Raw genomic sequence first — 102788 nt, 5'->3', positions numbered from 1 at the left:
TCTTGAAGTCCGTACTGCAGCTGGCTAAAAATCTGTAGCCCGCTACTCTTTTCTTTCTTTCTTTTATCTCGCTACTCTTTTCTTTCTTTCTTTTATCTCTTTTAAAATATGTTTGTACTTGGTTATAGCATGCTACTGTACCTGACGAGGTGAGGCCGTGAGGCGAGGCGCACGAGACAGAGACCGCTGATTTTTTTTCCCTTTCCTTTTCCTTGGGAGCACTCGCCGTCTCGCCCATTCCTCCACCAACTGATTTCCTTGCGTGCCGTGCTCGCCGTTGGCTGTTCTTATTGCGACCACGACCAACTGAGGCCCCCTTCATTTCTCCAACGAATTAGACGAAGATAAAAATTTTCGTGGCATGTTTTTTAAATTGCTTAACAGTATGTTTCGTGCGAAAACTTTCTATATGAAAGTTGCTCTTAAATATCATATTAATCTATTTTTCAAGTTTATAATAATTAAAACTTAATCAATCATACGTTAATACCACATTGTTTTGCGTAAAAAACATAATCTTCATCTTCAGGAGAAAAGAACACCACTTGAGATATATTGAGTATATTATAATTAAGGTAAATCTAAACCGAAAGCGTTCTCAGTTTAGTTTTAATGAGTGACGCACTCATACGCATACGTGACTGATCCACACACTTGTTAGTGCCTTAGCGGTCGGTCACAAACCATTCATTCCATCTGTCATATCATCTTCATTAAAAATACCAGAGATAGATACCTAATGCTTGTTTCCCCACATTGTTGACTCTCGCGTCGCCTTCCCCATGGGTTGCACCGGAGGCGAAAACCTCGCCGCTCCCCTCCTCCCCCCCCCCCACTCCTCCTTCGCTTCGCTACCGCGCGAGTGGCCGCCGTCACGCGGCCGCAAGGACGGCGGCGGGGCTTCGCCCACCTCGCGCTTGGGCGGCTAGGGGAGCCACTCGGGGTGGCGGCGGTCCGGCCAAATCCGCGCCGCACCGTCTGGATCTAGCAAGAGGGCGGCGGCAGTTCCGATCGACGGAAGGTGGTGGGACGGAGGAGGCGGCTGGCGGCAGCAGTGGAGGTGGCCAATGGCGGTGGGGTTAGCGACGGCGTATGATGGCGATGGCCACGTCTCCGTGGCGCGTGGCGTCAAGTGGCTGCGAGCAGCAGGGATGAGACGGTGGCGGGGACGGTGATGGCATTTGGTGGCGATGGTGGATGCTACGGATCCGGAGCGGCCACGCCCGAATCTGGCCGTCCCGTGGGTGGATCCGGCAACTCCGCGCTGGATCTGGCTGGCCACGGCGCGGCAGTGTGGCTTCAGCAGGAGGTCGACGGCTGGACAGCGAGTGGCAGCGACGGCTGAACGACGGTGTGGTGTGGGTGACCGATGATGACGGCGAATGTGCTCAAGCTGATGAAGGTGCCGGCGGCTGCCAAGGTTGGCGCGGGTGGCGCCGGCGCGGAGGCCGGTGCCGGGTGTTCCTGGACCGGTGGCCGGCGGAGGCTAGCACGGCGCAAGGACACGCGACTGGCGGTGGAGGCTGGCACAGTGCGACGAGGGTGGCCGTGTGGCGGCACGCGGAGGCTAGCCGGCGGATGGTGCCGATGCAGCGGTGACCATGCGCTGACGAAGGATTGACAGCGGTGGAGCATGGTGCATCAGTTGTGGATAGACAGGTGGTCGGCAGCGGGTGAAAACCTAGCCCAGACTTGGCCGAGCTGGCAATGAGGGCGTTCTCGAGCGTCCCTTTCCCTCTTGAGGGCCTTGCCATGCTGTCCCATCTCCTCTAGGGGGCCTGTCGAGTGAAAACCTAGTCCTGGTCTCCCTGAGACCTCGACGGACGACGACGGCGGTGCTTTCGCCGCTCCTCTCCCTGGAGACATTGTCTAGGCACACCTCTTGACGAAACCTCCCTGACAAACGGTGCAAGCTCGCTGTAGATTCCAGTCCTCTTGTGTTGAAGCTCTAGCTTATGCAAGTTGGCCACGTCGGAGGGCCTAGGAGGGAGAGCGATTCCATCATTCTTTCTCACCCTCTCTCCCTGAATCCCAAAGATGTGGATAGAGTGCGGTTAGTGTCGGTTGTTAGGATAGTGTTTTAGGTGATCCCGGTTGTAGCTCCATTGTTGGCCTAGCTGTTGGTATTTCTTAACGACATTACTAGAAATATAATTCCCAGCAATAGCGCATAAATACTCATGGTATATTATGGTTACAGAGTTCATCCGCAAGCGCACGGATATACCATTGTAGCATTTCACCCGAGAGTATTCTAAGGGTATCGTATTTGTTTAATCCCGTGGGAAGATCATAGTAGAGAGAACCGTACTAATAATTTATATGTTACTTGTAATAATCACAGTATAAGCAGGGGTTAAGATAAATCAAGGGTAGAGTGACACACAAGTAGGGAGCTACTCATTCTCAAACTAAAATATCTAAGCTAAGTGGAAAGAAAATAGAAAAGAGAATCTATTCATATACTTCTAGTATACATAGTATACATATATTCTAGTTATAAGATTAACTAGCTAATACCCTCTTTTTGATGCCCTTCTAGTACTTCGAGAAGCCACCCTTGACTGCCGAGTTCGTTACGACAGCCCGTCATGACCATACAACGGGGTTAAATATAGAGGAGTACCTGTTGATGGTCGTTAGCGATTAGTTTCGACCGTCAATATTACCAAAATAGAGGAGAACTAGTTAGGCTTGCAATACATATACATGTTAGAATAATAATATTCCACTAGTATTTGGTTCACTAACTCTTTTGTAGAGAATAACCATAAAGTGGAGGAGAATCGACATCGAATCAGACGATAAATCAATCGGTTGATGTCGAGAATCAGACTTATGTACGAATGGGCCAAGAACATAGAATTGACACGATAAATTGGGCCAAAATTCACAAGTCTGCAGTGAGCAACAGAAGAGGAGGCCACCTGCCAAGTTTGAGCCAGGTGGGCCCAGCCCATGGTTCGGCCGAACCCCCTGCAGCGCCGTTCGATCCAGGTTTCTCTTGGACGGTTGAGATGGCTCCCCAATGATGGTTGGTGGGTATTACCGACCTTTCCAACCATCACAACTGTAATTGGGAGGTTATAAAAGGAGCTCTCATCCTCACTTCACTCACACACCTCAAGTAAAGCTTTCTCATATTCTCTCAAGTTTAGTTTAGTATTCTTAAGTTAGTGGAATAGGAATAGAGTAGAAATCGGAGTCCGGAAGCCTTCGGAAAAGTTCGGGTATGGCTCTAGTAGCTCTTCTCTTCTTTTTTGTAAGCTTTGTACTATTATTAGAATACTCTTCTTTATACATTTATGGTATTGGAATACTTTCTAAGTATATGAATGCCAACTCTATATTATGTTCATGTTATACTGATTATACTACTAGCTTATCTGGGAGATGCTTTGGTGTGGGTGTAATGTTTGCTTATGCAATTACTCTATGTTATGACGATGATATTAGAGTAGTATCTGGTACTTTAGACGTGATGTCTAGATTACGAGATATCATTATTTGGCTTACGACCTCCCAGGGTTATAATCTTGTATTTTTTCATGCTTTATCAATATGAACTTTGCACTGTATGGTTCGAGTCGTTCAAAAAAAAATGCTTGTTTCCGGTGGTTAGGAATGCAGATCAAAGCAAATGTGGAAGCAAATGCAGGGTTAATCAACCATCTCATTGCCAAAATCCAACAAACTACATTCGCTGATGTGTAGCAAGTGCTCGTCTCCGTGGATTGGCTTGACCAACATCTATCAACTCTGGAAACTGGACTACATTTCTTTCTTCCTTCCTAGCTTCTTACTGAACGAATTAACTTTCCTTCATTGCTTGTTTGCTCCTCCTTTTATTGAGCGATGGTCGATCCATTTCAGTTTGACGAGACAGCCGTACTGAAGCACTTCAGCTGGTTGGAGAGAAGAGACGACATACTCTAGGAGGCGGCCTTCGAATACCGTCATCTCAACTCTCTTCTTAAACAGATGACAGTTTAGGCTCGTCACTGATGATCTGGTTTGGCGTAGGGGTTCGATTTCAGTTAAGAAGTTTAAATTTCAGCCATTAAATCATCCAGAGCAAAATATCGTAGAGTGCCCATGTCATGTGGGGGATTCAGTTCCAGAGAAGGAGGCCTGGCGCGACGGGAGAATCAAGTGCGGCAATTGCTTAGGAATTTGGTTTTATCTTTTTCTTAATATTAGTTAAGTTTGTTAGCAAGTTGTTAGAAGTAAGTTTGCTATTTAAAGGATGTACTTTGGATGTTTTAGATCAACAAGAATCAGATTAATCCTTGTCGTGCTGCTCGACTCCGGCTCCATGCACAACTTCATCAACTCCACCGCCGCCGTATGCACCGGCGTCGTCCTTGACCCCCGACATGGCCTTCACATCCGCGTTGCCAATGGCGACCGCCTGGATTGTGGGGGCGTCGCGCGTGACGTCCCGTTCAACAATGGCGACACGACGTTCTGCTCCGACTTCTTCGCCATCCACCTTGATACGTTTGACGTTGTTCTGGGCATCCAATGGCTCCAAGATTCTAGGTCCCATCCATTGGGACTATGCGCAACTCAGCGTCACACTCACACGCGCCTCGCTGCCCGTCACCTGGCGGGGGATTGGCGGCCCCTCTGGCGACCAGGGTGGCCTCGCTTTCACGTGTTTCGGGCCCGATACGTTAGCTGAGCTAGGGAGGGCTTTAGCACTCTCTTCGCTGCCCCGCACGGGCTGCCACCGCCGCGATCACGCGACCACCACATCCATCTGCTACCGGACACCCGCCCCATGGCAGTCCAGCCATACCGCTATGCCCAACACCAGAAGGATGAGCTAGCGCGACAGTGTGCAGACATGCTCGCCCAAGGCATCATTCGTCCGAGCTCGTCCACCTTCTCCGCCCCTGTCCTCCTCGTCAAGAGCACGACAACAGTTGGCGCTTTTGTGTCGACTACCGTGCCCTCAATGATCGCACGATGAAAGACAAGTTCCCAATTCCGGTATCAACAAAACAGTACAAAAACAAGCATAAACAGTACATGTGGATATTTTTAACATGTAGATCTCGATTTTAGATGAATTTAGCAACTTGAACCACTGGAATCCGACTTACGATGATTTAGTTATGAATTTCCAAAGTTTAATCAGATTTTCATCTAATACAAAAAAATATTACGATTTAAATAAAAGATTTATGGTGTCATCACGACATCATCGCCGGCCATGGCCTGGACCACGAGGTTACCAGCGCTACAGAGCTCGGTTGGGCTTTCCGAAGACACCAACACGAAGAGGATGACAACGCGAACTCACCGAAGCAAAGAACTACGACGAACGACGACAGACGACGAACTCCGACGGCGGCACGGCTCGGCTCGACGACGGCGATGGCTCTCTGGCGAGATGCAGCAGTGGCGAAGGGGCGGACGGGATGCTCCTCCACCTAGCTGTTGATGCGAAAAACACACACTGGCCTGGGAGATCTGCTTAACTCTAGTGCAGGTCCAAAGATTGATGAGATGCGGGTGTGCCAGTCAGTTTGATCCTGCAACTGACAAGATATGTAAACAGCAGATAAAACAGCCGATCGGCTGACAAGCCGATGGAGTAGTTCCAGCCGATAGCCGATAATAGCCGATGCCGATACCAGCCGATAGCGATAGGGTTTAAGCAATCAGCTATATGTCCAATGTAGATAATGATATGAAGGCAATCGGCTGATGATGATGTAATAAAATAACAATATAATCCAGTATAAACCAATCGGCAAATAATGATATGATAAATAAGCATCGATCCGAAGGTTAAAGCACACATCGGCTGGAGGTCCGATGTCATGAAATCCATAAGATTAGATTAAACAATGAAACCTTTGTTGTCATTGGCTAAATCCAACTTATATGTATGTGCAATCCTTATGAGCTGATGCAACGTCCAGATAACTCACCGGCTGAAACCCCGATGAAACCCTTATTGGCAATAAAGAAGCAGGCTAGAGATTATGGTTCTAAGCACGACTTAGTAGATCAAACTTAACTGATGCAGCACTAAGTATGAAAAGAAACATAATATCTAGACAATCAAGCCGTTGACTGAGTTTTCAGGGTGGTAGATGTCTAAACTAATCTAATATAGCAACACGATTTAGCCGATACCGGCATAAACCCTAAAACGAGAAGCAGCCGATAGAGCTAAATTGATATGCTAAGACTAGATTAACAAAGACATATGATAAATAGGTAGGCAAATATATCATCCAAACCAGAGCAATCCAAGAGGTCGAATATACTGATGCAGCCTTAAACGACGCCGACGTAAACGATACAATTGCCTGGACCGGCGGAACATTGGGCTTACCCCTTAGCCGGAGATCGAACACCGATGCAGCCCCGCGTCAGGTGCCAAGTCCTGCCAGACGATAAAATAAAGTAGAAAAGGTAAAAGGTGGCGATGCGCCGAATTGTATTGATCGTAGCGATAGATTACATAGACCCCGGGTGTTCATATTTATACCCATGGGTTGATACAAGTCCTTTTCGGAGAAGAAAGAAACTTTCCTAAAGATAAAAGGAAAAGATAAAGTCCTTATAGGACACTAAACACACTTTCCTAAAGATAAAAGGAAACTAACAGACTATTCCTAATTAATAGATAACTTGCCATGCCACATTCTATTTGAACTCGGTCTCTTCTCGATAAGCTTCCTTTAATAGATCAATTTCCTTAACCGAATATAGCAAGAATCCGACAACTGACGACTTGACAACTCTCATTGGCTAATCTCAGGACTTCGAAGCCGATGCTGACTCTAAGCCGATGACTATTCCGGGCTTACCAAATTTCACTGTTAACACTGGCGAACTCGACGGTGGTGACGGAAGGCGGTGGCAACGACCACAGCGGCGGCGCAAAGCGGCTGAAGCAGCGACGGCGACGGTGACGCTAGGGCTCACATGGCGGCGGCGCTACGGGTGACGGCTGCAGCTTGCACTTGAGGCAAACGGAAGAGGACGACTAGGGGATGCTATTTATAGGCTCGGATTAAAGAGATCGAACTCTAAACGAAAGGAATCGAAACCGGAAAATCCGATGGTTAGTTTGGAGAGATAAACTCGAAACAAGTTTGATTTAGTTGAAATATGAGGAATTAAACTCCGGTTTTTTGAGGGAAACGAAAGAGGACAACGAGGAGATAAATTCCCCTCATCCAATTGGACTCGGGAGCAACTGATGGAGGTGGATTCAAAGGGGAGGTGGCAGCAGCTCGGGCTCAGTCGGCTGGCCTGAGGTTGAAGAAGAATAGTGCCGAGGGAAGCATTGTAGACTTTCAGAGAAAAGGAAAAAGAAAAAAAAAGAAAAGAAAGGAATGGAGCAGCAGGCTGGCATGGCTGGCAGCCCGAGAGAGGCTTTGTGGGCCGAAAATGACCCACGGCCTAGAGAAAGGTTTTAAAACTTTTCCTTATTTGAATAATTCGTGAAATGCTATTTCGTTGATTAAAAATACTTCCCTTGCTCAAATAATTCCCAGAAAAAATCCAGGAAACAGATAAACAAGCAAAGTATTTAATGAAATTTCATCTAACTCAGTTTTATGTTGCGATTTTTCCTAGATTATTAGAGTTCAACTTGTAAACTTTTAAAATAATTTCTAAAAATGCATTAAAGAATGAACTATTAAATTAGGCGATTTTCAGGGCGTGACAATCGCTGTGAAGAAGAAATCGGCAACAACAACTCTCAACTGGCTCAACTAGTAAGATGTTCTTAATTTCTCATTAGCCGATCATAGCCAATCTTATGTTAACACTTATCTCTTTTTGCAGCCTCCTCCTCCTCCTCCTTCCCCTGTACAACAATCACCAAGTAACCAAACCCCATCGGCTACAGGGAGCCATCATGTTGAAGAAGAAGAACAACCAGCTGCTCTTGCTATCCCAATACGTTTCCCTTTGATACAAGAACTTAGATCGGCTATATCTATTTAGCTTCTAACTATTCCTAAATTATTCTTGCAGGTATTAGCCGATCTATTCTCTTTTGACATTAAGGACTATCTCGATGAGACAGAAGAGGATACCACAAGCGAAGCCTTGGCCCCTTTATCCGATGATGTGAAGAAAACTCTTGAAGATATCTCTTATCGGCTAGAGGCATCATCACTAGACAGCTTGGTGGTCGGCTGTGGATCAATTAGGACCCGTCTACACGAAGTTCAAGCTTTAATTCCTGAAGAACTAACCGATGTCCTCACTCCAGCTGCTTATCTTGAACAACATCAATTCAAACTGGAGAAAGCCAAGCAAAGACTAGTCGAACGCCGAGAACGCAAAGAGATTGAGGCTACCATCCAGGCCAATCGGCAACTCGTGCATGAAGAGAAGTCAAAACTTGATCAATTATCTGAGGGCCCGATCAGGTCTAATATTGATCGGCTTGAAGCTCGAAAGATTGAGCTCTTGGCACAATTCCAAGAATGCAATGCCGAACTGGTTCTGGAACACAAGAAGCTAGCCGATCTCCCATAGTCTGTCGAAGAACAAAAGGCAAGGCTGAAATCGGCTATCAAGAACGTCGCTGATATGACCAAGTCCCTAAAAGTCATCCCTGGAACCGATGCTCAGGATGCCCAATTCATTGAAGAAGTAGAACAAATTGGGCAAAGAGCTATATCGGGTATCCAGCGCTACTTGTCTCAGTGATATTTTGTGTAATAGACTCTAGGAATTTTATGCCGATTCAATATAACTCCATATTTTGCTAAAAAATTTGCAATTTTGCAATTTCTCATATATGTGCCCCCTAATTTTATAATGTCTAAAACATTGATAAAATTATAATTTGAACTAAGGGCGATATAACAATATCAGCCATTGTACATCGGCAAACCACAACCGATTACAATATGAAAACAACTAAGGGCGATATAACAATATCGGCCATCTCAATGCGCTGCAAATGCATCAGCTATCATGTACCGGCAACATCAGCCGATCATGCATTAACCCAAACACTTGGGTAATATTTCTTCAAATATTTTCCATTTAGTGCTCGTCCATAAACTTCTCCATCGAGTCCTTGCAACATGTAAGCTCCCTTAGATACAACCTTATAGATTTGGAACGGTCCTTCCCAATTCGTTGACCACTTGCCGAATTTACTATCCCGAGTCCCAATCAGCAAAATTAACTTCCATACAAGTTCACCTTCCAAAATAATCTTGGGTACCACCTTCTTGTTGTAATGCCGAACAACTCGTTCCTTATCCTTGGGTACCACCTTCTTGTTGTCGGGTTCATCTTCAAGCCATATTTCCTAGTTCTCTCAAAAACCTTCCTCAAATCGGCTATATGGTTCTCTATCTCTTTAGACTTAACAACCACATCATCAATATAGACTTCAACCAACCAGCCGATCAGATCATGATATATATAATTCATGGCTCTTTGATATGTAGCTCCGGCACTTTTCAAGCCAAAAGTCATTACAACCCACTCAAACAAGCCGATTGCACCAGGATACCTAAAAGCCGTTTTATGGATATCCTCTTCGGCCATGAAAATCTGATTGTATCCTGCATTTCCATCCATGAAACTCAATATCTTGTGTCCTGAAGCAGCATCAACCAGCTGATCGGCTACTGGCATTGGATACTCATCCTTTGGGGTAGCTTTGTTTAAATCTCCGAAATCAATGCACACCCTAACCTCACTATTTTTCTTGATAACAGGAACTATACTAGAAACCCACTCGGCATATCGACAAGGACGAATAAAACCAGCACCATATAAACGTTCAATCTCAGCTTTGACGGGTTCAAGCATATCGGCCTTGTATCTTCTCGGAGGTTGTTGATGTGGTCTAACCCCTGGTTTGATAGGTAGCTGATGTTCAACAATCGATCGGCTGAGTCCTGGCATCTCATAATACTCCCAAGCAAAGCAATCTCTGAATTCCCTTAAGAGCTCTATCAACTTGGTTCTAAATTATGGAGATAAGTTCTTACTGATAAATGTCGGCCTTGGTCAGTCACCCGGACCTATATCAATCTCTTCCAAATCATCAGCCGACATGAAACCCTGTCCTTGCTTGTCATCGAGATCATCTACTGTGTCCTTGGTGTAGACGTTTGAACCCTCCACGACGCCCTCAAAATAATAGCTTGGGCTCTCCATCTTCAATTGGCTGTCGGCTGGCACGATTTCAATCTTGTCGCCTTGCCACTGAATCAAGCATTGATGCATGGTTGAAGGAATACAACAATTGGCATGAATCCAATCCCTTCCAAGCAACAAGCTGTAGGAACCCTTCCCATCGATGACAAAAAATGTTGTAGGGATAGTCTTGTTGCCGACTGCCAGGTCTACATTTAAAACTCCTTTGGTTTCCGATGGATTGCCACCAAAATTTTTGAGCACCATATTTGTCTTGATGAGATCCTCAGCGTTTCTGCCCAGCTTTCTAAATGTAGCATAAGACATCAAATTCACTGCAGCCCCACCATCGACCATCATCTTAGACATCGGCTTCCTATTGACATAGCTATTTACATACAATGGCTTAAGATGCTGATTCTCCGTCCCTTCTGGTTTCTCAAAGACTGCTTGTTCTGGTGATAAAATCAACTTAGCCGATTCTTTCTCAACTTAATAAACATCGGCTTGTTTGACTCCAAATTCAGCAGGTAACGTGAAAACCATGTTAACCGACGCATTCACAACACTTTTCCCTTTAGCCAATCTTTTTGCTTCATCGGCTGTGGCTTCATCGGTTGTAGGAACTTGATTCTTAACGTGCCACTCCTGCCTCGGCTTCGTCTTCTTCAGTCGATGGTTGATCTCTTGCTCAACCTCCTGAAAGCGTTCCCTGTTCCTCAACCTTTGAACCCTTCTCTTCTGATTCTTTGTAAAAATACCAGAAGGACACCATTGAGTCTTCCTGTCTTCATTGTCCTCTTGATCACGATCTTGGTTCATTGGGCCCAATCTTTAATGAATAGGAACTCTTGTTTGCCTTAGCCGATTGCCTCTATTATACGATCGACTTGAACTTTCTGCAACATTACTGCACCTAGGACAGTCCTCAATAGATGGCAGCCTCATACCTTCATTCCAGCAAAATCTGAAGAACTCACAACCCCAATGGGGATCAAAACCGCCATCATCTTCTTCATAATGCCTCTCCTGCTGCTTGTCATATTTCTTCTGATACTTGTTGATAATCCTAGCCGAATTCACCTGAAAACCTCTAGCCCTTCCTCCATCGGCTGTTCAGCCAGCTGTGTGCACCATATTGACAGGAAAAGGATTGCCATTAACCTTCATCGGCCTCTTGGAATCATCAAACTTGATTTTGCCTCCCTCAATAACCGCCTGGATCTGCTGTCTGAAGACTTTGCAATCATTGGTAGAATGAGACCCAGAATTATGCCACTTGCAGTACCTTCTCTTGCCTAATTCCTCAGCCAATGGGATTGTATGTCCGGCAGGAAGTTGAATCTGTTTCTCCCGAAGTAGCAAATCAAAGATCTTATCAGTCTTGGTGATATCAAAGTCATACCTCTCTTCTTTTCCAGAACTCTTCACCCATTGGCATGGTATAACCTTTTTACTTCTAACCCATTCAGCTGCTGCTATTTCGGAATCATCATCATCATCATCATCATTAGATCCATACATGTAGGGACAGACATGATTGACCTTTTTAAAGCTTTTCCTGGCTTCTGCAAACCTCTGCTCATGCAAAGTTACCTTCTGTGCAAGATGTGACAAACTATCAAAGTCTTGGGACGAGAACTTTTCCCTGATCGGAGCTATCATACCCTAAAAACCCAAATCGGCTAATTGTGCATCAGTTAAACTCAAGCTATAGCACTTATTCCTCATCTCTCTAAACCTTTGAATGTAGTCCTGCACAGGTTCATCATGTCTTTGCTTAATCGCTGTTAAATCCGATAGTTTCATCTCATGAACCCCACTATAGAAATAGCTACGAAAATGCTTCTCCAAATCGGCCCAACTGTTGATCGATCCACATAGCAAAGAGGAAAACCAAGTAAAAGCCGATCCAGACAAAGACAACGGAAACAATCTAATCCTCAAGGCATCCACAGCCGATGCTTCACCACACTGAGCTAAGAATCGGCTAACGTGTTCATAGGTTGAAACGCTGTCTTGCCCTGAGAATTTTGAAAAATCTGGAACCTTGAATCGGTTAGGCAATATAACTCTCTCAAACCACTCAGGGTATGGATGCCGATACAAGTTTCTAGCATCCTTCGGCTTAAGCCCAAACTGCTTTCTCATCACATCTGCAATCATATCAGCCCATGGTCGTTGCTGAGGCACCCCTTGTGCTTGTTGTGGCACAGGCTCGAATTGATTGTATTGAGGAACGAACTGAGGTTGAGCCGATCCTCCTTGCTGATACTGAACTTGCGGTGATGGAGGCTGATACTGATAATTCAAATTGCCCCCTTGATAATTCTGAAAGTTCGGCTATATATTGCACACCAAATGTTCAGGAATAACTTGAGGTGTCACCATTTGATCTGGTTGCACATGATGAATCAAATGCTCTGGGACAACTTGATTCGTAGGGTGCTGCCTTAGCTGATTGTCAGGTGTTCCGAACCCAGCCGATGCATTCATCAACCCTTGCTGCTGAATTGGCTGAACAACCTGTTGCCTCGATGGCGTTTGCTGAATCGGCTGCACAACCTGCTGTCTTGGTGGCGTCTGTTGAATCGGCTGTACAACCTGCTGCCTTGGCGGTGTCTGTTGAATCGATTGTTGCTGGATTGGGTCAACAGTAGGCTGAGCTGGTAAGAACATAGCTGCAACTTGGTCTTGAGTTAGCCGATTCACATTTTGTCCACTATGCTGTGGCTGCTCTCTCACCAACAACCGAGGATTAATTAGTTTACCTGGTGCTGATGATGGTGCAGCAGGTGCAGGAGCCGATACTGGTGCTGTCGGTTGAGCCGATGGTGCATTGGGAGGAATTGGCTGAACAACAGGCTGATTATTAGTGATCAAGGGCTAATAGTTCGGGAAAACACCTCCTGGCAAATAAACCGGTCTTGTAGCTTGATATTCAGCTATTGAGCCATCAACCATCGACTTCACCATGTTTGACAAAGTGTTTACTAACACCCCAGATTGATTAATCAAAGCATGTTGCACGGCATAGTCAATCCGATCTTGGAAGTTGTTAAACTGTAGTTGTTCCGTGTTGTCATCTTGGTTAAGATTCTCACCCTGAAATCCCTGAGAACCATCACCTTGAGTTCCTTGAGAACCATCACCTTGAACCCCTTAAGAACCATCTGGAGCACTTTTTTCACCTGATTGAGTCGTACCATCTGAGACTGGATGTATTTCTCCATCTTTGGAAGAACTCGTCCCAGGAACATCAGCAACTAGTTTCATCTTGTACTTCTGAACAATTGTTCCTTGGCGAGTCTCCATAAATGAATTCAAGAATTGGCTCCGTGCTTGGTGCATCATTGCCTCAAGATCCTTCTTCTGTTCAGGCGTCAACTTGTCCAAAGTGATGGGCACGATGTTGCTCTCATTAATGTCAAACCCACCAAGCTTCGGGATCTTAGACTTAGAAGAACCATCTTTACCAGCTGAAGATGGCGATGCTGGTGGTTTCTCAGCCATGAGGGAATGCTGTTGTGAATCTGACTTCTAATCGGTCCCACCAGGTGTGCCAAAAGCGTGTTGATGTGAAAACATGAGACCTGGGAGATTTGCTTATCTCTAGTGCAGGTCCAAAACTTGCCTTTGGGTGTATGAGAGTGCCAGTTGATTTGATCCTGCAATCAACAAGAAACAAAACAAAGAAACCGCGGTTAAATCCATAGACGATAGCTGATCGGCTAGATGCCGATGGCATATCATTTTTCTTTGAGCCGATGTCATATATGCATCGATCGGAAGTCATTAATAAGTAAAACAGAACTAAATCTACTCGTTCGGCTGTAGATATTAACAGTATATAATCCTTATATCGATATATACTTAAATCAAGTGATTGGGATAGATCGGTCGCTATGCCGAGACAATATAAATCACTTAGATCGAAATATATATTAATAATAAGACTATATATGTTCATAGCATAGCCGATCAAACAGGTCTAGCATGTATCGGCTAATACTGCGATACCACTCTATATTAAGATATTAATGCGAGTAGAATATATCAAACAAAAAGCCTAATATAATTAAATGCAACAAGATCTTAACATAAAGGGCAAATTTAACATGTCAATCAAGCATATGAAATAAATGTAGTTAAATAAGGTAAGATCGGCTGAAACTCCGATATTACCCTAATCGGCAATCAAAGACAGGCTAGAGATTGAGATTCTAATCACGACTCATAAGGTCAAACTCAACTGATGCAGCTATAAGTATGAAAAGAAAGACAATATCTAGATAATCAAGCCGTTGGATGTTTCATATAGTGGTGGATATCCTATATAATCTAAGTCAACATCGGTATTTAACCTAATCGGCTGCCTTCTACTAACAGATGTTAGCCGATTGTAGATTAGATGACGATATTGCCGGAGATTATGTAAGATATATGATAACTCGACGAATTACTAAACAAGATTAGAGTGTCATGAAGATGGAAGCACTACTCCCGAGAACGCAAGCCGCCATAACAAGTTTTACCTCTTGTTGAAGATCGAAACCGATGCAGCTTAACGCGAAAGCAAGAATTCGTCGAAACAAAACGAAAGTAAAAAGGGTGGCGATGCGCCGAGATTGTATTGAATGTGTGTTAGTTTGATTACATGGGGCTCGGGTCTATTTATACCCGAAGATTACAAAATATGTCCATATCGGACACGACTCTTATCTCTAAAAAACTGTAAGATACCATAAGTCTTTGCGGCAGACTTTTGCCCAAACATATCTCTAAGGAAATTACATAAAATATCCTAATTAATAGATACAATTGCCTTTTCAAGACACTATCCATATGTGGCAATCATCATGAAGCACGTCAACCTAACCCGACAACATATACAATGTTATATTATCGGATTCGGCTTGATCGGCTAACCCCGTCCGACTCGAACTCTGCCGATCTTAGTCATAGCCTATTCGGACTCCAGCCGATCTTCACTCTGTTTTCGGGATGATCTCCATCTCGAACTCCATCTTGATTTCTTCTTCATCTCCGATTCCTGGATTACCAAATTTGGTCGTTAACACTGTCGTGGGAAGGTGAGCGGGCCGTTTCCAAGGGAGGTGAGGGAACCCACTACCATGTGGAGATGAGAGAGCTGCCAGCGTGGGGTGGTGAGGGGGGTGCTGCCAATGGGAGGTGAGGGGGATGCCGCCGCCAATGCTGGATCCGCTGTGGGAGCAGCCGCTGACGCTACCCTGCCCGCTGCCGATGTCAGATCCGCCGCGTAAGCCGCTGCCTAAGCTGGATCCACGCGGGAGCAGCCTTCGACGCTGACCTACACGCGCTGCTGCCAGATCCACCGTGGCAGCCGCTACTGACGCCACCCCACCCGCCACCGACGCCAGATCCTCCGCGGGAGCACCGCCGACGCTGCCCTACCTGTGGGAGAAGCCTTCGCAGCCGATGCCAACGCTGGATGCTAATCTGCCTGGCGTTACTGTCATCTCAGGAGTAGAGGAGGGGGGAGGGGAGAGAGCTAGTGCAGAGGGGAAGAGGAGGGGAGGAGAGGGAGCCGACGGATAAGGGAGGAGGAGACTGTAAGAGAGAGAGAGATGGGCAAGTGGATAAGCCCCTCTCTCGCCGCCCCCTTTGCACTGAAAAAAGGGTAGATCCTGGCTTATAGAAACAAAAATACCTGTAAAAGGAAGATAAGCTGACAATTGACTGTGAAACACCCAAAGCAACCTTTCGAGCAACTTGGCTTTTAGCACTACTATCATCTATGTCAAAAAAAAAAAACTAGGAAACTCGTGACTGTGAAACTTTTGCGGTGACAAAAAAAGAAACTAGGTGGGAAGGGGAACCGATCGCGTGCGGCGATCGTTTGCCTGTTAAGGATTTTCGGATACTCCTAGTACGCGACTAATCACTGTCCTGCAGCCCGCGCGATCGTTGATGCTTCCGTCCCGAACATTCAGCAAGCCTAGTCTCCGAGTGGGCCAGCCAAAATACGATCCTCCTATGTATATATTTTTTGTTAGCTCGCATGTGAATAGAACAGAAGTAACACTTATAAATTAGCTTCTTATGTAATTACTTTGGAATTTCTTCTTGAATATTTTATATGAAAAAAATCACAGGTTACAGAATTAAAAAAATCTACTCGGTATTATTCGTAGATGAATATATAAAAAGTTTCCACCTAGAAACTAACTAGTACATAACTAGAAAATCTAGTTAAATACTTTGTACATACAAACTAATTTTCCGTATAGAAGCTTTATATGTATAAACTTTTCGTATAGAAGCTTTAAATGTATAAACTTTCCATATATAAACTTTAAACTTATAAACTTTCCCTATATAAACTTTATTCAAATAAACTTTACATGCAATCATTTTGACTTATAAACTTTTTGTATACATATTTTTTATATTGAACTTTCTGTTAATGAATATGAAATTCGAGTTTAAAAAATAAACAATTACTATTATTAGGCCTAAAATCAGAGTACGAGCCATGGGTATAGCAAGGAGCGCTCGTGTTTTGCCCACGCCGGGGGAAGAGCTACTTAAAAACAGAAAATCAACATCATTAGCGCTGATTAATCTGATTAGGAAAACAAGATGCGCAATATCCAAATCAAAAAAGTGATCGCGTAGGGGAGTGCCTCGCGAGCGATTGCACATTAGGAATTTCGTGCGACTTATGCCAACTTTGCCATGGCCCATGGCGGAGGCTCTTGGGCTTTGATTTCTGCCAGCTTATTTGAGGCAATGAAGCAAGCATCTAATGTTTAGGTCCACTATGTATACTACTCGCTATTTTTTCCACCAAAATTGTGGGTACGCCAGTGCACACCAGGAACCCCCTCTGGGTCCACCCCTAGCTATAGGGTGTTGGTTTTTCTCTAGAGTTGGTAACTATAATTGCTTAAAGGTGTCGGTTGTACTTGTTTTTAGCTCGTGAATGTGAGAAAAGATCTATAGGTACCAGTTTTAGCACTTTCGGCAGCTATAGTGCCGATCTGTTTTGTACATTTATGTAGTAGTGAATGGAACAAACATATATATATGGATCGACATATATCTAATTAATTAGAGTCTACATAGGGATGGGATTGACAAACAGACTCTCAATAGTCTCTCGTAGGTTTGAAGAGAATGTGTACGCGTCCTTCTTCTTGTCGTCATAGAAGAACATCACGCAAACACATAAGTTCACAACTCGATGCACCGCCGGAAGCAGCTCACGACGTTCAAAACGAGCTTGATTTATGGTTTTCCATTCATCTTCTATCAGTGAATTGATCTTTGCAATTGCGACCTCACTTGTCACATTGTGCTCATTCATGTAGCATTCCACAGTACTTGACATATCCCCCTTGTTCTTTCTTCTACTCTGCATGTAGTTGAAAGACAAATCGTTATTTTCATTCTACCCATAATTTTAATAATACGAAATTCATAAAGCAGTTGTTGGATCTCATTTAACGGAATCATGGATATTGTATATAATATAGTAATATATGTTGATCTACAATTCTCTTGCTACCTTTTTCATTGATTTGTGTGAAAACTTTGTAGAATGTTTGTTCGTTAGAACTTTTTAATTTTTTGAATTTTAAAAATAGAACATTCCAAAACTTATTTCCAGAATCTAAACCTTTTAACCACGCCAGCCTGTCTAGCCCTGGTGTGGTAAAACAATACTGACACACCACACAAAGTGGATGTGATAGTTTTATCCTGCCACGTGACCAAATAAAACTAGTACGCTAGTCCAGCCGGCGTGGCAAAAGGTTCAGATATTGAAAATAAGTTTTGAAAGGATTTATTTTTAAAATTAAAATTTTTAAAAAATAGTTCAGAAAATAGATATAAATAATGTTCGTGATTGCTTTGGGCAATTATCACGAACTCAGTGAAAAGGGTGGTGTGCACTAGTATATTTGTTAGAAGGTTATATTTAAAAATTAAGCATAGCTAGGTTCTATTAAACAATGAGAATTACCTTTGCTTTTTGACCGGGAAGAATTATATTTTACACAACTGTATTCTGTCTTCTACCATTAGAGGTTTGCACTTCTCTTTGTTTTTTTTTACCACTCCTTCATTTTATTTTATTTTATATAAACTACTGCTGGGTAGACCCCGCCAGTTTTTTTGTTTTAGTAAGAGAGAAGACGAAGTTTATGTACATCAAAACGTTACAAGCAAGCAAGCCAAGACGATGGAAAATCTCTCTCTGGTTTTCTTAAGGCGATAAAGAACTGAAAATAGATCAGGTTTTTGTATGCAGATCTGGCTCTCAAATTCCAGAAATAGATATTCCTGCAGCATAAAGGATCTTGTCCATGAAGTGAAGGTTTTTTTGTGCAGATCTGGCTGAGTACAACATTCCACCATATTCAATGTTGTATCCCATGAAATGTCCAATATGTTCTAGCATTGTTTACATAAAAGGGTAGTCGAAAAAACATTATATATATATGTGTGTGTGTGTGTTTTTCAAAAGGGCAGTCTAAGATGCAAGGGAAGAATTGCCTTGCATCTTGATTGCACAAGACACGACTGAGAACACTTCTTAGCTTGGAGGGGCACCCATTTCTTTCTATATGTCTAGCATATCCCTTGTATTGAGTTGATCAATTAACACAACGACTATCAAGGTGCTTTAAATTTCAACACATACTTAATTTTCTAAGATCAACTTAAGTGTGGCCTGTGAGGGAAAGGGGGAGAGGGAGGGTTGGAGCATGAAGATGATTATGCAAAATTTCTATGAGCAAAAGTGGGGTCTCTCCAATATGTATGACCACTGGTCATTATCATCACTCGGGGTAAATTTTGTAAATCCAACACTTCCTGATAGGCTTGCAATGGACAGTGGCGCGCGGGGCCCGGGGTGGGGGGCGTGGGGGGAAGGAGGGCATGTATTGCTTATGTTCGCACTGATTGCCAACAATCCATAATGTTAGTAAACGTTGACGAGTTACCAAGGCGAGCTAGCAATAAAACCGAGGGCAACCATTTACTGTAGGATAGAGCACTACTACTACTACCATGGTTATCTCTAGAAAGGATGCTAAGGCCGTAAACTAAGCTCTGACTTCTCCTTTGATTTGATCTAGAACATAATTCGTACTACCTTTTTTGATGTACTGAAACACTTAGGTGTTCTTTTGTTTGCAGATTTCTCACATTAACAGAGCAACCAGGGATGTATCACCTTCTTTGGTTGTCTAATTGCCACTATATATACTACCTTTTTCCCACTTTTCTCTTGTGGATGGTGGTGCACTGTTTTCTGTTGGTTATACAGAGGCATAGCCTGAACATGAGGCAACAGGACCATATTCACTGGATGTACTGGAAGGACATGAGAAGGTGAACCACCGTATCATGTTCTTGGTGATAGGCGTCATAAGTTGACGAGTCCACTCTCGCATTACCAAACTGACTTGATGTCCACAACTTATTTTGGTTGGGGAGCGAAGCCAAAATTTTGTGTTTCCATGGCACCAATGCCCTCCAGATCAATGGTTTACAGTTGGAAAAAGTTTGAATTTCCGCTCTGAACTATTGTGAAAGTACAAATTAACCCTTCCCCCTTCAATTCAAAAACCAAACATTATACTGAACGAATTACCCCCTGACTGACTCCCGGAACTATTTTGGTCCTATGTGGTGCGTACGTGGCAGTCCAGTAAGTATATAAAATATAAAAAAGGTAGGGCTCACATGTGCTGACCGAGAGAAGAGGCAGAATTGTGATCAGTGAGCCCGACCATTTTGTTAATTTGTTATGCTGGCTAGTCTACCACATAGGATCAAAACTGCTTTGAAGTCGGCTTGGAGGGTAATTCGTCCAATATGAAAAGTTGAGGGTGAAGAAATATATGGTTTTTGAATTGAGGGGGATAATTCGCATTGCCACAATAGTTCAGTAGGGTAATTCAGACTTTTTCCTTTGGTACTCCCTCCGTCCCATAATATAAGGGATTTTGAGTTTTTACTTGTAACGTTTGACCACTCGTCTTATTCAAAAAATTTTAAAATTATTATTTATTTTATTTGTGACTTACTTTATTATCTACCGTAGTTTAAGCACAACTTTTCGTTTTTTATATTTGCAAAAAAAAATTGAATAAGACGAGTGGTCAAACGTTGTAAGCGAAAACTCAAAATCCCTTATATTGTGGGACGGAGGGAGTACCAATTGCTCTTAAGATGAGACCATTGTATGGTGATTTTGCCTAATATGTTCATGATGAATTTGGTACCCATGTGATTGTATCATTGTTGTCTTCTTTTATTTTGACTCAATTTACATTGCATTCTTATTTTATTGTGATCAACTACATTTTCTTATTAAATATCCTGCAATTTTGGCACTTATGCAACATGAAACTCACCGGAGACTAAGGAGACACTGTTTGCTGTTTCATGCCTCTAGCAATGTAGTAAGTACTGTAAATAATCTAGAGAGACACACTAACCTTTTGTTCGGGGAGTAAAATTTAAAATGTTAAATGTTCTTGGTGCCAAGAAAATTATAAGTGGAAGCATTTTTACAAATGATAAAAGTATAGTCCTCCAAAGTAGGCCCTTGGATATTAAAATTTAACTTACTTATTGAGTAATTAAAACTTCAAACTCAGAAAATCTCTCAATTTTATTTTTTACGTAATTTAAAAACATATAAAAATATATTTTTCTTGATTTTTACGAATTTCCTATAGATTCTTGTTTACATAATGAAATAGTGGTCTTTTGGTGCTGACTTATGATGATGGCATAATAGTGATCAATACGTATTAACGAAACAGCGAGATAAGATAGAATTGTTAAAATTTTGATGGCACGAGAGAGAATATGGTTGTAAAGAGATCCAAGAATAAAATTTTATCAGATATTAATTGATTTGTACCTTGAATGCAGCAACATCATTCATGAAGCGTAATATCTTTGCATATGCTCTTATGGCACCAGTGTCGCTCGCTGCCCATTCAAATGCTTCTTTTGTTAGTGTATCATCTCGGCCAACCGTAGTACATACACATAGTAGTGGTCCTCCTGCAGTCATCGTAGACAATTCCATCTGCTCTTTAAAGCTTGGCTTATGATTCTGATGTGACCATTCAGATTCTTGCAGGTAATAGGTGGACAGCTTTTGAAACTACAGACAAGCAAAGGATATTAACCACATAGCAATATTTGCACTTTTTTGCGAATCTATGTAGCAATATCGTTATGCTACTACACAACTCAAATAGAGATACTTTTCTAGTCACAATGTACTCGTCATTTTAGATATGCATTTATACTCTATTTAGATTTAGACAACGCATTTAGACTTACTCGTCGTTTTATGTACTCGTCGCAATCTAAATATCTTAAATTTATATTCCATTTAGACAATGCATTTAAGTCATAATTGTAAATTTGTTCCAAAAAAAATAATTACTACATATTTTCTTTATTTTTTCTAGAATTGTTATCATTTTAGTTGTTTAATAAATTTTTAAATTATCAATTAGTGATCTTACTCTCTCCATCCACTTACAAAGTACATACATGTACTTCAAACATTTCAACTTCATAAACTTTGGTCATTAATTATACTAACCAAATTATACACATTTTCTGTAGACAAATTATTCTGATCGATTAGTATTACCTCAGTCCCAAAATATAGTTATTTATAGCACAATACCTTGTCTCGAAATGATGCTATTTCTCCACCTACCTCTACTCAACCAATCACAACCATTCTCTTTCACCTACTTTATCTTATATCAACTATTCACACATTTTCTCCAATCATTCTCACCTACTTTATTAATACACGTGCCAACCTAAAAAATATTTGCATTTTAGGACGGAGGTAGTTTAAATTACTTTCATATGATGTTGGTGGCTTCACTATAACATATCTAGGCCTTTCTGACCGATTCCCTGTGATGACTGAGGAATCCGTCATTAATCTAAGACGATTAAGGTCCTTAGTTCTGCCTCGGCTGATTCTAGTGACAGCTTAAGGTCTTGGTATTGGTAAGAAAAAAAGGTCACGGCATCAAACAGGGTAATAACAAATGCTTTGAAATTCGTGTTACAAGTTGGGCTGGCACACAGTGATGAACAATTCCGTCATAAAACATGGTAAGCAGGGTCCTCATGACGCGGACCACATTTAGACAGTACCATTCATATGTATGAGATTCTTTGTAAACATTGGTCATAAAGGAGCCCTAATTCCTATAAGAGTCAGAGCTGCACAACGATGATGAAGTAGTTTCGCAATATATAGCAGTAGCTAGCAATAGTTGCTAATTAAGGGTCTCACGCATGTAAGAATGAGATAACGTAGAGGAGGAGACAGTTTTCTAATGTTTACATGGATTGTGTGCATATGTTTAATTAGGGTTTGCTTTTCAAATCAGCATGTGTACGTCTCGCGTGGTTTGTCTGGTGGCTACATCCTATAGTCTGGCATAGTGGCCTCTTGTGAAAACGTGTTGATCAAACCATGTAGTTCCCTCTTCTGATCAATAGTGAATGTGAAAGATACGCCCATGCTAAGTAGTCGAGCAGGCGCCATTGATGTGATGCCCCGGAAAAAAATGGAGGTGAAAATAAAAATAAAACATGAGAGAAAAGAGGATTGATTGGGCTGCTTTGCTCCTTGGGTTTGAGATAGCGTGTATCAAGTTGCGCGTTAGACCGCGTTCGAATATCTCTTTTTCAATTTACTACTTCCTTGTTTTTCCGTGGCATGGTGAGTACGAATGTACTCAATCGTTGGTTTTCCCCCTTTCCCCAACACGAGTGAAGTGAAGTTGAAAGTTAGCCTTTTCTTTCCTAATTCAAAGCCGTTGCTTGTGGATTGTTTTCTAGATACTCTAAATTCTGCTGCTGCTTCCCTGCTTGCCGATTCGGGGTTGTTCCAAAGGTGTGGTTTACTCTCAATTATTATTTTTTACAAATGCCCCTTTTTGTCCGGAAGGTGTTCATAGATGGAGCTATCCACTATGACGCCCTTCAATTACATGGTCATCACAGAACAAGATATGTGACTAAATTTCGTTTATTCTTGATGAACATGCTTTATAGTTATTGATCATAATATATTGTATCAGAAATCAATGATCAAACTCTAATTTTGAAGATTGTGCGAAGAGGAAGAAACACATGCAATAAAATTGAGCTGATGGCGTATTACTGTTACATACCTCTTTCTTTGTTTGAGCAACCCGATAGCGGCCTTTCACCCCTACTTGATCCTCAAACTCTTTGAAGTTGTTCATAATTTCATTGTACAACGTTTTCATATAGTCCGGCAGGAAAGAGATAGCACTCTCATCCCATCTGCACCAGTTCGATTTGTAAATTCAATGAAAATTAATTACGGCAATGGTGGAAACACCCTATATTTTCTGCAACATATAAAAAACTACATGAAAAAGTTCTTTTAAAAAAACACTCCTTAATTTATGTGCTTTAAAATGTCAGGGCCTGTCTGTCCCATGCACGAACCATGCATCCGGACACTGCAAATTTTTCATCTCCTGATCTAGTACCGCTGATGTCTGAAGGTACAGGAGGCCGAATGTCATGTATCACTTCCAGTTAATGCCACAAATGTCCATGTATCGCTGTTGGACTAAGCCGCCAACCGCCATTCATATAGTGTATCTGTGCCGGTTCAGGAACCGACAGTGTTCCTCTCGAGCTACACTGTCGCTGCCCTACTGCCAGATCAAAAGCTGGCACTAATAGCTGTTTTGAACCAACATGATACTAATACCACATGATCATATACAATTTCAAGATTTAAATCAATTCAATTTGATAGAGGCTTTTGAAAAAAAAAACTCAAACTTCACATTATTTTGGTTCTACACTATTCATTAATCTATTTTTGAATTACATATTATTCAAATGAAAGTTATCTAACTAGATCTTGAATTGTGTTACACATGCATGTTTGTATCACACAACCTTCTCTTCATGCATGTGATATTTTGTTTTGAACTTTTTTACATCTTCTAAACATATAATTTCTGGTCTTGTTTTAATCATGTTAATGAATTGCTGGGTTTCACATGATATTTACTCCTAATTGGATGTAGTAAATTTTCCTTAAACCTTTGTATGGCTTCATGCAATTTCTGACATTCCTCGATGTTGGCATGGCAATCATATGTGTCATCCATAATGACAGCTAGTACAAATAACTTGGCAAATACCATCCTTGTGACCGCTAAGTCTTCCTCATAGAACACCATGTTGGACCAAACGTATGACTCCACTGCACGGTCCCTAATGTAACTTAGCCCCATGTTTCCATAAAGATCTTTCCACCACCTGAAAATTACGTGATTCAGATGTGTGCTCAGTACTCTATTTATAATAGATTAGTTCCTATTGACTATTTTAGGACTAGTACATATGAACATATACACATACAAAAAACACATGTTAAACAATGTACAGAGGGGTCTTAATAATATTGTCTCTGTAGTGCTGTAGAGGTATGTTTAAAAGCTATGCATATATATGAGCCAGTGAATGCCTGCTACAACCATAGTGACATTAATTCAATACTGTTTTGCATCTAGATTAGGGACATTATTTGAATAAATCTTGTGTTTTTCCCAAATCTCTATATAATTGTTCATTCCACGAAAGATATTATAAGAATATATTCTTTGTTTCGAAGGCCTTCATACAAATTTTTCCTTATAGGATTCAAATCCTCCAAGATTCTTGTGTTTTTCATTATCATATTCCCTGTTCTGCAGGCCATATGAATTTTGAACTGCTAATCCCTTTCTAAACACACATCCATCAGTGCTTATCTTTATTTTCCAATTTCCATCGAGTCAACCCCAGTCACTACTAAAATACGATTTTTCGTGGCGTTACCCTATAATTTTCACTGGCGGCCATACGCAAAAACCGCCAGCAAAAACATAATGAGAGCTGGAGAGCAACGGACCGCCAGTGAAAACAGATTTTTGCTGGCGGCCACGTTAAGAGGTCCGCCATAAAAAAACACTCTATTTTTCAAGGCAGACCTCTTAAGTGTCCGCCAGCAAAAAAAATCTCGTTTTCGCTGGTGGTAGGTAAAGAGGACCGCTGCCAAAAAAAAATTGAGGCAAATATATAAATCCACCGCGCCCCCCCTCCCCCACAGCTCCCTTCTACCTCCGTCTCTCCGCCGCCTCGCTCCCTTCTCCCACGGTCTCTGCTTCTTCGTCCCTTCTTCACTGTCACCAGCTACCGTTGTGATCACTGCCAATGCCACCACTGTCGTCAGCTTCCGTCGCCACCACCGCCGCTGGCTGCCATCGCTTCTACCACCTCTTTGCCGCGGCGGGGCGTGGCCTCCTCTTCTTGGCCGCTGGCCACTGCGAGCTCGGGGCCGGATCTGTTGCCGCGATGATGGGGGCGACCAGATATGCCGCTGCGACGATGAGGGAGGCTGGGTCCGCCACCGTGATGACAGGGGTGGCCAGATCCGTCGCCGCGACAACGGGGGAGGCCGCTACGATGACGATGTGACCGCCACAGGGCCATGGGCAGCGGTTTTGGCCACGGGAGGGGCGCAAGCGCTGGATCGAGCTGCCTCCAGCCTTGAGGTGTCGACAACGATGGCGATGAGGGGTAGATCCGGTACTGATGGTGATGGTTGGAGATTAGCAACGCCCTGCATTCCCTCGCATCCCTCTCCTCCCTCTCCCAGATAGGGGCGGATCTACGGTGTTCCTACCGATGTCAGCTAACACCGACGCCCTTCTGCAAATCTTACACGATGCTATTTGTTTTTAACCAATGACACCATCGGTGAAAGTTCACTGACACCGGTAGATTGACCAATTTACTACAGCTCATGCAATTAGCAGGTAATAAAAACATGCATTGTTTTATGAAAGCAAAACAGTTATGCTATTGTTAGCATTACACGTGCAAACACCCTATTTTCCTTTAGTTAATTAATCAACTTCTCATAGTTTTGCTAAGTGATTGTTAGAACTAACTTGCTTGGTTTCTTTACTTTGTTCTGATTGTTAAACAATTAGTAATTTTACCCGGTGAAATGTGTCATTACTTCTTTTTAGGTTTAATTGATAACAATGTAGAATAATAAGGTATAGAAATAGTGCGCAACAGATAAAAGCTTACATGCATGCATTAAATTTTGCAAAAATGTTTTTTAATACTTAGAAGACATGGTAAGTTGCTCGAATTGTTATCAATCAGTAATATCTATTTCTATGTTGTACTAGTAATTCACTAATGTTAGAACACGTGTAGGACATTATAGATAACTAAGCTTCATGAATATATGATTTAGATTTATGATTATGTTGATAATATTGGGATGAATTATTTTGTTCCCAATCTTTTATGAAATACTATAAAAATTTAAACCATTATAGTTTAACATATACACTTCAAATCCAGCGTGGATTAAGGATCTAGAACTATATCAAGCAAGGGTATAATAAAATATGTTTTACCTAATGACACCGGTGACTGAAAATCCTAGATCCGCCCCTACTCCCAGATGGTGGCACCAGTAGCCAAGGGGGTGGCTTCGGTGGCAGTGATAGCAACCTCTAAGGTCGCCGGCGACCGATGTGTATGTGTTGATATTTGCATATTGAAAATGCTGTGAGAAGTTGATGTAGATGTTTGGACTTTTGGATACTGTGAGAAATTGATGTTGTCATGTTGATGTTTGGATGTTGATGTTTGAAAATCGATTTGCTTCACTGTAATAGAACTATTAATGTGAATCTGCTGATCTGTTGATGAATATATTGATGTAAATTTGTTTTGAAAATCCTATGGAATATGTGGATTTTTTTTTGGAAAATCTCTTCACTGGCAGTTGACCTAAATGTGCCATCAGCGAAAATCCATTTTTCCGGTGGATTTCTAGGATGCCACCTGCGAAATTCTATTTTCGCAAGCGGATGAGGCCCACCAACCAAAATCACAATTTTCTCTAGCCTTTTGTTGCAGGCGGCTGGCCGCCTGCTTGCCAAAGTTGATTTTAGCCGAAAAAAAACTGATTTTGTAGTAGTGAGTCAAGCATTAATTTTCCCTCAAAATGCTGCTACACCCTTACATAAACAAAAATTTAGAAAATTACAAATATAACATATAATTTAATTTGTACTAACTTGTATTAACAGTTGCAAAAAAAGAGAACAGTATATTTTTTCTGGAAAAACAGAGTGGCAAAAAGTAACATTTTTCAAAGTAACACGTATAAGCAAGTAAACCATGCTACAGTCAATCCCTGAACCTATCCAGAACTCCATCTTATACCTTGATATGCTAACCATCTCATCAAAACTTCACATATTGACTTCTGGAACTATTTGTTCATGTCCTACATCAGTCCTCTTATATTTATTCTAGTACACACAAATTAACACCGTACCCTAAATAATGCCTACGCGGGATGTCTTTTAACATTTTGGTAAATTACAGTTTCCAGTACACACGAATTAACACCGTACCCTAAATAATGCCTACAGCAGGGGGGAAATAACTTTATCAAAAATGTCTTTTAACATTTGGTAAATTACAGTTTCTAAACATCAACACTAGACAATATTTATGAAATGTCTCAAAACCTTCTCTACAATGTCTGTAAGTGGGCTTCTATACAATATATTTAAACAAATATGATATTATTGAAACTAGTTGGGTGTCTTGCGCAATTACACAGCTAGCACCCTAAAAAATTATCTTATTGTTTACACATGATTTTCCTTAAAATTATTAAATAATCATCTCGTTGTCTTAGGACTTTAAAGTTTGAACCTTATAATTATTGGGTTTTCACTTTTATATTTTTAAAAGTTACACCAGTTGCCACCAAGATCTTTACCGCCTCTTTATTTGCTTGCCTGGTCTGTCATGGCTTCTATTCATCCTCCTTGAAACCTTTAACAATTGGATCTTATAGATTTTAGAAAGCAAGTTAAACGCCGCTACCATACTTTTTTACGGCTTGCCCACTGCACCCTTCTTTATTGTCATTTGGATTTAAAATATTGAAGCTATTCATTGTTATGGCCGGGTTTCCTCTTTTTACTTTCCAGAAGTCTTGTCAACCGCTGCAACCCTACTCTTTCATAGCTTGCATGTCACCCTTCCTCTTAATATCATTAGGATTATAAAAATAGAACCTAATCGTCATTGAGGCTTGGTTTTATAGTTTTTAGATTAAATGTTCTATCAACCAAAGCTACTTCTTTATGGTTTGCCGCTACCCGCTCTATCATCATTTGCAATCGTTGTCTTTTAGATTGACCCCTATTTCAGTATTTCTTCTTTTCAATGTCTAGTTTTTGTTATTTCTAAACTGTATTTTTATAAGAATTCTCATTTTCTCTCATTTCAGATCTTATTTTTTATTTTCAATTTTAATTAATATTGTATTATGTTCTTTGTACACTGTTCTTTCAATATTCCCTATTTTGTTATTTTGAATTTCGGTTATTTCTAAATTGTATTCTGAATTTAAATCTTATTTTGTTTCTAATTTATTTTTATATTTCATGTTTTATGCTGCATCTTACTTATTTCAGTGTGTGTTGTAAATGAACCTTAACTTATTTTATGTTTTACTCTCTTCTTTCAATATTCTTAATTTTCTATTCCAAATTTTAGTTATTTCTAAATTTTATTCCTACTTGAAAACTTATTTTTTTTATTTCCCTAACTTTTTAAATTTTTTATTAATCTCATGTTGTGTTGTACATATATGTTTTTTCATATTCTTTTTAATATTAAATTTCAGTTATTTCTAATTTGTATTCGGACTTGAACCCTCTTTTTTCCTCCTTTCTATTTTTAGAATTTATGTTCTTTATTTCCTGAATTTTAATTAATATCGTATTGATGTCTCCATGGAATATTCTTCCAATATTTATTCCTTTCAATTTCGAATTTCAGTTATTTCTAAATTTATTCCTTTTAATTTTTATTTGTAAATTATATTTCTACTTGAACTCTCATCCTTTTTCTAATTATGGAATTTAAATTATTTTGTATTTTGAATTCCATTTATTTCTAAAATATATTCCTACATGAACAGTTATGTATTTTTTATTCCAAATTTTAAAATAATCCCATGTTGTGTTCCAGATGATCTCTTCTTTCATTATTTTTAATATCAATTTTTAGTTATTTCTAGATTTTATCCCTACTTGAGCTCTTCTTTTTATATTTATAATTTCAAAATATATTTTATTTTTAGTTTGAATTTTAATTAATCTTATGTGGTTTGCTAGATGAACTATTATTTCAATATTTATTACTCCCTCCGTCCCAAAATATAAGCATTTTTTTACTAACACGGTCTCCAAAGATACTACTTTGATCAACAATATTTATAAAAGTAAGATATTTTAAATAAAAAGTGTTTTATATTATGATAGTTTGTTTAATGATAAATCTAGTAATATCAATTTTACATTATTGTGTTTTTCATTTTGTTTGTTATTAATGGTCAAAGTTAAAAAGTTTGAATTGTCACTATGCTAAATATACTTATATTTTGGGACGGAGGGAGTATTTATTATTTAGAATTTTATTTATTTCTAAATTATATTTCTATTTTATCTCATGTTCTTGTTTTTTTAATTTTGGAATTTATTTTTTAATTCAGGATTTTACTTAATCTCGTCTTGTGTTGCAGATGGATTGTGTTTTCAATACTCCTTATTTTATATTCTAAATGCTAGTTATTTCTAAATTATATTCCATTCCTACTTGAGTTCACTCTTTTCCTTTTCTAATTTTTTATTTTATTTTGTTTTGATTTCAAATTTTAATTAATCTTGTATTTGGTTCTTTATGGACTTTTTTTTTGTAATATTCCTTATTTTTAATTCCAAATTTCAATGTTTGAACTCTCCATTTCTTTTCCACTGATTAATATTGGAATTTATGACCTCCATAGCGAACATAGTGTCTCCTTTCAAGCCTATTTGATAATTAACAGATAGATTTTTAAATATTTTTATGAAATATGTCATAACAGTCTATACCGTGTCTGATATTTATGAAATAGATTTTTATCCATGAATTGAAAGAATTTATATTATAAATGAATTGAAATTAATCTCTACACAAATTTTGGCTTGTAGTAGTTTAGGACATCATTATATCTTATGAGATATATAGTTCATATCATTATTGATTACTTTTATTGTTTTCTATTACTTCGTATATGTGTATATGTCAAGGAAAGATGCGTACTGAGAAAAGGATTTCAGCTCTTTCAAATGGACATGCTGCAAGAGGTTGAACTCCAGCTTTGCGAGATCCAGAAGGACCACAATATGGCCTTCCTCCTGTCCATACTCGAACATATAATGCAATGCTTCCATTCTCTTGTATGCCCTTGGTAATGGTAAGTCTAGGGCACGTTTCACTTGATCAGCTAGAGGGGGCTTGAGCTCACTTGAATCACATATTGATTGAAGATGGTCCCTTGCAAAAGAGATGGCTTCTACGAGTTCTGTCTCATCATGGACGAGGAGGTGTGCGCCATTGTATAAACTTAGTAATCCCCTTGGTTCATTAGATATTGCATCGGTGAACCTTCCATCCTCACCTTTAAATATTTTGAACACATCTGCAGGACATACCATTTCTTTGTATTAACTGTGCTGTTCCGTTTCAGAATGATACACCCAGAAAAAATGAGACTATATATCCTAGTATTCATTAATCAATCTACTTACAAACTCTGCATCAATCTAGTATTTATGCATGTCTTGTCATTTCTATTTAAGCTATATATATATATATATATATATGTATATGTATATATATATATATGTATATGTATATATATATATATATATACATATACATATATACATATTATATACATATATACATCTATATATGTATATGTAATATATATATATATATATAGATATTACATATATATATATGTATATATATATATATACATATATATATATATATGTATATATGTATATGTGTATATATATATATACATATATATATATACACACACATATATATATACACACATATAGAGAGAGAGAGAGAGATTGATATATACCTGGTGATACCCAAAAGCCATTCTCCCTAAGCAAACGAAAGCGAAGAGCAACCTCATGGAGGCTATTGCTAGCAAATTGAGTTCCATTGATATCACTTAGTGTGCTGCTTATCTCTTCTTGAAAAAGGTGATCAATTCCAAGACGTTGGACAGCGTCTACTAAGTGCATCTTGTCCACCATGTCATTACAGGTCCTAAACAGTGTACGGACAGCTTGTTTCAGCTTATCGGCCTTATTCATCATCCACTCCTTTGATCGCTGCTTGCACGCATGAATTTGATTAGTTATCTATGATTAACCGAAAGAAAAATATTGGAACCAACATAGTTGAGTTGAGTCAGTAATTTGCAATGTATATAACTTGTGTTTGTTGTGGATATGTTGTCCATATTGTTCTATGACCAATTATATGCCAAAATCAGCATAAAATTAACTACCATAAAAAAACAAATAAGATACACCATCGATGAATATATTTTGTTTACATGAATGAAGTGAAAATTTAAAAACATTTTTTTATAAAAATATAAAAAATATATGCTTAAAAGCTACTGCCAAATACTGCCTACGTTTTAGGTTACAGGATATTTTGACTTTGGCCAAAGTCAAAATGCTTCAAGTTTGACTAAGTTTATAGACAAATATATTAATATTTATATTACCAAATTTGTTTTATTAAATTAATAATTAAATATATTTTTATAATAAATTTATCTTGGGTCAAAAATATTACTATTTTTTTTCTATAAATTTGGTTAAATTTGAAACAGTTTGACTTTAAACAAAGTCAAAACATCTTATAACCTAAAAAGGAAGGTAGTATTATGCACGCTAGAGGCATAAACAACTTTATGAATCGTCATGTGAAAGCAATGTTAATTAATACTCTATCCAAGTTAAAAATAATTGTCATTTTGGAGTTGTCAAACTTGAAAAACCTTGACTATAAATAACGTCTGAAATATTTAACTTCTAAACATGAAGCATTAATGTTTTTGAAGAATTAATGTTTAAAAGGTACTTTAATAAAACTATATATTTTAATAGAAAATAGTGGTAAAAATTAATTTCGTAGACTATATGTTCTTGTTAAAACGATAATTATTATCAACTTGGAGGTAGTATCTAGATTACCAATTAAAATGTTTTATTGTTACTATTTTAGTAAGAGTAAATTTCAAAAAATATAGGTATATTAATCAAATTATCATAAAACCACATATTTAATGAATTGTATCAAAAAACTATAGATTTAGCACCAAATTTATGTTAAAACTATAGATTTAAGGCCAAATATCATAAAACTACATATTCAGTATTGAATTTATCATGAAACTGTAGTTTTTATACTTTAAATATGTAGCACCATTATTATGTTGTAGCTATAAACATTGTAGTTTTGTTACTAAAATTGGTTCTAGATATGTAGTGTTACGATAATTTTGTTACTAAATATGTAGTTTTGTGACACTGTATCTTAAACGTAGTTTTGTGATAAATTTTATATAAAATATGTAGTTTTGTGATAGTTTGTTCATAGTATATGTATTTTTGTGAAATTTATTCTTTTAGTAAATATATATAATGAGAAAGTGGATCTCATAAGAACAAGATGTGAGTTTGTGCGCATTTATATGGTATTAGAAAAAAAAAGAACGATGTGTGCTATAGACTATGCCTTTATCCATAATGACAAGCAAAAAGGAATATAGGGAGAAAGCCCCTAACTATCCAAACTAGCTCCTTTAGCATTCCATGTGTGTGGATAAAACATTCAGGTTGAGCGCATCAGTTTATATATATTTTTTTACTCCTATATATCCCGGTTGGTCCAATTTCTTTTTATTTTCTCTCAAATCGAGTAGGATGTATATACCCAGATCAAACAACAAATCCCCAAATTGAGTGTCATGTATATACCTAAATCAAACCCTAAATCCCCAAATCAAAGTAACATCACAAATCATTCACATCACAAATACAAATACAAATCCTAATTTACTTACACACAAATCAAATACATCACAAATCTTAAAAAAATTACACACAAATCAAATGCATCACAGATCGATTATACATCTCAGATCCATGTAATGAATCACAATTCTAAAAAAGAAATTATACATCTCTCAATCACAAATTATAAAAAAAAAGAGAAGAGAGCCGGCGCGCTGCTGCCCTGTGTGCGGCCCCGCCGCCCGCGCCGTGTGCCGCCCGCCGCGCGCTGTGCCTCGCCCTCCGGCTACCGCGTGAGGACGCGCGAGGCCGCCTCCGCGCCTCCCGGCCGCGCGAGGCCGCCTCTGTGGCTGCCTGGCCGCTGTCGCCTGAGAAGTGGGGAGGAGAGGGGAGGGGAGGGGGCGGATCTAGATGAGGTAGAGGAAGAGATGGGAGGAGGAAGAGGAAGGGATAGGGTGAGTGAGAAGAGGAGGAGATAAAGGTCCGAACTTATTAACTGATCCTTCCATGCGCCTCGGTTCTCTCGATCTCGCACGGCACATGTCGATCTTTTTTCCCGGTTGGTAACACTAACCGAGAGTAAAAATATTTTAGTTCCGGTTGGTGTCACCCACCGGGACTAAAGATAAAGGAGGGGTCTGACACCACCTTCTGTCTTTTGAACCGGGACTAAAAATGATCTTTAGTCCCGGTTGATGTTACCAACTGGGAGCAAAGATTAAAAAGTAGCTCTAACCGGTTTTTTAGTGGAACCGGGACTATTTTGGATTTCGGCCGACTGACTAAAGATGGTTTCACCAGTGTATCATGCATGCAAAAGACATAGATATAAAAATATCGTGCTCTTGCCTGTAGTTGCTTCGGTTCGTAGTTGATAAAGAAATCTCCCCACACACTGGGCTGAAAGCTAGATGCCTCCATAGAAGGGGCGGCATCACCAGACTTCTTGTGCGTATATGCATGTAGCAGCACACCGCTCGCGCTCTGTTGTCGGAAGAAGCCGCGAGCTTGGGCACCAGTCGGATTGCAACGCTGAACCGGCTGCAGAACCGGACGACGACCAACCATTCCATGAGAGAGGAAAGGAAGGTAATGGGACATAACTAGCTAGTGCCCTGCCACGCAGTATTTCACGGAAAATTAACAGAAGGTAGGATCAGCCAGAGAATTTATGGAGGTTATAATTAGCAGCTGATTAGTAGGAGTAGTATATCACGATGAAGGCTAGCCAGCTCATATATAAAAGAGCTGCAAAGGTGGTCCGAGATTCCGAAAACACCCCGCGCCATCATCCCTGATACCGGACAATCGATGTGGTTTAACAACATCCACCAAAATACCGCATCGAAGTCATAGGTACCGTTTCTGAAGTCATAGGTACCGCGGAAAGGGGCGATCGCTCGCCTGGTGGCGGTAGCAATCAATTCAACCCCCCCCCCCCCCCACCCTCCCTCCACCTGGTTTTATTTTTTTGGCACCGTATTACTTTTCTATTTTAGTAAATTTATGCACCTATTTATACACCTCAAGTTTACACATCTAAAGTTTAGAGACCCAAAGTTTATAAGTCAAAAGTTTATATATCCGATTTAAATTTGAATTTGAATTCAAATATTTTTTATATATAGTATTTCAATACATCTAAAGTTTATAGACCTAAAGTTTATAAGTCAAAAGTTTATATATCCGATTCAAATTTAAATTTGAACTCAAATATTTTTTTATATATAGCATTTCTATACATCTAAAATTTATACACCTAAAGTTTATATACCCGTTTCAAATTTGAATTTGAATTCAAATAATAGTTTATAGACCCAAAGTTTATAAGTAAAAAGTTTACATACCCGTTTCAAATTTGAATTTAAATTCAAATATTAGTTTATAGACCCAAAGTTTATAGGTCAAAAGTTAACATACCCGTTTCAAATATGAATTTGAATTCAAATATTAGTTTATAGACCCAAAGTTTATAAGTAAAAAGTTTACATATCCGTTTAAAATTTAAATTTGAATTCAAATATTTATGGTGTAGTAGGAAGAGAAGAAGGGGAGGAGAAAGGGGGAAAGGAAGTAACGTACAGGGGGAGGGGCGGGTGATCGCTGGGGAGGGGAGGGAGCGATCACCCGCCCATTAGGACTACCCTAGGTACCGCTTTACAATTAAAACCAGCATCATTAATACCACAACTCATATATGTGTGTTTTTAGTAACTTTTTTATACAAAATCGGACGAAGATAAACTTTATCTGAAATTTGTAAAGTTATATGAGTTCTACAACTTTGTAGCTAATGATTTTCTATTTGAGGTTGTTTGGATAACCAAAAATATATATTATAAGGTCTCATATCTATTTGGATATGTGAATTTTTAAAATTTATAAACGATCTCGGATGGAGACAGAACCTATACGAAAGTTTTATATTTGGATGAGATCTACAATTTTGTTGTTGACAAAATTTTCATTTGACATCATCAACAGTATTAAGTATGGACTGGAGTGTAATTTTGGATGGTAGTAGTCTTTAAAAAAGCATTTGCTTCCAAGACAATAATTGTTCCTGGGTGAGATAGTAAGGAGGTTATATATATATTGTTGCACTTAACGGGACGGAGGGAGTACATTCCAAAGAATATGGGTTAAAAAAATAATATGACTTGGGGGAAGTAAAGTGTGATTGTGGTTGACGTCTAATAAAATGCAAAATATTTTTTTGGGTTTTTTCGCACTTAGAAAAATAAAAAAGGGTGCACCCCTATAGTGCTAGTATTAAATTATAATAGGCACCAATGATGAGGTCATTGGTGTAACCTCAATGGTGTAGAACCGGTACCAATGACTACCCTCAATGGTGCCGGTAAATTGATGCTGGTTCCATAAGCATTCAGGTGCAACCTTATCAGTTTGTGCGGTCCTACTATTCTGTGCGCAGGAGCTGGCTCGCTCTCCATTGTCCTACATTGTCCTATTCAAGCAAAACAACTTCCATTCAGCTACAGTAGCCAGGACATGAAAAAAATCTATATACACCCTAAAATTTGCAAAAAAAAAAGAAACTTTGCAACAATAAAAATTCATCTAGCACCCCAAACAATAAACCAACACACATCTATTCTTCAAAATTTTACAATACTATATTCATATAACGTATAAACAAGATAAAACAAAAAACTAACAGGCTCTCGTATCGCCCACGCGTGGGCGGCTCAGGGGCGAAACCCTAGCCCCCGTCGCCCACCTCTTCCCACCTCGATCGCTGCTGCCAGAGGGTGTCGCTGGAGAACCGGACGACGGGCCGAGATAGAGGTGGCTAGGTTTAATCGCAGCGGCGCCCTGTCTCTGGCATGGGAGAGGCGGCATGACGTGTGGTGACCGGAGACCGGAGGTGGCGACAACGCACCCACTCCCCAGCGAAGGAGGCGGCGGATCCGGCACCGTCGTGCCCGCATCCGGTACTTCCGTAGCTAGATCTAGTGCTAGGGGTGGGCGTTCGGTCTGACTGAAAAATTCGGTCTCAGTCTTCGGTTTTTTGGTCATTTCAGTCATTGAAAACTCAGGACCGAATTTCATCCGAAAAAACTCAGGACCGGCAAACTCAGGACCGAAATCACTGGAGAAGTTCGCCGGCTCAGCGGCAAGCACTGGAGAAGGCCACGCCGCTGCTCGCCAGGTGCGCCACGGACAACGGCGCTCGTCGGGGCCGCGGTGGAGGCGGCCTAGCTGGAGGCAGCGCCGATGCGGACGGCGGCGCTCGTCAGGGCCGCGGCGGCCAGCTAGAGGCGGCGCGAGGCAGACGGCGGCGATCATCGGGGCCGCGGCGGAGGCGGGATGGCTGGAGGTGGCGCGAGGTGGACGGCGGCACTCGTCAGGCCGTGGTGGAGGCGGACGGCGGTGCTCGTCGGGGCCACAACGGAGGTGGGCTGGCCGGAGGCGGCGCCGACGCTGTGGATGCCCGCGACGCAACACGCGATGGGGATGGATCGGAGGTAGAGGCAGCATGATGGATGGGGTTGACGGCCTCGTGACGAGTGGTAGTGGTGGCTTTTAGGGTTTAGCAATTTAGTGGGCTTATTGGGCCTCCTAGGCCTATTGGGCCACAATTCGGTTTTCTCGGTTAATTCGGTTAACCGAAGACAATAACCGAATTGCCCGAAAAAATTTTGGTCTTTCCATAGCTGAGACCGAATTACTAACCGAATTTCTTGGTCTCGGTCTTTTCGGTTTCAGTCGCGGTCTTTTCGGTTCGGTTCTTCGGTTCGGTCTTATTCTGCCCACCCCTATCTAGTGCCTCCACGTCTTATCTGACCGGGGTCGAGTACCAGGGGACGATGGTGGGGAGAGGCACAGTGGTAGCCTCTAGGAGAGAGAGACCATCGTGGCCGGAGGGGGGATGGCGCAGACGGTGGTAGCGGGCAGGGACAGTGTTGTGGGCTGCGCGCAGCTACCAGGAGGGAGAGGCTGGTGGGAGGACGGCAAATGCCAACCCACCTGCTTAGTTTTGTTGCAAAAACCACCCCAGTACATACATGCTTAACCAAACCACATGTTTTCATAAGTGTGAGCTGTCAATGCGATTTTTACCAAAATTAAATACTTTTGACATTTTCTATTGTGAGATTCCACAGATAAATTTGCGGACGAGAGCTTAAACGTTGTCGTAGTGAGTTTCGCTATTTACAAAAAAAAAGTTAAATCAAATATGAAAAATAAGTCTAATGCAAGCACTTGGAGAAGATTAACTTGGCTAGCTTCGCCAGTGGTAAATCTCACATAACCAATAACAGACTGATTCAGTTAAACATGTGTGTGTTAGGATGGTTTTTTCAACAAGACTAAGTAAGGATGGGTATGTGCAACAACTTATAAGGTGGAATGTCAAATTTCAAGTGACTTATGGGATGTTTTTTTTTTGCAATTTTTCCTTTATTTATATTTTTTAATCTCGAAAAAAAACATCAATGCAGGTTATTATGTGTAGCTTAGGTTTTTTCCTTTTATGCAGGTGGTGCGTTTAGGGTGACAAAGTTAAAATCAATTTTCATAGGTGGTATGCTAAGAGGTTCGCCTATGAAAATAATGTTATTTTTGCAGGCGGTCTCCTTTTAGATTTTGCCTATGAAAATTGGTTTTCACAAGTGGGGCTAGATCTGTGTGGCCTCTCAACATTTTTACAGGCGTTACTTTTTTAGGTCTGCCTGAAAAATTAATGAACGGAAAATTGCATAAGGCACTCCCTAAATCACTTGAAGTTTGACATGCATTACACCCTAAAAGTTATTTTCGTTGCAAATATCCACCCACCTGCTTAGTTTTGTTGCAAAAATCACCCTAGTACATACATGCTTAACCAAATCACATTTTTCCTTTATTTATTTTTTTAATCTCGAAAAAAAAACATCAATGCAGGTTATTATGTATAGCTTGTACAGGTATGACCGTATGAAGCCATCGGTGCCGGATTCAAACTAATACCCAGCACAGAGATATACAATCATCAGTGCCGGATTCAAATTATTACCTGGCACAGATGAGTTAATCTGATCTTGCCCAAGATGCTCGCAAGCTCTATCTGTGCCGGGTCCAGAACTGGCACTGATGAGAGGGGTCATCAGTGCTGGAAATTTTGTGCCTGGGTTGACTTCCGGTACTGATGGCTCTTACGAACCAGCACTGATCGACCTGATCTTAATGCCCAAGCAATACAACGGTCCAGTATATATTCCACAGTGTGTTGCCGTCGATGCACTGATACTTTGATAACGATAGTCTTTTACTTTTGAAGATATATATTAAAGATAGTTTAAGTTGTCATTGAATTGTACGATGCGCAATAATTGCAAATTACACCGGCCAGGAAAAATGTAACCAGTTGGTGCGACTAATTATATATATGCTTCTCTAGCACGTGGAGAATAGTTAGAGAGGGGTTTAAATTGGATGCCTGGACGTGTATGGATGTGTCTCTCAGTAACAACCATATGCTGTCGCCTTTTGCGGGCGTTAGCTTCGTATATACGTAACATTCCCTACCGTCCAATTTCATGTAACCTATACTTTCATTCCGCTACAGTGTGTAGGTGCCGGGAAGTCATCCCTCTGGGAGTACGGATTGTAACGTTGTTACCTCACTTCCAAAATATAGGATGAATGATACACATATATACAAAAAGAGATGCATGCATTTACAATTAGAAGTAAAGCGCAACTGCGCAAGTGGTCTTTCCACACATGAATTTAATTAGATGTCACATGTTTTGGTAGTCTTTTCCACCCATGATTTAAGGTGTCACATGTTTTGGAATAGTACAATTAGGGCATGCTCAATAATTGAGTCTATTTCTATATATCTCCGAATCTCACGTCACCAACACTATTCTACACATAAAATTATATACATTAATAGTTGAAACAGTTATGATACAGGGTGGCCCGTTCTTGCAGTGACGACGAATGATAACTCGAAAGTAGCAGCTAGATCAATCCTCGCAGCAACCTTGTACCCGTGTACAACACCTCAACGACGTCAATCACACGAACCTTCACAAATCCAATCCACATAATCGACACGAAGGCGATTGCACGAACGGGTTGACAACGACAGTCAATCCAAGCAACTCCGAAGAATTAGCAAAAATAATAATAGATGAATCTCTGCAAAAGGCCTATATCCTAGTGGTTTCTTAAAAAAAAAAATAGATGAATCAATCTAAGCTTACGCTAGCGACGCAAACAAACTTTCCCCTAGGGCCGGCTGCCATTCAAACGGCAAGAGAGCAATCTGACTGACGAGGCCCAACTCGAGTTTTCACGCATGACAGAGTCCAACAGGCTCAGCCCATGTAGCACAACATTGAGCCGTAATCTTCTTCCTTTGTTTCTTGGTCCACGTACATATTCAGCAAGCTTTTGCACATGAACATGCATCCTCTTCTTTCCCAGAAGCGTACTGCATGCATGCACTTGGGATCCATCTAATCTTCCCTTTTGAATTTTGATTATCACCAGCCACTACAACTAGAAAAAACATTTTTTGCATAGGACTGAAAACGGTCTCTTCTCAGGCGGACCAAAAACATTTTTGTAGGCAAAGGCCTTCTTATCGCCGATTTTCGCAGGTGAACGGGAGCACGGCACGCCTCCTGGGAAAAAGGGAAGGGGCCGCCTGTGATTAAGAAGGCGGGGCCGCCTGGGAAAATATGCACGCCAAAATTTAAAATTTCCCGCCAATTTTTTTAAAAATAATTTTTAATCAATAATGTTGCAAATAATTAATTAATTAATACATAATACTATTTAGATAGTAACAAACATTTAATACTGACATAAATACATATATTGCAGTAGTGAGAAGTGTTGTCAATATATTACAATAATTTTTACAGTTGTCATTTTGAATGCACTATCTAATTAATACATCATGGCATTGCATTGTTCCACTCCCGAAGAGACTTGTATTTATCACTTGTCGCTAGGCTGTCTTCTGTGTTGAAGAACCGTCCATCCTTATGACAGCACTCGCAATGGATGAAGTGGCAGAGGTCCTGCTGCATATTTTTAATGCCTTTATCGTCAAAGCTTGTTCGATGTTCGATTCTAGGCAACTGCATGTACGGAAGAACGAGAATATATTTGTATATCATTTAGATGTGCAGTTCTCAATTGGACTTATACGTTGAGTTGAAGACTTACATCCTCTGCGTTGGTCCTATACCTCACATTAACACTGAGAAATTTGCATGTGTAATAACCATAGAGGGTACTGCCTTTAGGTTGCTTCTAATACTTCGTGACATACACATGGAAGGAATTAGTTAGATACTGCAAGTAAAAGAATTTAAATACATTAAGTGAGTGGAGTATTACCAGCCAGTATGTATGCACTAGTAGCTTCTCCCTTATTTATAGTTGTTCTCCACTCTTTATCTTGTAGTAGTTGTACGCATTGTAAGGATATTAGCGATTCGTATTAAGGAGGAGATTTAATTATAATTCATGAAAAGTACACATGCATGGATTAGAATCACTTCCAATTGTAAGATTATTAGGAATTGTGTATACGTCATGTGATTATAATCAAGGGGGTCCAGTACTGTAACAGTCCCGTACTTCGGGTAGATCAAGAAACAAATTTCATGATTGCTACATGGTAACGACGGTGCAGTTAGTCACGGATGAAATAACACTATGGGATTTACTTAAAGTTGTATACGGCCATTAGGACTCTTTTCCGTTGAAATTTCAGGAAAGCTCGTCCAATGTATTGCACCATAGTAAGCAACTTGGTCGTATGCAAGCCCTTCTTGTATTCCGCTATTTCTTCAGGCGTCATGTTCTTGAGCTGTTCAGTGTTTTCTGATAGCGTTACGGTATGCTGGGATTGAAAGATCCTTGTTGGATCTAGATAACCGATGGGAACCATGGTCTTCTCAGCATCCATGTATTGCATCCTATAAAGAAAAACCCGTTAATACTAATCACATGCTTATGTAGTATATTTATTTATTTGTGTAAAAAATGTGTGTTCATACTCATAGGCACCATGCACCAACAAAGTTTATGTCCATCTTTTCCCAACGATAGACGGCGTGAAGATCAGCAAAATTGAGCCACAAGAAACCTTCCTCGGCCATGAAAGCATCAGGCGATGTTCGAACAGCTAATGACATTAGGCCTTTCTTGTTGGCGTCCGTGTACCATTTATGTAATCTTCTCATCTCCCACGGCCCTTCTTCAAGTGCATAATCCAGCCAAAAGGCTTTGCCATTTTCAAACACTGCCGGACAATCATCTGTTGCAAAGTATTTTGGGCCGGCAAGTTCACCGGTCTTCTTCTCATCAACATCTCTTTCCTTGGCACGTTTTTTACCACCTCAGAAGGCGGTTACCATCCACTTCACCTTCTGATTATCCTTGGACTTGGAGTTGTGGCTTTTGACCAGTTTAGGCACTTCGGACTTGTCGATGACATAGTCATCGACCGAGGGTGCGTCCACGTTGTCTTTTGCAGGAGATGGATCCTCATACACATCTGGTTCTATTTCGACCCATTCCAAACCTGTTGCGACTTCGATTTCGGTTCTATTGCTGGCATAATCGACAATATTGCTGATGTAGATGCCACTTCAGTGCTCCTAGGTTGCTCATGTTCTTCCACATTATTCGATAGTTTTTTCTGAGGAGGTCTCAGTGGTTTCGACAGAGCATTGTTGCCAGTCCCAAAGAGTATATCTTTATGTGCTACAATACTATAATGTCAACCGCATCCCCAAGTACGGATATGCCATCAGGAGTTTGGATGTCCAGATCGTATGACTCTAACCCTTTGTTCACCACTTGCAACTGCACTTTCGCATAATCATATGGAATAGTGTTATCGTGATAAATTCTTCAAGGGATATCCATTCCAATCGCGGCCACAAGGGTTCTTCCAACTCTACCATGTGGGACGTGCAACCTACATGGTGTATTCTCTTTCAAGCCTGTTGACGGTCGTTATCGATCAGTTTCGACCGTCAATATAGCCAAAATAGAGGAGAACTAGTGATGCTTGCAATGCATATACATGTTAGAATAATAATATTCCACTAGTATTAGGTTCACTAACCTTTTGCAGAGAATAAAAATAAAGTGGAGGAGAATCGACATCAACATAGACGATAAATCAATTGGGCGATGTTGAGAATCAGACTTATGTATGAATGGGCCAAGAACTTAGAATTGACACGACAAACTGGGCCAAAATTCACAAGTCTGCATAGAAGAACAACGGAGGAGGCCGGATTGGGCTGGATTGGGCCGGCCCTAGATTCGGCCGAACCAGGGGGTTAGGCCGAACCCTCATCAGCGCCATCTGATCCAGGGCTTCGCCTGGACGGTGTGGATTATCCCCCAATAACGGTTGGAGGGTATTTCTGACCATTCCAACCGTCACAATCGTCATTGGGAGGCTATAAAAGGAGTTGCTCTTCTCACTTCACTCACACACCTCAAGCAAAAGCTCTCTCATATTCTCTCAAGTTTAGTTTAGTAGTATCTAGCTAGTGGAATAAGAATAGAGTAGAAATCAGGAGTCCAGAAGCCTTCGGAAGAGTTCGGGTATGGCTCTAGTAGCTTTCCTTTCCTCTTTTGTAAGCTTTGTACTTTTATTAGAATACTCTTCTTTATACATTTATGGTATTGAAATACTTTCCGAGTATATGAATGCCTACTTTATATTATGTTCATGTTATACTGAATATGCTGCTAGCTTATCTGGGAGATGCTTTGGTGCAGGTATAATGTTTGTGTATGCAATTACTCTATGTCATGACGATGATATTAGAGTAGTATCTGGTAGTTTAGACGTGGTGTCTAGATTACAGGATATCATTATTTGGGGTTATATGCTGTCGATGAGAGGTGGGCCGCTGATGGCGATAGCTCAGTACGGGTATTCCTCCGCGTGTGTATATAATCCTATGTTAATTCACTGGGGAGGGTATTCCTCCTTATTTAGCCCCGGTTGTATGGTCATAATGGGTTGTCGTAAGGAACTCGGCAGTCAGGGGTGGCTTCTCAGAGTACCAGGAGAGTATCAGATAGAGGGTACTAGCTAGTATATCAGATAACAAGAATGTATGTATACTATATATATTAGAAGTATAGGAATAGATTATCTTTCTCTTTTCTTTCCACTTAGCTTAGATAATATATTATGAGAATAAGTAGCTAATGCTTGTGTGTCACTCTACCCTTGGATTATCCTAACCCCTGCTTAGAATATGATTATCACAAGTAATATATAAATTATTAGTCAAGTTCTCTCTACATGATCTTCCCACGGGATAAAATAAATATGATACCCTTGGAATACTCTCGGGTGAATTGCTACAATGGTATATCCGTGCGCTTGCGGATAAACTCTATAACCATAATATACCATAAGTATTTTTGCGCCATTGCTGGGAATTATATTTCTAATAATGTTGTTAAGAAATACCAACAAGCATTTCTAGCGCTGTTGAAGGGGAAGATTCATAACAGAGATTAACTGAACTAATACTTTATATTTACCTCTGTATAATCATTTTCCTTTGCAGGCTAACCTTGGTTGTTTTCACTTTTGTTGTGAAAACAGGGTCATGCATGACTGGTTTCAACTTGCCGGGAAACTTCAAGGAAAATCTAGAAGCTTTCATCCGGAGCATCAGGCCGCGAGTCGTTGCTCTGCAGAAAACTCTACCGACAGAGAAACCAGTCATACCAACGCCATCAACCTTTAAGACTATGGCTGACAAGACCCTTCGCGAGTTCGCTGCTCCCTCTGCTGAGAGTGTGGCCATTGGGCCACAGATCAACATGGGAGACGTGGATTTCGACTTGAAGTCCAGCCTCGTTACGTTGGCACAGGTTAGCCCGTTCTGTGGCAAGCCTAACGAGGATGCCAACGCTCATCTGCAGCAGTTCCTGGAGATCTGTAGCATGTGCACCATGAAGGGCGTCGGTCCCGACGCCGTCAGGCTAAGGCTGTTTCCGTTCTCCCTCCTCGGGAGAGCGAAGCAGTGGTTCTACGCCAATCGTGCTGCTGTCAACACCTAGGACAAATGTTCTACGACATTCCTCTCGAAATTCTTCCCGATGGGCAAAACCAATGCCCTTCGTCGACGGATTCCAGTTTCCAGCAGACAAGGGACGAGTCCATTCGGGAAGCATGGGAACATCTGCAGGAGTATGTGGCCGCCTGTCCTCATCATGGGATGGAAGACTGGTTAATCCTGTAGAACTTTTATAATGGACTCACCCCAATGTCCCGCCATCACATGGTCGAGGCAGCTAGAGGAGCATTCTTCTCTAAAACGGTTCGAGGAACCGTTGATTTAATAGAGAGGATGGTCTCCAATATGGGTTGGAGCGAGGAACGACTCCAGACCCGTCAGCGAGGCATGCACTGTTAGTGATATGCCCTAGAGGCAATCATAGAGATGATTGTATCACATACTATGTTTACATATTTATCTCACATTGTTCCTTGAAGTAGATAACTCCTTATTGGTTAATGAATATGTGATTCTTTCATGAGACTCTTTATGTTGTTTGTTACTATTTCTAAAGGATCCCTGATCAAATATCAGATGTGAAACCAATATGTTTATATGATCAGCACATGTATTAATTGATGATCATGCCTCATGGATCATGGTATAGAGATACCAAATTAATAATGTGGATACATGTTGGTGAACATGTTGTTGGATAGACCCAACATGAGACACTGCAAGAGCCATATGTGTTGTGTCATCAGTGATCTCATTTAGTGTTGGTGTTGAATCTTTAGACCTGAGATTATCATGGTTCTCAATATGTGTAGTAGCTTACTTAGGGACTGCTAAACGCTACTCCGTAAATGGGTAGCTATAAAAGTAGTTTTCGGGAATGCTATGAAACATGTAGTGGGATATGAATAATCAAGATGAGATTTGACCCTCCTATGGAGAGATATGTCTGGGCCCCTCGATGTTGTAGATTATGGAAGTGCATGGCCATGGAAAAGGTGATTGAGGAGTCAATCACAAGTTATATAATCTATCAACAGGTTCGAGTGAATGATTGAGCTATTAGAGGATGGCACATATCTAGCCTTGAGCTTAATCGATATCGTGAGGCAAAGGGGTTCATACAAGTATACACTAGAGGTTCAGCCGATATGATCTTTATGTATGCACGGTGGGTCAATACGTTCTGCTAGGAGCCGCTGTTGACGCATGGACCGAAAAGGAGTTTTTGGGTTGCAGCCGAGTATACATGAACCTACAGGGTCGCACGCTTAATGGGCCGAACTAAGGGGATTGGATGGAGATCCAATATGAGCTTACTTCGTATAGGGATCCGAATAGGAGTCCTATGGGCCTTGGAGGCCCGAGTGATGGATCCTATATATTCGTGAGGGGTGTGACCGGCAGAGGCATTGCATCACGTGAGAAACCCTAGCCGTCACTTCCCTCCCTGAGCAAAACCCTAGCCGCGCGCGGGTGCTAGCACATCTGCGCGTGGCGTTCCGTCCCTGTATGTGTGGATACCGGTAGAGGCGCCGCTGGTTTGCAGTGCTGATCAGCGTAGGAGTACGGCGAGGAGAACGCACAAGTAGGAGAAGGTCGAGCCGGTGCAATCGACTACTTCCTCTACAACGACGCGTGCTACTTCGCGAGAGTTTCTTCGACTTCTCAGCGTTTTCTTCCGCTGCGCAGCGCGTCGAGTGGTAACGATCTATGATCTAATACTTGCTTGGTTCCTGGTTTATGCGATAGAAATTTTTGATATATGCTATCGTAGCCTACGCTTATCCCAACAGTGGTATCAGAGCCGCCTTGTATAGTTTATGATCTAGATCATTGCATATAGTTGATATGCGGGTGTAGTAGATGAGATCTATTATGTTGTATATGAGTTCTTAGGTGATCGGAACATGAGATGAACTGATAGCCGCATGGGTTGATGAGATCAATCGGTATGTGTGTTGGTGACTTCACTGGAATGTCTAGTACTCACCAAGGCTGAGCGCGATTGTGTTCATCGGATAGTCCGATGTCCACTGGAACCGTATGCCAATGAGAAAAAACGAGCCAATGAGATTGACTCGGTTTCGGCATAATTCGATTACGCCGTTAAGGTTTTCACATGGCGAATCGTAGATGAGATCTATGTACCCCGTGACATGGTAGGATAGATTCCCTCAGATCTATGTACCGCCGTGTGCGTTGCCCCTTAGATTTCGCTTGGGGTTTTTATATCTATCTTACTTTACTGCTGTTGTATATTTGATATGACATGGTAGGATAGATTCCCTCAGAAAAATTAAGTATGATTTATGCTCTTCCAGTAATTGCACCTAATACGGTTGTGATCATAAGTGATGGGTTTGCCATAGCAAAGTGTCACTTTTTATCATGATAAAATAGGATAGATGTCGGACATCTATATGCGGAGATTATTGGTTTACTTGACAAGGTTATCAAAACAGTTTTGGACCTTGGGGCATAGGTTGGGTTGGACATGGAGATGTCACCCCAATAGCACAAGAGTCACATATGATGTGATTAGCAAGGTGTTGCTTACCTATTTTGATAGTTGTCTAGCTGTGATGCCAAAGCTCACTAGACACTAATAAAATGAGGATCTTGACTCACTATGTTACTAGAGGGAATTTTGTTTCACAATACATAGTGGAAGTATCTTTTGTTAAATTGTTTAATGAAAGGTTAAATGTAAACATGGTGCTGATTTTGCATACATATATTTCTATTGTAGATCATAGCAGCTCCTGCACCATCCAATTTTAACTTGCGGTCTAATCTTGAGAAAGAGAAGTTGACTAGAATAAACTTCATGGATTGGTATCGCAACCTGAGAACTGTTCTCAGGCAAGAGCACAAAGAGTTTGTGCTTACAGAGCCTTTTCCAGCTAACTTGCCCAACAATGCTCCTGCTGCTCAACGTAGGGAGCATGAAAAGCGATGCAATGATTATCTTGATATAAGCTATCTCATGCTTGCTACTATGTCCCTTGAGCTTCAAAGGAAATATGATGCATTGGATGCTCATACGATAATCACGAGACTACGTAACATGTTTGAGGACCAAGCAAGAGCTGAGAGGTTTAATACCTCAAAGTCCTTGTTTGCGTGCAGGCTAGCAGAAGGTAATCCAATGAGCCCACATGTGATCAAAATGATTGGTTACACCGAGAGTCTGGATAAGCTTGGCTTTCCCCTTAGCCGAGAGTTGGCTACTGATTTGATTCTCCAGTCGCTCCCTCCCAGCTTTGAGCCGTTCATAATGAATTTCAATATGAACAACCTGAACAGGACCTTGGCAGAATTGCATAGGATGCTAAAGACTGCCGAGGAAAACATTAAGAAAAACTCCAACCATGTGATGGTTGTGCATAAGCGCAAGCCCAACAACAAGAAAAGTGGTCAAAAGAGAAAGCTAAACTCTGATGAGATCACGAGTACTAGCAACTCTAAGACCAAGGTTCAAAAGACAGGGCCCGCTAAGGATGCAGAGTGCTTCTTTTGCAAGGAGACAGGTCATTGGAAGAGAAACTGTGAGAAATACCTAGAGCAGTTCAAGCAGAAGCAGCAGGATGGAAAGAGTTCCACCTCAGGTATTAATGTTATAGAAATTAATCTTGCTACTTCCTCTACTGATTCTTAGGTATTTGATACCGGGTCAGTTGCTCACATATGCAAATCGTTGCAGGGGTTGAAAAGAAGTAGGAGCTTAGCAAGAGGCGAAGTGGACATTCGCGTGGGCAATGGAGCAAGAGTTGCTGCTGTTGCGGTCGGCACTATGCCATTATCTTTACCGTCAGGATTAGTTTTGGAGTTAAATAATTGTTATTGCATTCTAGCTTTGTGTAAGAACGTTATCTCTGCTTCTTGTCCGCAAGCAGAGGGTTATGGTTTTAGATCTGTGGACAATGGTTGTTCAGTCTATTATAATGACATTTTCTATTTCCATGCACCCATGATGAATGGCTTATACATTGTGAATCTTGATGGATGTTCAGTCTATAACATGAATGCAAAAAGGCAACGTCCTAATGATTTGAATCCCACTTTTATTTGGCATTGTCGCTTGGGTCATATAAATGAGAAACGCATGGAGAAGCTTCATAGAGATGGACTTCTACACTCTTTTGATTTTGAATCATTTGAGACATGCGAATCTTGTTTACTTGGCAAAATGACAAAGGCACCTTTCACGGGTCAAAGTGAAAGGGCAAGTGAACTATTGGGACTAGTACATATTGATGTATGTGGACCAGTGAGCTCAACTGCCAAAGGTGGTTTTGGGTACTTTCTTACCTTTACCGCTGACTTTAGTAGATATGGTTATGTCTACTTAATGAGGCATAAGTCTGAGTACTTTGAAAAATTCAAGGAATTTCAGAATGAGGTACAAAATCATTTGGGCAAGACAATCAAGTATCTACGATTTGATCGTGGTGGAAAGTACTTGAGCCTAGAATTTGGCAATCATCTAAAGGAATGTGGAATTGTTCCACAACTCACTCCGCCAGGAACGCCTCAGTGGAATGGGGTGTCTGAACGGAGGAATCGTATATTGTTGGACATGGTGCGATCAATGATGAGCCAAACTGATCTGCCGCTAAGCTTTTGGGGTTACGCTCTAGAGACAGTTGCGTTCACACTAAACAGGGTTCCATCAAAATCAGTGGATAAGACACCATATAAACAGGGTCCCAGTTTGTCTTTCCTAAAGATTTGGGGCTGTGTGGTCTATGTAAAACGTTTGCAATCAGATAAACTCACACCTAAATCAGATAAATGCTTCTTTGTGGGATATCCTAAGAAAACGAAAGGATATTATTTTTATAATCGGGAAGAGGGCAAAGTGTTTATCGCCCGACACGGTGTTTTCTTGGAAAAAGAGTTTATTTCAAGACAGGATAGTGGGAGCATGGTGCAACTTGAAGAAATTCAAGAAACACCGGAGAACGCTTCAACGTCCACACAACCACAAGCTGAGCAAGATGTTGTTCAACAGGTTGAACAAGTTGTTGTTGAACCAGTTGTGGAAGCACCGGCTTCACGAAGGTCCGATAGGATACGGCGTACACCTGCGAGGTATGCGTTGTTAACTACAGGACAACATGATATATTGTTATTAGACAAAGATGAACCTACTACCTATGAGGAAGCAATGGTGGGACCAGACTCTGAGAAATGGCTTGGAGCCATGAAATCCGAAATAGAATCTATGCATGTCAATCAAGTTTGGAACTATTGGTTGATCCACCTAATGGTGTAAAAGCCATTGAGTGCAAATGGGTCTTTAAGAAAAAGACAGATGTAGATGGAAATTTTAACATCTACAAGGCACGATTGGTGGCGAAAGGTTTCAGACAAATTCAAGGTGTTGATTATGATGAAACTTTCTCACCAGTCGCCATGCTAAAATCTATTCGGATTGTTTTAGCGATTGCTGCCTATTTCGATTATGAGATATGGCAAATGGATACCAAAATAGCTATCCACAATGGAAATCTCGATGAGGATGTGTACATGACACAACCCAAGGGATTTGTTGATCCACAATCAGCTAAAAAGATATGCAAATTGCAGAAATCCATTTATGGGTTGAAGCAAGCATCTCGGAGTTGGAATATTCGTCTTGACAAAGTAGTCAAGGCGTTGGGCTTTGTCAAAAACGAAGAAGAGCCTTGTGTATACAAGAAGATTAGTGGGAGCGCACTGGTGTTTCTAATCCTATATGTAGATGACATATTATTGATTGGGAACGATATTCTTATGCTTGAATCCGTTAAGACATCGTTGAAAAATAGTTTTTCAATGAAGGACTTAGGGGAAGCAACATATATTCTGGGCATAAGGATCTATAGAGATAGATCAAAGAGGCTAATTGGATTAAGCCAGAGTACATACATTGACAAGGTGTTGAAGAGGTTCAACATGCAAGATTCTAAGAAAGGTTTCTTACCGATGTCACATGGCATTAATCTTGGCAAGAATCCGTGTCCTCAAACGACTGATGAGCGAAACAAGATGAGTGTGATTCCATATGCCTCGGCAATCGGATTCATCATGTATGCTATGCTATGTACACGTCCAGATGTTTCATATGCACTTAGTGCAACAAGCCGATACCAATCAGATCCAGGTGAGAGTCACTGGATAGCTGTAAAGAATATCCTGATGTACTTGAGAAGAACTAAGGATATGTTCCTAGTCAATAGAGGACAGGAAGAGCTCGTTGTAAATGGTTACACCGACGCAAGCTTCCAAACTGACAAAGATGATTTTAGATCACAGTCTGGATTTGTGTTCTGCCTGAATGGAGGCGCTGTGAGTTGGAAGAGTTCCAAGCAAGATACAGTGTCTAATTCTACAACAAAAGCCAAATACATTGCCTCTTCTGAAGCAGCAAAGGAGGCTGTTTGGATAAAGAAATTCGTTTCTCGACTAGGTGTGGTGACTAGTGCTTCTAGCCCTATGGACCTATATTGCGATAATAGTGGAGCCATTGCACAAGCCAAGGAGCCTAGATCGCATGAAAAGTCCAAACACATTTTACGGCGGTATCACCTCATTCGCGAGATAGTGGGTAGAGGAGATGTGAAGATATGCAAAATACGTACGGATTTGAATGTTGCAGATCCGTTGACAAAGCCACTCCCTCAGCCTAAGCATGAGGCACACACTAGGGCAATGGGTATAAGATACGTTCATGATTGACTCTAGTGCAAGTGAGAGACTGTTAGTGATATGCCCTAGAGGCAATCATAGAGATGATTGTATCACATACTTTGTTTACATATTTATCCAACATTGTTCCTTGAAATAGATAACTCCTTATTGGTTAATGAATATGTGATTCTTTCATGAGACTCATTATGTTGTTTGTTACTATTTATAAAGGATCCCTGATCAAATATCATATGTGGAACAAATATGTTTATATGATCAGCACATGTATTAATTGATGATCATGTCTCATGGATCATGGTATAGAGATACCAAATTAATAATATGGACACATGTTGGTGGACATGTTGTTGGATTTACCCAACATGAGACACTGCAAGAGCCATATGTGTTGTGTCATCAGTGATCTCATTTAGTGTTGGTGTTGAATCCTTAGACCTGAGATTATCATGATTCTCAACATGTGTAGTAGCTTACTTAGGGACTGCTAAACGCTACTCCGTAAATGGGTAGCTATAAAAGTAGTTTTCGGGTATGCTATGAAACATGTTGTGGGATATGAATAATCAAGATGGGATTTGCCCCTCCTATGGAGAGATATGTGTGGGTCCCTCGATGTTGTAGATTATGGAAGTGCATGGCCATGGCAAAGGTGATTGAGGAGTCAATCACAAGTTATATAATCTATCAAGTGGTAACGATCTATGATCTAATACTTGCATGGTTCCTGGTTTACGCGATAGAAATTTTTGATTTATGTTATCTTAGCCTACGCGTATCCCAACATGCACACCGTCAAGGAGACGGAATTACTTGCTGCCAAGCTTGACCTCCTCATGAAGCGCTTAGACGACCACGACAAACGGCCTCAAGACACTGTCAAGGCTCTGGACTCACACGTTACATGTGAGGTCTGCGGCAATACGGGTCACTCTGGGAACGACTGCCCGGAAACCCGTGAGGAGGCGATGTATATGGGCAACAACAACAACAACGGGTATCATCCACAAGGAGGCCAGGGGTGGAACCAACCACGCCTATATTATCAAGGGGGTAACAACAATGGTAACTTTTCTAACCAACCCTCCTTGAAGGATCTCGTCTTTGCACAAGCTAAAACCACTGATGCGCTAAACAAAAAGCTCGCTGCCAATGACAAGATCCTTGAAAATATAAATGTTAAGCTAGATGGTTTGCTTCTGCTTTTCAAAACCAACTGAGCTTTAATAAAATGATAGAAACCCACCTAGCTCAGTTGGCATCTTTAGTCCCTGCAAAAGAAACTAGGAGGATTCCGGGGCAACCCGACTCCTCCCTTGAAAATGTTAAGGCGATCACGACGATGGGAGGTAAGTCCACTCGTGATCCACCATATCCTAACCCTGCACGAACTAACGGGATTACAAAAGAAGCGCCATCTAGTAACTCGGCTAACAAAGAGGTTTAGCATGAAAAGACCGTGTCGCAGGAGTACTGCGACGCACGGTTGCTGTCGTTTCTTCAACGGAGTAGGAAACCGTTAGTAGACGAGCAATTCACTCGTTTTGTTGAAGTAATCCAGAAAATCCACATAAACGTGCCGTTGTTGGATGCTATGCAAGTACCAACATATGCCCGTTATCTCAAGGACATACTCAACAACAAGAGACCGCTCCCAACAACGGAGGTGATTAAGCTGACGAAGCAATGCAGCAACGTGATACTCCACAAGCTCCCAAAGAAGAAGAAAGATCCGGGGTGTCCTACGATCACCTGCTCGATCGGGGTACAGTAGTTCGACCAGGCCTTATGCGATCTTGGAGCCAGTGTCAGCGTCATGCCAAAAGACGTCTTTGACAAGCTCAACTTCACGGTGTTGGCACCAACACTGATGCGCCTACAACTAGTTGACTCGTCAGTCCGTTACCCAGCAGGGATGGCGGTGGATGTGCCAATCAAGATACGGGATTTCTTCATCCCGGTTGACTTTGTGGTGCTAGACATGGACACGGGAAAAGAGATGTCGCTCATCCTGGGGCGCCCATTCCTTAGCACTGCGGAAGCCAACATTGACGTGGGAGTGGGAAGTATCCGTTTTCATATTAACGGGAAGGAGGAAAAGTTTGAGTTTCAACAAAGGGCCGAACAATGCTCCATGGTCAGGATAAAGTACGGGCCGAACCCGCAGAATATTCAAGTGGTCGAAGTGGAGCCACCCAAGACGGATAGCCTGGTGAAGTTCATGCAGAATTTCCTAGAGAAGGAAACAACGATGCCTAGGAACCGTTATTGGAGGACGTTGATAAAACCAACTATACCGGCCAAGAAGTAAGAGCAGTCGACTCAGAAGAAGCCGGCTTCCGCACCAAAGCCATGGAAGGTGTGGAGGGAAAAGCCAAACACGCCCGCTCCATCACCTCCAGAGATGGGTGAAAAATCCACGAACTGAATCAGAAGGAGGTACAGTCTTGCACGTCGGATTTTAAATGACGCGACCTTCGCCATAGGTAAATTGGTATGTATCTGCATTTTTGCTTTCAACAATTTGAATTTCTGCATCAACACATGTTTGAATTTCAAAATTTGCATTTAGGATTCTTTGAGTTTTGAGGAAAATCTTCAAATGAATTTTTCAGAGCGAACCAAAATAAAATTTTCAACGAAAATTCACTGTGCCACGACTGCACTAACCATTGGAATCCAACGGCCGAAAGTGGTGCCGGTTGGGCCCACCAGGGGTTCGACCGAACCGGCCAGGCAACGGTTACCTGCCATTTTTGGCAGGGCAACGGCTATTGGGTCCCACATGTCTTTTCTGACAGTTGTGGGTACCCTATAAAAGCCAGCCGGCCGAGAGGGAATTCCACCCCATTTCAATACATTTTCATTCCCTCTCCAAAGTTTGTTCTCAAGTTCATTCAAGCTTTTATAGTTTTCCTCAAATTCAAACACTAGTTGCATATATACAAGTTGCTTTGGTGGAACTAACCGGTGGGTAAAACTCTTGCTATTCTAACCCCTGTCGGGTTAGTCTGTTCTTACTCCATTGTGCAGAATGAGGAGCCGATTGTCTCATCTGTCCAAGGGGTCCGGCTCTTCATCAAGTCATCATGATGAGTCTAGTACTCGTTCATCAGCTGATGTCTCGTTGGAAGACGCCGAAGCTCCGCGACGACTCCTGAACGACACCGACCTCGACCTTGTCGGTGATCGGGAGAGACAAGCCTACTACATGCTGAGCGACCGGGAGTATGCTCACACACGAGAATACTCTCCGGAGCTGCTGAAAAAGATAGGTATGGATGTTGAATTTCGTGCTATTTGGAAAGCTGTTGGTTGGCAGAGATTTGCTGTGGTAGATGAGTCTGGTTCTCGTTTGCTTACTTTGCAATTTCTGTGCACTTTGAAAGAAATAGAAGATGGATTTTCCTTTCGCTTTTTCCGTAAGGAGTTTACACTTCTTGGTTTTCACGATTCCTGTAAAATCGATCTCTAGAAAGGAATTTCTGGGTTCGAGAAAAATAGGTTTTGGGAAGATATTTCTGGTGCTCCAATTTGCAAGAAACCTATGATGAATGATATCCATAATCCTACACTTAGGCTCATGCACAAATGGATTGCTATGACTTTGTTTCCTAGAGGTGATCTTAGACCATTAGGGGGGATGAATTGATTATCATGTTTGCCATGGTTAGAAAGATCAAAATTGCTCCTGTGAAATGTATGATAAGACAATGGTTAGAAAGTATAAAGTTCTCTGCTCCTGTTGAGTGCACTTCTCTGATTACTCAGATAGCAAAAGGGGTAGGTGTCGTTAGCAACCAAATTGCTTTTATCTCAGCCGCTCGTCCGTGTATGGATGAGACCTATCTAGTGCAAGGGCATATTCTGAAGTATGGAGTGGATGGATCTTTGATTTACTTTTTCCCCGGTTGTACAAATAAAATCCCGTTGCCAAATGCAGGGTATCATTTGTATAACTGCCATGAACTAACCATTCCCCTGTAGATCATAGAAGAATCTCGTGCAGGTGGAGCATACAGTGAGACACGCAACATGACAAGGAATGAACGGGAAAGTTCATCATCCTCAACACTCGTGCAGATGTATGAGGCAGGTTGGGAACCAACTGGGGATGCACCCGGATGGACCCAAGTTCCACGCCACAGCATCAGAGTCTCAAGCTGGGCAAGTGCCAGTGAGGACCGGTGGCGTGTGCCTCATGATATCCAATGGGGGGACAACCAATGTCTCAGATCAAGTGGTATGCCTCCATCTCCAAGTGAATGGCGCTCGAGTTCTTCTTGATGGGACTTGGGTGAAATCACTAGGAGAATGGATACCCTTGATGTGCAGACAGGGGAGATCCAGTACAACCTCACGGAACACATAGCTCAAACGTAAGAATGGCAACAATCTGCTAATGCTCAATTTGCCAACATCAACAACATGATGCAGCAACAGCACGATGATGTTCAAGCGTACTTCCGCTTTCAGGGGTTCAATCCTTATCAAGGACCCTGAGGGAAAGCCAAGCTTGGGGGGAGATATCTCTCCCCCGATATCTCCCCCCACTGAGGTAACTTGTATCACATTGCATATTTCCCTTTCCAATTGCATATTTCCCTTTCCAATTACATATTTGCTTTCCAATTGCATCTTATAAACTTGAAAACAACATAAAAATTTGCAAAATAGAAAATACCAAAAAAAAAGATAGGATAGGTTTGAGTTATGCTAGGTAAGACAAGCTAGTTCTCTTTGTTGAAATGATGAAGAGTTACTCTGTTTTATATCTCTTATATATAGGTTCATAGGTAAGTGCTCTCTCAAAGGTTAAATATAAATAGCAAACAATTATCTGGGAACCTGAGGTAAATGAGCTGCAAAGGTTAAAGCTTGGGGGGTTTTGTTGACGGTCGTTATCGATCAGTTTCGACCGTCAATATTGCCAAAATAGAGGAGAACTAATGATGCTTGCAATGCATATACATGTTAGAATAATAATATTCCACTAGTATTAGGTTCACTAACCTTTTGCAGAGAATAACAATAAAGTGGAGGAGAATCGACATCAACACAGACAATAAATCAATTAGGTGATGTCGAGAATTAGACTTATGTATGAATGGGCCAAGAACTCAGAATTGACACGACAAACCGGGCCAAAATTCACAAGTCTGCAGAGAAGAACAACGGAGGAGGCCGCCAGCCAAAAATGGGTTGGATTGGGCCGGCCCCAGGTTCGACCGAATCCTCCTCAGCGCCATCCGATCCAGGGCTTTGCCTGGACGGTGTGGATTAGCCCCCAATGACGGCTGGAGGGTATTTCCGACCATTCGAACCGTCGCAACCGTCATTGGGAGGCTATAAAAGGAGTTGCTCTTCTCACTTCACTCACACATGTCAAGCAAGAGCTCTCATATTCTCTCAAGTTAGTTTAGTAGTCTCAAGCTAGTGGAATAGGAATAGAGTAGAAATCAGGAGTTCGGAAGTCTTCGGAAGAGTTCGGGTATGGCTCTAGTAATTTTCCTTTCCTCTTTTGTAAGCTTTGTACTTTTATTAGAGTACTCTTCTTTATATATTTATGGTATCGAAATACTTTCCGAGTATATGAATGCCAACTTTACATTATGTTCATGTTATACTGAATATGTTGCTAGGTTATCTGGGAGATGCTTTGGTGCGGGTATAATGTTATACTCTATGTCATGATGATGATATTAGAGTAGTATCTGGTAGTTTAGACGTGGTGTCTAGATTACGGGATATCATTATTTGGGGTTATATGCTGCGGATGAGAGGTGGACCCACTACTACAAAAAGGCAAATAGGTGTCGCCACTTAGGTGCCGGCACACCAAAAACCGGCACCTATAATGTCTTCCCCACCCATACGCCCACCCCCATGCGCCACATATTCAAAAACCGGCACCTTTATATCCAAATAGGTGCCGGTTTCATTTTAAAACCGGCACCTAAAACCTGTGTCAGAGAAAGGTGCCGGTTCTAGACCCTAAACCGGCACCTTTAATCTTCTCCCTCCCACCTAACCTATGCCGGTTTTTAGACAATGTGCCGGTTCTCAACCCAAAACCGGCACCTTTGTTTCACTAATGCTTTTCATCCCGACGGTGGGTCCTACACAAAGGTGCCGGTTCTTGGTATGACAAGTCAAAGGTGCCGGTTCTCGGCCCAAATCCGGCACCTTTAATATTCTCCCTCCCACACTAGCCGTTGGTGGGCCCAACACAAAGGTGCCGGTTTTTTGTATGTGAAGACAAAGGTGCCAGTTTTTGGTCTAGAACTGGCACCTTTGTTCCGATAGTGCTTTTCATGCCTCACACAAAGGTGCCGGTTGTTGGATCGAGAACCGGCACCTTTCTTCCAATAGTGCTTTTCATACCCCACACAAAGGTGCCGGTTGGGAAGACAAAGGTGCTGGTTTTGGGTCTAGAACCAGCACCTTTGTTCCGACAGCAGTACTTATACTCCATCCCTTGCCACTCGAGCTGATTGAGCAAGAAGAGAGCGGTGCCTCTCCTTCTTGCCTGATTAGCTAGAGGAGGGGAGGAGGGTTTGCTCCATTTTTTTTGTGGCGTTTGGTTAAATATTGAAGCCTAAAGGTAAATATTCATTATTTATCGCTTCGTTTAACTCTTGGTTGTTGATTTGAATTGTCGTGTGCTGCACGTATGCATGTAAAATACGCTATGGGTGTTGTTTTTAGGGATAATTCTTTTTATCTCTTTTGTGTCTATTGTTGGATGAAATGCTAAATTTGCGTTAATGTTTTCTTCCATCTACGTCATGGCCATTAGTCAAATTAATGCTTGTCAAACTATGTTAAGGCCACGAAAATATCCATTGATAGTTTGATTTATCTCAAATTTATGTTAGGGGTGCCCATCGATCCGCTAGAGGAGGTGGAAGCGGTTTTGCTTGATTTTTCTTGGGTTTTGGTTGAAGATTAAAGCCTACAAGGTAAATATTCAGAATTTCTCACCCCGATTCACACCCGCTCGTTGAATTGAACTACCATGCAGTAATACATGTAAAATGCACTAGTCATTAATTTGTATGGATCCATAAGCCATTCGTAGATCTGTTCTCGGGTGTTATGCTAAATTTGAATTAATGGTTTATTCCATCTATGCCATCGTCATTAATGTTTCACATTAGCCAAATATTTTTTCGGATTGACAAAAAATAGAATTTTTTTAATATTTTTGTTAGCCATGACTATCTAATTAAGGTGACGTGGGTGTGTGCAAAAACCTCTATTTTGTCGTAGGGTAAAATGGTCATTCATCATTGTTTTTATTCTAATGTGCTTGTAAATTATGTAATCTTTATTGTTTTTTTCCTTCATGGTTTGTAATAAATGATAATAACCGCAGGTACCCATTGGATATAATGGATCTAGAATGGATAACTATAGCGGATCATGACTCTGTGGAGTATTTCAGGGGAGTAACGGCTCTCGTTGCCACGGCCACCAGCACAAACTCAGTCGATCCACCAGAATATATTTGGTGTCCATGCCATGATTGTAAGAAAGACAGACAACTTCCAGCTCAGCGGGTCCATTCACATCTCCTTACAAGGGGTTTTATGGACAATTTCCTTAGCGAGGAGGAGCAAGGTGAGGGAAGTGCCGGCAACTGTCACGGGCATGATGCGGATGTTGGCTACAAGGAGGAGGAGGACCAAACATGTGTCGATCACGGTGAACCTAATCTAGATCAGATGCTGCGCGACGGGGAGAGATTTGACACTGATGATAGGGAATATCACAAGTTCACAACCATGGTGAAGGACTCCAAAACTCCAATTTACAATGGATGTAAGGCAGAGCACAACAAGCTCCAAGTGGTCCTATCGCTGCTTCACTTGAAGGCGAGCAACGGATGGTCTGATAAGAGCTTCATGAGTTGCTAGAGCTCTTGAAAGAAATTCTTCCTACGGACAATGTCTTGCCAGAATCGACGTACCAACCCAAAAAAGTTACATGTCCCCTTAGTCTTGACATACAGAAAATTCACGCTTGTCTAAATGATTGCATTCTGTATCGTGGTGAATTTGCAGATTTGGAGTAATGCCCGGTATGCAAGGGAGCGGAAGCACATGTGCATCCACATCGAGCGGTGAGACCCCTCTATTCAAGAAGAAGTCTGTCTTTTGGGACTTGCCATATTGGGAAGACCTGGATATTCGTCATGCGATCGATGTGATGCACGTGGAGAAGAACGTGTGCCAAGGCGTGCTCGGGGTATTGTTGAACACACCTGGCAAGATGAAAGACAATTCGCAAGCACGGAAAGATCTCGAAGACATGGGCATCAGGAAAGAGCTGCATCCTCAGGACAGAGGAAATGACCGCTATTACCTATCTCCGGCATGCTACACTCTTAGTGCTGCAGAAAAAACGAGTATGTTAGAATGCATGTGGGGTGTCAAAGTCCCATCCGGTTACTGTGCGAACATTAAGAGACTGGTTAGCATGAAAGATAAGAGGTTGGTTGGAATGAAGTCACATGACTGCCATGTTCTTATGACGCAACTGCTACCGGTCACAATTAGGGTATCCTTCCAGAAAAGGTCCAAGACCCAATCATCAAGTTGTGCCAGTTCTTCAATGCGATAAACCAAAAGGTTATCGATCCGGCTTCATCGGGCAAGCTTCAGGAGGACGCGATTCTCAACTTTTGCCAGCTGGAGATGTTGTTCCCTCTTTCTTTCTTCGATATCATGGTGCATCTGATTGTTCATCTTGTGGAACAAGTAAAGATCTTAGGTCCAGCATATCTGCATAGCATGTGGGCTTTCGAGAGGTTTATGGGCATCATAAAGAAATATGTCAGGAATAGATCAAGACCCGAAGGCAGCATCGTCGAGGGTTATGCAATAGAGGAGGTGGTCGAATTCTGTATAGATTACATGGATCTACAACCTATCAGTGTTCCTGTGCCCCGTCACGAGGGCAGAATGCTTGGAAAGGGAACATTAGGTGACAGGAGAATTTTCACCCCTGATCGACAAACCATAAGACACGCCCATTTTGCAGTGTTACGACAGTCAGCTTTGGTGGCTCCGTACGTGGACATGCACTTGGATGTACTCCGCGGAGACAATCCCAGGAAAGGAGCAGCATGGCTCACGAAGATGCATAAACTTCAATTCAGGAAATGGTTGATGGAGTACCTGACAACTGCAGACATCGATGGTGCCCTTTTTTCATTATCTCGGGGGCCATCCAACACAATCCACACGTACCAGGGCTATGATATGAACGGGTATACCTTTTACACCAAGGCTCAGGACAACAAGAGTACAAATCAAAACAGTGCCGTGCGCATCGACGCCTACGATGACGGCGGCAACAAGCAGACTTATTACGGTTTCATAGAGTCAATCTGGGAGTTAGATTACGGAGCCCTCAAAGTCCCTCTATTCCAATGCAAATGGGTCAAAATTCCAAGGGGTTTAAAGATTGACAAGCATGGAACGATCATCGTTGACCTCAATGATGTTGGCTACGAAGATGAACCATTCGTGCTTGCAAAGTCCGTTAAGCAAATATTCTATATCAAGGACCCATCACTCATGAGGCCACGTCATGTTGTATTAGAAGGCAAGCGAAGTATTGTCGGAATGGAGAATATCATCGACGAAGATGACTACGATCTGCCCGATGAGCCACCGCTACCCACAATTGATATCGAGACGGAAAACGAGGCAACTGCTGAAGAGAATGACCAAGCGTTGTATGTACGGTCCGATCATGCGGAAGGGATAGTAGTTAGGGTTTGAATTAATTTCTAACTTCATTCTACGGATTTGTATGGCAACCATTTGATTTAAATCAGCAAAAAACTTGGAACATATTTTGTGCGGTCTAATATTTAATTTCTTTTTTTTGCCCTTTATATTCTTTTTTGAACATATTAAGTAATAGGCCTATTTTATAGTGAAACTTAAATTTAAGAAAGAAATTGTAATTTATAATTAATACTGTATAAAGTTACATTTATATAACACGCTTATCTCTAGTTATTATAAAAAAAATTGAATGATGTTTTTCCCGTAATTTTTTTAAGAAAAAAAATTGTTCCAATAGTCAAATGTGCCGAATTTAATGATAGAACCGGCACCTATTTGTGTTAGAACCGGTACCATCTCCTTTACTTAAATATCCCTCACTCTCTCTCTCATCCCTTCTCCCTTATCCCTTCTCTCGGCGCGGCGCCCTCCAGGTCGTCGTCGGCTGCGGTGCGGCGGCGAGGAGGAGGCGAGCGGCGAGGAGGGCTCGACGGCGCGCGGCGGTGCGGCGGCTCGACGCAGCGGTGAGGACGGCTCGACAGCGTGCGGCGGCGAGGAGGAGGTGAGCGGCGGCTGCGTTAAGCCCATCCTCCTCCTCCTTCCAAGCCTCCTCGACCTCCGCCTCCACGCCCTCCTTCCTCGGTGAGGAGGATTCTTGCTGCTGTTGTTGGAGGGGATGCAAGGAAAGGGAGGGGAGGAAGACAAGAATTTTGATTCTGATTTCGATTGCAGCGGCGCGGTGCGACGGCGAGGTGAAGAGGGGCAGCGGCAAGGCGAAGGTGGAGGCGGCAACGACGGCCCGACGCAGAGGTACACCCCTCTCCCCCTATCCATCCTCTTCTTCTTCCCTCCTCCATACTGCCATCAATTGAATTCCTATTCCTATTATAATTTTGTAATGTGTATTCCTATTATAATTTTGTAATGCATTTGGAATTGGTGGTAATTGAAATATGCAAGACGAGACAAGACAATCAATCCTATTTTTGGTGGCATTTTGATTCTTGACGACCCTATTTTTTGTGTTAAGAAAAAACCATTTTCATTTTGATTGCAGCGGGTGCGGCGGTGAGGTGAAGAGGGGCAGTGGTGCACGGCGGTAAGGCGGAGGTGGAGGCGGCAACGACGGCCCGACGCAGAGGTACACCCCTCTCCCCCCATCCATCCTCTTCTTCTTCTTCCCTCCTCCGCTTAGCAAAATTTGCTCATGTGTGTGATCTGAGACATGAATATGCTAGATACTACCTCTGTCGATTATGGGTCTGAGACATGAATATGCTAAGTACTACCTCTGTCGATTATGGGGGTGCACCTGGATATTATCTAGATACAATACTTCCACTGTCGATTATGCTAAATACTAATACCTGGATACAATACTACATCTGTCGATTATGCTAAATATTAATATTTTAGGACAGTCGTTTCTCACTGTGCATGGCCTAGCATGGTTTCCCAGGGTGATTTTTGATGCAGTTGCCTATTTACTGAATCGACACGCTATTGTAATGTAGTAATAGGCAGTGTCTAATCTGTTACTATATTTTGGGATGGAGATGGAGAGTACACTTATTTTCCTATTGTTTCAAATTTAAACTTTTGCCTAGTTGATCAGAATTGTCTAAATTTTAATCATAAACTCACTAAAGTTAAGGCCACTTTGTTCTGTAACAATGCTGGCCTGCAATTTTTTGTCAGGACACTAGGAGAGCATCCGTCTTACATATTACCAGTATTTTGTATGATCTCATACAGTTGATCAGATCTATGGTATTATGATAAGAGTACAGTTTTTCGTGTGAGCCAATACTTATATGAGCATGCTCCCTGGATTGCTAATAGCTCTTTTTTATGCTGCTGCTGATTTAAAATGTTGCTTACTTAGGTTGCTTACTTGCTTACTTAGGTTATATTACTAGTATTAATATGTTCATGCCCTTAGGTTCTGTTTCCATGATCCATCATCCTCATTTCTTGTTTGGTAAAGGAAAAGTATATCTTGGAATGCACATCTGAACATTTACCCAATCTTTCCAAACTCCCCATGTGAATATAACTTGCTGCTCGATGATGAAATTCATATGGTGGGAGATTATGTGTGGCAGTATTTCATTTATTTGTGTGATTTGTGAATTGTGCCGGATTAGGGTATAAAACTGGCACCTATCTCCTACTATTTAATTACCCGGCCAACCACTTACCCACTTCACCCTCTATCTCTCTTATCCACACGCTCTCTCCCTTATTCTCTTTTGTTCACTATTTTTGAATTGCCCTTTATTCTCGTCTCTGTTTATACTGCCACACATAATCGATGACGACCTAGTACACCATGGCATGGAGGCCGTGCAATTGGCAGCCTGCAATATTTTGGCGAGGAGGCCATTAAGTTGGCAACCCGCCATCTGAGAGCAAATATATTCCTGTTTTGTGCTTGTAGCAGTTCCGAGAGCACAAAATATCTTACACCTTTAGACCATGTTATTTTTCAACATTAGTAATGTTAGTATGCTCGATGATGACTAGATGGAACACAAAGAATTCGCTAGCTCCGGATCTGAGGGTGAACATAATGCCAGCCCTAGCGCGTTCTTAAACTTAAATCAAGAGCATTCCGAAGGCGGCGAGGTAATTTCGACGTATATTTCACGCAATAGTGCATTAGCAAATTCTAACTCTAATGGACCATTCGAACTAATCGAATTTGCAATTTCCAAGGAGGTTGGCACTTCCACTGGCGGTTCGGGCCAGGATTCAACCGTCTCATATGGGAGGAAGCCTAGGGGTCCTAGCTCGATGCCGGATGGTCACTACGTTGTGACAGTGCTCACTGAAACTGGGTGGCCACACGAACCATCGACGGCAGTAACTCCCTATGGTAGGGCGTGTGGATGTATCGTCAAGGATTTCATTCCCATCAAGTATAGACATTGGAAAACAAATGATGTAACACAACTCGACTGGACGGTGCCACATAACCTGAAGGAAGAATGTTGGCGAAAGTTGAAGCTGACATTCACCTTTCCAAAAGGCCAAGAAGAGCTAGCAAAGAAGGGAGCCTTATCGAAGATGAGCACATTATTCAGAAAGTGGAGGACTGACTTGAACGCGAAGTTGGTCCAACGCAACCGGACCCTAGATTTTGAGAAACCCAGGTATCAGAAGTTGACAGATTACTGGGATGAGTTTGTGAACTGGAAAACATCTCAAGAGGCAAGAGAAGTGAGCACCCTAAACAAGGCCAACTCCGCGTTGAACAAGCTTCCTCACCGACTTGGGCCGAGCAGATATGCTAAGAATATCCCCAAATGGGAAGAGAAGGAGGAACAACTGTGCCAAGCAGGTATAGTTGTTGAGATAGATGGATGGGGGACCCGGACAAAGCACTACGCGTACGCCAGGAAGGCTCAACTATCGGATTCAGGGGAGTTGGTTGCACTGGGACCTCGACAGCAAGAGCTGAAAGAAAAGATCACCGAGGCTGTTTCCTTGGCGAGGCAGGGTAAATATGTGCCAGTAAGAGAAAAAGATGAGTTCACATTGGCACTGGGGATGAAAGAGCACCCTGGACGCACGAGAGGCGTTGGTTCCGTTCCATGAAAGGAAGGGTTCCCAAATGATGCACACATGTATCGGGCCCATCCAAGAAGACCCATGAGAGAAGAGGAGGCCAAACGTATGAGATTAGAGGTGGCCCGTCAGGTAAAGGAACAACTTGCAGTGTTGTTTCCCAATGGGTTACCAGGGCAACAGGGGCAAGCTGGTGACCAAGTGGTTAACCCAGGTGCCAAACGGAGCAGTTGCGCGTCCGCGGATAACCCCCCTCCAGAACAGGACACATCACGTTATGTTGTGGACGACATAACAACACATATGCCGTGCGTGCTCCATGTCCCTCTTCAAAGGAACATTACTTAGGAGATTGCACGTGGTGTGGCACATCCAATATGTGCAGGGCAAACAATACATGGTGTTCCATTGCCTGCAGGCCACTCAAGGGTTGAAGTGGAAGACGTGCCAAGCCAATACAGAGGTTATGTGCTACAGTTTCCTCCGGAGGAAGGGGTTGACACTCTGGGCACTGCTCTTCACAACCTGATCATATGGCCCAAACGCTACATCGTTATCACTTTGAACGATGGGGCAGGGGATCCAGGTGACCGTGCTTCCAGCCCTTCAAACGGACGAGGTGCAAATCTAGCTCCTTCTCCGCCTCGACAGAGGACCTTCAGTCCACCTCGTGAAAACACACCTAATGAACCAAATCGTTCGGAGAAGTCCACAAGTCCACCCCCACTCAGAAAAAAGACCCGAACACCAAGTGCATCACAGATGTCTGTTCCATCAAGCAAATAGTGACTCACACATTCCAATTCATACTTAGTGTCAAAGCCGACAACATCGCTGCCTAAGAAGACAATCAACGCCAGCATCACTTCACTTTTTGGTCCTAAGAAGCTCGAGGAACCAAAGATTCCAATTCCTCCGAATGTCATCAAGTATTTCATCAAGTGCGCACCACCGAAGTCACCTAAGAAGCCTATATCGGACTTCTGGAGAATTCTTGGCAAAAAAGATATGCAAGCTCAGTAGGGAGTTGTACCTTGAAGAGAAAGCGTCCAAGGAAGTTGATTTCTGCAAGTCAGCTGGTTTGAAAAGCATGGACAATCTAGATGAACTTGAAGAGGCCCCGATTGTACTGCGATTCCAACTTGGTCAACCGATGGTGCTTGACACGGAAATTGAATCCTTAGGAACTCAAGCGCATTGGCTGCATGAATGGTATTTGGAGGAGGCCAAAAAAGGGGGTCGGGATGTTCGGTGCCTACTACACTGACGAGGATTTTCACCACCCTAGTAATACATGCTTTGTAGAATTTAAGGAACTCTTCCAGTTGTACCAAAGAAGGGAATTCGATATCTGCCTCCTGCAATTGTGGTCATTTTGAGTCCTTTGATATCTTGTCGTTCTTAATCCATAGCATTCTACGTACTCAGTAATTCTCAACTGTGTTCTCCTTTTGCGGGCATTGCTCTTATCAGGTTAGATCCATGAACCATAAGATAGCTTTTCTAGACCCAGCTGTTGTAAACTTTGACAAGCAATGCACATCCGAAGCTGAAATTGACCGCTATCTCTTTGATGCCCTCGCCAAACTTAATGGATGTGACCACATTTTATTGCCTTACCTTTCTCAGTAAGTCACTATCATCGATTTCCAGTTATGTTTGCCCCTCGACCCATATCAAGTTATTGATAAATTGTCACTATGTGTAGCCATCATTGGATCCTCCTCGTAATCAACATCGACGATAGTTCAATTTGCATATATGATAGCCTGAGGAGAGGGATAGACAAGTACCAAACTATTTTCAGTGCACTAAATAGGGCATATAAGAAGTACTGTAGGTCCGGAAGATCGTATGGGAGATGCAAGATTGATGCAACTGAATTTCGGATCTTCGAACATAAATATATCCTTCGTCAACCAGAGGCCATCGACCTCTGCGGATTCTATGTCATGCGGTACATGCTATATTTTGTAGAGGATGGATACAATCACCACAATGCTGAGGTATGACATTCTTCAGGTACCTAAGTCATAACATTGAGCAATTCTATTTAAGTACTAAGTAAATTTCTACGTGCTTCCATCCTCGCGTTGTAGAAATTGGGTCTCGGTACAAGTGAAATTCTACCACACGTCTTCAAAGCTCTCACTGACGAGTTTTGCGGGTTCATCCGTCATCATGTCGTAGACCCAAATGACGAATACAACATCAACAAGGCCCCACAACGAGTGCAATCTTCTGCCCCTCCCCCTCGGGACCAAGCCGCGAAAAAATTAGCTCCTAGGAAAAAAAAAACCTACTAGCTAGATTTATGTGAAAAAAATGTATTTAATTAGTGTTTATGCATGAACTATGGAAGTGTACTTTATGTGTAATGCATTTAAATATTTGCTATTATTATGGATTCTATTCTATGTTTTCTATTACATGCTCGATGACTTGAGGATGAGAAACTCTTAAAATCATAGGCTCACCCCATGTTGGAGGTAAAATACAATCGCATTTATATTTTTGCACTTATGAATTCTTAAATATTGCAGACTTAGGAATTTTTCATATTAATGTTCACAATCTAGACATAGGAATTTTTCGACCTAAAAATTTAGACTTACAATCTTTTGACTTAGGAATTTTAAACTAGGCATATTTTGAGTTAGGATATATATGCAAATGTTTAGGATTTATATGCAAATGTTTAGGATATATATTTTGAGTTTGGAATTACGAATTTTGACTTAGGCTTGTAGGTTTTTATATGTTGTGATGAATGGCTTGTAGGTTTTTATTTGTTGTGATGAATGTGAATGTGAATGTGAATGTGAATTGTGAAATGTGAATGTGAAATGTGATGTGGATGTGGAATGTGGAATGTAGAATGTGGATGTGAATGTGAAATATGAATGCGAATGTGCTATATGGATGTGGGGCTGTAGGGATGAATTTGGGTTTTGTTGATGTAAAAACACGAGGCCTGGGAGATCTGCTTAACTCCAGTGCAGGTCCAAAACTTGCCTTTGGGTGTGTGAGCGTGCCAATTAATTTGATCCTTCAATCAACAAGAAACAAAGACAAAGAAACCGCGATTAAATCCATAAACGATAGCCGATCGGCTAAATGCCGATGACATATCATTTATCTTTGAGCCGATGTCATATATGCATCGATCGGCTGTAGATATTAACAATACACAATCCTTGTGATTGGGATAGATCGGTCGCTATGCCGAGATAGTATAAATCACTTAGATCGAAATATATATTAATAATGAGACTATATATGTACATAGCATAGCCGATCAGATAGATCTAGCATGTATCGGCTAATACTCCGATACCACTCTATATTAAGATATTAATGCAAGTAGAATATATCAAACAGAAAGCCTAATACTTTTAACGCAACAAGATCGTAACATAAAGGGCATATTTAACATATCAGTAAAGCATATAAGATGAATATAGTTAAGTTAGGTAAGATCGGCTGAAACTCCGATACTACCCTAATCGGCAACTAAAGACAGGCTAGAGATTTGAGATTCTAATCACGACTCATAAGATCAAACTCAACTGATGCAGCTATAAGTATGAAAAGAAGGACAACATCTAGATAATCAAGCTGTTGGATGTGTCATAGAGTGATGGATATCTTATATAATCTAAGTCAATATCGATATTTAACCTAATCGGCTGCCTTCTACTGACAGATGTTAGCCGATTGTAGGTTAGATAGCGATATTGCCAGAGATTATGTAAGATATATGATAACTCGATGAATTACATAAACAAGGTTAGAGTGTCATGAAGATGGAAGCACTAATCTCGAAAACGCAAGCCGCCATAACAAGTTTTACCTCTTCTTGAAGATCGTAACCGTTGCAGCTCAACCCGAAAGCAAGAACTCGTCGAAACAAAACAAAAATAAAAAGGGTGGCGATGTGCCGAGATTGTATTGAACATGTGTTGTGTCATATTGTCGGACTCGGCTCAATCGTCTAACCCCGTCCGACTCGAACTCTGCCGATCTTGGTCGTAGCCGATTCGGACCTTAGCCGATCCTTACTCTGTTTCTGGGACAATCTCTATCTTAAACTCCGTCTCGATTCCTCCTTCACATCCGATCCTTGGATTACCAAAATTGGTCGTTAACACATGCCCCCCAAGTCCGGAATATTGGATAATGTTTCGGATTTGTGATACGTCGACTCCGAGAGAATATCGTGCTTGCCATTTTCCGACTGTTATTCAGCGCTTTAAATACTATCCGTTATCCCCGAGAAATCTCACACCGTTTCCTCCGTTTTCACTGCCGAAGCAAACTCCGTCCTCTCTCTCTCCGGCGACCCCCTCGATGCACAAAGCGATTTCCAGGCGATCTCCTCTCCGTCCAAATTTCCGCTTGCAGCGATGTCGACCTCCGCCAGCCCGTCTGCCGCGCCATCAGCCGAATATGCTGAGGTATGTGCCCATCTCATCTTGTTTTCTTCTCCTCTATCCCTTTTGGATTTGTAGCATCTTTCCAATCTGGTCACAATCCCAAGTCTATCGCACGAGAGACATTATTTCTTTGGTCCGATCGGCGATGTCGACCTACTGATTTCATCATTGGCGAAACCAATAGAATCCCTTTCAGATTAGCCAACCCTAATCTAGGTCATTGGAAGAACACCTTCAAGTCTTGGCCATCTCTGGAAAAAAACTTCCCCTTTGAAAAGCTGGACCACATGGTACAAGCGTGTATCGGCTAACAAGCAAACTCACTGGGACGAGATTGGAATCGGCCAAGCACTCGCCCTCACCATAGCAAATTCGGCTAAGGATGAACCCTTAATGGCTGCCGCCACCTACTTCTGGTCCAATACGATCAACGCTTTTCTGTTCAACCAAGGGCCGATGACCCCAACTCTGATTGATATCACCATGATCATTGGTCTAGATGTGACCTCATCGGCTAACCCTATGAGTCTGAACACCAAGAATCAATACGACTTTAGGACCAAGAGCATAGGTGGTTGGTCTGGTTATGTGGCGGCATATATGGGCCAAGGATCTGTTACTCCTCGAGAACATGTGGCCTTTTTGCTCATGTGGCTAGAAAAGTTCCTTTTCTGTGGATCCAGTTGTGGTCGTACAACCAACTGCCAGTTTACAGCCGAGGCTCTGGAATCAAAAAGAGAATTTCCTCTAGGCAAGATCCTCCTCGGCTACTTATACCAAATGCTGAACAATGCATCGGCCAAGATAGTCGTCGGCTCAGTGGTTGGAGCAGGTGGACCATGGTGGCTGCTACAGTCTTGGCTCAACCTGATGGTCATGAAAGTTGTCAATCGGCCATCTGTGACAGAAGCCGAATTCCCAAGACTGGAGCCGATTGTAGAAGATGATAAAGAAGACCGCACCCATTGCAGATGCATGTCATATGGAGAATATGCATCCACACCAGCCGATGCAGGAGCAAAATTAACAGCCGAATTGCTCAAGGATTGGTTCTGCAGCTTCTATGAAGGTTTTCAGAAAGATGCTCGAGTTTGGTTTCCTTATGAAGACTCAGTGCATTTGGATCGCCCATTGGACTTTAGATTCAAAGACATCAATCATGAGAGATACCAAAAGTCCAGAGAAGTCTTCTCAGCTGCAATCAGCCCATGCATTCTTTCTGTCGGCATTCATCAAGGGAGAAACATTCAAGTCTCCTATGAATTCTATCACCCAAAGAATTCGGTCAGGCAATTTGGAATGGGCCAACTCCCCATCGGCTTGTTCTTTGCTGACAAAATTCAATGCCGCGGAGAAATTTCATCAACCCTGATGATGGATCGGCTACTCAACATCCAAGGTCCTCCCTTGGGCAGCATTGAGAATATAGAACTAGCAAGATTCAGGAGCAGAAATTTTGATAGATGGTGGGGAGAATGGAAGCAGCATCTATTCCATCAGTTGGCCTCTATGTATATGATAGATCTATTCCCTGATGTTGTCCCTCAGGTACATCCTTACTTTGCTTATTTGATTTGCATAACTTGTTAACCAACTTGAATCTTAAACCAACTTTTCCCTTTATCCTACAGACTACATAATCTTCCCCTCCACACCAAAGCAACAGTGGCAGAGATATAGAGTATACCCCAGGCTTATTGCCCAATGGTGGTGGACTAACCCCTCCAGTTATCGGCTATCATGCCCCTAAGACCGTAAGTCTGCTCCAAGGGCAGATGAGAGAACCAACCGATGCTAGCAGGAAAAGGAAAACCAAAGTGCCAGCAATTGATCCATCGGTTCTGGCTCTCAAGAAGAAGGCCAAAAAACAGAAACCCAAGCCAACCGATGATCTGCCTGCCCTAGATCCATCCATTGAACAAGCTTTGGATGAAGAGGAAATCGGAGAAGATGTTGATCAAGCCGCAGCCGAAGTAAGTGATATAGATAAAACACCATCGGCTTCACCCAAGCAAACCCCTTCAACTCCTTCTGCCCCAGCTCATTTCTCGAGGGTAAGTACCATTCCCTGATTCCCTTTTATAACCATTTTATCTTCAGCTGATTACTTATTAATCTTGTCTTTGCAGAAAAAGAGAATTGCTGTTAAGAAGAAATCGGCAGCACCAACTCTCAAACCGGCTCTACCAATAAGATGTTCTTAATTCTTTCACCAGTTGATGTCATCCGTTCTTATCTAATACTTGTCTCTTTTCAGCCTCCTCCTCCTTCTCCCCCTGTACAGCAATCATCCAGTGACCAAACTCCATCGGCTACAGGGAGTCACCGCGTTGAGGAAGAAGAACAACCAGCCGCTCCTGCTATCCCAGTAAGTTTCCCTTTGATACAAGAACTTAGATCGGCTATGTCTATTTAGCTCCTAACTCTCTTGAAATTGTTCTTACGGGTCTTAGCCGATCTATTCTCTTTTGACATCAAGAACTCCTTTGATGAGACAGAAGAGGATACCACAAGCAAAGCCTTAGCCCCCTTATCCGATGATGTGAAGAAAACTCTTGAAGATATCTCTCATCGGCTAGAGGCATCTTCTCTAGGCAGCTTGGTGGTCGACTGTGGATCAATTAGGACCCGGCTACACGAAGTTCAAGCTCTAATTCCTAAAGAACTAGCCAATGTCCTCACTCCAGCTACTTATCTTGAACAGCATCAATTTAAGCTGGAGAAAGCCAAGCAGAGACTAGCCGAACACCGAGAACGCAAAGAGATTGAAGCTACCATCCAAGCCAATCGGCAACTCGTGCATGAAGAAAAGTCCAAACTTGATCAACTATCTGAAGGCCCGATCAAGTCTAATATTGATTGGCTTGAAGCTCGGAAGATTGAGCTCTTGGCACAACTCCAAGAATGTAATGCCGAACTGGATCTGGAACACAAGAAGCTAGTCGATCTCCCACAGTCTGTCGAAGAACAAAAGGCAAGGCTGAAATCGGCTATCAAGAATGTCGCTGATATGACCAAGTCCCTAAAAGTCATCTCTGAAACCGATGCTCAAGATGCCCAAGCCATTGAAGAAGTAGAACAAATTAGGCAAATAGCTATATCGGCTATCCAGCGCTACTTGTCTCAGTGATATCTTGTGTAATAGATCTTAGGAAATTTTGTAATCGGTTAAGAAACTCTAGCTCTTTATCTAACTCATCTTGATAACCTTTATGCCGATTCAATATAACTCCATATTTTTTGCTCAAAAATTTGCAATTTTTCATATATGTGCCCCCCTAATTTTACAATGTCAAAAGCATTGATAAAATTATAATTTGTACTAAGGGCGATATAACAATATCAGCCATTGTACATCGACAAACCATAACCGATTACAATATGAAAACAACTAAGGGCGATATAACATCGGCCATCTCAAGGCGATGTGAATACATCGGCTATCATGTATCGGCAACACCAGCCGATCATGCATTAACCCAAACACTTGAGTAATATTTCTTCAAATATTTTCCATTTAGCGCTCGTCCATAAACATCTCCATCGAGTCCTTGCAACTTGTAAGATCCCCTAGATACAACCTTATAGATTTGGAACGGTCCTTCCCAATTCGGTGACCACTTGCCAAATTTACTATCCCGAGTCCCAATCGGCAAAATCAACTTCTATACAAGTTCACCTTCCGAAAAAGTCTTGGGCACCCCTTTCTTGTTGTAATGTCGAGCAACTCGTTCCTTATCCTTGGTAACCTTTGCAAGGGCTCGCAATCTAGATTAAACCAAGTCTTCCCTTTCATCGGCCATGAGATTATAATATTCATCGGCTGTCAAATCATTTTGCAACTCCGTTCTTCTTGAGCCGATTCTAACTTCCCATGGTAAAATAGCCTCATGTCCATAAACAAGCTTATGAGGAGGGACTTGGATCAATCCACGACAAGCCATCCTATAACACCACAACGCTTCGGCCAATCGAGTATGCCACTGCCGAGGATAATCAAAAATCTTTCTCTTAATCAATTTGATCAAACTCTTGTTAGATGCCTCGGCTTGCCCATTAGCTTGTGCATAATATGGTGAAGAATTCAACAATTTGATACCCATGCTTTCGGCAAACTGAACAAACTCATCGGATACGAAGATTGAACCTTGATCGGTTGTAATGGCTTGGGGAATACCAAATCGATAAATTATATGCTCTTGAACAAATTGTATAGCATCCCCAGAATCAACCTTCTTCAAAGGAATCGCTTCTACCCACTTGGTAAAATAATCAGTTGTCACCAATATAAACTTATGCCCTTTGCTTGATGGCGGATTAATCATACCGATCATATCAGTTCCCCAACCTCTAAATGGCCATGATTTAATAATAGGATTCATAGCCGATGCCGGTGCCCTTTGAATCGCTCCAAATTTTTGTCAATCTTGACATCCCTTGTAATATTTGAAACAATACTCCAGCATTGTTGTCACGCCCAGAAATTCCCGAAAAGAATTCCAAGCAGAATGTGCATTAAAATCCCCGTCCAGGACCGGCCGGGGTACAGAAACGACAAAGTTGACATACAGATCCACGTCTTACAAACATTATAAAAGTCTTACATAAATGCAGTGGAAAATTAAAAGATAAATGGGGCTAAGCCTTGACTTGCACCGCAGCGGGATCCCCACTCCACAAGCATCCTCGACGGCACGGACGAAGCCTACTCCTCGGAGAAGCCACCATCTGACGTATACTCAAACTCTGGGGTTTGGGAAAAAAAGAGCAAGACTGAGTACTACCCACTGTACTCATCACGTCGTACCGGAATAGGGGTATGATGCAGGGAAGTATCGAGGGATAGCTATAGTGGTTCATTTGCATAAAGCGAGCATTTATAAACAGTAGTTGGAAACAGTAAAACATTTGTAATAATTAATCAATATTAAACATCCACTGTCCAACGCTACACCACATTGCAACAGGCCCAACCATCCACCTATACTATTCAATTCCATTAGACTAGACTAGGGTGAAACTAATCACGGTGAATCTGGTTGACCGCCCATAACCGCGGGCACGGCTATTCGAATAGTTTTACTCTGATCAGAGGTGTACAACTGTACCCACAAGACACAGCCCCACGACATGTTTCCGTGCGCCGACATGCCACCACGACATACCGGAAAGAGGCCGTGACGCATAACCCGCTCTAACCAAGCACACCACACCTCAGGTTTCACCCCCACTCCTCGCAAGGCAGCGGGCAGTCCCCTCTCGTGCCTAGGTGAATCCGGAAGCCGCATAGGCCGTCGCAGGGCCCATCCAAACTCCATCACGCCCACCCTAGCCTGGATGCATCAGCTAGAGGAAAGCTATACTACAAGCCCAGCCTTTGCCCACGCTGGCTTGTGGTAAGTACGAGGAATTCTTCCAGGGTTTCCCGCGAACCGGTCCTTAATTGCCATGGGTGCGACTAGCAAAACCATGCACCCACAGCCCACCATTTAACATATTTTAATGAAGCGACACCAGGACGGTGGCTCTAATCCAACATCAACACTAGAACCTGAAGTCTATACATTAAATATAATTTTCCCCATTCTGTGCTAGTTGAACTAAGCATGGCTAAGCAACCCCTAGTCCAATATGTAGTCATGTTATATCCCAGGCTAACAAAGGAACATGGTAAAAAATAACATGGCTATAACAGTAGGTAAACATCCCATGGTAATATTATAAAACAATGCAGCATTTGAAGGAAAACAATGGAGCATTTGCAATATAGGATCAACATGATCAAGTGACAAGCATGACTTGCCTTGCTCTGCTGCTGGAGGAACCTCGGAGACTATTTCAAACTACACCGGAGCATCGGGAGAGCCGGAATCTAAGCGACATACAAAGCAAACAATACAAACAGGCTATAAGACTACTGAAACAGAGAACAAAACCATTTTTAATGGATTCTATGCATTTTTCTTGATTTACTGAGACTTGAATGGGCTTAAACGTTGCTCAGATGAATTAGATATGAATTTTAGAAGATTCACTGTGTTTTTACTATAACAGAAAAATCCTTAATTGATTTATTGCGCAATAAATAAATCCCGAGAGAGAGAGGGGCGGCGCCGATATGCGGGTTCCACATGGCAGTGACTCGGGGAGGGCGGTCCACGGTGGACTGGGTCCACGGACCGGGGAGGAGCGGTGCGCCACGTGGTGCACTCGTGGCGCCGACGCGGCGCACACGCGGCAGCCACGCGGGCAGCCGAACCGACGGCCCCGATCCACTCGGGGTGGATCGGATGGCGGAGGGGGCAGTACGCGGCCGGCGCGCACGGGCGGCTCAAGCCGGCCCGGTGGCCATGGCGCACGGCGGCGCGGCTTGACGCAGCGGCGGTGCAAGGTGGCGACCGGCGGCAACCGGCCAGCGGGGGAGAGCGGCGGCGTCGCGGCGACGCGGATGGCGACAGCGGCGGCTCAGCGGTTGGGCGGCGGCGCGGCGGCTAAGCGGCGCGGGAGAGAGGGAGAAAGGGGAGGAGGGGCCTCACCGACGACGATCGACGACGGCGAGCGACGGAGGACGATGGCGACGGCGTGACGAGCTCCGGAACCACCTAACGAACAAGAGGAGAGCGGTTAGAGGGAGAGAGGAAAATCGAGAGGGCGAGGGCGCCGGCCGAGGACGGCGGCCATGGCGGTGCTCACCGGCACACGGCGTGGAGTGAATTCCGGCGGCGGATTCCGATGGATGAGGGGTGGACGGGACAGCCCGCACGACGGCGAACGCGATGGCGTCGACGGCGCGGCTCGGCACGGCGTCTAGCGGCGGCTAGCGGCGACCGGAGCGGCGGCGACAGCGATGGAGAGGAGGGCGACGGCGCTAGGGCGTTAGAGAGCACGGGAGGACTCGGCGAGCTGGGGAAAAAGAGAGAGGGGTGGCGATGGTGCTTAAATAGAGGAGGGGGGTCCGGACGTGGCCGGGAGAGGCGGGAATCACCAGCCAATGTGGGGGAGTGGGGGAGGAGAGAGAGGCGGGATTCGAAAATCTAATCCCGGCCGTCTCGAGCAGGGGCGCGGGCGGGAGAGAGAGGGAGTGGGTGCGGGAGACGCGGGCGCACGCGCGGGCGTGGCCGACGTGCCCCGGAAGACGCGGGAGCGAGGCGTGGCGGCGGTTGCGGGGCGCGGCGGCGCCGGCTGGAGGAGGGATACGGGCCCGATAGGTGGGCCCCACCTGTCGGCGACCCCGGGAGATAGGAGGGAGGCGGCCGGCTCAGCTGGGCCTCGGCCTTTGGCCGGCCCAGCGGGAAGGGGAGGGAGGAGAGAATGGGCTGGCGGCCCTTTCGAAAGAGAAAAGGGAAAAAGAAAAGAAAGAAAAAAAAGAAAAAGAAGGAAATGAATTTTCCTGGGATTAAATATTGCTTGTGCTCAATTTTAATTGGTTAAAATTATTTCCAGAGCTCTGAAAATTCCACTAAAAATCTTCTTAGCGTATTTCGACATGTAGAACTCAAGAAAAATTTCACATGCCAAATCCGGTTATTATTTGCATTAATTTATTAGGGTTTACTCTTGCTTTACACCTGTATTTTCTTGAGACCATTTATAACTTCAATTTAGGCTTGGGAAAGAACTTCAGGGTGTGACAAACCTAGCCCCCTTAAACGGAATCTCGACCCCGAGATTCGGAAGAGCTGGTGAAGAGGTGCGGATGGGTGGCCTTTTAACTCATTTTCCCTTTCCCAGGTTGCTTATTCTTCCGAGTGGTGGCTCCACTGAACCCTGCATAACCTGGTGACCTTGTTTCTTGTCCTCCTTTCACTGGTCTCAAGGATACGAACTGGCTTCTCCACATAGGTCAGATCTTCTTGGATGTCAATGTGCTCCGAATCGGCTTGTTCTTCAGGTACCCTCAAGCACTTCTTTAACTAGGATACATGGAACACGTCATGGATGCCGATCATGTTGGATGGAAGTTCTAGCTGATAGGCGACTTCTCCTCTTCGTTCCAAGATTTTGTATGGTCCCACGAAGCGTGGTGCCAACTTGCCCTTCGTCTGGAAACGGTGCACTCCCCGGAGCGGAGTAACACGGAGATACACGTAATCCCCTGCTTCAAAAGTGAGCTCCCTTCGGCGGTTGTCCGCGTAGCTCTTCTGTCGAGACTGGGCAATTCTTAGCCTCTCTCTGACGGTTCTGACTTTCTCTTCTGCTTCCGTTAACACTTCTGTTCGGAACAGTTGACGTTCACCTGTTTGATCCCTTCTCATGCTGACCCACCAAAACTTTTCTTTGAGGTCTTGTTACATTTTGGTGCTGCCTGGATGAATGGAGTATTGAGTCTGATGAGCCTCGGTGAGTATCAGATCCTTTAGTTCCTTGTCATCAGGTACGCACAATCTTTCTCCCAACCAGATTGTGCCATGTTCATCTTCGTGGAAATCCCGGGCTTTTCCGACCCTCATATTCTTTTTCAGCGCCGCTATTTCAGGATCATTTACTTGAGCTGGTCTGACTTGATCCACGAGCGTAGGTCGCGCCTCTAGGGCAGCCACGTACCCGTATTCTACAAGCCCCAAGTTGAGGTGTTCAAGCTCCTGCTGCAATTCCTTACACATGCCTTCAGTGCATAAGGTATTGCAATAGCTCTTCCTGCTTAATGCATCTGGCACCACATTGGCTTTGCCCGGATGATAGTGAATGCTCATGTCGTAATCCTTGATTAACTCCAACCATCTTCGCTGTCGAAGATTTACATCAGGTTGGGTGAAGATATATTTTAGACTCTTATGGTCCGTATATACTTCGCAGCGGTTGCCAATCAGATAATGCCTCCAGATTTTTAAAGCATAAACCACCGCTGCCAACTCCAAGTCATGTGTCGGATAGTTCCCTTCATGCGGACGCAACTGCCGCGAGGCATAAGCGACCACTCTGCCCTCTTGCATTAGAACACATCCTAGCCCGTGATGGGACGCGTCGCAATAGACTTGGAAGTCTTTCGTCTGGTCAGGCAAAATCAGAACTGGGGCGGATACTAATTTCTTATTGAACTCCTCAAAACTCTTGTCACACTCAGCTGTCCATTTAAATTTCTCATCTTTCTTAAGCAACTGAGTCATGGGTCTGGCGATCCTGGAGAAATTTTCAATGAACCAACGGTAATAACCCGCAAGTCCAAGAAAACTCCGAATCTGTGACACGGTCTTAGGTGGGGTCCACTTGGTAACTGACTCCACATTCGACGGATCGACTACCACGCCCTAAGCTGTAATGACGTGACCCAAGAATTTGACCTCCGATAGCCAAAAGTCGCATTTACTGAACTTGGCATATAACTGGTGCTCCTCCAACTTCTCGAGTACCAGACGGAGATGTCACTCATGTTCTTCTTCCGATTTGGAATAGATAAGAATGTCATCGATGAATACCACCACAAACTTATCCAGAAATTCCATGAACACTTTGTTCATCAAGTTCATGAAGAATGCGGGTGCATTGGTAAGTCCAAAATACATAACCGTGCACTCATACAACCCATACCGAGTGGTGAAGGCTGTCATGGGAATATCCTCTTCCCGAATTCTCAACTGGTGATGGCCTGATCGCAGGTCTATTTTAGAAAACACTTTAGCTCCTTTCAGCTGATCAAACAAATCATCAATTCGCGGCAAAGGATATTTGTTCTTGATTGTGACCTCATTGAGTGCGCGATAATCAACGCACATTCTCTTCGTCTTGTCCTTCTTATCCACAAAAATGACCGGAGCACCCCAAGGTGAAGTACTTGGTCGAATATACCCTTTCTGCAACTGCTCATCAACCTGCTTCTTGACCTCTGCTAGCTCATTGGCTACCATTCTGTACGGTCTCTTGTAAATTGGGGCAGTTCCCGGTGCCAAATCAATCCGGAATTCAATCTCTCTCTTAGGTGGCATGGTAGTGAGGTCGTCGGGGAACACTTCTGGGTACTCGCAGACTATGGGGATATCCTCCAATTTCCGCGAACTCTTCTCCTCGGTGGTCACAGGGTTTTCCACCACAATCTGATTTAAGGAGATTCTCTGTTTCGGTGAGACTGGTGACTTGTACACCATGGTTTCTCCCTTCTCATTGGTCAAGGTGACTGTGCGATTCGCACAATCAATGACTCCCTTGAACTTGGTCAGCCAATCCATCCCAAGAATGACATCTAGGTCTTTGGATTCGAGAAGGATGAGGTTGGCTAGAAATTGTGATCGGTGTATTTCTATTAGCACTGAAGGGCTATAACTGACCGAGGTTGAACTATTTCCCGGGGTATGAACCCTCATTGGTGTACTAAGCTCTTCTTTTCTTAACCCATGCATCCCCACAAATTTCTTTGAAATGAAAGAATGCGTTGCACCAGAATCAAAAAGTACTGTAGCAGGGACTGAGTTGACAGGAAACGTACTCAGTACGACCTCTGGTGCTGCTTGCGCCTCCTCTTCGGACGCGTGGTTGGCACGAGCTTGGGCAAACCTTGGCCCGGCACGCCTTGGCTTCGGGCACTTGTCGGCAAAGTGGCCATGCTCGCCACAGTTGAAACAGGACCTTGGCTTTGCTCTAGTCTCCTTCTTGGCTTGGGCTAATGAAGCTGACTGTGCCGGTGCCATTGGTGGGCGCAGAGCTGCACTGCAATTGGGCTGACCTCCCTGGTGGTTCTAGCTGCCACTAGCGCCCTGGTGGAAGCTGCTCGAGTTGAAAGGGCGATGCTGGCGGACGATCATGGTGGTAGGTCCACCCTGCTGTCCAGGAGTGAAGCGCGGTCACTGGTGACTTCCTTGGTTGGACCGGAACTGCGCTGCCTTTCTCTTCCTGTCCATTTTGTTGCGCTGATCCTCCTGACGAATTGCCTTGTCAACCAGCTTCTCAAAGTCGGCGTAGTCTCCAGAGATCATCTGGTTGGTCAGCTCGTCATCTAGGCCTGCTAGGAACTTCTCCTGCTTCTCTGCGTCAGTGCGGACATCCTCCGGTGCATATCGCGCTAGGCGATTGAACTCATGGAGGTACTCAGTCACCGTCCGGTTGCCCTGGTGGAGTGCCCGGAATTCTCTCTTCTTCTGTGCCACGACCCCGGAATTCAGATATGCTGCCTCCTGACAGGCGTGATCTACTGTGCCTCCAGATGCCTCAACCACCATGTTAGCGAGGCAGGTGCCCACATAGCCATGAACCTCCAGACGAACACGGTGAGGAAGCTTGCCACTGAGCGGCAGAACAGTCGAGTACTCCGGCGCGTTGGGGTAGCCCACCACCAGGGTCATGCGAGCCAACTCTGCCACAAAATCGTCAATGCCTTCTCCGCGATGGTTGGGTGGGTGGTCGGCCATCTAGAGAAGACAAAGGGGTAGGATCAATGCATGCTCAAATCCAATTTAAATGAAGCAGTAAAGGACTCAAATTAAATAAGCGAATAAGAGCGGAATTTTATGCATAGATCATTTTTTTGCTTGAGAGCGAATAAATAAGACAGACTTACATAGCGATAAAATAATGAGAAATTAGATACTTACTAATAATAACAATAAGAGCATAAAGACCTTGCAACCCATATTCCTGAGTTAGGACCTAATGCATTCCTCCCATCAAATCCCGACTGACTGTCAAATAAATCTCAAATAATTTTACTAAAACCCTAGACTGACTTGATTTGACAAATCTCACTTAAATGAGCGACCAAGATTTTTCCCTTGAACCACAAGAACAGATCCCAATTTTCCCGGAACAAATCCAATTGCAAAGAACATATGCAATGAAAAGGATTCAGAGGGCTCTTAGGTTTTTTCCATTTAGCTTGTCCTACGGTCAAGGTCGGCTCTGATACCAACTTGTCACGCCTAAAATTCCCGAATAGAATTCCAAACAGAATGTGCATTAAAATCCCCGTCCAGGACCGGCCGGGATACACAAACGATAAAGTTGACATACAGATCCACGTCTTACAAACATTATAAAAGTCTTACATAAATGTAGTGGAAAATTAAAAGATAAATGGATCGGACGGTGGAGGGGGCGGTACGCGGCTGGCGCAGCGGCGGCGCTAGGCAGCGACCGGCGGCGACCGGCCGGCGGCGGAGAGCAGCGGCGTCGTGGCGATGCGGATGGCGACAGCGGCGGCTAAGCGGTTGGGCGGTGGCGTGGCAGCTAGGCGGCGCGGGAGAGAGGGAGAAAGGGGAGGAGGGGCCTCACCGACGACGATCGACGACGGCGAGCGACGGAGGGCGATGGCGACGGCGAGACGAGCTCCGGAACCACCTAACGAACAAGAGGAGAGGGGTTAGAGGGAGAGAGGAAAATCCAAGAGGGCGAGAGCGCCGGCCGAGGACGGCGGCCATGGCGGTGCTCACCGGCGCACGGCGAGGAGTGAATTCCGTCGGTGGATTCCGACGGAGGAGGGGTGGACGGGACGGCCCGCACGACGGCGAACGTGACGGCGTCGACGGCGTGGCTCGGCATGGCATCTAGCGGCGGCTAGCGGCGACCGGAGCGGCGGCGGAGAGGAGGGCGACGGCGCTAGGGCGTTAGAAAGCACGGGAGGACTCGGCGAGATGGGGGAAAAGAGATAGGGGTGGCGATGGTGCTTAAATAGAGGAGGGGTCCAGACGTGGCCGGGAGAGGCGGGAATCGCCGGCCAACGTGGGGGAGTGGGGGAGGAGAGAGAGGCGGGATTCGAAAATCGAATCCCGGCCGTCTCGAGCGCGGGCGCGGGCGGGAGAGAGGGAGAAAGGGGGGGAGGGGCCTCACCGACGACGATCGACGACGGCGAGCGACGGAGGACGATGGCGACGGCGTGACGAGCTCCGGAACCACCTAACGAACAAGAGGAGAGGGGTTAGAGGGAGAGAGGAAAATGCGAGAGGGCGAGGGCGCCGGCCGAGGACAGCGGCCATGGCGGTGCTCACCGGCGCACGGCGTGGAGTGAATTCCGGCGGCGGATTCCGATGGATGAGGGGTGGACGGGACAGCCCGCACGACGGCGAACGCGATGGCGTCTACGGCGCGGCTCGGCACGGCGTCTAGCGGCGGCTAGCGGCGACCGGAGCGGCGGCGACAGCGACGGAGAGGAGGGCGACGGCGCTAGTGCGTTAGAGAGCACGGCAGGACTCGACGAGCTGGGGAAAAAGAGAGAGGGGTGGCGATGGTGCTTAAATAGAGGAGGAGGGGTCCGGACGTGGCCGGGAGAGGCGGGAATCACCTGCCGACGTGGGGGAGTGGGGGAGGAGAGAGAGGCGGGATTCGAAAATCGAATCCCGGCCGTCTCGAGCGCGGGCGCGGGCGGGAGAGAGAGGGAGTGGGTGCGGGAGATGCGGGCGCACGCGCGGGCGTGGCCGACGTGCCCCGGAAGACGCGGGAGCGAGGCGTGGCGGCGGTTGCGGGGCGCGGCGGCGCCGGCTGGAGGAGGGAGACGGGCCCGATAGGTGGGCCCCACCTGTCGGCGACCCCGGGAGAGAGGAGGGAGGCGGCCGGCTCAGCTGGGCCTTGGCCTTCGGCCGGCCCAGCGGGAAGGGGAGGGAGGAGAGAATGGGCTGGCGGCCCATTTGAAAGAGAAAAGGGAAAAAGAAAAGAAAGGAAAAAAGAAAAAGAAGGAAATGAATTTTCCTGGGATTAAATATTGCTTGTGGTCAATTTTAATTGGTTAAAATTATTTCCAGAGCTCTGAAAATTCCACTAAAAATCTTCTTAGCGTATTTCGACATGTAGAACTCAAGAAAAATTCCACATGCCAAATCCGGTTATTATTTGTATTAATTTATTAGGGTTTACTCTTGCTTTACACCGGTATTTCCTTGAGACCATTTATCTATCTATCTATACCTATACTAATCGGGCACTTTTTTTGGAGCTCTCACGTTAACCAGAAAGATCTGAGCGTCAATTAGATAAGTCGTTTAATCTACACCGTAGATCCTACAATACTTTAACATCGTGGGCCAATCAATCTTAAACTCAGTGGGCTCCTTGCAAATCCTATCTATCCAGTTATCGATGGAAGGACAGAACCCATCTAGTTTATCTCCAAGTTCCATCGTGAGAAATCAGATTGGAAATTAAGAAGCGATAAAGAAACGGCGAACGCGATCGAGAAGAACGTGAGCGAGGGCGACGAGATATGCATAGGCTGCAGTCGACCTTGATCCCAGACTGTGGTCCCGATCAGCGACAATTTGCCTCAATCATGAGAAGTTAAAAGTTTCCAGTGAATCAGTGATCGCTCCAGAGGTATCGTTCATCCCTGTTAAGTCTCTGGTTTGACGTACTGTTTTTACTCCATAAAGATTGAATAAATTTTAACCTGAAACGAAATTTAACCAAATGAATTTTGGGGGATAAAAGTTTGCTACAAAATAAAAAATTACTTGCACATCCGTCACTGCATCTGCTATAGATCTATTGCTGCATCTACAATATACATATATACGTATTCCTTTGAATTTGCATGGTTTGCGTGTTCAATTTGCAATACATATTTAGCAGTCTATTTAATTAGGACGCACTCAATTTATGGTTTTGATTGGAATGATCAACTATTTGCTGATCATCTTTTACATATTGAATGTGTTTTTTTATTCCATTAAACTTGCAAGTTCTAAGTTGTCAATTCTGATTTTGACAAGTTGTTTAATGACAGTAGAAGCAGATAAAAATATATTGATCTATAATTCTCTGAATGCAATCAACTATATTTAATTTTCCATATGCGCGGTATATCCCGTATGCAATGCATATGTACATGTAGTTTGCAGCTTACTGTTCAGTGTTCATGTTCATTCGTTTGGGTTAGTCCTTATATCAATTTTTCCTAACAAGTATTTCAGTTAATATATAGAGCTTCATTTACAAGTATAATTTAGCAGCCTAATTTGGAGATACATTTTCTTTTATGAAAACCGAAGGGTAACTACAATATATTGCATACACTTGCATTGTAGTTAATTACACGCTAAATTTCAAAACATAAACTATAATTACATTATAAGTTTCAATATTTACCTTTTGTTTTTTAGTACACAGTTTATAAGAATTAGGAGTAAACATGTACAGAAGGCAAAAATAAATTTTGTTCATCTGTTACCGCAAGAACACCATTCATGATGCAATCGCTCGGTGACATACTCAGCTCGCTCTGCTTACAAATTCAGGTTTTAGAACAGCACAGTTTAGGAAAATGCTTAATTCCATCAGTCCTAATCCCATTCACAGCCTTAACAACGATTAGTCAAAGATTGGACTTTTGCTTTTGAGTTTTTTTACCGTCCATCCAAACTTTTAATTTGGTACCTCCCGGTACATGTAATCTGAACCATCCATATAGGTAGATCCAACGGCTATCGATCCTCGGTACCGCAAGGTACAGAAATCCCATCCACATGCGTTGAAGAAGCGGAAGGGCAAAATTGGGATTTCGCATGGTCCGTATTGCCTGCCCATTTTTTTATATATAATAATTAACAACCTATTAATTAAATATCTAGTAAATGATAGAGGGAAATTTGAATTGTAGGATGGACGCTAAGCGCTATAGCGTCCAGGAATGGACGCTCCTCGTAACAATGTCCAGACCTGACGCTGTATTGAACGACGTCCAGCATCCTGTCAGCCTCGTTTAACATTCGATCGTTATCATTTGAAGAAAATCAAAAAGGGGAAAATAAATCGAAAATAAATCGAGAAGAGAATCCGTCTCGTCTCGACCCTCTCGGCGGCGGCGCGGCGCCTCCCGTCCGTTGCCGCTGCCCTCCTCCTCCAATCCAGTGGCGGAACCTGCTCTCATCGCCTCCGCCGTCTGCTTCCACCCTAGATAGCTGCTGCGCGTCGCCGCAGGCGACGCACCGCTGTCATTTGCCTCCTTGCGCCGGAGGCCGCCGCCACCAGTGACCGCTCGGCAGCGACGTCCTCTATGCGGACCCTAGTCAGGTTTTTTGTGTGGTCGATTGTTTCAGCAATAAGATTGTTTCATCCTGATAGATTTACTATTGTTGTTTGTGGTGCCATGGTTCCGTTGAGATCTGAAAAGGCATAAAATCCTTTCCAAGTGCACCTTAATCTCACTTATTGAAGTTAATCCTGACATCCTGTTCATAGTACTCTTTGCCAAGATGCAGGTGACATCATGCATTTTTCCTGCCTTCTGATATTCGTTTGTTGATGGACTGATCTCCAATATGCTGGTCACTAATTTCTGTAGAGCACAGAAATAAGCTCTATCATACTGAATTTTGATATCAGGATTATCACATGAAACACATCCCATTTCTAGCTGCAGAGGAACATGAGGGATTCAGACCTAAGGTGTTCTCGAAGGTTCATTAATTCATGCCTTTTGTATTGAGTATATATATATTAACCTGACCATCACATTACTAAAATGTTTGATTGGATCTGGTTCCTAGTGTCTTTCAAAGTCCTTATATATGTGCTAGTCCTACAACAGCAGTCCATACAGTCGATACTACTTCCATGCATAAATGGAACTGATGATATATTCAGTTTTATAATTACTCGACTCTTATGCTATATACTTCCTTTTCATATGTACAACATGGAAGATGAATCTAATAGTAATGTTACTAACTTTTGTGAAATGTCTAGCACAGGAAAGCGTTTATGAAAATACAAACTAACAGAGGTGCATGACTACTAATTATCTCAGTGATTTGTTATATGGATGCCTCATGGTCAGCACGCAAAGTATAAAGATTTCAGAATACGAGAAATATTTTTAGTCTACCCTATTTCTTCAACTTCTTTTTGCGCTCAGTTTTTTGCATTTAAACGTCAAGTTCTCCAAAAGTATCAATACAATGAAGTATTTGACTATTGGGTATACTCAGGAGAAGGTTGCGGTATAGAGCATGCATATATATAGGAGTGCCCACACAGAAGATGGCGGAGGCCAAGCTAGTGACTCAACAAAACAAACAGTAACTCTGTGAGAATCAGCTAGCTGCCTTACTTTATCTTGGCAAAACTAACATTTTCGTTTGATTTACGTTTTCGGGAAGTTCAACACAAAGAGAGAGAAGCATACTTACTAGAGTATCATATAGGATACATGACGTGACTGAAACTAAGACACCCATAATTTTAGCAATCCTGACTCTTTGGGATAAATATTCTTCTCGATAATAAATCATGCGACGTAAAGAGAACGAAATTCAGAATTAATCATACACACGGTTTATCCATTTGAACTAGCTAGAAACCTACTAAGCGAATAATCATGCACGTAAACAAATATTTATCATGTACTACGTAGGTTCATATGAGAATTACTTGCAGCAAGAGTAAACAATCTAGGCTTGATCTGATAGACGTGACCAAATTCACCTTAAATAGCACGTATCGTGGCAAAATCGCAAAATTACAACATTAGGTTTTATTTAGGGTTTGTGAAAAAATAAAACATGCAATTGGCAATATCGTGGACTCTTTAATTTGTACTTAACCGGTACAAATAGACAAGAGACCATAGATCACTAATTATTATTATGAGTTTTGGGAATGATAAAACAAAAAAGCTAATTACATATATCTTATATCTTCTAGGGTCCATACTGAGTATAACTATTTTTTTTTAATTTCAAAATTATTAAATTACAGGGTGTACTTAAATTTAAACTCGACCACAGACACAACTAAATACTTAATTAATTCCAGAATTCCACAATATCAAATAAAAAAGTTGGATGTATCACAAATTTAGCATTTGTTTGATTCGAAATTAATAATTAACAAGTAGTATTCATTCTGTACCAAAATATAACAACTTCTAGCCTTTAGAATTTGTCCCAAAATATAACAATTTACCACCAACATTTTCTTCTTAACGAATCACAATCCTCCACCATTCAATTTTTCCAGCTATCTCCACTTCTCCTTCAGCCACAACACTCCCCTACTTAATTGTACCAACTTTCTTAATAACCGTTGTCTAACTCTAAAAATGCTTATATTCTGGGACGAAGGGAGTAGTTAACTATTATTTCAATCTAACATGCTACAATTCGAATAAGGCCAACGTAGTGAACGTATGGTTAAAATTTTGATCTTTATACTACCACTACCAATAACCCGTGTAAGGCACGGGTTGACGGCTAGTAACTTCAATTTAGACTTGGGAAAGAACTTCAGGGTGTGACAATTGTCGGCCAAAAATATCCTGCACGTCGAAGTAACCACTTCATCTTATGAGCCGATTGATGAGTGCCACAAATTTCTTCCTGAACCTCACCGATTGCAACCTTAGCCTGATCGGCACTCAAACATTTAAGCAACACCCCATCAATCGTACGATAATAGAGCTCGTCGTCCAATAAAGTATACTTCAACGCTTTATATCGCAATTTCTGAGAAGCCGATTGAGATGGATTCTGCAAATAATGATGCACATCATATCTCCAATCATCGACTGTTAATGCGGCAACCTCTATTTTGACATCTTTGATCATCGGCTTATATCCCGACCCCCCTTGGGCCAAATCATTAGCTTCAATATTCCGTTCTCGAGATACATGTCTCAAAGTCACCAACCGAAACTCTTTCATTAGTTCTCGGCACTTCTCATTATAAATCATTAATATATCATTTTTGCACTCATACTCCCCTATCAATTGACTGATCACTAGCAAAGAATCTCCCTAATTTCAATAGCATTGGCTTCAACTTCCTTGAGTAACTGCAACCCTTTGAGAACTGCCTCATACTCCGCCTGATTGTTAGTTGCATAAGGTTTAATAGTATAAGCAAACTCAAAACTTGCCACCCGAGGAGAAATTATAACCAAGCCGATACCACAACCATGAGTGCATACTGATCCATCAAAAAACAATGTCCACAGCACAACCTCAACCGAGCCGATTGAATCATCACGATGATCAACGATAAAATCGGCTATAGCTTGCCCCCTGACTGCCTTCGGTGACTCATACCGAAGATCAAATTCCGTTAAGGAAAATATCCACTTTTCAACCCTTCCTTTCAAAAATGGAGCCGATAACATGTACTTAACGACATCGGCTTTGCATATGACAGTGCATTCGTTGGACAATAAATAATGCCTTAACCTTGTACAAGAAAAATATAAGCACAAGCACAACTTCTCCACAGGGGAATATCTTGTTTCTGCATCCAAGAGCCGATGACTTAAATAAAACACAACCCTCTCTTTTCCTTCAAGCTCCTGAATTAAAACTGAACCGATTAACTTCTCACCGGCTGATAAATATAACCTAAAAGGTATCCCCTTTTGGGGAGGGATCAAAACTGGAGGAGATCTAAGATATTCCTTAATACTATCCAAAGCCTTCTGTTGCTCTGCTCCCCAAGTAAACTTTTGATCAGCTTTCAATCTTAACAATGGTGTAAAAGGTTCTAACCTTCCAGATAAATTAGAAATAAACCTTATAACAAAATTTATCTTGCCGACCATCTCCTGCAATTCTGTCTTATTCTCTAGAGGCTGAATTTTCTTGATTGCATTAACACTCCTTTGAGTTACCTCAATCCCCCTCTCATGAACAAGAAATCCCAAAAACTGGCCAGCCGATACACCGAAAGCACACTTTGTCGGGTTCATTTTCAAGCCATATTTCCTAGTTCTCTCAAAAACCTTCCTCAAATCGGCTATGTGGTCCTCTATCTCTTTAGACTTAACAACCACATCATCAATGTAGACCTCAACCAACCAGCCGATCAGATCATGATATATATAATTCATGGCTCTTTGATATGTAGCTCCAACACTTTTCAAGCCAAAAGTCATTACAACCCACTCAAACAAGCGGATTGCACCATGAAAATCTGTCTTATGGATATCTTCTTCGGCCATGAAAATCTGATTATATCCTGCATTTCCATCCATAAAACTCAATATCTTGTGCCCTGAAGCAGCATCAACCAGCTGATCGGCCACTGGCATTGGATACTCATCCTTGGGGGTAGCTTTGTTTAAATCCCTGAAATCAATGCACACCCTAACCTTGCCGTTTTTCTTGATAACAGGAACTATACTAGAAACCCACATCGGCAAGGACGAATAAAACCAGCATCATATAAATGTTTAATCTCAGCCTTGACAGGTTCGAGCATATCGGCTTTGTATCTTCTCGGAGATTGTTGATGTGGTCTAACCCCTAGTTTGATAGGTAGCCGATGTTCAACAATCGATCGGCTGAGTCCTGGCATCTCATAATACTCCCAAGCAAAGCAATCTCTGAATTCCTTTAAGAGCTCTATCAACTTGGTTCTAAACTCTGGAGATAAGTTCTTACTGATAAATGTCGGCCTTGGTCGATCACCTGGACCTATATCAATATCTTCCAAATCATCAGCCGACATGAAACCCTGTCCTTGCTTGTCATTGAGATCATCTACTGTGTCCTTGGTGTAGACGTTTGAACCCTCCACGACGTCCTCAAAATAAAAGCTTGGGCTCTCCATCTTCAATTGGTTGTATATCACAATCGGACACTTTTAGAAAATCTCCATCCCAAACTTTTCCAGATAAGCAATCGAGACCAGGCATCTCGCAAAGAGCTAAATCGGCACTAGCAACGTTGACTGACCTGTCAGCTGGCACGATTTCAATCTTGTCGTCTTGCCATTGAATCAAGCATTGATGCATGGTTGAAGGAATACAACAATTGGCATGGATCCAATCCCTTCCAAGCAATAAGCTGTAGGAACCCTTCCCATCGAAGACAAAAAATGTTGTAGGGTTAGTCTTGCTGCCGACTGTCAGCTCCACATTCAAAACTCCTTGGGTTTCTAATGGATTGCTACCAAACTCTTTGAGCACCATGTTTGTCTTGATGAGATCCTCAGCATTTCTGCCCAGCTTCCTAAATGTAGCATAAGGCATCAAATTCACCACAACCCCACCATCGACCATCATTTTAGACATCGGCTTCCCATTGATGTAGCCATTTACATACAATGGCTTAAGATGCTGATTCTCCGTCCCTTCTGGTTTCTCAAAGACTTCTTGTTCTCATGATAAAATCAATTTAGCTGATTCTTCCTCAACTTCATCAACATCGGCTTGTTTGACCCCAAATTCAGAAGGTAACGTGAAAACCATGTTAACCGATGCAGTCACGACACTTTTCCTTTTAGCCAATCTTTTTGCTTCATCGGCTGTGGCTTCGTCTGCTGTAGGAACTTGATTCTTAACGCGCCACTCCTGCTTCGGCTTCGTCTCCTTCAGCCAATGGTTGATTTCTTGCTCAACCTCCTGAAAGCGTTCCCTGTTCCTCAACATTTGAACCCTTCTCTTCTGATTCTTTGTAAAAATACCAGAAGGACACCATTGAGTCTTCCTGTCTTCATTGTCCTCTTGGCCACGATCTTGGTTCACTGGACCCAATCTTTGATAAACAGGAACTCTTGCTTGCCTTAGCCGATTGCCTCTATTATACGATCGGCTTGAACTTTCTGTAACATAGCTGCACCCAGGACAGTCTTCAATAGACAGCAACCTCATACCTTCATTCCAGCAAAATCTAAAGAACTCACAACCCCAATAAGGATCAAAGCCACCATCGTCTTCTTCATAATGCCTCTCCGGCTGCTTGTCATATTTCTTCTGATACTTATTGATAATCCTAGCCGAATTCACCTGAAAACCTCTAGCCCTTCCTTCATCGGCTGTTCGGCCAGCTAGGTGCACCATATTGACAGGAAAAGGATTGCCATCAACCTTCATCGGCCTCTTGGAGTCATCAAACTTGATTTTGCCTCCTTCAATAGCCTCTTGGATCTGCTGTCTGAAGATTTTACAATCATTGGTAGAATGAGACCCAAAATTATGCCACTTACAATACCTCCTCTTGCCTAATTCCTCAGCCGATGGGATTGTATGACCGGCAGGAAGTTCAATCTGTTTCTCCCAAAGTAGCAAATCAAAGATCTTATCAGCCTTGGTAACATCAAAGTCATACCTCTCTTCTTTTCTAGAATTCTTCACCCATTGGCATGGTATAACCTTCTTACTTCTAACCTATTCGGCTGCTGCTATTTCAAAATCATCATCGTCATCGTCATCAGACCCATACATGTAGGGACAGACATGATTGACCTTTTTAAAGCTTTTCCTGGCTTCTGCAAACCTCTGCTCATGCAGAGTTACCTTCTGTGCAAGATGTGACAAACTATCAAAGTCTTGAGACGAGAACTTCTCCGTGATCGGAGCTACCATACCATGAAAAGCCAAATCGGCTAACTAAGCATCAGTTAAACTCAAGCTGTAACATTTATTCCTCATCTCTCTAAATCTTTGAATGCAGTCCTGCACAAGCTCATCATGTCCTTGCTTAATCGCCGTTAAATCCGACAGTTTCATCTCATGAACCCCACTATAGAAATAGCTATGAAAATGCTTCTCCAAATCGGCCCAACTGTTGATTGATCCACATGGCAAAGAAACCTCTGCTCATGCAGGGTTACCTTCTGTGCAAGATGTGACAAACTATCAAAGTCTTGAGACGAGAACTTCTCCGTGATCGGAGCTACCATACCATGAAAAGCCAAATCAGCTAACTAGGCATCAGTTAAACTCAAGCTGTAGCATTTATTCCTCATCTCTCTAAATCTTTGAATGTAGTCCTGCACAGGCTCATGATGTCTTTGCTTACTCGCCGTTAAATCCGACAGTTTCATCTCATGAACCCCACTATAGAAATAGCTATGAAAATGCTTCTCCAAATCGGCCCAACTGTTGATTGATCCACATGGCAAAGAAGAAAACCAAGGCATCCACAGCCGATGCTTCACCACTCTGAGCTAAGAATCGGCTAACGTGTTCATAGGTTGAAACACTATCCTGCCCTGAGAATTTTGAAAAATATGGAACCTTGAATCGGTTAGGCAATGGAACTCTCTAAAACCACTCAGGGTATGGATGCCGATACAAGTTTCCAGCATCCTTCGGCTTAAGCCCAAACTGCTCTCTCATCACATCTGCAATCATATCGGCCCATGGTCGTTGCTGAGGCACCCCCTGTGATTGTTGTGGCACGGGCTCGAATTGATTGTATTGAGGAGCGAACTGAGGCTAAGCCGATCCTCCTTGCTGATATTGAACTTGCGGCGATGGAGGCTGATACTGATAATTTAAATTGCCCCCTTGATAATTCTGAATGTTTGGCTGTACATTGCGCACCAAATGTTCGGGAATAACTTGAGGTTTCACCGTTTGATCTGGTTGCACATTATGAACCAAATGCTCTTGGACAACTTGATTCGCAGCGTGCTGCCTTAGCTGATTGTCAGGTGTTCCGAACCCAGCCGATGCATTCATCAAACCTTGCTGCTGAATCGGCTGAACAACCTGTTGCCTCGATGGCGTCTGCTGAATTGGCTGCACAACCTATTGTCTTGGTGGTGTTTGCTGAATCGGCTGCACAACCTGCTACCTCGGTGGCGTCTGTTGAATCGGCTGTGGCTGGATTGGGTCAACAGTAGGCTGAGCTGGCAAGAACATAGCTGCAACTTGGTCTTGGATTAGCCGTTTCACATTTTTGTCCACTATGTTGTGGCTGCTCTCACCAACAACCGAGGATTAATTAGTTGACCTGGTGCCGATGATGGTGCAACAGGTGCAAGAGCCGATACAGGTGCTGTCGGTTGAGCCGATGGTGCATTGGGAGGAATTGGCTAAACAGCTAGCTGATTATTAGTGATCAAGGGCCGATAGTTCGCGAAAACACCTCCTGGCAAATAGACCGGTCCTGTAGCCTGGTATTCAGCTATTGAGCCATCAACCATGTTTGACAAAGTGTTGACTAACACTCCAGATTGATAAATCAAAGCATGTTGCGCGACATAGTCAATCCGATCTTGAATGTTGTTAAACTGTAGCTGTGCCGTGTTGCCATCTTGGTTAAGATTCTCACCTTGAAATCCCTGAGAACCATCACCTTAAGTTCCTTGAGAACCATCACCTTGAAGCCCTTGAGAACCATCCGCTGCACCTTTATCACCTGATTGAGTCGTACCATCCGAGACTTGTTGTACTTCTCCATCCTTGGAAGAACTTGTCCCAGGAACATCAACAACTAGTTTCATCTTGTACCTCTGAACAATTGTTCCTTGGCGAGTCTCCATGAATGAGTTCAAGAATTAGCTTTGTGTCTGCTGCATCATTGCCTCAAGATCCTTCTTCTGTTCAGGCGTCAACTTGTCCAAAGTGATGGGCACGATGTTGCTCTCATTAACGTCAGACCCACCAAGCTTCGGGATCCTAGATTTGGGAGGACCCTCTTTGCCAGCTGAGGATGGCGATGCTAGTGGTTTCTCAGCCATGAGAGAACGCTGTTGTGATTCTGACTTCCAATCGGTCCCACCAGGCGTGCCTAAAGTGTGTTGATGTAAAAACACGAGGCCTGGGAGATCTGCTTAACTCCAGTGCTGGTCCAAAACTTGCCTTTGGGTGTGTGAGCGTGCCAATTGATTTGATCCTGCAATCAACAAGAAACAAAGACAAAGAAACCGCGATTAAATCCATAAACGATAGTCGATCGGTTAGATGCCGATGACATATCATTTATCTTTGAGCCGATGTCATATATACATCGATGACAGCCACGTGGCATTTTTTTTAGAACCGGCACCTATTAGGACCATATAGGTGTCGGTTTTGACCTCAAAACCGGCACCTATTACCTAACAGGTGCCGGTGAACCGGCACCGATGATAAGTTTCATCCGTGCCGCCTCCTTTGTGCCAGTTTGGAAAACCGGCACTTATTAGGGTTTCCGAACCGGCACTTAATAGGGTTTCCGAACCGGCACCTTTTACCCTTTCTGTAGTAGTGGCCGCTAATGGTGATAGCTCAGTACGGGTATTCCTCCGCGCGTGTATATAATCCAAAGTTAATTCTCTGGGGAGGGTATTCCTCCGTATTTAGCCCCGGTTATATGGTCATAACGGGCTGTCGTAAGGAACTCGGCAGTCAGGGGTGGCTTCTCGAAGTACTAGGAGGGCATCAGATAGAGGGTACTAGCTAGTATATCAGTTAACTAGAATGTTTGTATACTATGTATATTAGAAGTATAGGAATATATTATCTTTCTCTTTTCTTTCTACTCAGCTTAGATAATATATTATGAGAATGAGTAGCTGATGCTTGTGTGTTACTCTACCCTTGGATTATCTTAACCCTGCTTAGAATATGATTATCACAAGTCATATATAAATTATTAGTCAAGTTCTCTCTACATGATCTTCCCACGGGATAAAATAAATACGATACCCTTGGAATACTCTCGGGTGAAATGCTATAATGGTATATCCGTGCGCTTGCGGATAAACTCTGTAACCATAATATACCATGAGTATTTCTGCGTCATTGCTGGGAATTATATTTCTAGTAATGTCGTTAAGAAATACGAACAATAAGTTAGCAGTATATTCAGTATAACATCAACATAATGTAAAGTAGGCATTCATATACTTGGAAAGTATTTCAATACCACAAATGTATACAGAAGAATATTCTACTAACAAAAGCATAAAGCTTACAAAAGAGGAAAAGAAAACTACTAGAGCCATACCCAAACTCTTCTGAAGGCTTCCGGACTCCTGATTTCTACTATATTCCTATTCCACTAGTGTCACGACCGGAAATTCACTAGTAATTTCCGAACTAATTTGTGCATAAAATCCTCATCCAGGAATCAGCCGAGGTACACAAACTGACAATTTAATATACAAATCCATCATAATAATAACATTACATACTTACAAAAGAAAAGAAAAACAGCAGCGGAATTAACGGTCTAGCGATGGCTTCAGCTCCACTCCCACAGGCAGCTCAACTGGGGTATAAGCCAAACGTCTTCTCCTTCTGGATCCTTTCTCTTCAACTGAGGTTTGATGATTATTGCAAGGTGAGCATATGACATACTCAACAAGCCACACAGCAAATAAGCAAGTGCACAAGGATACCAAAGGATGGCATAATATAGGCTCATTTGCAAAAGCAGCATTTAGCAAAGAGTTAAGAGTAGTAAAACAGTAGAGTAATTAATCAGAAATTTTAATCAACACTGAACAGCACACCCATGCTGCTCAGGCCCAACCATCCTCAACAACCATACCCGGCTGTACAGATCTAACTCCAAACCAGGAGCTAAACAAATTATTACCAGTTATTGCATCAATAATTATTTGTGAGAGGTGTGAGACTAATCACGAAAAACATTGCTCAACCCGCACATGACCGCGGGCACGGCTATTCGAATAGTTTTACTCTGGCCAGAGATGTACCACTGTACCCGCAAGACACGATTCCACACATGTTGCCATGCCCCGAAGTACCACCACGGCACTGCAAAGGGGGAAATCGTGACAATACCCTTCGCACAACACAACTCACCACAGTGCACCATTCCTGGATCATAATCACCCTCTTATAAACAAGGCATGGACTGCCCAGCGACCCCCACGGACTTCTCGCCGCTTCTCAGTCTGGCACCCCGCAATGAATCATGCTATACAAAAGGTTAAGCCGTTGCCCACGCTGGCTTGTGGTTGGCACGGTAAATGTTTCACAACAGTAGCTCGCGAACCGGTCCTTAATTATCATGAGCACGACCTTCAAAACCATGTGCTCACAACCCGCCATTGTCAAGTTTTAATTGTCAATTAATTATCATAACACGATTAACCATCGTGAGCTACCATTAAATATAACCATAAATAATAATGTAGTATGATTCATCCCATTAGTGAGCTAATGTTTCTAAGCATGGCTAAGCAATTATATATATATATATATATATATATATATATATATATATATATATAGCATTTAGCTGAACCAAACCAATATACAAGGTTCTAGCTAATCAAATTATAACCCATAGGAAAATAAAGTCATCTTCAGCCATTAATTAATTGGGAAAGGCTCACCACCCGATGATATTCGAAAATAATGCATAAGTTGAAATAAAATATTAGCTTTAAACGGGTTCAACATGCTCAAAGGGTTGTTTGGGGGATCTGTGTGACTTGCCTTGAGCTTCTTCAAACACTCCTGAACCTTCCTCAACGAAAACGCTCTCCTCCGGAACATCGGAAACTAAAGCAAATGAACAAAATCAATAAAACAGTACAAAAATAAGCATAAATAGTACATGTGGATATTTTTAACATGTAGATCTTGATTTTAGAAAAATTTAGCAACTTAAACCACTCGAATCCGAGTTACGATGATTTAGTTACGAATTTCCGAAGTTTAATTGATTTTCATCTAATAAAGAAAACTAAGAAAAGGGATTAATGACGTCATCGCTGACGTCATCGCCGGCCATGGCACGGCTTCCACGCGACCACCGGCAAAAGAGAGCTCGGTTGGGCTATCCGAGAACACCTACGCGTAGAGGACGACGACGCGAACTCACGGTGCAAAGAACAACGACGGACGACGACCAACGATGGCCGGCGACAAGGTTCGACGGCGGCTCGGCTCAGGTCCCCGACGGCGACGGCGCTCCGATGGTCTTCAGCGGCTGCGAAGGGGTGGACGGGGTTCCTCTCCTTCGTGCGCACCCGACGGAGGCGACAGACGGCAGTGGCGACGATGCTAGCGGCGGCGCGACGTGACTGGAGGATCGCCGGCGACGACGGCGGCTAGAGCAAGGCGGCGGCGGCTCTACGGGCGACGGCTCGGCTTGGGACTTGGGGCAAACGGAAGAGGACGTCAAGGGGATGCTTTATATAGGCTTGGACTAGAGAGATCGGACTCCAAACGAGAGGATTTGAGTAGGAAAATCCGAGGGTTGGTTTGGAGAGATTAACTCGAAAACGAATTCGATTTGGTTTATCCGGGCAAAATTAATCTCCGAGACTTTAGGGGAAAGGGAGAGGATAAGGTGGAAATGATTTCCCCTCAACTAATTTTAGGAAAACACAAGAGAAAAGGCCGGATTTTGAGGGGAAAAACCGAGCCCACTCGGTCTCAGTTCGGCTGCCAGAGGTTGAAGATGAACAGTGCCCAGGGAGGCAAATTAGACTTTCTGCTGGCTGAGAACAGAACAGGGAAAGAAAAGGGCAGCTCGACTTGGGCCGGCTTGGGCTGCACAGCACGCGCGCGAGGGAGAGAGATTTTGGGCTGAAATCAGCCCAACGGCTTAGGAGAGGATTTAAGAACTTTTTTCCAATTAAAATAATCATTGAAATGATCTTTGAATTGTTAAAAATACTTCCAATGCTCAAATGATTTCATGAAAAATCCTGAAAATACTTGGACACTCAAAGTACTTAACAAGATTATAATCAGACCATTTAATGATTAATTTAATATGTGGGTAATTACTGAAATGTTCTTTGTATGATTAAAATTGGGAATTGAGTTACGGAAAATCCGAGAAAATTCCAGAGAGTATAATTAACCATGGAGAATTTAATAAAAATTAAATCCATCCATGCTTTATATTTAGGAAATTTTATTTCCCACATTTAACTTCACTTGTAAATTAATGAAAATTTAATATAAATCCTAATAATAATTTATTAAATAATTTATAAATTCTAAAATGAAAATCAGGATGTGACAACTAGCTTAAGAACACTAAACTAACTTGAGAGAATATGAGAGAGCTCTTGCTTAGAGTGTGTGTTGAAGTGAAGAGAGTGATCTCCTTTTATAGGCTGCTGATGACGGTTGTGGCAGTTGGAATGGTCGGAATTGCCCTTCAACCGTCATTTGGGAGTGATCCACGCCGTCCAGCCAAAACCTGGATCCAACGGTGCCACGGGAAGTTCGACCGAACAAGGGGCCAGCCCAACCTGGTCCAAATTCGGCAGGTAGCCTCCTCCGTTGCTTCACTCCTTAGACTTGTGAATTTTGGCCCAATTCATCATGTTAATTCTGAGTTCTTGGCCCATTCATACGTAAGTTTGGTTCTCAACATCGTCCGATTGATTTATCGTCTGAATTGTGGTCGATTCTCCTCCACTTTATAGTTATTCTCTGCAAAAAAGGTTACTAAACCTTATAGTAGTGGAATATTATTATTCTAACATGTATATGCATTGCAAGCATAACTAGTTCTCCTTTATTTTGATAATATTTATGGTCGAAACTGATCGATAACGACCGTCAACACCGAGATAGCGGTGGCTGGGCTTAATCGTAGTGGCGCCCTATCTCTGGTATGGGAGAGGCGGCATGATGGTGCAGTGACCGGAGACCGGAGGTGGTGACAACGCACCCACTCCCCAGTGAAGGAGGCGGCGGATCCGGCACCGTCTTGCCCACATCCGGTGCTTCCGCAGCTAGATCTAGTGCCTCCATGTCAGATCTGACCGGGGTCGAGTACCAGGGGATGATGGTGGGGAGAGGCACAGTGATAGCCTCCAGGAGAGAGAAGCCATCGTGGCCAGAGGGGGGATGGCGCAGACAGTGGTAGCGTGCAGGGGACAGTGTTGCGGCCCGCGCGTAGCTACCAGGAGGGAGAGTGTCGTGCCCGGAAAAATACCTTTTCCAGAATGCTAGTGTATTAATTCCTGTCCCAGGAAAAGCCGGGGTACACCACACAAACACGATACAAAAGACACATCTTTATTATATCGATAATATTCACATTATTACCAAGGCACTTAAGGCCTGACAATCAACAATAAATAGCAGCGGACTAGCGGGCCTACGGCTCCATCTTCGCAGGCGCTCAACTGGGGTATAAGCCAGGACTCCACCTAAGACTTCTTCTCCAAAGCTTCTCTTACTGAAGGGGGGAAAGATTGAGCAAGAGTGAGTACAACCACAGTACTCAGCAAGTCACACCGGGAGATGCATGATTAATGCAAGGGGTACAAGGAGTAATAATAATAGGGTTAGGTTTTGCAGTAAACATCATTTGAAAGACACTTAGTTGCTCAAAGCTATTTTGTAAACACGATCCTAAAGCTACACAATATTATTAATCAAGGCCGTGAACCCTCACGAACCTGCCTTAACCCAAGGCCTACAATGATTCGGACCGAACTGGCAACCCGACCTGGGTCCCAGCTCGTCCCAAGCCAACCCAGGCCTACCATTCCATATTTTAGTTGTTAAGCAAATTTTAAGAATTAAACCACTAACTTGGGTACATTGCTAGGCTTGCCCATATCCGAGAGCACGACTATTCGAATAGATTATACTCTGATCAGAGGTGTAAATCTTTACCCACAAGACACGCCTTTACTCTATATTCCATTGCAATTGGAACCCATCATAAAAAACGTGACATAACCCTTTACCCATCCTAGCCGTGAACAAAAGTACTGACCCAACCCTGCCTATGGCTGGTATCCCGGACAGGCAGGCCAGGATTGAGCCCCTAGCAACAAGACCTAGACCGGGTGCGCCACACACATAGGGGTGAGACCACCCGCGTACTAGTCCAGTGCCATGGCATCTCGACTAACGGACACCGGCCCGTGTAGCCTGTATTTGCCTAGACATCTCGATTACCAAGCCGTAGCTCGCGTAGCCTTCATTTGCCTCAGAGATATCCATCGTCGCAACAACTTCATCCATCTCTATCTGTGTCATTTTGTTTAGGACTAGACTAAGCACCGAGTTAAGCCTTACCCATTAGACATGTGGTTAGTACGGTAGTGCTTTGCAACAGAGGCCCGAGTTTAATCCTTATATTGGCCGGGGTGCCACTTCCCACAACCGGCATGCACCCAAACCCCACCAGAAAACAGGTTTTAGGGGTTTTGAAAGAGAAAGAGAGGGGTATGTCCAATTCCACCGTAAGACAACCATTCTATAGTGTCCAAGTGATATGAGAATTCCCAAAGTCTAAAGTTATAAAACCACCTAATGTTGCCTAATTAATCAGCGAAGCATCTACCTAAATTCATACTAGTGGAACCATGAATGGAGTACCCACTAGTTGGGGTTTTATTTATCCTAGGGTGAACAAGGTAATAATAACAATAGCAATAATAATAAGGTCATAACAAAGGTAAATAGGCATGGCTAAGTAAAACAGTGATAACGCGGGAATTTAAATAAAGCGGTAATGCAATAATTTAAATCAAAATAATTTTATAAACTGGGATTCAATATGCTCAAGGATGATACGACTTGCCTTGCTCAGAGAGAACGGCCTTCCGAACCTTCGGCGACGACCGCGAACCACGCTTCGGGAACCTCCGGAATGACAGGAGCTACGCGAAGCACACAAGCAAAGCTAAACCCTATAAAGAAGCAATAACAATACATAAAAAGAAAGCACAGGGTTCTTTAGGTCATAACAAACATTAGGAAACTTGAACGGTTCGATTCGGAGTTCATATGACCAAGATATGATCATCCAAAGTTTAATGTTGTTACATGGAGATTTACAGATTATTGTAATTAGGTTTTGCAACTATAAAACATGTGTAAGTGCTAGCCTGGAAAAGACAGGAAGGCTGCGCTGTTGACATGCGGACCCCACATGTCAACCTAAGAGACCACAGTAGACCGAGTACACAGAGACGGTCCACGGGTTGACGGAAGCGGACCCCGTGTGTCAACCGAGGCAAGTGGCCGACAAACGGACTCCACTAGACACCACGCAGGCTGCACACGTGGAATCCACGTGGCTACTGAGTGGGCACACTAACACGGTCACCACACGCACACACAAACGACTACCGACACCGGTACACGAGTACCGGGGTCGACAAACACACAACGGGCACGGGCGACACTGAAAGGACGAGGACGGGGGCAGCGAGAGGAGGACCCTTACCACCACGCAACGAGGCGTGGGAACGACGACGGCGAACGGGCACGGCGGAGACGGCTCGGGGACGACGGAGGCGAACAGCGAGGGAACGACTTCGGCGGCGATCCTTGGACGAAGGCGAGACGAGGCCGGCACAAGGCTTGACGACGCGGAGTCGAGGACGAAGACGATGACGGGGCTGCAGCTGCTCACTTGACGGACGCGGACGACGAACGCGATTGGCTTGGTGGAGGGATGAACACCACGATGACCGGGAACGACGAGAGGACGACGTTGGGAACCAGCGAGGAGGCAACGACAAATGCCGGCGGGTTCGGCCGAAGGGAAGGCGATGCCGAGGACGACGTCGCCGCTGCGATGCCGAAGGTGATGGCGACGACGTTGGCCGTCGCACCGACGAGGAACAGAAGCCGGCCAGAGGATGGGAGGTACTACCCGCCGGCGAGGACACCACTCCAGCGAGCTTCAGGCGAGGAGATGGTGATGCCGGGGAGGAGGACGACGCCGCGGAGCTGAGGGAGGCGACGGAATGGCCGACCGATGCTCAGGCATGGCAGCAGAGGCGGCTGGAGGCGGTGCAATGGCGGCAACGCCACTGGACGTCGACGAGGATGCGCCTCCGGCGGTCACCGCGAGAAATAGAGGGCAAGCCAGGGGAGACGAGGCGGCTGCGACGCTGAGGATGGCGACAGCACAGCCTACCAGCGCACAGGCGAGGAGGGAGAGGCGGCTGGAGGTGGCTGGCGGCACGGGAGAGAGAGGAGGGCGGCGGGGAGAGGCGGTGCAGCCACGGGGAGGCGCGGGAGAAGGCTAAAACGAGAGAACGGAGCAAGGAGGGGAACGAGCCGGCCACAGGAGGAGCGGGGAACGGCGGCGGGATTGGCGGCCGGCGGCCATGGAAGGTGGCCATGAATGGCGCGGCTGTTCCGGGTGCCATGATGCGCGATTGATGAGGGAAATTAGGGGGAATTGAAGAGGATGGAAAGGGGATTAATCCCCCCCAATCAATTTTGGAATCCAATGCTTGAATCGCGCGGATTTGAGGGAGGAAATAGATAGAGTTTCATGGGAGAGAGGAGGGAGGCCGGCGGGAGGAGGAAGACGACCCGGGTGGGTGTGACCCACGCGGTCGCGCGGTCAGCGCACGAGGGCGCACGCGCGGGGCGCGTGCGGCGCGATGGAGGGAGGCGACCGCTCGGCTTGGGCCGGGGCAGGCCCAGGCGGGAAGAGGAGAGGAGGGAGAAGAGGGGCGGCCCGAGGGAGAGAGGGGAGGAAAAAGAAAGGGAGGAGAGAGGGACTTCAGCCACGGGCCGAGGGAGAGAGAGGGAGGCTTTGGGCCAGACTTGGCCCAAAGGAGGAAGCAGGATTTATTTTTAGTTTTTCTTTTTAGTAAACTTTGTTAATCGTTGTTGTTGCTTAATAAATAATTTCGTCGGTCTGAAAATTCAAGTTATATTTGAGAGCTCCTTTTAGACCAAGGAGAATTTAAGAAAAATTCTCCAGGCCACATTCGAATTTTCTAGTATGTATTTTAGTGTTTGCCAATTTCTTTTCGAATTTTAATTAATTCTATTATTCCTTTTAGTGAATGATTTTTATTTCGGGATGAATTTATCAGGACGTGACAGAGAGGCCGGTGGGAGGACGGCAGATGCCCACCCACCTGCTTAGTTTTGTTACAAAAACCACCCCAGAACATACATGCTTAACCAAACCATATGTTTTCATAAGTGTGAGCTGTCAATGTGAATTTTACCAAAATTAAATACTTCCATAGTACACT

The 102788-nt window shown here is 43.1% G+C and overlaps 2 protein-coding genes and 1 non-coding gene across 11 annotated transcripts; 1 reads left to right on the top strand and 2 right to left on the bottom strand.

Moving 5' to 3' along the window:
- Positions 1–17130: 17130 nt before the first annotated feature.
- LOC127774973 (tau-cadinol synthase-like) lies at positions 17131–34418 on the bottom strand. Of its 3 annotated transcripts, XM_052301267.1 has the most exons (7): positions 34080–34418; positions 31274–31532; positions 30436–30814; positions 24295–24513; positions 23379–23514; positions 21077–21325; positions 17131–17545 (listed from the first exon to the last, which is right to left on the bottom strand). In XM_052301267.1, the coding sequence occupies exons 1-7, from the start codon at positions 34329–34331 to the stop codon at positions 17249–17251; spliced, it is 1791 nt and encodes a 596-aa protein (XP_052157227.1). In that variant the 5' UTR covers positions 34332–34418; the 3' UTR covers positions 17131–17248. The 3 variants fall into 3 exon arrangements, with proteins under 3 accessions (XP_052157227.1, XP_052157229.1, XP_052157228.1); XM_052301269.1 differs by lacking the exon at positions 21077–21325; XM_052301268.1 differs by lacking the exon at positions 24295–24513.
- Positions 34419–44864: 10446 nt separating this feature from the next.
- Positions 44865–44970, bottom strand: LOC127775244 (small nucleolar RNA R71). Its single transcript, XR_008017920.1, has one exon. It is a non-coding gene; the product is annotated as a small nucleolar RNA R71 (small nucleolar RNA).
- Positions 44971–61675: 16705 nt separating this feature from the next.
- Positions 61676–72891, top strand: LOC127773837 (uncharacterized). 7 transcript variants are annotated; one of them, XR_008017642.1, is made up of 8 exons: positions 61676–61902; positions 61993–62070; positions 62318–62401; positions 66671–66836; positions 66930–70814; positions 70898–71320; positions 71396–71634; positions 71765–72891. XR_008017642.1 is itself a non-coding variant. In XM_052300027.1 (5 exons), exons 4-5 carry the CDS (start codon positions 63787–63789, stop codon positions 64858–64860), a joined length of 984 nt encoding a protein of 327 aa, XP_052155987.1. In that variant the 5' UTR covers positions 61676–61902; positions 61993–62070; positions 62318–62401; the 3' UTR covers positions 64861–66662. The 7 variants fall into 7 exon arrangements, 2 of the variants coding, with proteins under 2 accessions (XP_052155987.1, XP_052155986.1); XR_008017640.1 differs by having other exon boundaries at positions 61676–61822; positions 66930–71320; XR_008017639.1 differs by having other exon boundaries at positions 66930–71320.
- Positions 72892–102788: the final 29897 nt, after the last annotated feature.

Source organism: Oryza glaberrima, chromosome 5, assembly GCF_000147395.1.
Source record: "Oryza glaberrima chromosome 5, OglaRS2, whole genome shotgun sequence".
Taxonomy (NCBI): domain Eukaryota; kingdom Viridiplantae; phylum Streptophyta; class Magnoliopsida; order Poales; family Poaceae; genus Oryza; species Oryza glaberrima.
This window is presented reverse-complemented; position numbering and strand designations above follow the sequence as displayed.

Bases quoted from the DNA above. Each gene is read 5' to 3' on its own strand.
- LOC127774973 (XM_052301267.1), bottom strand. From the start codon at position 34,331: ATGTCCCATTACCTTCCTTTCCTCTCTCATGGAATGGTTGGTCGTCGT. The intron at 30,815-31,273 runs GTATATATCAAT...TATGTCCTGCAG, and splicing joins TGGCTTTTGGGTATCACCAG to ATGTGTTCAAAATATTTAAA. The intron at 17,546-21,076 runs GTACAAATCAAT...AACTACATGCAG, and splicing joins ATGATGTTGCTGCATTCAAG to AGTAGAAGAAAGAACAAGGG.
- LOC127773837 (XM_052300026.1), top strand. From the start codon at position 63,787: ATGGAACACAAAGAATTCGCTAGCTCCGGATCTGAGGGTGAACATAAT.